We start from the raw sequence: 140,193 nt of genomic DNA, 5'->3' as shown, positions 1-140,193 counted from the left end.
AAAATAAAATTAATAAAAATATTAATTATACTAATAAAACTGCTACTAATACTACTACCAACAGTTAATGATAATAATTTTAGTTCTCTTTACAACTGATAAACCTCTTAATTTCTCCCGCATCTGATTTCTTTGTGCCTTCATTTCTACGCCTGCAGAACATGAATTTTTGCTGTGGTTTTTGCAGCATTTCCCGGCGGACACAGGGGTGACTTGGTGTGTCCCAAGATTTTGAAGATTTCCTGACATAAACGGGAGTTTAACTCGCGACTTTAAACCAAATTTGGAGGGCTCCAGTATGCAAACGAGCTGTTAGTTTTTCCCTTCGGCGCTATGAATAATCTGTTTTCAGATATTACTATCTGAAGCCGTTTTTCCGGGGAAGGGCTGTAAAGGACCGGTTGCTCTTGTCAGGATGAAGAAGAGCATTTTTCCCGAAAATTTTCCTCCTCTTTTCCATTTCTGTGCGACTGCAGCATCCTAAATACCAGATAATTTTATTTTCTGTTCCATAACGCATTTGTCGGCGCAGAAGCTGCCGCTGCAGAAAGCACGGGCGGTGACCACTACCACGTTTGTAGTTGGTATTCCCAAACCGGTTGGAAGCAATTAGTGTAACAGGATCAAAGCCGGGACAACCCGACTCCAAATTAGCCTCCTGCACACTCAGATACATTTTTTTTTTCTGCCCATCTAACTCTGGTTTCAGCAGGGGGTTGGAGCACCCGCGCCCTCATCCTGTTCTTTTCGGCTTCTCGCATCCATTTTCACAGGAGTTTTATCCAAACCAACGCGGAGTTAATTCCCCCCAAAAAACAGGGGTTCGTTTTCTGGGCGCATCTCGTTATCTTTGATGGTTTGAGCCCCCCGAGGAGCCCCGCAGGGAGCTCCGGGCGTGCGGCCGGGAGAGGCAGCGGGCGGGATTCACTTACCCTGGCTGTCTGCTCCGAAAGCCTTGAAATCCAGGGCGAGGGGGGGTCTCCACGGGTAGGTCTCCAGGAGCCCATCCAGCACCCCTCTGCGGGGCGAGAGCGCGTTGAACGCGGCCGCGGGGCCGGCGGGCGCGGGGGGCGGCGGCGGGGCAGCCCCGGCCCTTACCTGTTCCTGCCGGGGTCCCGAAAACCTTTGGCGAAGGGGTTCCTGTCGATCTTCAGCTTCGTGATCTGCAGGGTGAAAGGAGCGGGGCGGGCTGGGACCGGCGGCTGCGGCCATCGGGGCTCTTCATCCCCAGCAGCCCCGGTACCGCCGGGGCGCTCTCCATCCCCCCCCCCGGTACCGCCGGTACCTGCTGGTTCTGGTAGGCCGTGACCGTGGTGAACTCGGTCTCCTGGAAGGAGAAGGTCTGCACCCCCTCGGCCGGCAGCGACTGGATCTGCGCTAGATCGAAGCGAGAATCCTGGGCGATAACGTGGACGCGGGGCTTGTACTTGTGCATGGACTGCAGGATGATCTGTGCGGGGGGACAGGAGGCTGAGCCCCCCCCGGAGGGAGAAGGGCAGAAGAAAACCCGAGGCAAGGCTGAGGAAGGACCCAGCCCCGAGCCCCGGGGCAGGAGGGACCGGCCCCCGCCTTCCCGGCGCTGCCCCCCGGATGATGCTCCGCTCCCCGGGGCGATGCTCAGCCTCTCCCCGGTCCCCCCGGCGGGGCTGCCCCACACCTACGTGCCCCTTGTCGTCCATCTCGTTGTTGGTGAGCTTCACGCGGTCGAAGCTGATGATTTGCCTCATCCAGGTCTCCCCCGAGCAGGGGGAGTCGGGGTGGATGTAGAGGCGCGGGGTGATGCAGGAGTGGTCCGTGTTCCCCGCCACCATCCACTGCGAGCTGTGATAGACGTACCTGGCCCGGGCCGCGCCGAATCAGCCGGCGGGACCCGTCCCCACCTGCCCACACCCACGGACACCTATAGATGCTATAGGTGCGTGCGGGTCCCCCCAGCACCCCTGTGTGACCCCCGTGTCCCGCTCGGACCGGACGGGTCACAGTTCGCGGCCGTCAGCGCACGAACCCAGCGTGGGTGTGGGGGGTCCCGGCCGGTCTCCCCCATACCTGTATCTTTTGGAATCCACGGGCACGACGTCGATAGCGATGTAATATTGTTGCAGCGGCTCCAGACCCTTCACCTTCACCCGGACCGATGGGAACATCCTCCTGCGGGCACAGGGGCAGAGGCTGAGCGAGAACTGCCGCTCACGGGGCGAAAAGGAGCAGCGGAGTCGGGAACGGGCGTCGGGAGGAAGAAAAATCGAACTCAACGAAAAAGGGGCGAACTAAGTGAAATATCTCAGCAGAACAGAGAAAACCCACACAAGAAACAAAACAAACCCAAGAAACAACACCATCCCCCGACTAAAATAATAAAAAAATAAAATAATAAAAGAAACTAGAAAAAAAGAAAACCAAAACGGAAAAGCAAAGCCGAGCGGGGCAGCGGGGGCCGGCCGGTACCTGCCGGCCTTGGTGATGATCATCTCGGTGCCGATGTCGTGGAACCTCCTCCAGAGCTCGGAGCCCTGCAGCTCCACCTGCACCCCGCCCGGCCGGCTCTCGGCACCGGCCTTGGGCCGCTTCTCTGCGGGGAACACAAAGGGCGGGGGGCGGCTCGGGAGGCTGCCGGGGCAGGGGGCGGCCCTGGCTCCCCGCCGCTCCGGGCTCCCTCCGGTACCCACCCGCCTCGGGGACTCTGCGACCCGGCCGGCAGCCGGGCCCGGGCTCCTCATCGCGACCCTCCGGCACTTTCCTCTTGGCCGAGCGTCCCACCAGGGCTTCCACCGAGAAGGCGTGAGCCCGGGAGCTGAGCGCCATCCCCCCCGGGCTGCCGGGGGTCCCCCCGGGCTGCAGCGGGGCTCAGGCGGGCGGTGGCGGCTCCATCCCGGCCGGCACCCAGCGCTCCTCGCCCGGCCGCCGCACGGCTCCCGTCGGGGGGCAGCGGCCACGGCGAGATCCTCTTGCATCCAACTGAGTCAATAGACGGCTGCAGCCTCCTCTGTTTGTTTTGGAAACTGGTGGGAGCATAAGAAACATTGAGTGACATTTCACGGGAGTAAAAGGGGGGGGGGCTGGAGGGGGAGGGAGGGGAGAGCCACAGGGGTGGGGGGGAGAGGGGGAAGAGGAGCCGGCCCCGTCTAGGATCAATAAAAGAGTTACTGTTCTCCATTAAATTGTAAAACTCAAAGAAATTTGACATAATTGCACACTAGGGGCCACTTTTCCAACAAAAGTGCAAATAACGTTTAACCAGAACCAAAAGGGAAAAAGAAAAAAAAAATTAAAAAAGGAAAAGAAAGGGGGAAAGAGAGAGAAACTGAGAAATTAATAAAAAAGAAGGAGAAAAGGAGAGAAAATTGTAGAAAAGGAAAGAAAAAGGGTAGAAAAAGAGAAAGAAAAGGGGGGGGAAGGAGGATACAAGAGAAGGGAGCCGTGCCCCGCCGGGCTGCCCCCATGGGCCGGTCCCCTCCGGTGTCCCCGGCACGACAGACCCGGTGCCACCCCTGAGCTGTAACAGTGCCAGGCAGCAACTCCAGCTCTGCCTCACGTTTTTTCCTTTGCTTTTTGTTTGTTTGGTTGTTTATGGGGTGTCTTTAAGGCAGCCCCGCCCGCTCCACCACCCCCACGCCCCGGCTCCGCTTCAAAGCGCAGCCCCGCCGCCCGCAGCAGCTGCGCTGAATTAGGGGCAGAAATCCCCGTTTTCCACACGGAGAGTCCCGGGAAACTCCTGCACGGCCGGGCAGGGCAAGGTTGGGGCTGGGGGGCTGCGGCCGGGACTCTCAGGTGCGCAGGAAAGCGCTGCGCGGTGTTTCCAGCCCCGCTCCGGGACCTCCCCGCCTTGTCCAGGCTGGGACCCCCACGCTGATTTATTTTCCATCCGGGAGCCCTCCCCAGAGTCCGCAGTAAAGGGGGTTCATTCTGGGGCTCAGGTGGGTTTTGGGGTGGGGAAAGTGGTGTCCCCGCTGAGCAGGGGGATGTCCAACCCCCCCTCCATCCCCTGTGCAGCTCTGGCCCCGCAGCCTTTCCCTGCACCGGGGAGGTCAGCCGGGATAGATGAGCCTTAACGGGGAAAAAAAATGTGGAAAGGGATAAAATTCACAGGCCAGCTGAGAAAGCAGGTTGAGGAGGGTGGTCGGGGGGAGCTGCCACAGAGCCCTGTGGCTTTGGGACAGGCAGGGGATGGCGTGCAGCATTCCATGCTTCCAGGTGCTCCCGGAGTCAGAGGCCTGGTGCATCCAAATGTTTCACTTTTCAGGATTTCTTGCTCTGTTTGTTAGACTCGCTGTCCTGCTGCATGCATTCCCAAACTTTGGGCTGGCAACAAGTTGAATTTGTGAAGAACGTGGAATGGTTTGGGTGGGAAGGGACCTTGAATCTCATCTCATTCCACCTCCTGCCATGGGCAGGGACACCTTCCACTATCCCAGGCTGCTCCAAGCCCTGCCCATCCTGGCTTTGGACTCATCCAGGGGCAGCCACAACTTCTCTGTGCCAGTTCCTAAATGTGTGTTTTAATTGTCCCAGACTCACATTCTTGCTCTCAAATCTCCACCCCAAGGACATTTCTTCTTCAGCTCCTGGTGGGCATTGCCCATTGATGTTCATACACATTTATAACTATTTGTACCTTTTTTTAGCACACATTTACATACCAAATTCCTGGTGTATCCCACTGGGACAGGGATTTGACCAGGGCAAAGATCTCAGAGGAAGTGAAGGGTTGCAGATACCCAGATGCCCAAGCTCAACCTCCAGCCTGGACACCGGGTTGGAAGCCACCTCCTTCTGCTGCAGGCAATACCTGCAGCCTGACTGGGGAGTGGGAGGTTGGTATCCCAACTTCCCAGAGTCTCGTAGTTGTAATCTGAATTATAGGTGGATTTGACCTTGTGTAACTCCATCCTTCCATGGATCTCTGTTAGCAGTGGCCTCTGATGTGGTTTTATTTCCTGCAGGAGTGTCCAGGTGCTCCTTCCTGATGCCTCTGTGGGACAATGTCCAGCCTGCTGCTCATCCTCTGGAATGTTATTCCACAGGATAATGGTTCCCTGTCTGTGGCAAGAGGGTTGGAATTTGATGTTCTGTCGGGTGCCTTCAAACACAAAGCATTCTATGATCTCTTTTGGCAAGAAATAGATGGAGAACAGGGCAGGGGAAGGAAATTTGGGGTTACCTCTTGCTCCTAGGCAGGATCAGCCCCATCTATGCAGATTTAAGTCTTCCTACAAAGAGAAATTAATCCAATTCTATGAACATGTTCATAATTAGAAGAGCATAAGCTCATGATTTCAAGGTGACTGGCCAGCGCTGATGGAAGCCAGCTGAGGGCACAGAGTGTGAACCTTTATCTCTGCTGACATGACATATTATTAAAAAGTATTTCGAGTAATCTTTTATTTCCTCAGCATTGCAACACATTTCAAGAACTTGGCTGGGGATCAACCGAGCCTTTTTAATTTCCTACACTGAAAAATGAAACAAAAATCAAGCCCGATTGCGATGATATAATCAGGAACATTTTGAGGGTTTAGGTCAAATTAATGTGTCAGAGAAGAGTTTTTAGGGGACTTGGGGAGCTTTAATCTGTCAAAGGCTGACTCAGAGCCTGCTTGGTTTTTGTAATCTTATTGTCTTTATGGAATTATGGGATGGAATGTCCTGAATTACCGTCATCAGGGAGTCCAGCAAATAATCAGTTGGCATAAAGTTCAGAATAACTAAGTTAATTTTAAAGCAAGTGTTGCACAGTATGCCAGAAATGTTTGCTTAACTTGGAAATGATCTTTTAATACTGTCCCTTAAAGTGTGAAAGCACTCAGGTAGCCTCCAAACACAGCCTTGCCCGGCCACTTTTGGGGCAGATTTTAGGAGATTGAGTTCTTTTCAAGCTGTGCTCGATTTTGCCAAGATTTGCTTTGCATTTACCAAAACAAAAGAAAAAAAAACAATAAAGCAAACCAAACCTGCCTTTTGGCTTAGGGGTAATATTTTAATATCACCTGAACTCAATTATGCATCTAATACTTATCTCTTTTTTATCTCCACTCTGTCATAGATTTCCATGGAGCTGCAATAATAAATTTGGTACATGCATATTTTTGGTTCTAGCAGATAAATTCAAGGATTGTTCAGGATAAACTCAAGGGTTGTTCATTCTCTGCTCCACAAATCATTAGCAAGAGAATATTTATCCATTTAATATTTGAGGCAATCCTGGTTTCCAGCTCTCAGTCTCTGATCAGACAGATGCAGCTCTGTTACTCAAACCCTGGTTCCCAGAAGAGCCTCAACCATTGCTTCTCCAGTGTTTCATTAAAAGATGAGTAGTCAAGTTTACAACTGGGTGTGGGTGCATCTCTCTTCCTGCTGGGTGTATGTGAGGTGGGACACACTCTGAGCAATATTTTGGGTGGTGTAGCTCCTCTTCTCTCACAGGGAGCAAAGCAGAGAATCCTGGGCTGATCCACGTCCCTGAGTGCTCTTCCCACCCCAGCCTTGGTGGCACCAACTACATCCACCCTTTAAAATGCTTCCCTCTGCTGTAAAAAAGCATTTTGGGATTGATTTAACCCTTTTTGCACATGCTGCTAACTTGTTGCTCCTACTGGAAAGGCTCATCTTTCAGTTTCCTTTTATTCCCCTGGATTTCCAACCTTACTGCTACCAGTAAATAAAAATGGGATTTTTTTTTCTATCCAAATCTATTAGCTTGTAAACCAAATAATCCCAGCACAGTTTGGGTTGGAAGAGACCATCCAGTGCCCCCCCTGCCATGGGCAGGGACACCTTCCACTGTCCCAGGGTGCTCCAAGCCCCAATGTCCAACCTGGCCTTGGACACTCCCAGGGATCCAGGGGCAGCCACAGCTTCTCTGGGGAACCAAAACCTAACATATAAATATGCAATAAATATAATTGAACATGTTGCCTCACATCTGTCAGGGGGACACCTGCACTGAGAAATGCAAGCAAATATCCGGTATTCTATTGTGCAAATAATACCATTCCCTTGGAGGAAAAAAATTTACGGAACTATGAATGAGATTGTGCCACAAAAAGCTGCCATGACCCACCTGGGAAAGGGATAGGAGGTTTATTGTGGGAGGATATAAGAGCTGGAATTAAACAGTTTCTAAATGCCATGGAGAGACTGCAATGGAGGGGATGTGAGGCAGCTGAATAACCCTTCTGGGGGCTGGAATAACACCAGGTTGGGCTCTACAGGAGCTGTAAGTGCCAATATTCGACTTGAATTTTTGTAAACGTAACCACCGTTTCTCAGGAGTCATTAACTAATTAGTCATTAACAGTTTAACAAATATTTCTTTTTCCTAAAAGTCTTTCCAACAGAAACTGCTGAAGAGTGAGGAATTCTTGGCAGAAAACACCCATGGTAGTGTAAAACAGTGTTCAGGAGATTGTTTTCCCTGACATTCTCAAATATCCCATTCCCCAGCACAGCTTTAATTTCATTCCATGATTATTTTGCTCCCCATGAACTTTGAAGAACCTCTGCTCTTTTGTGACTGTGTCCTCTCTCCATTCCTGCTGGGCTGTGGCACCTCTGGGCTGACTCCATCCAAACCAGGAGGTGATGGCAAGATATCCTTGTCCACAGGACAGCCCTGAATTTATTCTATGGCAAAAATGACAGATTTGAGCAAGAAATGAGCAGTTTATGGTAGTGGCCGGCCAGTGCTGAAGTTTCTTGGTTGACCTCCTAAGGAGATCCTCCACCTCCACGTGCGCTGCATTAGTTAAAGATAAATGAAAATAAATCTCTGTTATGTTATTTTATACATACCACCCCCCCCCCCCCCCCCAGAGTGTGCACAGGGAATAGGATTAAACCTTAAGGAAATGATTCAGTGAAGTAAAAACAATACAGACAGCATTTGAGGAGAGTTAAATCAAATTAGGGTGCTTGGATCACTTCAGGATGAGAGAGGGGTGGGCAGTGTTCACCCCCACGTGCAGGGAAGTCAGGGAAGGGTCAATAATGCCCATGTGGGATGGGGTGGGGTAAGGATGAGACTTCAACAGGGCCTGTCTCCACAAGAACCTTCCTCCAGTATGGTTGGTGCCCTGTGTTTCTCCAAGACCTCCAGCGTGATATAACGGGACCTTCTGTGAGATGTCTCACTGTAACCTCCAATATTTTCTGCAAAAGCAGGACTTCTCATCTCTGCGCTGTGAGGAATATTTTCAATGTGGCTTTTCCCAGCCCAGCTCCTGGCTTTTGGCTCGCGGTTGTGTGGGAGAACAAGGAGAAGCTGCTCCATTCCCTCTCCAGCCACCAGCCTTCCATCCCTCCAAGCAGCTCTCCCAGCACTTTTCCTTCATCATGGCTTCTCCAGAGCTGAGAAATAAACCCAAGACCTGCCCCCTTCCCCCTCTAAGTAACAGGGAAAACTCCTGATGCATTGAACTTTTCTCATAATACTTAAGGAAAATACATAAAGAATGTGTAATAAGGGGGGATTTAGAGAGGTCAAAACTCAGTGCATGGATGAAGTAGAAAACCTTCAGAATTGCACCAAAATGATTCCTGCCTGCCTTTACCTCAGGGAAGGACTCCAGGGAGAGAGATGGGGCGACCCCAGATGAGCCTGAGGAGCCCCTGTCCCCAGGGCCACCCCTGGTCTCCTCACTGCTGGAATATTGGGAAGGCAAAGCTGGAGTTCTCAGTTTAGCTGCCAGGAAAAGCACATAGGAGAAGGGAAATTAAACTACATATGGAGAAGCTGATACTGAGTTATTCCATATTCCTGGACAGGAGCTGGGCGCAGCTGGGGCCACCTTCCCCTTCTCCCTGCTCAGCATCCCGAGGTCTGGGAATCCCAACTGGGACCTGAGCCCCAGGAGCCCTCTTGGAGGCAGAAATCTGAGGGGGAAAAAGCCTTTTTAGAGAGGATGGGTGCTATTTTTACCAAACAGAGCTTGGATCTTTAACAGTTACTGGCTAACTAGTGACACCCCGTCACTGATTCTATGGCCTTGTCACATCTTCTGCTCCAAGAGGAAAAAATGGGTCAATTCTCTCGTGATCACCAAGATTTGGGGTGAGGACAATGAGGATTCACAGCACCAACACACATCCCAAATGTCCCAAACAGAGCCCACCTGCACAAATTGTCACCAGCACTGGGGTCCATGCTGCAGGTCCTTCACCTGGGGTGTCTCCCTCACCAGCCCTGTGATGGCAACATTCCAGGCATTCCAGACCTGGTGCCCAGGTTCAGCTGCCAAACCCCCTGTGCAGCTGTGTCCTCACTCCAGCAGGAAGAGAAGACCCAGAGGTGGCAGGTGCATGGCCAGGACACGGGGCAGGACGGGCACCAGGGAGTCCTGTGGTCTTGGCTGGTGACTTCCGTGGTATAGACAAGAGCCTGTTTTGGACTTTGGCTTCAAAAATCACAGAATCATCGAGGCTGGATCAAGCCCAGCTTTTGACTGATCATTCCCACGCCCACTACACCACATCATGAAGTGACACGTTCCCGTGGGTTATTGACACCTCCTGGTTTTGTGACTCTACCACTTCCCTGGGGTGCCTCTTCCAAAGCTTAACCACTCTTTGAGTGAGGAAAAAGCCAGGGATGGGTAGGTTTATTCCTGCTAGAATTGCAGGTTTCTGAGGCTTGTTCTTCCACCACTCCAAATCCCCACGTCTGCACTAAGCTTTATTCCCCCCTCCCTAGGCTTAGGGCAGGTGATTCCAAACATGGTGTGGTGATTTATCCCAGTCCCACTAACTCTGGTGAAAAGTGCTTTTCCAAGGGTTTTGTTTTCCCTTATTTCTCACAATTGCTGCTGTCTCTGCCCCACCAGCTCTTTTCTGGCCCCAGGACATGCTGAAGGCTTTTCCATCCTTCCCTGTATGCAGAGTTAAACTCTGTCCTTAAACAAAGCCCGCACTTGGGTGAGTGAGACCAATAGAACACTCCTCCATTTTGCTACTCTATCCTCATTTAGTGCAGCTAATTATGGCCCTAAATGCAAATATAGAGGGATGGGAATGAAAGCTTGGAACAGCTGAGGCACTGGGGAGAAGGACAATAAATTAAGAGGTTTGCAAGGAAGCTTTCACTCATCTTCATGGTTTGGAGTTGTGAGCTTGCACAAGGGTTAGGAAGTGCCTTTTGAAATTAAGCAGAAAAGATACAATCTTAATATTCCATGAGATGTGCCAATACAAATATCTGTCGGCAGAGATGTAAAATAATAGCTTTAAAAGCAAGGAAAAGAACCACATGAAGTTTTGGGAGCAGGGTGATGTCACCCCCCCCCCCCCTCCCATCCCAGCGAGATATTCTTTGTGCTGGAAATTAAAGACGCATGAACTCCCCATGCAAAGCTGGGTGAGACTCTGCTTTTCAGCCACCCCGTTAGGGAGGATGGGTATTATTTTCTGGTTTTAATTTTAAATTCATAAATAAATGTGATTGACTTGCCACCCAATAGCACTGAGTTGTGCAAAATAAGGATAAAGTCTGTCAGTTAAGTCTGTCAGCGGCTGGTGTTGCTGGAGCAGAAGAAAATCAGAATTAGCTGAACTGGTCAACAAAATTCAGCTTCATGAGGAGTTTCAGCTCAGGGAAGAGGAAAATCTGTCTCCATGGTATTATCTCCCCTTCCAAACTTTCCTCCTGGCTGCACTGGGTCACAGGCTACGGACTGTAAATTATACAGCCCAAATCAAACCCTGTTCTGCAACAAGGGGAGAAGAAAACCATGCAGTGATTTAATGTAGGAAACAGCTCAAGCTACAGCTTTCTCTTGTCTGAGAATGTGGACAGTTGTGCTGAGATCCCCAAACCACTCCAACCCATGGAAATTAGCACATAACCATCTGGCCTGGTGGCTCAACACCTCCCGTGGCTGTAAATTCAAATCCCAGCAAATCTTAGCAGGGGATTTGCTCAGAGAAACAAGCTGAGTCCTCGAGTAATGGAAAAACAAGGTGAGCTGGGAAGGCCTTGGGACAGCTTTGGTTCCAGAAGGGAGCCAGCTCCAGTCAAGCATCCCTTGGCTTTCAGCAGGGCAAGGGGCTCTGCAGGAGCATCTCCTCTTTGACTCTTGGTGTCCATCCATGGCTGAGCTCCCCAGGCCCTTCCCTGGGACTCCCCTGCTCACCCAGCTCTGTTCCCTTGGCAGTTCTCCATCCAACAGGATGCTGTGTCCCAGATCCAGGACTCTGTGTGCAGTTTTGGGGGTCACAGAGCCACTGTGGACATTGAGCAGTGCTACCAGCTGTGGTTTCCCATCCAGGGTGTCCAGGACCAAAGTGTTGGGTGTTTGAAGAAAGATCCTCCTGTGTGAAATGTGAAATCCTCCACTGGGAACTGCAGGGTTTTCCCTCCCTTGGTTGGAGACCACACTGCAGAGTGGGAAGGTTCAGAGGGGGCAAAATCACTTTCCTTGCTGTGTGCAATACAATGATCTTAGTTCCCTGCCTTGTGTAGGTTTTTAGCTAAACTGCAATTAAAAATCAGGAACATGGTTTCGATATCTCCGGTCAGGAGCATCTGCCCTCGCCAATAAATACTCTGCCCTGCCAGCCATGGCTGGAAGGCTGAGCCATGGTTATGGCTCACCCACAAAAAAATTGCTTTTTCCTTACCCTCAAGACCTGGAAGTAGCAGCTGAGTCTAATTTGGGCTCTGCAGCAGGTTTTACTCGTGGAAAGTCATGTACTCCTTGCACATCTGGTTGTATTCAGGGGGATGTTGCCTTTCACTGCTGCTCAAGTCTGGCTGTGCCCCTTTAGTTCCTGGGTAAATTGTCCCTTTCCCTATGGGAAACCTGGTGGACATTGTTTGGAATAGAATTAGTGTTTCATTAGCATTTCCATGGGTGAAAATTTAGGATGAGCACGGCATTAAACCAAGCACCAGGGCAGGTTTGGCTTCTCCTCCAGCAGTGCCACCAAAGGCAGGAGGTTGGATGACTCCAATGCTGTCAGGAGAAGTTGTTTGGATTTTAAAAAATCCCACTTGGACTTCACTCTTTCCTCTCCTTCCCCTTTCTCCTGGACAGCAGAGCCCAGGTTTGGCAGGGAGAGTTTTCCATAAACTGTAGGGAGATGAACTCTACTTTTCCCTGGATTTCTGCCTACATTTGTGCATCTGCTCAGAGTTATTGTCCCAAGTTCCACAAACTTAAAGCACTTCCACACTGAACAGAATTCCTCCAGTTCACTGCAAAACACGACAAAACTCAGCCCCGAGGATGCCAAAGGCTCCTGCTCCTCACATCCTCCAATTCCCAATCCCAGCCACAGCAAACACGGGGAAGCACTGAGGAGTTGTGAAAACTCCAGCTGCAGCTCTGTTTTGCTGCTGGAGGGCAGGGAAGAACTCCAGGCTTTTCCTGGATGTGCTTTCCTGAGGGATTTTGTTGGCATGGCTCACAGCCCGTGCCGGGGCAGAGCGGAGCTGTGGGATGGGAGATGCTGGGAAGCAGCAGGACCAGGGATGTTCTCCCAGCATCTCAGAGATCAGCGCTGCTCAGAGCTGGAGATGGGGCAGGAGCTGCTGCCAGAGCTCTTCGCCTGCTGGAGAAACCCAACAAGGAGCAGCTCCCAGCAGGGTTCAGTGGGCAGTGGCTGATGGATCCCAGCTGGCTCGGGGCGATCCTTTCTCCGTCTGAAGGAGCATCCCTCCCTCCCTCCCTCTCTCCCACGGCATTCCCTGGCCCGAGGTGGTTTGTGCTCCCCTGCCTGGGCAGCTCAGAGTGGAGGTAAGAGCACTGAAAAACGCGTTTTCCTCAAATTGTTACAATTAAACTTAGAGCAGGGTGGTGGTGCTGGGTTGACAGCTGGACTTGATGATTTTAGAGCTCTTTTCCAACCTTAATGATCCCAGGATTCTGGGAGATAAGGAATGGATCTGCTCTCCTCTGAATCATAGAAAATTAATACACAAAACACAGCCCTGGACTTTTTTTTTCTTTCTCTGTAATATACAACAGGATTAAAACATAACCAAGAGAATTAGTAAAAAATGAATAAAAAAATAATAATTAAAAAACTCCTGTGTCCATGGCTGGCAAATAGAGTTGAGTGGCAGAAAAAGGGGTTCTCTGGATCCATGGGTTTTCTTCCTGAGCTCCCACAAACCCTCCTGCAGATCCCTGGAGTTGTTGTATGTGCGAACAACCCCCGAGTTTGAAAACTCTCTCAGTTTGTTTACCTTCCCCCAAATCAAGAACACATTGAGAATAATTTGCAAGACAAAAAAAAAAAAAAAAAAAAAAAAAAAGCTTTAATTTATCAAGGTTTCCACTCAACAAATAACATGAAATCCCTTCTCCTACTGGGACACCTGCAAAGCTCCTGCTGGGATCCCGCCTGTGCCGGAGCTGCTCCGGGAGCTCTCGGGCACTTTCTAAGTCATAAAGTTACATAAAATTTAAAGTTTAAAGCGAGAAAGTTAAATTCAAACCTGTTACACTTTACAGCTTGGGATCTGTGCCTCAGGTTTGAGCTCAGATCGCTGTAATGGAGTGGGGTTGAAGGAAAAATGATTTTTTTTCTTTTTTTTTAGTGTTTTCCTTCTCGTGTATGCCGGTTTTGCATCTGTCAGCTGGGTGCTCCTTCCCTGAAGGAGGGGGAAACAGGATGGTTGATTCTTATTAAAGGCAAAGGGAACTGGAGGAAAAAAATAAGGGGAAAGTGTAATGCGAAAGTGAAAAATAGTTTTTTAAATTTAGATTTCAATTTTCAAGAATTTCAGTTAAGGTTTTTCAATGAAGATTTTTACATGTATTAATTTGAAAGTTAAAACAAGTGGAATTAAGTCTGTCCATGAGTCCACTTCCTTACATCATCACAGCAGTTCTACACACAATTTAGAAACCAAACTACAAAATATAATTAATGAGGAGTTCATTGTTCATCATCTGTTCATTATTTATCATTTTTTTGGTTCAGTTCTGGCTTTGATTTGTGCCAAATTTGCACTGTCACAACCCTGGCACCTGGAGATTTGTTCAGCTCTGGCTGGCAAAACCCATCCCAGGGATTTTGCACCACTATGGGAGGGAATTCCCCGAGCTCAGAGTTGGAAATTCGGGGTTCTCCCCCTCCAGCCACCTCCTGGCCTGTCTGGGATATTCCCAAATATAATTCAGGGAAAACTTAAATCCAGCAGCTTCTACAAAATTATTTTGCTACTCGAAAAAGCCTTTTTATTCTGTGTTGTATTAGGAAATGGTTTTGCAGCACTGATGGGAAGGAGGTCAGGGCCATCCAGTCCCAGCCCCAATCCCAGTCCTAGCCCCAGTCCCAGTCCTAGTCCCAGTCCCAGCCCCAACCCCAACCCCAATCCCAACCCCAATCCTAACTCCAACCCCAATCCCAATCCCAGTCCCAGCCCCAACCCCAATCCCAGTTCCAGACCCAATCCCAGCGCCAATCCCAGTCCCAATCCCAGCCCCAACCCCAATTCCAGTTCTAGCCCCAACCCCTATCCCAGTTCCAGCCCCAGCCCCAACCCCAATCCCAGTTCCAGCCCCAATCCCAGTCCCAGCCCCAATCCCAGTCCTAGCCCCAGTCCTAGTCCCAGTCCCAGTCCCAGTCCCAGTCCCAGTCCCAGCCCCAACCCCAATCCCAACCCCAATCCTAACCCCAACCCCAATCCCAATCCCAGTCCCAGCCCCAACCCCAATCCCAGTTCCAGACCCAATCCCAGCCCCAATCCCAACCCAAATCCCAGCTCCATCCTCACAGCCAGCAGAGCATCCCGGCCCCGATCCCGCAGCGCTGCCGTGGAGCCGGGACATTTTCCAGCTTCTCTCAGGATTTTCTCTCTCTCCGGGTGTGAATCCCCGAGCTGAGCCCGGCTCGACCACAGCAGGGAGATTTGGGAAGGGTTTGGTAGGGACAGCACAGGACATCCCTGTGCTTTATGGAGCGGGATCCAGAGCGAGCCAGGCACCCCCGGATCCTGCACCGGGCCCTGCTCAACGGAGGAGATGGATTTGCTTGGATCCCAATCAGGAAAAGCATCAATCCTATGGAATATTGTGTTATATCCCCCTGGATCACACATAATGTGTAATAAACAGGTTCTGATGACAACTGCTACCCCTCTGATTCAGTTTCCCTGAAATCCAGGAAATTTTTCCAAGAACAAATCTAAATGATCCCTAATGTCCTGGTACCTTTGAAATCTGTGGGAGCTCTGGCACTGATTTCAGGGCATTTGGAATTTCGCATTCTATGAAAAAAAGGTACCGAAACCTGGCTTGCAGAGCACAAATGATCCTGCAGTCCTTTGTCTGAGGGGGGAATATTTCTTCCCCCACTTGGAAAAGCCCTACAGCCACAAAACAGGAGAAAGAAAGACTTCACAATTAACCCTGGCTCAAATGAAGAAGGGTTTTAAGTTCATTTAGGTCCTTTTTTTCCCCAAAAAAGCCATATCGCTTTACATTTATAATGTTGGTATCATCCAGTACTTTAAATCAAATTATGACTGTATCAGGCTGCTTAACAATGTTTCTTTTTAATTAAGTTTACCAGTCCCAGATGCATTTTTTTTCTAAAGAAAGAAATTAAACAAACGTAATTAAATTACATGACAGGGGTTAGGTAAGACAGCAAACAGCCCAGCAAAAGTACAAGAATTAATAAATCCTTTTGGATAGTCACATTTTGCACTTTCCCTACACCCTGTAGTATTCCAAGGGGCACCCTGGAATGTCCACAGCAGTGTCCAGAGCCCTCTCCCTTACCTAAGGAATTACCCTCAGGGATGTTTTAAAATCCTGCTGCCACACAGACTTGAAACAGCCCAAGAAGTTCCTCAGGAAGCTGAGTATCCATGAATTCCCACAAATTTCCCTGTGCTGCAGAGACTTGAGCAGAGCATCGGATCTGCCTGATCTGGGGACTCTCCTGCTGTGGGAATTGCTGGGGGACCCCAGAGCATCCTCCAGCCTCCAGGCACAGAGCAAGGGAGAGCTTGAACAGGCAGGATCCATCCCTATGGGATTTCAGCTTTATGGGATTGATGGAACAACACCAAACTCAAGGTTTGGAGTGGTGCTCACACTGCAGGAGCTCCTTATTCCTAGATAAGGGAGTGAGCGCTGCCCAGGAAAAATGCAGCTGCATTTGTACTGAGAAAATGGCAATAAAAAAATAGGGATGAAGGGAAAGGAAGGGGAACAGGGCTGGGCAGGGGATTGCATGTGCAGACCTGCAGGGATCTGTGTTTTCCTTAGGTCCTCCGAGCCCACACCCTGGAGCTGGGCTGGGCTCCCTGGAGGACACTGTCAGCAGGACACCCCATCACTCGAATTTCTGTGTGAAACAGCACAAAAATACCCAGAGTGTCCATCTTTAAAGGACACAAAGATTGCCAGGATGAGGGCAGTGGGTTTATGGCAGGGAGGAGAGCCCCGTGCTTGCACATCCCCTTCCCAAGGAAGCTCTGGGCATGGCCGACAGCATCTGCTGGAATTTGCACCCTGGACAAGTCCTGGTCATGGTGAGATTAGGGGGATTTTTATAGGGGTTAAGATGGAATAATCTTATGGAGGGAGCAGCAAATCCCTGTATCCAGCCCTGCAGGAGGCACAGCCACAGGAGCAGATGAGCAGAGCACCGAGAAGCCTCACGGAGCTGGGATCTCCGCACAGTCCCCAGGACAATTTGACATCTCCACAAAGCCGCTGTCGTGCACGGGGAGCAGCCTTTCCATCCTCTCCCTGATTTCCCCGACTCTGAGGATCTGCATCTGGGGCTGCAAGGATGAAGTCAGCCCCGGAGCTGCTACGGGCTGGAAGTGATTTCACCGAGCTGCAATGCACATGGATTAATTCCAGTACTGTAAAGTCAACATGGGTGAACACTGGCTACATCACAGCCTTCATTACTGGGGTCTGGAGAGCCTTTGGATGAAGTAATTTCCCTGGGGTTTAGCACTTCCAAAACATATAGGGCGTCCTTCTTGGATTGGCCTAGAGAGAGGTGCCCCCCCTCTCAGCCACCCCAAATTGGTCTTTATCAGTTGCACATGGACCCCTGCGACTGCGAGGGGCTTCAAACGAGGCCCAGATGGGCCGTGGCACACGATGCCCAAACACCGGACACATGGAATGAGGCTCAGCTCGAGTGCACACCGTGGATGTTATTAATAACAAATGAGACAACACTCCCAGACTGGGCCTTCCAATGGGAGAGGATGTGGGATGAGAAGGGATCAGCGATTCCTCCGTCCTTCGTGGTCAAATCCACTCCCGGAAAGTTCAGCGTTGGGGTTTTGGATACTTGGGAAACAAACACTCATCAAACTGCTCAGTTTGGAGCTTCCCAGATTTGAAGTGAGCCCTTCCCCTACAGGAGGTGTTTATTTTGTCTTTTTCCCCCTCAGTTATAAACTGGAACCGAATCCTTGTCATGTGCAATTTGCTTCCTTGGCAAACGGTTGTGCAAATGTGACTCAGTTTTGCCTGGGCACCAGGATCTGCTTCCAGACAGAATCCCAGGATGTTTTGGGTTGGGAATGACTGTAAATCCCATCCAGTTCCAAACCCTGGCACCTTCCACAATCCCAGGGCACTCCAAGCCCTGTCCAACTTGGCTTTTGACAATTCCAGGGATCCAGGGGCAGCCGCAGCTTCTCTGGGCAGCCTGTGCCAGGGTCTCCCCACCCGCAAAGGCAGGAATTCCTTCCTGATATCCCATCTAAACCCAACCTCTGCCAATTTAAGTTCAAGTTCAGCCTCCTGCATGAGCCACACCACAAAAAACAGCTTCACCTCATTCATTTGGCACCAGGGGCTGGATGAAAGAGGCTTTTAAGGGTTAATAATGGGGTTCCCCTCATCCCTTATTGATTCATTCACTTCCTAAAACCTCCTCCTTTCACAGCTTGGTATTCAACATCAGCATCTAGGTCCTGGTTCCCTGGAATAGAACAGAGCTTTAGAATGGATATTAAGAAAAATTTCTTCAGGAAAAGGGCTGTCCAGCCCTGGCAGTCCCCATCCCTGGAGGGATTCAGAATCCATGTGGATGTGGCACACGGGTCAGTGGTGGCCCTGGCAGGGCTGGGAGTGGTTGGACTCTGGGGATCTCAGGGAACTTTTCCAAACTCTGGCTGCTGGCACTGGGATTTGGGGTGCTAACACTGGGACTTTGGGGTGCTAACACTGGGACTTTGGGGTGCTAACACTGGGGGCTGGAGCAAGGTGGGTCAGGGGTTTGAGGGTGATTACACAGGGATTTGGGGATGCTGACACTGGGGTTTGGGGGATGTTAACACTGGAATTTGGAGATGCTGACACTGGGATTTGGGGGTGCTGACCCCAGGCTGTCAGGTGGTGCCAGCCCCGCTCACATCTTGGGAGCAAGGAGGTTTCTCCGCAGCTCGTAGCTGATCCAAGCCTCCCTCCTGCCATCTGGAGGCGAATCCCTGCTTTTCCTCAGCCTCCCGATCCTGCCAGAAGCCGATTTAATTCCCTGCAGCGTCCCACATATTTCCCTGCATCTGGCGCTCGGTCCATTCTCTGCTTCTTGGGATGCTCGATGGAAATATAAAATCCTCTGGTTTACTGTTTTCGAGTAAATGCAATTTTCCAATGAATCCCAAAGGCAGCATATGCAGCACATCCCATCCCATCCCATCCCATCCCATCCCATCCCATCCCATCCCATCCCATCCCATCCCATCCCATCCCATCCCATCCCATCCCATCCCATCCCATCCCATCCCGCTCAGCTGAGGGGAGGCAGCACCACTTTGGGATTTTTTTTTTTTTATGATAGGAAACAAGGATTTCTCCCTCCTTGTTTCCTCTTGTGGATGCTCAGAGTGGGAACATGGAATTTCCTCTGAAACTCCAGCAGGGAGAAGAGGATTGATTTGCTCTCCCTTTTCATATGAAGAAAATACTTTATACAAAATAGGTCTGTAAATTTTAATCTTAAACAAAATTATTCCCAGCAGTGCCAATGGCATTGATGGCACCGGGATTGGGATGGGACTGGAGCTGCTGACTTCTCTCACGGTGACAAAAAGCAGGGACCGACCTGGGGCTCCTTCCCAGTTTCTGTGCTGTGTTTTACTGGAAAATGCAGAAAATTAATTAATTTTCCTGGAGTATGAAGAAGAAGAGTTCACCTCGAAGAGCTGCTGAGTTGAAGGGTCAATTTAACTCTGGTTGTTATTTAATTCACATTTTAGAATATCATCAATAATATTATCCTTATTTTTAATTACATATTTGAAGCCATGAAATAGAAAATCAAAGGGAAAGGAAATATTCTGATTTAATTCCCAAGGGAGTGGTTTAGCAGGTTTGCAGTCACAGGGATGTGGCTGAATCCAGGGAATGATGATCCTGGGGGATGAGTGAAGCCACAGCAGCCAAGTGAGCTTGGATAGGGCTGGGACAGTTCAGTCCTTCCCTTCCCCCAGTCAAAATTTAATAAAATAATTATTTTTTAAATCACCTGGGTTTTTTTTAAATACTGTTTTTCATTGGTCTTATATTAAACCACAATGTTTGCATAAAATTACTTTTTCACCCAATTCCATTAGCAATAATTACCAGGAGTATACTGGGATAAAAATGGTCATTGTTACTTCCCAGATTTTTCCTAAAATGCATCCACACTGCAGAAGCTTTTTTTGATAATTCTTGTCTTTTTAATTAAAATTATTACAATTTTCTCCCTCTACCCATTCTTATTTTAATGTCTTTTTCTTCCTGACATTGGGCTTCCCAGTGTTAATCTGAATTAACTCCATTAAATTTAATAATTCAGACAAAAATTACCTTGGAAACACCCTGGGATCACCCTGGGCTTTCTCTGTCTTTTCCTCTAAATTTCCCCTAAATTATGATTATTATTTTTCTGATTATTTTATTGACTGTTTTCCTGACCATTTCATTGATTGTTTTGCTGATTGCAATTGAAGCTGATCATTGCAATAGGCTGGAGGAGGGGAAGGAGCATCAGTTTTGGCTTAGACCTGGCCCAAATCAGCCCTAAAACTTAATATTTCATTTTTAGGATCTGTCTAGCAAAACCCATCTCTTGCTCCTTGATTCAATAATTAATTACATTTATTTTAATTTATGTTACTTTAGTCTAGTCTAATCTACTTAATTTATTTTTATTTTGCTCTTTTATTTTGGTTCTTTTATATTCTTGCATTTTTCCTTCTATTTTCCATTGCATATTCATTTTATTTTGTTTTATTTTATGGTATTGAATTGTATTTTACTTTATTATTTATCAATTTCACTTTGTTACTTAATTTAATATTTAAATTTTATGTATTTTATTTTTTTCTCTAAATTTATTTCTCTTCCTCAGCAGCAGATCATCCCCCTGTCTTGCCAGGAATTGCTTCAATCACTGAAAAACAACTTCTCAGCCTCTTGGAGCTGCATGGAGCCAGGAGATCTGAGGGACAGGGCTTTGGAAATCTCTGATTTCCTCCTTTTTGTTTTGTTCATGGATCCAAATCCACAGCAGCCCCAAATAAAATATTCCTGTAAAATCCCCCTTTTCTCTTTCCCAGCTTTTCCTTCTAATGACACTTTGTGGCTGCTCCTGAGGAAATTGAAATAATTTCCCTTTTTCCCTATGTTTAAAAAAAATTAAACTAAACTAAAATTTTGGTTTTATGCAATGAGACCTGACTCAGTCTGACCTGGAGGAATTTGGAAGTATTTTAATATTATTATTATTACTAATATTATTATTATTACTTTTATTTTTAAATTTTATTTTCCAGGGATCTGACACCTATGAGTCACTGGCCAGGGATGTTCCACCAGCATCTCCCCAGGAAAATAATCCCATCATCCCAAAACTGAGCTATTCCAGCATCCCTCTGAGTCTGAAGCAGCAGCTTTTGGGAACTTTAAGCTCCTCATTCCCACATTTGCACCCCTGGGACTGTGAAGCAGGAATGGTCCAGGCATGGGCAGGAAAACGGCTCAAAACCATGGAAATGGTCAGGATGGGAGATGCAGAGCTGGAGAAGTTCCCTTGGCTTCCTGCCCCAGTAAAAAGGTTTTTCCTTTCATGGCCTTTCCCAACACCACAGATTTTTTTCTGAAGGAGCAACTCCAAAGTGAGATTTTCCAATCCCAGAGCCCTTTCGCTGCCTTTTTCCAGCTTCCCTGTTAGTTTTGCTTTATGAAAAAATATTTTGGAGCTGATAAGAATAGAAACTACTCTTTTGTGTGATCTAAAAAATATCAGATACTGGAGTTCTGGACCCAGAATTCAGGGAGTAACAAGAGCTTTGGGCTCCCTCCCTGTGCCAATAATTTGGGATAAAAATCCATCTTCTGGGAAAAAAAAAAAAGGATCACCACAGAGTCTGTCCCTATAAAGAAGTATCAGCTTTTCCCAAATTTCTGGGCTGAAACAATGGTTTCCAACACTTGGAAAGCGAAATAATTTTCCTCTTTGCCGAAATGTGTTTTTGGCAAATGGGAAAACAGGAAACCAACTTGGAAAATATTAACGAAATGGAAACCAAGATCGTAAAGAATTCCGGGCTGGAGCCTTTTGCAGCTTCCAAGATGTGACAGCGGCAGAAGCAGAACCCTAAACCAATTAAAGGCAATTAAATTTTGGAGGCTTCTCACGGAGGGAAGGGGTCTGGCGAGGATTTGGGATGCAGGGAGACATCCCAGCCCCAGCACCTGTGAGGTTATTGCTCCCAGAGCTGGAGGATTCAATGCAGATGTGCCCCGGAACCCACTCCCTGCTCCAGCTGCAGATCCTGAAGATGAGCTGCTCGTGTCGTGCTCTTCCTTAATTATTAGGGAATTTGAGGGTTTTAATTGTGCTGGCAGATATTTTGGAGAGGTTTGGGTTTAGGGCTGAGTCCTGCTGGGTCGAGCTGGGAGTTTGTGCCATGTGTGGTCCCTAGTAGGAAAGGGAATACACTCCAGTGGAAAATAATCCTATAGAAATCTTATAAAATGTTAATTTAAAGGACAGAACAGGGGAATAAAGTGAGTGCTTGGGTTAGCTCCTTCACAGATGCTGGGGAGTCTTCTCAGCATAATCCACAGTGCCAGACTTGTGCTCCCCAGGACCAGCAGCCTGGAAAATCATTCCTCCCTCATGTGTTTCCTCTCTTCCCTGATGTTCTGCTGGTTCAAACACACCCAAAGAAAAGAAACACCCGTTCCTGGCCTCTGCTGGGCATTTGCACCCTGGGCTTTGCCTCTCCCACACCCAGAGCTGCCCGAGGGATTTACTGCTCATCCCACACCTTCAGGAACATTCCCTGCACCCAAACACCCTTCAGCTGGGATATTGTCCTGTTCTCTTAGAATCCATCTGGTTGAACAACTCCCACAGGGACACATCTCTGTCCTAAGGCTTTTTGTCCTCCCTTGCAGGGACTCCTTTCCCTGGTGAGCACTTCCAGCCCACTCTGCATCCCGAGAATTCCCCAGCAAATTGCTTCCACACTCCAGCCCGACTCCAAGCCCGGTGCAATCCAAGGGTTAACCAAGTGAAACGTTTAAGGAGTCATGAAATGACTGTTTCCGCTTCCCATCTGGCTTTTATCAATTTTCAGTCGCTTTCCGAAGTGCAGCGACACAATCAAAACCCCCGATCTCCCGAGGCAGATAATTCAATTTGGGAAATGAATTTCTTATGTGCCCAGGAGTAAATACATTCCTGACCAGGGAGATATGGACTGCTGTCAATGGGATAATGAGGTCCAGGGGAGCGGCCGTGGCTCCCCCGGAGTCCTTTGGGTGGGTGGGAGCGGTGGGATGAGGATGGGAAGGTGCCACAGGGATGGGACAGCTCGAGGGCCAAGTGTGGAGCACCAGACACGTCATGGACGTGAAGAGGGGATGGATTTTGTTTTCTGGATGTGGCACTCAGGGCTCTGGGCTGGTTGGGGGCTGGACTCAGCCTTGGAGGTCATTTCCAGCTTCAGTGGTTCTGGGATTCTGGGATCTCCACAACCTCCAGCTGGGTGTTGGCCTCTTCTCCCAGGTAACATTAGAGACAGGAGGAAACAGCCTCAAGTTGTCCCAGGGGAGGTTTAGTTGGATATGAAGGCAAATTTCTCCACCCAAAGCATTGTTCTGCCCTGGCACAGGCTCCCAGGGCAGTGGTGGTGTCACCTGCTGTCCCCCAGCACTGCTGAGGCCACCAAGTCTCCAAGTGACACCTCTGCTCTGCCTTAAATCCCTCCTGGCTCTGCCACAAACTGGAAAATCCCGGGGGAAGCAGCCAGAGAGATCCAAATGGGAGGAGCTGGATAACAGGAACTGCCTTGCATAGGCAGCAGTTGGGCTTATCTGCTCTTTCAAACCTGTGCAGGTATGGTGTTGAGTAGCAAACTCCGCATGGAGGGGTTACTAAATAAATTAAAAATCAAGACTGATTGAATAAAAAAAAAATGAAATCAAAAGAAATTCAAAGAAAAAATAATTAGCCAACAAATGAAATAAATATTAAAATAAATAGAACTAAAATGAAAAAAAGAGATTGAAATAAGCTAAAATAAGAAGAAAATGAAAGAAAACAAACAGTTTGGTCTTCAATTCTAATTCCAGGTTTAGCCCTTCCTATCCCAGTCCTCTTCTCCCTCATCACAACCAACCTGCCAGAACACACCAAATCCACCCTATGCTGGGTTTGGAAAAGGATTTTTCCCTCCTCATCTCAGCAATGCCAAACAAACAGGGTCCATTTCCTCTTGTGCTCCTGCTGCTGGCACTGCCCCATCCCAACTTTCCCTCCTGGTAAGGCTTACGGGACCATCCCGTCACATTTTCAGAGGGAAATATCCCTCTTTTGGCACTTTCCGTGACTGAAATGAAGCAAACAGCCCACTAAATTCCATTTCTGGAAGGATTTTTCCTCCTTTTTCCAAGGTGTTTGGGACAAACTGGGCACATCCCAGCTTGGAGAGCAATCAGCCCTCGGCCGAGTTCAGGAGGTCCCGATTTTCCTGGGGGAAGTGCTTTAATCAAGATTAATTTTTTCCAGTTTTCAGTAATCCGAGCTCTTCCTGAGTTTTCCTCAACTCTGCTTTAGGATGAAATTATCGAATTTCCATGGCAATTAACGGAGGAATCTGAGCACAAGGATCGTTCTGTAGGATGGGTGGCAGGGAACAAGTGACACTGGGTTTGGTGAGCTGTAGGACTGGTCTCTCTGGGATGTTCTCCCAAGAAATCCATCCCTCTGGAACAGTTTTTACCTGAGGCATCGCTGACCTCCTGATGCTCACAAGCACCTGAATCCCGCTCTCTGGGCTAAGACTGAGAGGGATTAGCAGAAGAAGGAACTTTGACCTGGATTTAGGATTTAGCTGAATATTCCCCAAATCCCCTTTACCCTAAAGCCACCTCGTGGCAAAGCCCTGGCACAAGGGACCAGCACGGGGGGAGCTCCGAGGGGATGGGACAATCCTGGGGGCACATCCTGACCTCGGCCACGTGGAAGGGACCACCCTGGGATCAGCTGATCCAACCTCACTGCTCCCCCCTTGGAGAGGGAAGTGGGGAAAAATCAAGAGAAACGAGGGAAGGGAAACAGCAGAAGAAAGGGAATGGGTGGGGTGGGAAGGAAGTGGGCAGAGGAAAGTGGAGAAAAAGAAACTGGGGAAAGGGAAATGGGGAAAAGGAAGAAAACAGGGAAAGGGAAGCAACGGATAAAGAAGGGAAATGAGGAAAGGGAAGCAAGGGGAAAAGGAAGCAGGGAAAAAGGAAGCAGGGAGAAAAGAAAGGAAATGGAAAAAGGGAAATGGAAAAAGGAAGTAGGGAAAGGGAAGCAAGGGAAAAGAAAGGAAATGGGGAAAGGGAAAAGTGGGGAAAGAAAATAATTGAGATGGAAGTGAAGGAAAAAGAACGGAAGTGGGGAAAACGAAATGGGGAAAGGGAAATGAGGAAAAAGGAAAGGAAGAGGGGAAAGATGAAAGAAAATGGGGAAATGGGGACTGTCCCTGCCCCGAGCAGCCCTGTCCTCCGCGGCAGGTGGGATGGGATTTAAACGCACGGATGGACGCAGGGAAACCCGTCTGACTCGGCGCTGTGGCTCAGCTGAACCAAAATATTCCATGTTCGAGCAGAGGCAGCCGGGGGAGCCGGGCTTTCCAAAACACGCATTTTCGTGGGATTTGGATGGTGCTGTGTCCTCCGAGCCGTGTCAGAGCTGCCCCAGCCTCACATCCCCTGGCACGGGGAGCAGGAGGAACCGTGCGCTCCCGCTCCGGCCGGGATGCTGCAGCTGGAAAGGAGGGGAATTGATGTGAGGTGGCCACGGAGAGCGGCTTAGGAGCCAAGGGGGTGGGTAAAGAGCAGGAAAACGCAGATTCCAGGGACATTTATTTGAGGGAAAAGCTCTGCAGCATCTGCTTAGGACATTGGGCATTTCCCTCGGAAAGCCATTCCTAAATAACCGACCTCCTCTTTTAATTCAAGTTGCATTGTGCATGATTTAAAACTGCAGAAAAGGAAGGCACCTGTGGACACAGCCCCAGCCCCAGCCCTGGAAAAGCATCATTCCTGCCCGGCATCTCCCGGGATTGGATTACCCAGAGTAATTCACTTCCAGCTCACAAACGATAAATCCTCACGCAGTTGGTTGAGGAATCCGGGCTGAGGAGCGATGGAAGTGAGTGATTGAATCCAAATGGCTCCACAGCTCCCTGCTGGACTCACTAAACACCAAAATTAACAATATTTGGGGCATGATGAACTGCAGTCCTGGAAAACTGCTCCCCAAGTGCAGCTTAAACACAGCGAGAGCTTTTTCAGGGAGGTTTTTAGATAAATGTTAGAAGAAAAGAGAAGTTTTCATTATTTTTCTTGCATCTGGTGGAATTCCTGTAAGTCCTGTCCTTTTCTGCTGAGGTGGCTGGGGCAGGATGGTGGCACCAGGGCGAGCCTGGGGCTGCTCTGGGCACAAATCAGTTTGTCAGACAAACATAGATGGGAGGGTCTGCTGCAAAAAAATCCTCTAAAAAGTGAATTGAGACACAGCACTAACTCTGAGATACTCTCAGCAGGCATCAGGCAGGACCATGAGTCCTGACAATCCTTGGATGACCCAAAGTGTCACCTCCACATCTCCTGGCCAGCAGGAAAGGTGGGACCTGTCCTGTGGCTGGGCTCCCTCTCAGCCAGGGTCACTCCATGAGCTGCTGCTGTCAGGGATTTATGACAGAGCAGAAAAGAGCAGGGAGCCACTACAGGCTGCTATTTGCCCCTTATCATCAGACATTTGAGATGGGTTTGGAATTTCTGTTTCTGCACCAGCTGGGCCGTTGTTCAGGCACATCCCCAGTTCAGCCTTCCCAGAATTAATCCAGGTTCAGGTCAGCACCAAGACAAGGGGATTTGGGGCTTTGCTTCAGAGGGAGATGAAGATTCAAGGATGAAAACTCAGTGACTGTGTTGGCTCTGCATTGCAGGAAAATCCCTATTTGTCTGACTTGTTCATCCATGTCTATGCCCACACTTCAGTCATTCCAGGAGTATTTGTTCCCTCTGCCTGGATGATTTCTTTGGGGCATACCAGGAGCCCAGTGCAGCCCCTAGAACCATCAGAGGGACACCAGACCAGGGTGTTCCAAGCTCTCCAAGCTGGCCTGGGATACTTCCAGGGCTGGGGCAGCCACAGCTTCTCTGGGCAGCCTGTGCCAGGGTCTGCTCATCCTCCCAGGAGGGAAATCCTGCCCAGTATCCCATCTCCCCCTGCCCTCTGGAGTAGGAAGCCATTCTCTGTGTCCTTTCCCTATTTCTGGGTAGCAGGATCAATCCTGATGTTGTGACATTTGTACTGACAGAGCCACAGAATGGCTGATGCCACTCTGGGATATTTTCCCTACAAATATTCCACACTAGGAGTCCATGCCAACACAAGGGATTTTCTCCCTGTAAGTCTCTGCCTTGTTCAGCTCCATTCCATGAGCCCCTGGCCCACACCTGGCCAAGCCCCAGAGCACATGGGCTGCTTGAAACATCTGGGAAAACCCATCTACTGCAGCAAATTCATAATTTTTAGCTTAAATTCACAGGGCTGCATCCTAAATCAATGGGACAATCCATCAATGGGATTTTTTTTTCCCTTTGTAAAGACTCTGGGGCCAAAATTTAATACAGAAAGTCAAGGGGGTTTCTCCTGAAGATGAAGTTTCTAAAAATGAATATTACAGCATTGTTTTCACCCTTATTGACTGTGTCATACTGTTATTGCCTCCAGTCATCTTTTTAGGAAACAAATAAGCAGCTAGGATTTGTCAGTCTAAGCAATAAGCTATAGTGGCAGCAAACTTAATCTGGTGTTAATTAGGCTTGTGGAAAACTAAATCAAGCATCAGAAACCACAGATTATTTTAGGCTTCCTCTAGCATAAACACAAAGGCTTGAGGATCCATAACATATTATTTTTGTTGACAGTTTTCCACTTTTCCCCCAATTTATTTCATGGATCTGATAGGCTGCTCCTTGATTGCTTTTAGCTCTGTCTTCTTTTGGCCTCAGCGTGGCAGTTTGTTAATCCTTCCTATTTTTGTGTGTTTAAGCAGGATTACGAACTTCAAATGCATTGTAAAAGGAACCTGTATACAATCTTTCAAAACCACTTAAGTGGGCCAATGACAGAAGTCCCAGCCCTGCAAGCAAATACAGAACATTTCGGAAATCATCCCCGCTGTTTATTTAGAAGCCATTTTTAATTACTCAGCAGGAATGAATGAAAGAACTGGAAAATGGAGAGAGACAGAGGGGTTTGTATTGAGTTACAGCTCATGGAGAACAAGGGAGGGACGGTCAGGCTTTCAAATCTGGGCAATTTTGGGGTGTAATTATGTCCTGTGGGTTTATTGACAATCAGAGAAAATTAAACAGCAAATGTATTGCAGAGAGCAGAGGGATCTCTTGAAAGGCTCAAAGCAGCATCCTCTGGAACATCAGGAGGAATTTCTCCATGGAAAGGGTGGCCAGGCATTGCAAGGGGCTGCCCAGGGAGGTGGTGAAGGTGTCCAAGGAAGGACTGGACAGGGTGGTCTCCTGGTCAGCAGCCACTGGGCTGGGATTTCCCCAGACTGCTTCCCAAACTTCAGCTCCAGAGTGATCCTGGCACCCCTGGCTGGGATTTCTCACAGGGGTCACTCACAGAAGGCCCATCATGCCAAGTGCTCATTCTTCCCTTAAAGTTTCTCTTTTTTAAGGGAGTTTATCTTCTCTTTAAAGCCATTATTAGCCTGCCTGAGAAAGAATGGAGCATTCATTTATTGGGACAAGATGATTTTCAAGCTGATTTGCATTAATTTTGGAAGTAGGATTTTTATTTTTTTTTTAATCCCTGTTTCTTTCCAGGAAAAACTGAAGTCATGGGAGAGCAAGCCATGCCTTGCCTGGTTTTGATCACTTGGAGTACTTAGAAGCAAACTCCTCAAAGTAAATATTTCCTAGGAAGATCATTAAGGGTGCGACCAACATGTAGGGAACAGCAACAGGAAAATACTCCTTTAAACCTAATCCCAGCCCATGCTGCATTCATTAGTGAATGACATTGTAGCTGGAACAGGAAAAAATAAAAAGCCACGGAGCAGAATGATATTCCAATTGTTAAATGCTCCTGGATCACTCCAATTATCCTCCCTCAAATGGCAATTGTTCTCCATGTGTTTAGCAAATGCAAAAGTTCTCACAGACACCAGCTGAGGTGGGCACAGAATGCAGGAATGTTGGTGCTTTGCTGATAAGCAGCCTGGGAGCTGTTATCAGCGAGACATCCAACATGGGGACCTGGGAAATTACCTGGGAGATGTTGCCCTGCTCCCTGTGACACTAAGGAGAAAGAACCATATTCATAGAATCATGCAAGCATAGGAGGGTTTGTGTTGGAAGGGACCTCAAAGATCATCTCATTCCACACCTTCCACTGTCCCAGGCTGCTCCAAGCCCTGTCCAGCCTGGCCTTGGACACTTCCAGGAGCAGCCACAGCTTCTCTGGGCACCCTGTGCCAGGGCCTCCCTACCCTCCCAGGGAAGGGTTCCTTCAGAATATCTCATCTAACTCTGCCTTCTGGCAGTGGGAAGCCATTCCCCCATCCTGTCATTCCTTGTAAAAAAATGTACCAGGATAAAACTACCAGCTGGCTCCTGGAGATTCCTGGTTGGATGATGAAGCAGATGAGCAGGCAGGGAGCACCCATGGGTGCTGTCTCTCCTGCCCGGGACACCCTCCTGGAAGCTTGACAGCTCCTGCTTGCTAGAAACCAACTTTATTATTGGCAAAATTAAAAAAAAAAAATAAGCTGACGTGCTGGGGGAGCTGCAGGAAGGCAGATAAGGAGCAGCTGCTCCCCTTCCTGCCCGTCCCCCCCCCAAGACTGCTTTATCTGGCCAGGCCATGCTGCCTGTCCCCTCCAGGGCTTTGGGGACAGAGGTTTTCAGGGACTGGGGAGTGTTCAGAGAAGAGAACAGAGCTGGGAATGGGGCCGGAGCTCCAGGAGCAGCTGAGGGAGCTGAGGCTGTTCAGGCTGAAGAAAAGGAGACTCAGGGGTGACCTTATCAACTCTACAGCTCCCCAAAAGGTGGCTGTAGCCAGGTGGGGTTGGTCTCTTTCTCCAGGCAGCACTGACAGAACCAGAACAGTCTCAAGCTGCACCAAGGGAGATACAGGTTGGATATTAGGAAGAAGTTTTTCACAGAAATAACAATAAAGTATTGGAAAGCTCTGCCTGGGGCGGTGGTGGAGTCACCATCTCTGGATTTGTTTAAAAAAGGACTGGATGTGGCACTCGGTGCCATGGTCTAGTTGAGGTGTTAGGGCTTGGGTTGGACTCTATGATCTTGGAGGTCTCTTCTAACCTCATTATTCTGTGATTGTGTGAAAAGGCAGCTCCGGGGGGACCTTCTGGCTCTGCACAACTCCCTGACAGGAGAGTGCAGGTGTGGGTCAGGGACAGGAGAAGAGGGAATGGCCTCAAGTTGCACCAGAGGAGGTTCAAGTTGGACACCAGCAGGAATTTCTTCCCTGGAAGACTCTCACTGAAAGGGCTGCCCAGGGATGTGGTGGAGTCTCCACCCTGGAAGTGTTCAAAAATCAAGCAGATGTGACCCTTGGTGATGGGGTTTAGTGGTGGGATTTGATTGAAGGCTAGACTTGATGATCTTGGAGGTCTTTTCTGACCTCAAAGATTCTATGATTTTTTTAACGATCTGATCAAGCACCAAGTAGCCCCTTTCCCCTTTTAAACCATCTTTTAAATCAGAATTTCTAACTGATGAAAAATTGTTCTTGGTAATCATAAAACTTTTTCTCTGCTTTGCACCATTGTTACAATTCAAAATGAAGGAGTTAAAGAAGCTCCATGAGAGATTTCAGCCAAAAATTAATGTCAAATCCTACAGTTTTGCAAGAATTTTTTAATACAAACACACACAAGCATGATCACATTGGACATGGGCACTCAGAAATTTGGGAAACTCAGTATATTTCAGAATTACCACAGCTCTGAGTACTGCTCTACATTTTCAAAGGTATTAGATTAAACTCTCCCTGTACATGAGCAAACACATCCATGCGGTTATTAAAGATGAAGCAGGGAAAATTAAGGAAGAACAAATATTAAGGAAGAACAAATATTAATTTCTCAGTCAGTGGCTTTGCTTTACTTTGCCACAAGATGGAGCCTTGAGATTAAATCATTTGAAGTTTGATGGGTATTTAAGAAAATGCAGCCCCATTTGAAAATGGAGGTTGGATTTGCTCAGATGATTACCTGTGTTTTTTTAATGAATCATGGCTTTCATCATCTCTAATTAGTCAGATATGAGGAAATTATAAGGACTCTGTCAAAATAGGTGCCACTGGAGCAACTCAGAGGAGGAAGATATTGAACAATGCAGCTTTTCTTCTGTAATAAGAATTCATGCTCCTAACCAGGTGATATTACCTGGGAGGGAGGAGATGGAGAAGAAAGGACACTTTGTGGGGAAGCTGAGGCATGAATGGGGACAAAAGAAAGGTATTTGGGAAGCCATCACCTTTTCTTCTCTTTATTCAGCTCTTGGTTCATGTTTACTTCTGCAAAAATCCCCTAATTATGTATCCCATAGTTATTTCTGAAGTGCAGTGGATAATGATCCATGCAAATGTTGTGCTGAGTTCCAGGATTTGATATCAGCAGCTGAATTTGAGTCAGCCCTTTCAGCAAGATCCTTCTCCCTGCCCCTTTCCAACAAGCACTTCCCCAAAATATAAAGCCTGAGTGCACAGATTTTAACTCTCTTTTGATTTCACTTCCCTTTGGCCTTTGGGTTTCACACAGTGCTTTCCTGACAGGTTGTTTTCATTTTCTAGTTGAAATTATTCTGGAAAAACTGGGAGAAGAAGTGAGGTCTGGATTTTTTGATGAGGGTATTTGAGCTCTAGAGAATTGCCCTCTAGACAAATTTCAGAAAGGGGGTTTACAAAAAAAGAAGACACAAATATGTGTATTTAGGCATCATTCCTGAAAGAAGACTTCTTGGCATCCCCATCCCTCTGGCCTTCTGTCTCCTCTGGGTCATGGATCCCAAAGGAATTGTTCTTCTCATGGATCAAGAGCGTCCCTGCTGAATTTCACCCTTGGCATTGCATTACATTAAATATTAGGAGGAAATTGTTTCCCTGTGAGGGTGGTGAGACCCTGGCACAGGGTGTCCAGAGAAGCTGTGGCTGCCCCTGGATCCCTGGAAGTATCCAAGGCCAGGTTGGACATTGGGAAGTGGAGCAGCCTGGGACAGCGGAAGGTGGGGTGAGATGTTCTGTAAGGTCCCCTTTAATCCAAACCAGTTTGGGATTATTTTTAGCTCAGAGGGGAGCAGCAAAGGCTTGAAATCCAGTGTGAGCAGAGGGAGCGAGGGCTTGGATCAGCACATCCATTGCCAGGGTCAGCCTGACCCTCGATGTCAGCACTCCAATCTTCCAGCACTCTGGAGCTGCCCACATCCTTCCAGCAGCCAGACTGCTGCTGTCTTCCTGGCCAGGATTTTGTGTGGAATATTCCCCAGTCCCTGCCCACCCCTAGCCAAGAGCACAAGTCCAGGAGCCTGTGGAAGCCAGGAAGCACATGGACAGGCAGGATCAGGCAGGCTTCCTGCAGCCTCTCCAGCCCTCGGCTGCTCCAGGGCTGAGCAATCCCTCTCTTGGGAACCCCACCCTTGGAGAGGTCTTTGCCTTTTCCAGATAAAAGGCCAACACCCTTTCGTGTGCTTTCTTGTACAATCTTCTTTGAAAAAAAAAAAAAGTTGTAAATTGTGACTCTGCCTTGCCCAAGCCTTCACTTCCAGGCATGGCAAAGGATTTTGCTTCTTTTTTTGTTTTCTAACTGAAAATGGCGGTGTTCCTCGGAGAGACAGGAATGCAAGGAGACAGGGATGTGCTCAGCTTGAGGATACAATTCCTGAGAAAAAAGAGAGCTGTAGAATTGCCCTCAGACCAGGGCTCCCACATGGCTGCAGTGACTTGCCCAGAATGGATCTCTGAATCATGGAATCATGGTCAAAACCCCACCCAGCCTGGCCTTGGACATTTCCAGGGATGGGGCAGACAGAGCTTCTCTGGCACCACGACCTCACCACCCTCACAGGGAAGAATTCTTTCCCAATATCCTATCTAATGGAAGCCATTCCCTGTGTCCTCTCCCTCTATCCCTTGTCCCAAGTCCCTCTCCAGCTCTCCTGGAGCCCCTTTAGGCACTTGAAAGGGCTCTAAGCTCTCCACAGTACTCTGAAGAGTAGAATGCTTTTAAGGAATGCTGGATTTTAAATCATGGCAATACTTCTGTCTTTTCCCAGCTCTGCCTTGCACCACTTTCCCTCTAATGCCACTTGTTTTCCTTGTCTCCCCAGCTCCATCCCATGCCTTCCAACCCTTCCTGTCTCTCTGTCCAGACTAATTAAAACCCACGGAACCACTTCATTAGGAAAGAACATAGTGGAAAGACCAATTCCAATGTATCCATGATGGAAAACGGGACTAGGGCTGCACCTTGGCCTCTAATGCAGGAATTGAACAGTAACTGCCTCAGCTGAGATTAATTTTCAATAAGTCTTGAAAGGAACCAGATCCAGCTCTGCTAATTAAGGTGAAAAAGCAGCTCATCCAAGAAACTGAAGCAGACAATTCCAAGGATATCTTCTACACTGTGTATTTATTATTCCCTGCTGGAATACAGGATATGAGTGGAAGAATTTCTAATGCTGTATCAATTTCAGTGTCATCTTTTCCTATCAGAAATCACCATCCAACTCTGCTGAATGCAAGCAGGTGAATTTGAGGAGAACAGTTAAATTTGGATTGAAGGTGGCACCATCTCTAGGCCTCCAGTGTGACACTGAGTAAGGGGGACACAGGAGGGGAGGTCACATCCTTCACTAATGGGAATATCCACTTGGGAAGAAGGAGGAGAAAATAACCCAGAAATAAGGTCGTTGTTCCCTTGGCAGCCCCAGGGGACACTCAGGCAGTGCTGAAACTGAACTTGTTTTCCTGCTGAGTCTGACAAGTATGAGGATCCCACTTCACACAGCAGCAAAGGCAGCAGTGGAAGCAGCTCTGGTTTCTTTGGAAGTATCAGAAATCCCAACAGGAGAGTCTGTAAAGTGTCTATAGGGAAAATGATCCTGTGGGAATTCCCAACATGAGGATTCTGAAACTACTGTCACATGGGCCATTCAAAGTTACCAAAGCTGGGCCATAATTCAGTTTTGGTTTGTCCAAGCATTATGAGGATATGAAATATGGCAGCAGAACTGCCCAGGGCTGTATTTCTGAGGGATGCAATCCTTGGAGAAGTGGAAGTAATCATTCCTCCTGCCTCTTGGCAAGGTTCTTCCTTTGGGATGAACTGCACTGCCACCTCAAAGAAACAGCTCTGAGCATGGTCACTTAGAAAGAGATACTGAGTTTTATAGAAATTTCTAAATTGCAGAAAACAGGGATTTGTTTACTTGGCCAAAAGGTCACATTGCTGGGAACCAACCCTTCATCCTGTACCCTCAGTTGAGTGGTAGGGGAACAGCCAGGGGTTAGAAATGGGGCAGTGGGAACATGATTTCTTCCACTACGTTGGAGATTGGAAGGTTCTTATGGAAATAGTGTCAGAGAGCAGAGACCCCACTGCCCCACTTCGGGGCTGGCACTGGAGCAGCCATCCTGCCTCTGTGTCCCAAAGCTGTTCCCACTCATCCCTAGAGCTGTCCCCAAGAGCTGCATCCTCCCAGCATCCCAACACAGGGCTGTGGGTGTGAATATTCCCATCAGCCCATAGTACAATTGATTTGTAATTTTTAAATATTAATTATATGAACCAGAGACTCAGAACATTTTATTTAACCACTGCTCCCTGAAGAAGTGGAGGGCAAAGGGTGAATACTCAAACTGTGGCTTGGGAGACTCAGGGGGAAAAAATAAAGTAGGGAGTGGAGTGCTGGAGTAGGTTACTCAGGGAGATTGGGGACTATTCATCCTTGGTGTTTTCCAAAATTCAGGTGCACAAAACTAAATCTAATGCTGGTGATAGTTTGGCTTTGAGTGGGAGGTTGGGCTAAAAACCAAACAGATTCTCTTCCAACAAACATTCCCATGTTTCTGTGATCTTAAATTCAGGCCAATGCATGTCTTTAATGTTAACTTGGGGAAATTTCAATATGCCCTGAATTGCTTTCCTTAAACATTCTTTTGAACTGGGAGCTTTCATACTAAAATGCAATAACCACTGATTTTGGGGGGGATTTCTTAATTCCAATCCTTCAAAACACAAACATTGTTTGCTCTGCTGTCTGCTGGAGAGTCAACATGTTCAAATACAGCAGCACAGGTCCCATCAAAGCCTTGTAACATCACCAGGTGTCTCCTCACTATGAAGAGATTTTTTGGAACAGGAAAAGAAGGAACCACAAGTTGTTTCCCATATCATGCTGTGATATCTGTGCTACAAACACAAAACACCTCCTGCACTGAAACCTGTCCTCTGTAAAAATGGTGTGGGCAGTAGATTTGCTTTTCCTTCAAATCAAAAGGCATCTTCTCCAAAGTAGGACATAAAAATAAAAACTTAACGAGTTCCTTAAGGTCCGTTTCAACAGAATATTTCACACTCAGATTAAACGTGGTTTTTTTAAGGCTGTGCCTGTGCGCGCGTGTGACCATATTTGTTCCTGCCTGCACTGCACAGAGGAAACTCGTGGCTCAGTTCAGAGGCTTCCTGCTCTCTGTACAGAGAAGAGGAAGCACGGGCCAGGCTTGGCAGTGTCACCCCCCAGCTGGCACCGTCCCCAGCAGCAGACATCACACTCTGCTGAGGCTTTCCTTCTCGGAGCTGGCAGACCTTGGCTCACAGATAAACATCAGCACAGGAGACCACTGCCACCTCTGCTGCTCAACAGAAAAACCTGCACAACTTCACAAAAAGCCCTATAAATCTCTTTAACTGACAAGATTTGTACTCCAGCTCTGTTAGCACAGGTGCTCTGTGGGTTTGCTATTTTTGACAGGCTTTGCGCACATGAAAAGGGACACCTGTATTCTACAAAAAAAAAAAGCACCCATAGGAGTAGATGAGGGTGAAAGCAGGTTCGTTTTCTATCAGTAATTTTTATTTTTAAAGTCTGTATTATTTCTTCAGTTAAAAGCTGGCTACAGAAATTGGTAACACATTCTTACTCACAGTCCAGGGCTGATTTCTGTTAGTGTTAATGAAGTTTGTAGAAAAAGTATCTCTGTAATTGAGTTATGCCTTTTTTACTCACTGAATTCGGATATTCCCAGTTTCAGTTCGGATCCAGCTCTGGGTGATGCACAGAGCTCTGTTAAAGCCCTTGAATGACTCACCTGTGACTTTCCACCCTTGCTCCAAAACCTTCTACAATCTCTTAGTGGTGCCTAATTACAGCATCTCATACATAAGAAAATTCTGCAGCTGGAATGTGGTGTGGCCATAAATCCTTCATTAATGTCATGTGAACAGATGGAGCTGCTCCATATGCAGGTGGCATGCATGGAACACACACAGATGTAAACAGACTGAGGCAGGGCTCTCATTTCCTTGGTTGTTTCCAGAGCTGCATCTTTGGACGACAGAGATGGGGTAGGAGCTGGAATTCCAGGAGTGGCTGAGGGATCTGAGGGGGCTCAGCCTGGAGAAAAGGAGGCTCAGGGGTGCCCTTCTGCCTCTGCACAGCTCCCTGACAGGAGGGGGCAGCCAGATGAAAGCTGTGCTATTCTCCAAGGGCGCAAGGGACAGGACAAGAGGAAACAGCACCAAGCTGTGTCAGGTTGGACATCAGGAGGAATTTCATCATGGAAAGGGTGGTGAAGCATTGGAAGGGGCTGCCCAGGGGGGTGGTGGGGTCCTCATCCCTGGAGGTCCTCAAAGAAACTACTGCACGTGGCACTCAGTGCTATTGTTTATGTGACATGAGGTGTTTGGTCAAAGGTTGGACTTGATGATCTTGGAGGTTCTTCTAACCTTAATGATTCCACGACTCACTGGAAGACTTAATGGCTGTTAAACTGATGATGTGAGCTCCCAGAAATCCTTCCTGAGTCCAGGAGCACCAGCTCTATGGGTACTGCTTCCACTAAGGCAGGAAAGAGCTGTCCCTGTGTGCATGGCCTTATCGACAGGCACAGAGCAAACCCACAGGAACAAGTCAAACAAGCTTCACCACCCACTGCAGAGTTCTGCCAGGGCACTGGGGCCGCTGCCAGCACAGCCCTGTGTATCTGGGAATATCCTCATCCAGCCCAGGGCAGGGACAGCATCGAGTTTTGGACAGCACAGCCAAACTAGACATTCCCATGTCCACACTCATTACTAAAGTGAGCTCAAACATGACTTGGTCACAGCAGGATCAAGCCTGGGCTCTTTGAGAAGAAGATGCCCCTTGCAGCAACATCTGCATGTGTAGGTGTGGGCCCTCCTGATGTTCAGCATTCCAGCAGGACAGCAGAGCCACTAAAGTTCCTACTCAAGTAGGGATCAGCACACAGGGAGAATACTGAGGATGAAGGGGTGAGTTTTCTTCAGCATTTTCCCATTTAGGATGTCCAAAAACTAACAGCCCCCATTTAAATAAAAACAAACCCACTCTAGGGGTCCTCCCCTACAGCAGCCCCTGGAAGAGCTGAGCCTCTGCCAGCCCACCTGGCCAGAGGGAGAACTCCTGGAGTGGGTTTGAGGAAAAGCATGCCTGAAAGGAAAGAGGGGGAATCCCGGATGCCACCCCTCCGTGCCAAGGCAAACAAGAATCTCTGTCCAAAAATGTCTATTTGGCCGAATCAGTAGAAGCCACTCTGAGCTCGGAGCAATTGCTGGGTTTCCTCCAGCAGCAGAGTGTGGCAATTCTGTTACAGACCAGCCAGGACTCCGGGTTCCTGATGGATCTCTGCTTGCCTCACTGCACTTACACCACAGGCACATTTGGCCCTTCCATCCACCTGGGCTGCTGATCACCCTGGGTGTGCTCCTCACTTGGCAGATGTTCCAGAGGACTGGAATTTCTTGTGGAATTCTGCTCTGTGAGGCAATGGCTGTGTGGGCAGTGAGGTCTCTTCAACACTGACCTGATCAACAGGATCTCTGTGTCCTTCAGGCTCCCTGTTCTCATTCCTCCCACAGCTGGACACTGCAGAGAAAAGGGACTCCGGACTTCTCCCTGCATGGAAATAGGCGACTTTCCATGTAACCAAGATTCCTGTTGTAGTGTTTTGTAACAAGGCATCAGTAGAAGTGAGTAATGTGTGTTTTCCTTGCCACAGATCCTAATCTAACACTGCTGCAGTGGAGAGAAGCCTGCCAGGCAGTAGGGGAAGGCAGCGAAGCAAACAACATTTCCTCTCCAGACACACAGATCCTCACTCAAGGCCCCAAATTTAGTGGGAAAAACTTTCCTCCACAAAAGTTTAAACAGGCAGCTCTCAGATTTGCAATTTTGTGGTCTGAAATCTAGATGGATTCAGTATCAACAGCCTTAGGAACAGGTAGAAAGGTAAAAGAGGTCCCAGGTCACTTATTAGGGAAGGAATGAAGATGGAATACCAGAACTGGTGAGTGAGGAAAAACGGGAGGAGGTGGTGAGGGAGGAATGCTTTGCAAGAGAGTTGGGAAAGAACTGGAGGAAAAAGCAGAACTTCATACATCTGGATAAATACAAAATGTCAAACGGGGAGAAGGTCTTTTGAAAAGGAGAGGGTTTGTAGTTTCTCCTTAATTTTTAACAGCCCTGCATGATACGCTTGTTTACTTTAATGGCACTTCTGCCAGTAATTACACTGCTCATAAAAAAACCCAGCTGTTGGATATAATGTATATTTAAAACTGTTAATTATTACTTGTACTAATTACTGTTTCTTTACACCTTGAGTCCAGGCTGGGGCTCTGAGACTCGTTGTCCCTGTGAGCTCCGCAGTAGCAGTGAGGGTGTGAGGCTCAGCTGAGTGAATTTACACTTCAGTGCTGAACTCTGTGCATGGATTTAGGTCTAACAAAACATTACTCAGGTTTAAGGAGCTGTGAGTGACCACTGAAATGCAGAACATGTGCTCACATGTCTTGCCAGCCTGCAGCCTCCTCCTCCTCCCAGCTCTGTTTGAGCCAGGACAAGATACACGAGTCAGGTTTATGCACATACACAGCACCTTCTGCTTCAAAGTGTGAGAACACTTCAACGACTAGGATAAATAGAACATCCCATTGTTCCCAGAAAGTAAGGAAGGATTCTCTTGGCAAAAAAAAAAAAAAAAAAGGGACTGAGTAAATGTGAACACATCTTATGGCTGAAGTTTTTAAAAAGTGTATTAGAAGAGTTAAAAAACTCCTACACGTTAAAAATTAATTCAGGATTGCTCAAAAAGGAGCTTTCAGTGGGATTATCTGCTGACTCACTGCCTGGTGCAATACAAGGTACAAGCTCACCTTCCAAAGCCTGGTCTTTAATATTCTTAGGCTGTCTGGGCTCCTTATGTCATCACTGCTGCTAAAAGGGAGGTGTTGAGGTTTAGTGGAACTTCTAAGAAATACAGTTCTCTTCTCTGTGAGTAAAGGTAACTCACACACCACAGCATCCCAGTTCCCCCTTGCTTTGGCCAAATTTCTCCAGTCTCTAAAACAACTAGTATTTGTTATTTTTGTAAGGCAGTGCTGCTTTAACTTTACAGACACCAGAAGGATTGAAAAGATAATTAAGTATCAGGAGATAATCTCTTCCCTGCCAAGGTGATAAAGACAATCTCAGAATAAACACCAGGAAATTAACCCCAGGGTATTTTAATAGCAAAGGAAAGCAGAAATATTGCCGAGTTCAAAAGAAGAAGTGATATGACTTCTTTAGATAGCTTGGGATTTCCAGACCTAACTGCAATCAATATGGCAAAAGTCTGAAAGAAAACTGGGCCAGGACTAAGGTGAAAAAGCATTTTAGGGGTGAAGTGGGGGAGTCACCCACGGGGTTCTCTAATATTTATTCAGTCAAACAGACTGATGATTTCTAGAAGAGGGAAAAAATTAAAATGTCTTCCCAACCTGGTACTCTACAAAACACACTCAAGTTTTTACGAGGAGATGTGTTTGGAAGGAGTTGGTGCTGACTGAACTGAGAATATCAGCTGTCTAAAACTGTTTGATGATGCTAGAATTACTTTTTCCCCAGACACTGCACATTTTAAATAAGTTTTGAACATGTTAAGATAAATTATTGTCATATACACTACAGAAAGACACATTTTAGAAAAATCTACAACAAATCTTATGAAAGTTCCGTTTTGTAAATTTGACTGCAGACAAATGTAAAGAAACCCCTTCTATTCTTTAACTTTTTTTTCTCTCTGAGCACAATATTTCCAGGTGTGTCCACCCCTTGCAACAGAACATGGACAGTGAGGTAGCTGGGATGTACAGACACTGGCTTTGAGAAAAAGCTGGGGTCTGTTTCTGTTGTATTCTAGTTTTATTTCTGTCTTCTTTTTCAAATAAAGGTATTGGGTAATTGAATGACAAAGTCAGTTTGTTTAAGCATGAAGTAATTACATTAGGTTAAGATACTAAAATTATTCATAGCATTTATCAACCACCATTTTGGAGAGTACAAATATTGCACTGGACATACAGGAAACTTCTTAATCTGTCCTAAATCTGTGTCCCAGGTACCTTGAGAATAGAGTTTGACTTATTCCCAACATGCTAAAGCTAGGAAATACGAAAAATTGATTTTTCGCTCGTTTCTTGGTAAAATGAGGTTAAAGTGTTTTGTGTTACATTTAGCCAAGTCAGGCTAAATAGACATAAAACAGTTTGTTCTTTTCTGACTGAAGTCAAAGTGAAAATTCTTACAGACATGAAAGACAGCAATATCAAACCTATGATCTTAAAAGGAAACACAGTGTATTCCATCTGTGGAATAACAGGAACATGCTTTGAATGCTGGAATACACACTGCATGTTGTTTACACTTAGAAGAATTAGTTATTGCAATATTTGCATAAGTGTTCAGCTCTGTTTAATTACAGCTGTCTGTGAGGGAGGGTTCCACGGTGTGGGCACCAGATTCAAACCAGATTTCTTTGTAGAGCTGTAAAGTCAAATTCTAGAGAGACGGACACAGATTTCCATCCATATGAAGGAGCAGATTATTTCAGACAGCCTAATGCATGAAGTGTTTCATTCTCCCTTCTGAGGCACATCTGGAGGGCTGTGCCCAGGTCTGGGTTTCTTAAGGACAAAAAAGCCAAGGAGCTGCTGGAGAGGGCCCAGCAGAGGCCACGATGATGATGAAGGGTCTGGAGCATCTCTGAAGAGGAGAGACTATGGGAGCTGGGCTTGGTTAGCCTGGAGACGGGAAAACTGCAAGGGGATCCCCTCAGTCCATAGCAATATTTCCAATGGGTGCCAGAGGATGGTGCCAGGCTCTGTTCAGTGGTGACAGTGACAGGACAAGGAGCAGTGGCCATTAACTAAACCACAAGAAGTTCCACCTCACCATGAGGAAAGAACTTCCCATGGCGGGAGCAGAGCACTGGGACAGGTACCCAGGGAGCACCAGGAGGGGCTGAGGGAGCTGGGAAAGGGGATCAGCCTGGAGAAAAGGGGGATCAGGGACAGGAGGAGGTGAAACGGCCTCAGGCTGGGACAAGATGGGCTCAGGTTGGACAGCAGCAGGAATTTCTCCATGAAAAGGGTGCTCAGGGATCGGCAGGGGCTGCCCAGGGAGGTTTGGAGTCCCCCCCCCTAGGGGTGTCCAAGGGAGGACTGGAGGTGGCACTCAGTGCTCTGGGCTGGGGACAAGGTAGGGGTCGGTCCCAGGCTGGACTCGATGGTCCCTGAGACCTTTTGCAGCCTCTCTCATCCCGTCTCTCCACGGCGGGACGCGCTCCCGGCTCCTGAGGGCAGCTGAGGGGGAACGACCGGCAGGGGGCGCTCCCTCCGTGCCGCGGGCGGGGCTGGGGGCGTGGTCACCGCAGACCCCGCCCCTCCCTCCGCGCTGTCCCCGCTGCCGCTCCGGGACGCGGCAGCAGAGCTGGCGCCATGGTGAAGATCGCCTTCAACTCGCCCTTCGCCCTCAAGGATGAGCCCAAAAAGGAGGCGGCCGAGGCGTTGGTGGCCGACAAGGTGCGGGCACAGGGGTGTCCCAGCCGGCAGCGGCGGCGGGAGGAGCGGGGCGGTGTGAGGGGGGGAGGGGGGCCCGAGGAGACGGAGCCGCCGCCATTTTCTCGCGGCCGGGGGAGGCGGCGGCGGCCGCGGGGCTCTCGCTCGTTCGGCGGCCGCTCCGCCGCGCCCTGCCCGGGGCTGAGAGACCGGCTCCCCTCCGCCGTGAGGGGCCGCGAGGCCCTGGTGCCGCGGTGCCGTCCCTCTCCGCAGCCCTGTCGCGCTGCGATGTCCCGTGACACCCCCGGGCCAGCGCCGGCACCGGCTGTTTATATCGAGCTGGGCCCGTGCCAGCGCCGCGTTTCCTGACGGCGCTTTAAAGCTCCCAGCTCTGCCTTGGGAAGAGCAGGGAGAGCCTCCCCCGGCGCGGGCAGCGCTCGGCCGGCGCCTCCCGGGCAAACAAAGCGGGCTCAGGCTCGTCCTCCGCTCCCGGCGGCGCTCGGAGCGTCCCGGCCGCTGCGGCGAGGCGTCGGTGTCGCGCTTAAATTAAGAAACCTGCCATAAAGGGTTTTAAATAGAAACCCTGGCGAGCACCCTTGTGGTTGGCTTTTCCTTCCCAGCGAGCTGCGCGTCGCTGGTTGGAGTGGAACTTTCCCAGTTTGTGGGAAATTTGTTTTGAAGGTGTCTTGCGTTTTAGGCAGATGGGGGAGAAGCTCAGCCTGTAGGTAAATACATCAGTGGCTCTAGGTGGGCAAGATGGCACGGGCTGAGTTCGTTTGCAGTCGGAGAGTAAGAAAATTTAAAAAACAGCAGAACTTGTGGAGTTGGATCTAGTTCTATTTTTTTCTTTTCTTCCCCCTTCTAAGCTGTAATCAGGAAAGCAGCTTCCCTACCAGCCTACACAGCCTCACCTAAAATAGCCTTCCTTTGGAAGGAGAAGGGATGCAGAGTGATTTTCCTGTTCAGTGCACTCTTCTGAGCTGTCAGTTTGATGTGTGCGCATTTAATACAGTAGCACTCAATTGTCGGAAAAAGGAGAGAAAGTAGGAAAACAAGGTAGATAAAAGATTTAAAATTTCAAGATGCCATTAGCCTGGCCAGTTTCTTGTAGGACAAACTCCTCAGCTACTCCTGAGGCGAATGTTTATTCATATATTTGCCAGCCCTGTACTGTGAGAGCTCTGACTGGAATAGTTCTAAGAAACACACCCCTTTTTCTGTTCTCATGAGAGCTGCTCCTCTCAATCTGGAATATTCTGTGTGTTTGCACACACATATGTGGGATTTTAACAACTCTTCACTCTGACTTCAGGGCTTGGAGTTGCATGTAAACATCAAGTTCATAATTTTACTCCAAGACAAACTTGTTGGAGTGGTTGTTAATATCTTTTTTAGCTGGAATATTTGTGCAGAGCAAACAAGCTTAAAGGTTAATGTTGGCTGAAACAGCACAATAAAAGTCCCCTGGAGTATCTGTACAAAACCCTTGAGCTTGCAGAATATTCTCCCTGCAGGATCTTTGGGGCTGTCAGCAGTGTTAAAACACGAGATTTTTCTTTTTGTCTCTTCTTCCTCGTTTGCTTTGCTTGTTAAAAGCTTAGAACTGCATGTCCTTTGTAGGTTTTTGATGACTTTTGCCTGTTACTTTTGTGCAGAGGTTTTGTAACCTGCTCAAAATCTTGCTATTGTGTTCTCTTAGCAGCTCTGTCAACTCTTCCCTCTCAGGTTCAGCTGCCCACATTGCTGCTTAATATGCTCAAGTACCTCTGCTTTGTTTGAAATAGGTGTAGTGCAAGTATGGCTAATTAGATGTCGACATCACCCCTGCACTGGGATGGCTGCAGTGCCAAAACTGGTGCAGACTGGTGTGTTCAAGTAGGGACAGGCTGGATGAGTAAGGTGCTCCGAGGTGGAGGTGAAGGTGGGAGAATGTGGAGAGAACAGAATTAATCTCCATCTTACAGCCGCTTAACCCTGAAAGGTGATTGTCACAGTGCCATAGAAATGTGGCATCATTCTGACTTGAAACCAGGCTTTGGCTTTGTTTTTGTAGTTTGTTTCTTTTTTAACAAATGCTTCACATGCCAATTGTAGCAGCTTGTGTCCTGCTGAACCAACATTTTTGTGTTTGGAGGATGCGCAAGTGGAATGTAGGAGTATTGACTTTCACAAAACAGCTTGGGGTTTGTTTCAGCACTTGCATAACTGATGGCTTTGACTTTTATGCTGCTGCATCTTGCTGAGCATGGAAATACTGCAGCCCTGGTGACAATGCTGGTGCTTGTTGGGAGCACAGGTCACTAAGTGTGTTGTGTTCTGCAGGACCCAGAGAAAGAAAGGCCATGGAAGCTGCTGTGCCCAGCCCAGCCACTGATTCTGGGAACACCTCAAAGGAAAAGATCTTTTACTGTGAAATCCAATTTTCTTCCTTCCTGACTGGGACAAAGAGCAGATCTTGAAAGCAAGCTATTAAATCCTGGAGTCAGGAATCATTAAAGGGACATTCTTGACCAAATATAGGGGTTATCTAAACATTTTGGGTTTGGTGGTTGTTTTTTGTGTTCTGTTTTTTCCTTTTAAAGACTCAGGCCCGGTGTGTGATTCCAGGAGGGAATGTCTCTTCTGATTGATTGGTATTTGATAGCACTTTTTTGCTGTTCTCTTCACTTGGCTTGCAGCTGGAAGGCTGGGAAGGTGCTGCAGGAACTCTGGGAGGTTAAACTTTCCTTTCAGACACCACCTCTGCCTTTGCAGTGAGGATTGCACAACTCGTCACCACCTGAGAGTACTTTCCTTTGGGTGCAGTCATCTTTGAGAGAGCATAGGGTGGAGGAAAACAAGCTGCTCAGCTAAAGAGAGACGTTTCAGTCTGTTAGAAACAAAACTCCCTGGGATTTGGGTAGCAGAAAGGTTATTTTGAGGCTGCAGGGTAGGATGTGCCACAGGGACTTGGTTTTATTTGGCATAATTGGAAGCTGTGTTTAAGCTGACGAGTCATTTTCTTTCATAATGGACTTTGCTTGTGCATATTAAAAGTTCCAAAACCTGGTGACTCGTGTCAGTTGTCTGTTCCCCAGCCAAAGTTGCATCTTGGCTTCTTCTGTTAATCCAGCTTTGGGAGGAAAAGTGATGTTAGTGCACGTGATAGCAAGAGGAGGAGGGGAAGAGGCCTGAAGACACTGTGTGCCTTTAAGGACCTTCATCTACAAATCCTGCTTTTTGTACTACAGCGTGGCTGTGGCACAGGGTCTTTTGTTACAGTTATTTAAGTTTCCTACGTCTCAAATAGTTTCTGGACAAGGGTTTGTGTAGAAAACATCCTCTGACTCCGAAAGTACTCTTGGTGCTGTTTGAAAACTGATCTTAATCTGATGCAGTAGCCTTGCATGTGTTTTATTTTATGATGCTGACTTGTAATTCCCACACCTAGAAGCAGGAGATGGCGTATCAAAGTGAAACAGTTGATAACAGCTCACTTTAAATTCAGAGCAGCTGCCTAAGCTCAGTTCTCCCCTTCTTTCTTTAAAGGACCCAGAAGTTGCCACACACAGGGGTGAAAACTCATCTGGAAGATGTCTCTTGACTCTGCTGGGCCTGGCGTTCATCTTGGCAGGGGTTGTTGTAGGTGGAGCCTGCATCTACAAGTACTTCATGCCAAAGGTAATCTTAGAGTTTTTATATTTAAACAGCATTGGTTAAAAAATGGATTATCACTAGACTGGAAAGATGACGAGGGCGTGACGACTGCGTGTCCTGCGGGTGTGAGAGACCTGTGCTCAGTCCCGGCAGACAGAAGCGCAGTGTTAAAGCTGATGTGTGCGTTACCTGCCCTTGCTCCCGTCCAGCACAAGGTGTACCGTGGGGAGATGTGCTACTTCGAGAACGAGGGCCGGGAGCGCGCGGTGGAGCCGTACTTCCTGCCCATCGCCGAGGAGGCCGACATCCGCGAGGACGACAACATCGCCATCATCGACGTGCCCGTGCCCAAGTTCTCCGACAGCGACCCCGCCGCCATCGTGCACGACTTCGACAGGGTCAGTGGCGCTGTCGGCGCTGGGGGCGCTGCGCCGCTCTGGGATCGCCTCCGGGGCTTTAATCTCGCCCCGGCGCTGGCTGCTCCTTGGGTTTAAGCGTGGCAGAGCTGACCCTGTGAGCTCTGCAGCAGTGGGATTAACTCTGCGCTCGTGCAGTCGCGGTGGGCAGGAGCTCCGAGTTGTTTCCCAGAAAAGCGCGTGTCAGTGCGATGCGGCTTTATTGGTGCCCGTGGGATGTCTGCAAGTGCCACTTGCTGTTGGATCGAGAATCCCATGCAAATAGAGAACATCATAAACGCGAGTTAAGGGACTGAGGACTCAGAGCCATGTCACAGCAAAATGTAGAGTTGCAAACAGGTGTGGGCCTTGGAGAAGGACGTGGAAAAATCACTTCAGGCAGCTGAAACCTAGAACCTGACAGTGCTGTGGTTGTTGCATGGACTTTGCGTGAGGCAGAGAGGAGAGGGTGGCTTTAATTTGACTTTTTTAATCAAGGTTGTGTTGATAGTGTTAACATTTATCCTCAGTCAGCTGTGAAAGCTCTTGGAGGTTGGTTGTGAATCCAGCCTTGGCAATGCAGATAGAATAAATAGATAATTTGAGTTGCTACAGTTCTTGCACTCAGTGGCAATGCTGATGAGATTTTTGTAGGGACTAACACTTTTCCTGAGGAACTATTTAAAGGGAATCATTGTTTGTCAGCAGCTGGATACCTTTTGTTTGCACTTAATTAGACCTTTTCAGTTATGAGATCATACTCCCAAATACTTCCTCTGTGTTAGTACAAACTGTACTCCTTTACAATTATGGCAGAAGCTGCTTTTATATTCAGCTTTCTGTTATCTAAAAGAAAGTTTTTTAAACTATTGCTGTAACTACTTAGTTTGCCAGAGTGCTAACAGTTCAGATCTTACAGTGGGCAGTGCCTGAATGCATCACTTTCATGGTAGCTGTGAGTGATCTCCAGCTTTTTTAGCTTGCCTTGTTCCTGGTGGAATTGTGTTCTCCTAATCAAAGGCCCCCTGACTAATTGAGAACTTGTTTTTAAAACAGCTTTTGACGGCGTATCTCGACCTGCAGCTGGGGAACTGCTACGTGATCCCGCTGAACACTTCCATAGTCATGCCTCCAAGGAATCTGATGGATCTCTTTGCCAAGCTGGCGGTAGGTGGGAGCTCTGCTGCTGGGTTCTGCTGACAGCCTGCCTTTTGCTAAGAGTGCTGGGTGCTGCTCCTGAACTCCAGGCCCTTGCTAGAACAGTCCTCCCTGCATCAAAGTCCATAATCCCCTGGCTCAGTCACTGCACTGAAGTTAAGGCCAGCTGTCAGTGTATATTATGTTGAGTAGATTCATGCCTAATGCTCTTATTAATACCTGGCTTTATGAGAGCTGAAAGCAACCAGCAGATAAGGTTAAATTTAGCTGTTAGAAAGGAATTTGATAAAGCTCCAAATATCATTGAAAGCCTAAACCTGAGAGTTACTCCCAGCAAGCTCACTCGCCCCGTGAGGGTTTTGCTGAAAAGAACAATGTGAACTTGTTCCCCAGTTATTGGCACTGCAGTTATGAGATCACCACAGGCATTTGACTCTTCAGTGACTAAAACTGGTGTTTTTCCAAGATGATTTATGGGTCAAGTTGATAGACCTTGCTGCTGCTTCCCAGTTAAATGCAATACTTGGCTATCATGTGTCAAATGGATTTTTTTAAAAAAATAATTGGCTGTCTTATACCTGGTTCTAGAGACCACTGGTCTAGTTTAGCTTGTTTCATTGTTTTCTAGCTCCATGAAGACAAGCTCTTAAGTGTATGACTCTGCCCCTGTTTTTAGGAGTTGGAGGGTAGGAAGCTGTTTCAGTAGTGCTGGGAGAATCTGGTGAAGCCTTTTCTAGGTTGCCTTGCCTTTTTTTTTTTTTTTTATTAGAAATATACTGCCTCAAACCTGGAGTCGTTCACAATATTTTATTTCTCTTTTAGCTGCAGATTTTGTGTACAGATAAACGTGACTTACATTTGCTTCACCGAAGCTTGCCGAGTTGAGGTTAATTGTGCTTTGTTTGGATGTAACTGCAGCTGTTGGAAATGGCCTCTGTCAGTTTTGAACTATCCTGGTATGAGACTGGTTGAGCTCAGTGTATCTTGCTACTAAAAATCAGGAAAGCTGAACTCTGCTGCTTGAATCCCTTCCAAAGCTAAGAGTGAAATGTAGTGTTTTGTCCCTTGTTAGCAGCAGTCTGTAGCTTCAGGCTTTGTGTCTTCCAGACTGGCTCTTACCTGCCCCAGACGTACCTGGTGCGTGAGGAGATGGTGGTTACGGAGGAAATCGATAATGTGTCTGATCTGGGCATCTTCATCTACCAGCTCTGTGTGGGAAAAGAGACCTTCAGGCTTCAGCGCAGAGACCAAATCATGGGTAAGGTCCCCTCAGGAAAAAGCAGATGTATTGTTGAACTAGGGAAGGGGTAAATACTTAAACCTGGGGAGTTTTTAATCTGGGGAATCTTGAGCGTTCAGCAGAAATTGAGGCTGCTCCTGGACCCTCTGGGTATTTCCCTTCCCTTCCTGTCTGAGTGTGAAGTGTCATTTGAACATGCTGAGAAAGTTTCAGTTGCACAATTGTAGGTTACATGCCCAAACCACACTTAAGTCTCTTTCTGTTCCAATTTTTTGGTTGAAGTTGTAAGTTAGTTTGACCCCAAAATTCATATAATGCATCAGATAATGTGAGTCTCTGTAGGCACAGCTTATTCTGTCCTTGTCCTATCTAAACCTGGGTTATAGGAGCACCAATTAAAAACATTTTCTTCTGCTTTACTTGCTCTGAAAAAAAGTAATTGAACAGTAAGCTCCCAGGACATCCCAGACTTCCTCTCTGAAAGAGGAAGAACACTTCAGAGGAGCTGCTGAACTCTGGTTCTTTATTGCCTGTGTGCTCCTGCCACCCCCTGACAGGGTTTAAGCTGACGTGTTTGTGCTCTGACCTACTGGGATGAGGCATGGGGGGCAGAAATCTGATGCTGTTAATTTTGTTTCACTGTAGCTTGAAGCATTTCACATTTGCTGCTCCCACCAAACACAGTGAGCTGACCCTTTGTCATTTAGTGCCTTTCAGAATGCAAATGTTTGGTTTGTCAGGACTCTGTGCTCTGGTTTGGCTGCCAAGCTCTTAGGCAAGAGTTTCCTCAGCCCACTTGCAGCATCAGGAGCCACATCTGCTGCTTGCTGCACACAACATCCTGTTGTGGATGGAAGCAAGGCTCCCTCTGGGGGAGCAGCAGAGGGGTTCTGTGTGGGACACATGAAGGAACACTAAATGCTGCCCTCATGGGAGGCAGAGGCGTGTGCCTGAGCTGTTGTGAGAATGGTTTTGGGAACAAGGCTAAATTGACAGCTGCTGTGTCTATAGACAGCCCCGTGAAGAGTGTTTATGATGTTCCCTGAAATCATCGTGCCCTAACATGCTGTTGACATCTTTGCTGCAGAGTTAAAGATTCCTGCAGAGAACTTACACAAAAGGATTCTGCTAAATGGAAAATGTTTTCCTGGTACAGCTGCTGTGCTGTAACTCTACTTGTTTGCCTGTGGAGAGGAGAGGGTGGGAAATCTGATAGAACTGAGGAGAAAATTGTTCAAGGGCAAGTCTTGCCTTGCCTTCCTCATCTCTTTTCCAGCACACAGTGTACAAACCATGTCACAGAAAAGAAACTGCAATGGATAAACTCCTGGAACTTCTCTGGAAGAGTCTTTTCATTTATTCTCATTGAACTAGTGCTGCCCTGGCTCTCAGCTTTTGTTGAGTTTGTGTGTTCATCTGTTAGATCAAACTGACCTCAGGTGCTTTGTCAATTCCCTGGAGTTGTAACTTGGGGGTGTGGGAGAAACCCAGGTCATGCTGTTAGGTGAGCTCTGGAAACTTCACCTCCATCCTGATTCCTTGGAACTGAAGGACAGCCTGGATTTCAGGTGTTCATAAACTAAAGCAGTGCACCACTGGGGTTGGGTCAAGAGCTGGTGCTTCTCTTGGTTGTTTTGAACAATTCCCTGCTTATTAAACAAACTAAATCTTTCTGGATTATTGCAAATGGAAGTGATTGAGGAGAGCAGCTCTTTGATGGTAGGACTGCTGTGTTCCTGTCTCTTACTGAGCCACAGCTGATACAGGCAAACTGCCTTGGTCAGCCCCAGTGCTGGCATGTCCCAGAATAGAGAAAATCACTTGAATAGTGTTAGGAAGAACTAGAGTGAGGTAAATCCTCCCAAGTGCTCTGCAGATGCACACTGGATGAGGGATTTGGTATGGAAAACAACCCCAGAGCAGCCTCTGGTGGCAATTCCTGGCTGGGGAATCACAGGGCACTGAATGATTGTGTGTTGCAGTGGTGGGAGGCTGGCAGTGCTTGCTCTGGGCTGTGGGTCCCTTCACTCAGCCTCTTGTCCTCTGTCATCCCCAGGTGTGCAGAAACGGGCAGCAGAGAACTGTCACTCCATCAGACACTTTGAAAACTCCTTCGTGGTTGAGACAAGGATCTGTCAGCAGTGAAAGGTGACAGATGGGAGGTGACCAGGTCACACCTTCTTGGAGAAGTCAGCATTAGACATCGACTTCTGCAATTAAACCGTGCAGTGATAATCAAAAGCCTTATGCATTTTCTGTGTATTGCTTGTATTTCAGAAGATAAAGTCACCATTTCAGCTTTTGTTGATCCTTGGTATAACTTTTTAGTTGTCTCATGTAAAACTTAAATTTGAGTAAGGTTTTTTTTGTTTTAGAAGGCTAATATCAGTTTATCTGTTGAATGTGTTTGATTTAGTGTAATCTGGGAATGGCAGAAAAATATATATGTAAAAATGTTAACCAGTTCCTTGGCTGGAACCAGTTACGTTCACCTTAACTTTCACAGGATGATTAATATTAATAATCTGTGGTTTGCACATCTTGTGTAGTTCTGTAGAATAGCTCTGCACTCCGTATCCTGGCTCAAAAACCTTCCTGGTCTGGTTCATTAAAGGTTTATTTTAACGACCATGTGTGCAGCATGTAAAATCCAAGCTCCGTGATCAGAAACCTTTAACACTACCCTGTTTCTTTTTGTGCAATTACTGTATTGAATTCGTATGTATATTTGGAACCTTCCCTGAGCTTATGTTGAATTCTTCTCCCTTAGTTTGGTTTTGTGGCATTTAGTTGTTAGATTCTGATGGAGTTGCTCTTAAAGCTTGTCAGTATTTTTGGTTATGACTTGGTTTATCCTGTAACTTCCTATTTCCAGGGTCTGTTCTGGTATAGCTCACTTGTGAACGTGACTGTAGTTGTAAACTTAAACTACTTGGGCTTATATAAAACTTTTTAGATCAACTTTTTATGAGCAAGTAGCATTACTGCTGCAGTCAGAGCATTGTTCCCTTTTTTTTTGGAAGGCTGCAGCCTAAAGAGAATGAAGAGTAGTGTCCTGCAGTTGATAAACTCAAGAGTTTTATTAAGGGACTTTATATTGGCATAAATTCTGCAACCCTATAATAAATGTTTCTCTAAAACTTCGGTGTTTGTGTTTTGTTTGGTGCTCAGAAGTGAGGGGGCTGATGCTGTGGGCCTGGGGCATCGTGCATTGCTCTTCTCTTACCCCTCTTACTTCTTTTTGAGCTTGTGAAGCTGAATTTCCTCTTCCTGCTGCTGTGGAAATGCTTTGTGGTGCTAGACAAGCTCGAGGAACAGAGGGAAGAACAGACAGCTCTCTCCAAACAGGATCCCCCAGGGACAGCTCTAGGGGTGCTCACTGCAAGGGCAGGGTCTATTTACAATTCATTTGACTATTGCTGGTGATGAGGCTGTGATTGAAGGTTTGCCTTTCCCTGGGTGTTAATGAGGAGCTGTACAGAGGTTATTGAACCCTCAGCTCTGACCCTGAGCTTTGCTGGAAGCTCAGACAGGAGAGTCCTGCCCTGAAAGTGCTGGGGCTCAGAGCTGAAGTGTTGCTGAGCCCTTGTGGCTTTCCAGGAAAGTGCCTGGCGTTGTGCAGCTGAAAGGAAAACAGGATTTCTGCACGGAGAATGGTGGGGAGGCAGAGGTGCCTGTAGGAGTTGCTGCTCTGGCATTGCTCAGGAAACTGCAGGTGAAAGGAGAACACAGGAATTCTAGCACAGAAACTAACACAGCTCCCCCAAGGATGTGTCCCAAAACCAGAGCTTTGGCTCTAAAACAGGGTGTGTAGGAGAGTATTTCAGTAAATTGAAGTATATAGTGAAATAAAAGGCTGCAGAAAGCTCCAATTCCTGTCACTCACGTGTGTTACTGGGAGAAGCAGCTGTGCTGGGAAGGTTTTTCTTCAGTCTTTGTGTCCTTGGACAAGGGCTGATGTCCTGCTCCTGTGGACTGCCTGGGGGGATAACCAGGATGGGTTCTTTTTGGAAGCTTTGAGTGGAAGGACTTGGAGGTGTGTTGGTTGTGGAGACCAAGAAGCACCTGCCTGTAGTGCTGAGGTTTGATTTTATAGAAAATAAAACCCAGGAATTGTTCTTTTCCAGCTCAGAGTGTCCATGCAGTGAATGCACCTCCAGCCAGGAATGCTGGATTTGTTTCCACACGGGCTGGAACACTTTCTGTACCTTTGGAACCAGGTGAAGTCAGTTCTTGACAATGTTACTGGATATTCCAGGCAGGGAGCCAGGGCCAGGGGGGACAGATTGTTCTCACCTGCTCTGAGGTGAGCAGGGAGCTGGGTTTGGTCCCACGTGTGCCCTGCTTGCCTTGCATCTATCCCTAAGTGTTTTAGGCTGGGGCTGGGTGTCCAAGACAAAATACTGGAATTTTAAGGTGTTCCTGGGATCTTGTAATGCTGTGTTTGGCTTTGAGCAGCTCCCGTGTTCAGCTGGGCTATAGAAGCAGGAAGGAGCACGAGTTGGAGGAGTCCTTTGCACCAGTAGATGGCACAGGCAGCAAACACTTGGGTGTAAAGGGTGTGAAATTGGTAAAAACTTGGTGTATTCACCCTACAGACAGCTTTTCATCTCTTTTACCAAAATGAATCCTAAAAAATGCTTTGATCAAAGCTTCATCCAACTGGTGTTCAGTGTCTCTGCTTAGTTTTTATCTACAGTAAGGAACGTTTTTATAATAGAACTAACTTTGTAAAACCCTGTTAATGTCTGAGTAGAACAGTACTACAGCTGTGGGTGTGGTGACTGAAGGGGTGACACTGCCGGGATGAATGCAAACTCAATTACAGTAAGAGCTTCATTTACATCTGTGTTTACTGCAAAAACGTCCTGTGGGCACGGGACAATCAGCAAGATCTCTGCAGGGACTTTGAGCAGCTTCCTTGGGGGGGCTGGCAGGTTCATTTTCTGACCCTGTAAATTCAAAATTAGATGTGAATTTTAAATGCCTTTATTAATGTGAAGCTGGCATGTTTGGATATTTCCTCTTCCAGCATTACATGTGAGTTCATTTGGGAATTTTTTAATCAGAAAAATGTGAGAAATAGTTATTGAGAACACAGTTGATTTTAGTTCTCAGAGGAGATGCTGTTGCCCTCTGCAGAGCCTGCTGCTCTGTGTGACTGCTGAGGTGTGGGTGGCTGTGGTGACAGACTCTTCCATTAGAGTATGCAATGGTCTAAATTAAAACTTGAGTCTCCTCCAGCGTTGCCGTTCATAAAAACCTATAAAAAATTAACTTCTTTGCATATATAAATATCTTGAGATGAAGATCTGGAGAAGAAAAAAAAGAAGGGATAGTGTGGAGACCTTTGAAAGACACCCCGAGGCCTCAGGCTGGTATGAGAAGGAGCTTTAGCACCTTAGACTTGACAAACTGCTTGTCTAAACCAGGCTTTTCTGGCAGTAAGATCAGCTCTGTGCAGGGCCTGTTGCAGAACAGCTGTGCTCGATGTAGCAGTGAGAAATTGTCACCTCCCGCCCCCAGCAGCACTCCCAGGCTCTGTGCATGGGGACAAAGAACCTGCTGGGACTGGACTTTGTTAGTTCTTGGAAAACTCCCCAAAATCCAGCTGTGCTCAGCAGAGTCTGGGGTGAGTGATGGCTGAAAGCTCAGCACTGAGCACCCTGGACCTAAAGAGAACACCTGTCCCAGAATCCCAGGATGCTTGGGTTGGAAGGGACCTTATAACTCATCCCATTCCATCCCCTCCTATGGGCAGGGACACCTTCCACTACCCCAGGTCCCAGTGTCCAACCTGGCCTTGGACACTTCCAGGGATCCAGGGGCAGCCACAGCTTCTCTGGGCACCCTGTGAATTTCTTCTGTGTATCCAAATTTCCCATCTTTCAGTGTGAACCCAATCCCCCTTGTCCTGTCAGTACTTACTGATGGACATTCCCTCTACAGCTTCCTTGTAGCCCCTTCAGACGCTGGAGGGTCTCACCTTCCAAAACCTTCTCCAGGCAGAACTGTCCCAGCCTGTCTCCACAGGGGAGGTGCTGCAGCCCCTTAACAACTTGGCCTCCTCTGGATTCATTCCAACAGCTCCACACACTTCTGATGTTGGGGACTGCAGATGGGGTCACAGCAGAGCTGTGTAGGACCAGAGAAAGGCAGTGCAGCCCCCAAAACCTCCACTTTGTGGCTGAATTACCCCAGCTCGAGGGTCAGGCTTGGAAGGATTAAAGCTGCTTTGCTTGTCCTAATTCCAGGCCGGGTGGGGGATGGCTGTGCTGCCAGCTGTGGCACAGAGCCCAAATACCAGCACTGATTGAAGCTTCCAGGCTGACACCAAAATAATTACAATATGGATAATTACAGTAACATTATTGCATTAACATTATTTCTTCATTATGAGTATATATTTGTGATATTACCTAGGCAATAGGATGGGTGTATTTCCTGCCTTGAGAGTAATTAGAGGCTCTCCATCTGCCACTCCACCTCCCAAGGTAATGATTTCTTACAGTTCAACTATTCTGTTTACTTGAATGTATTTTCTCTCTTTGTGTGCTGTGACTATCATGAATTCCACCTTAAGAGATGTGAGAGTGAATTTCCTGTCTGCAGACTCATTCTCACTGTGGATGATAGTTTGTGTCTTGCAATTTTTTTTTTTTCCTGAGCTGTTCCTTTTTAGGGCTTGTTGATGTTTGGAGCTGTTGTGGGTTAAATCCATGGGTGGACACCTGATTCTGGAACAAGGAACTTCCTTCCCACAGACCTAATCCCTTGTTGGTGTGGAATGCAGTGCTTTTATCCTGGAATGAGAGTGTCAGCATGTGGGATTCATCAGGAATGGACCCACGGATGGAGGAGATATAGATGGGATACTGGGAAGAAATCCTTCCCTGTGAGGGTGGGGAGGCCCTGGCACAGGTTGCCCAGAGAAGCTGTGGCTGCCCCTGGATCCCTGGAAGTGTCCAAGGCCAGGCTGGACAGGGCTTGGAGCACCCTGGGCTAGTGGAAGGTGTCCCTGCCCATGGCAGGGGTGGAATGAGATCACCTTAAATATCCCTTCCCACCCAAGCCATTCCATGGTTCTATGGATAATCCTACATCTTCCACCCAATACCCCAAATTCCCTTGGGAGGGAAGGGCTGTGAAGGGTGTTTCATCCTGTGGGGTGATGATCTCAGTGGTCACTTGGTGATAAGTAATTCAATCCTTTGGATTCTCTGCCCTTAGTGGTCGTAGCTTTTGTCATCTCATGTTCTCAGCCCTTTGCATTAATTAATCCTTATTTTTTTTAAAAATAAGAGTGATGTAGAAGCCCCACTTCAGACTTCCCTTCCCTTCCCTTCCCTTCCCTTCGTGCATTTTCACCCCCCCTGAAGCTGGAAGCAATTACAGCTTTGGCTCCTCATCTCATGACCAAAAAAGCCCCAAACAGGCGGGAGGATCAGACTTTCACACACCCCAAGGCAGACACTTCCGTGGTGAGCGGGGCTGCTGCTGCTCCCTGCCTGCGAGCAGCCCGGGGGAGGCACAGGAGCAGCTCTGAGCTTATCACATCCAGCTGTGCCTCACCGTGAGCTGCATTCCGTGGGGAGGAGCCCTCCTGCTCCCCTCACCTCTCCAAGGGCACTGCTGGATCCCTGGAGGATGCTCCAAAGCCCTCCTCTTCCTCTTCCCACCTGTCTCCAAGGGTTTGCCATGGTGAGGCTGCTCTGGTGGAGGTGCTAAGCACAGCTTGTCCAGGACTGCTGCCTGCTGGGGTATTCCTCTGGCCCTGTTTTCCCCCTGGATCAAGGGCCTTGATTAAGGAAAAACCAAATTTGTGGCTGGCTGAGGAAGAAGTGTGCTCCAGGTTGTCACAGCCTCTAGAATCCCAGAATGATTTGGGTTGGAAGGAACCCCATTGAGTTCCAGCTCCCTGGCAGTTCATCTCCCACTAGACCATGTCCCTAGACCAGAAACACTTTGTGTTTCTCCAATAAATATCATATTTGCAGATATATTGGATATCATGTGCATTTATCCTTTTGCAGACTCATCCATTCCAGTATTTGTTGTTTCTCAGTGGAGCTGATGCTTTCCTTCCACAAAACCCTTCATTATGCTTTCTCCATACAATTTGATTTTCTTGTTTTTCCTGTTTTAATTTATATTTTCTTTGAAAAAAACAACCAAAACCCTCTAGTGCTTGAAGTCAAGATGTGTCCTCTCTGCAGAGCTGGGATCTACAGCAGAGCTTGGTGGTGGTTTGAACCAGATCTCACCAGGAGGTTGAAGTTCCATTTGAGACTCTTGGGCTGGAGCAGGTGAGCCCAGAGGGAGGAATTTTGGGTGAAGGAACTCAAGGAGCAGCATGACACCAATGTGGGAAGTGTTGCTTTTCTTTTTGGGTTTGGGATTATGCTGCTTTAGGAGTTTTAGGCTGTTAAGCAGCAGGAACAGGCTGAGCTGTGCGCTTTGAAGGTTTGTGTTGATTCACTTAAATAAGAAACTTCTCATTCAAACAGAATCTCACAACTCTCTTAGTTTCAGCTTCTGTTTACTCAGGTCTCCTGGGAACTTTCTCTACAGCTGTGCAGACGTTTGTGTGACCACAGGGAGTTATCCTGCCCTTAAATATCTAGTGTCCTGTGACTGTGGATTTGTCCCAGATAATGGCACTGGTCACAGGACTGGTGATATGACAGCACACGAGGGAAACAAGTCAGCCAAAACAAGAGCTTGGGTTGGTTAAATCCTTTAAAATAAGTTTTTTCCCTTGGGACTTGTGGGAGTATAAGTGAGGAGGCAAAGCTGGATGTTGTGGGTGGTAAAAGCCATGACCTTCCATGAGCTGGAGCCTCATCAAGATATTCCCTTTTCACAGCTCTGTTGGGCCCCTGGGAAACTGGGAGATGAGTTAAGAGAGTGGTTCATTCTCACAATTCCTTATGGCACTAAGTCACATCACTGTGTTCATCCTGCCTTTGCTGCTTGCTTGGACTTTTCATTTTCTTCCCTGAATTCAGGGGGGGAAAGAGTAAGGCAGAAGGAAACTTGAGCAAGATGGTGTCGAAAATGATGATCTTGATAATTGGAGCTCAACCTCGTGGTGACCATGGAGGTACCTGACCTCCAAGGAGCTTCATTCTCCCCCTGCCTTTAACCTCTGGGCAGCCCAGAAAAAACACTGGCCCTGACAGGGTTGGTGTGACCTCAGAGACAGGAACAGAGCTGGAAGCAGGAACCAGAACCAGGTCTTCCCCTCTGAGGCAATGACTTCACTTCATTTTATCTCAGTTTTTTTGTTCTCATGGCTTTACATAAACAAATATTTTTTCTAAATCAGATTTTTTTTGGCCACAGCTGTAGGTCACGTAGATCAAATTCTCAGAGTTTATCACCCCACACCTGTAGCTCCTCTGCCCTGACTTAACGGGCAGTACGAACCAGGCACTGCCCTGAAGGATCCGTCTTATTTTTGGTCATGATGTTCATCAAAACATCTCTGACAAGATTTTAGCTTTTTATTTTTGTGTTAGATGTGGTGGGCTCATATTTGGGTCACTCTCTGGAGGTTGTTTTTACTTATTGAGTTCTGAGAAACAGAGTCCAGCAGGGCCAGGGGTGCTCTGTGTGTACATTCACACCCCACTAGCTGGGGCTGAGGCTCCTTTTTAACAGCAAAGTGAAAAAGGAAGTAAAAAGTGCAGTAAAATGTGTCAAAGCTGCCTTAACCCCAGCAAGAAAATCTAACAAGTTACAAAGAAATGGGGACTCTGCTCAGGATGTTGAGCAAGCATGTGACAAAACAGCAAATAAAACAGTGCTGGTAATAGAAAAGATGTGTGAGAGGACAAAAATTCTGCTTTGGTAAGAGAAGCTGTAAATCAGCCCTTTTCATGGCAAAAAGAAATCTTTGGGATTCCATGGGGGGCTCATGGTGAGGGCAGAGGATGGAGAAGGCACTGGAAATGTTGGAAGACACGTGGCCCAGCCTGGGGACAGGAGGTGCCTGGGGGTTCTGGGCACTGTGAGATGTCACCTGCCCCGAGGCTGGGGCACAAATCCTGCAGCAGAGGAGGAGGAGGAGGAGAGGGCAGGAGGGAGGGACACCCAAAGGTGCCCTCATGGGATGGCTCAAAGCAGCAACGACATGGAGCTAAAACTGGGAATTCATCAGCACCAGAGCTCAGGGGTCCCTGTGGACAGGGTGGTGGCCAAGCAGGGGGGTGGGCTCTGATCCCACCTTGCCAAGGGGGGGGGGGGAGGGAAGGGAAGGGAAGGGAAGGGAAGGGAAGGGAAGGGAAGGGAAGGGAAGGGAAGGGAAGGGAAGGGAAGGGAAGGGAAGGGAAGGGAAGGGAAGGGAAGGGAAGGGGAAGGGAAGGGGAAGGGAAGGGGAAGGGAAGGGGAAGGGAAGGGGAAGGGAAGGGGAAGGGAAGGGGAAGGGAAGGGGAAGGGGAAGGGAAGGGGAAGGGAAGGGAAGGGAAGGGGAAGGGGAGGGGAAAGGGAAGGGGAGGGGAAGGGGAAGGGAAGGGAAGGCTGTGCTCCTGCTGCTGTGCCAGCTGACATGTGCGAGGGAAGCTCTGAGTCTCAACATGCACAGAAAAAGCCCCAAGGAAGCTGCTGTGTCTCTTCTGACAGTGCCAGTGGCAGGGAAGAGGCAGTGCCGAGGGGGTTGAGAGGTTGTGCAGCTGCTGCTGGGCTGGGAGCACTGGGGAGGAGATGGAAGTGGGGCAGAGTTGGAGCAGACCCAGAACTTTCCTTCCCCCTGTGCCTGCCACCCTCACCCACCTTGTGCCCTGTGTGAGCAAGGCTCCCAAAACTCACTGCTCATTCTGAGCAGCTCAAGCTCCACAAGCATCCATCAAACCACCCCTGAGGCTGCGCTCTTGCCACAAGGGCTCTCCTTTGGCCCAGCAGGAATTAAACCTGATTATGTGCCCAAAAGTCACCTGTCACCTCAGCACAGAGCCAGCCTGGTGAGGGCATTGGCAGAGACCTCAGTGCTTTGCTGCTCAGTGATAACAATGCACTGGGGAGGGCTGCAACCAGAGGAAACCCTTCCTGCAGATTATTTTGGGCTTTGGGGGCTTTTGTTCTCAGTTACATTCTCATTCAGATTCCCATTCCAGCGCTGCAGAACAGATTATTCAGATTATTTTGGAGATTCACAGAATATTCTGAGTTGGAAAGGACCCCTAAGGATCATTGAGTCCTGCTCGTGGATCCTGAGACACTAAAAATACAGGAGCATGGCAAAAATACCCGTGGCATGAAAATCCACCTCCTGGTAATCTAAGGAACATCTTGGTTCTGAAGCTGTTGGTGGTGATGCCTGGTGTTCCTCCAGTCCAGGGGTCTTCCAGATGCTTTGATGTCCATCTGGGGTGCCAGAACTGATGCCTGGAAAGGCTGACCTGGAACAGAGACCAGGCAGAGCTAAAGGGATAAAATAGGAATTTATTGAGAGGATGCACCTTGGGCAGTGCAAGAGCCTGGTCAGGGTTACACCCAAATCAAATCCAAGATGAGTCCTGGTCAGGAGCTTTTACACTTTTATAAGTTTTGTTTATATATAGTTTTTATATATAAGTTTTTATAATTGACATTGGGGTCAGCTATCCAAGCACAGCCCCAGGCTATGAAGTCTCAGCCCCCTGGCTTTTCCCTTTCCCTCGCTGTTGTTTCTGATTTTTGGGTACAGGTTGTCCTCGTTTCTCCAGGTGGGAAGAAATTGTTTTGTCTCTCCCCTGTGAAGAGAACTTACTAACACATAATATGAAGTTTCAGAGCTACACACTAAACAGCAGAGATTCTGAAAAATAGGAAAGCTAAAACCCAAGGCATCATTTGCAGCATCCCCAGAGGCTTGTGAGACCTCAGTTTGGCCCCAGCAGATGGCACCTGGAGCAGATGTGCCCTGAGGGAGGGCAGGGAGGTGTCCCCTGAATTCATCTCTTGTCACCAGCCCCCAGCGTTGCAGCAACTTCCTGCAAAAAGAGAAAATTAACACTCATTTGATTAAGACCTTGCTGCACCCACGGAGTTTTCTGGGCGGAAAACTTCAGCTGCTTGAGGTTTCTGTGACAGAACAATTTCTGAACTTCTGACACCACTTTATACAACTCTTCTCCTCGGGAGCTGAAAATGATTCAGAGGGGGTGGGGGGACAGGGCCAGCCTGGTCCCCTCTCACAGTGGCCAAAAAGGACAGGGATGGGCTGGATTCCTGCAGCTGGAGCAATTCCTGCTATCCTGGGAAACCTGCCCCTCGATTCTTCTCCCCAGTGCAAGAAGAAGAGTAAAATAATTTCAGAGAAGCATCTAAAATAATCTGCAGGTGCTAAAGAGGCATCAAATCCAGGTGCTGCCACATCTTCATTTGTATTGGTGATGCAGGGGGGAGAAGGAGCCAAGAATTACATTGAGAGAAATGTTTTTAGAAATTATTATTTTATTATATACAATAGGAAATATAAAAATAAATATTTTTTTTTTTGTCACTGTGAATTGTGCTTTGTGGTTTCCATGAATTATCAGTGCTTGCTCAGCCATCAGGCACTGGCTGAGATTCCTGTAGGGAAGAGGTGGTGGTTTTCTTTTATTATATGAAAAAGCTTTTGAAAAGTAAAACTTCTTGTGTTCTGACACTCTCTGGGCTTCACATCATTTTCCTACAATATGTATGTCCCTTATATAAATTATAAAACAACATTTGCATAAATTAAAAATGATGCTGTCACAATATTTTACATTTCCAAATGTAACATTTCCAATGTTCATAGAAAAATAACGTTTTACAAGAAGGTGCAAATGAAATACCAAAGTCTCTGTGGTTTGAATTTAAGGCAAATATTATTTTTTAAAAATCCACCTTTGAGCCTTTCTTAAAATCTCTCGTGGCACACTTTGCTTCCAGGGAGTTCCCATTACAGTAAACTTTGGAAAGGTTTGGATCCTCTCTTTCAATCCTGTTGCTGTTAATGGATAGTGGATGTGATGGCTGTGGGTCAGTTATCAGTGAAAGGGAAATAATTTGCCCCATTTTTGGTGAAAAGAGGATCTGGAAGGCTTGGTGGACACCTGGTTTTAATAAACACCCTCCAAGCAGAGCCCCATGCTTCAAAACCCGAGGCACGGCTCTAACCCTTGGCTTTGATCTAGAAGTGGGAACTGATGGCAGGAAAATATTGTGTGGAAGCTTCACTGAGTGTGTGACTGGGGGTGATGGCATTTGCTACGCCCCCAAACGAGGCTTCATTAATTATTTAAATGGGAATTCCTTTGGAGCCACCTTCTGCTCCTCACTCCATGCTCAGCGTGGCTGGAGCAGGCTCTGGGCACCCTCTGGAGAATTGTCTTGTGCTTCAGAAACAGAGAATACTGTGGCATCCAGTACTTTTTAGGATCCAATTCTTTCAGCACAGCAATCTTTGCTGTTTCTCACTGACCAGGACATGGCTGGGTGATGCCATGGGTGACAGTGGGGCACGGTGTCACCTCTCCCATGGGTCCGTGACCTCCTGCTGCCCAGCTGAGGAATGGAAATGCTCCTATTTATATTCAGTGAAAATTTGCTCCTGAAGTATTAAACCAACACATTTTTGGTCAGGTTTAGGGATTTCTTTTTTTTTTTTTTTTTTTTGCGGGGGGGGGGGGGGGGGGGGTGTTTATTCCAACCGTCACCGAAAGCAGAAGTTTGAGTCTTTGTTCTCAGTGTCCTGAGGGAAAAAACTGTGGCAAAGGCCAAAATGGAATGAATACTTGAAGTGCTGGCAGCTGTTTGGGAAGGGCAGCTCTAGTATTCCGTGGTGTCGTCCCCAAGCACATCCCTGGAGTTCTTCCTGCTGTAGCCGAGGTGCTGCAGCTGGATGCTGTCCTGCAGATCCTGCCTGGAGAGGCGTCTCCTGAACTCATCCGTGGTGAAGTAGTAGATGATGGGATCCACGCAGGAGTTGAGGCTGGCGAGGCACAAAGCCACGGCGTGGAACACCGAGATCTGCACGCAGCCCTCCTGGATGTGCCTGGTTTTCACAAAGAAATCCAGCGGGAAGCTGATGTGATAAGGTGCAAAGCAGATCAGGAACACCAGGGCGCAGGTGAGGATCATCTTTAAAGCCTTTTTCTTCTCGCCCAGGTCCCGGGAAGCAGAGTGCCTCTCTTTTAGTGATAAGATTGTCTTCCAGGAGCAGTACAGGATGATGAGCAGGGGGGTCACGAACCCCACCAACTCCCCTATGGTCATCAGCGTGATGGAGGTGGGGAGGTCGAGTTTCTTGATGGGAAGATCCACAAAACAGGTGTTTTTATCCTGCTGGTGCTGCATCCTGAGGAGTGGGAAAGGCAGACAGCCCACACAGACCACGACCCAGCCCACGATGCTGATGTAGACATCACAGACACGGCTGCAGTCACTGAATTTGAAGGGGTGCATGAGGAACAGGTACCTCCTCACGCTGATGCACACCAAGAAGTAGATGCTGGCGTACATATTGACGTACTTCAGGTAGAAGCAGAGCATGCAGAGACCTCCTCCAAACTCCCACGTGCCTGTCAGGTAGTAAAAAATCCTCAGGGGCAAGGACAGCACCTGTGACAAGTCAGCAATGGCTAAGTTGATCATAAATATCACGGCCCTTTTGGTCTCTCTCATGTAGCCATAGAAGACCCACAAGGCCAGGGTGTTCCCGATGAGCCCAGGGATCAGGATCACCGTGTAGGTGACGGCGTAGTAGACCTTGAGGTTTGTGTCACTGCAGTTGGAGCTGTTGGTCATGGTTGTGCTCCAGTTCTGTGCTCATCATAACACATCCATCCCTCCTGTCCTGCAGCTGGGGTGGCCTCAGCATCCAAAGGGAACAGTCCAGCCCTGGAATCCGTGTGGGAGGCTCTGGTCACCGGCTCATTGTGGGGGGTTTTGGCATGGAAGGAGTTAATTCCAGTCCTGCCCTCGTGCCCTGTTCATGCTCTTGGTCAGAGCTCACTGGGGTCACCTGCAGGATGGGCAGGAGGGATCCACACCAGGAAAATCATCGCTGTGTTCCCGAGGGGACAATTCCTCACCAGAGCTGTGCCTCTGTCACCTTTTTGGTGGCATTTCAGCCTTTTCTCTCAACACAGGAGTTCAACAACTGATGTGGCCCCGCAGCTGGAAGACAGAAAGGCACAGTTGGAGCATTGTTGGGAGACAGGGCAGGAACAGAGCAAGAGTTACAGGAGAGCTGGAAAGAGCTGGAGCATCTCTCCAGCAGAAACCTGTGTGGCTTTGGTGGTGATCAGCTCTTCTGCTGCCCAGCAAGCACCATGTCCTGTACAGTGGAGGTGCAGAACCACCAAGGAATAAATAGAAATCAAGTTCATTTTTTGCTGCAAACCTAGGGATGTTGCTCTTCCTGTGCCCCAGTACGTGGTCAGCGCTGAGATGCTCTGGACCTGCCCCCTCCCTGGGGATACTCTCACCTCCCAAAAACTCCTGAGATCACCACCCTGGCTTCCCAGGAGAGCCCTCAGAACATTCCCACCCTCCCCAGCTGCAGGTGACAGAAGGAAATCAGCTCCTCCTGTAACCCATGTGCACACAAACCTTTCCGCTCGTGCAGCCACTGCTGCTGTGTCATGGGGTGGAAGTCCCAGGTCAGTGGCTTTCACCAAACCAGGGTCAACTTTGTAATTTCACTTTTAAAAACAGGACATAAACCATCCTTTGCAGAACTACCTGCATTTGGTCCAACTTGACTTTCTCACAGCTGCCTTTTCTAAGCCTGTCCTTACCCACTGTGCACATCTGGGGCTGTTGGTAATACCAGAACTGGTACTAAGAAGGCTGGAGGTGGAATTTATTTAAAATTTCAGGGGAAACAGGTGATGTTATCTGAATGTGTCAGACACATAAACCTCATCCAGATCTGATAAATCTAGAGGAAATTCAGGTCTCTGCCCAAACCCTCGCAGGTTTGCCTTTGGCTTCCACATGGAGAATTTTCCAGCAGGTCTAAGTGGGAAAAGTTTGTAGGTGCCAACCCAGAGGCCAAAGGCATATTTACTTAATTTAAAATGTTTTAATTTTTAAATTTTTGAAGAATTAAATTTTAAAGGTAAAATGACATCTGCTGCAGTCCATGCTGGCTTTTTTCCCAGTGCTTAAGTACAAAATGTGGACACTTATTAATGATGTTCAACACTTGTTGGTGTGACGGAACCAAAACTTTGAAGTACTTTTGGGTGGAAACAGAAAATCTGCCACAAAAGGAAACATGTTTATTTTAGTATTTTCTCTCACTAAGGAGACTGAGATGTCTTCCTTCTAAAGAGAGAGCATCTAACTCCAGCAGTGGAGTGAAATGGCTTGTGAAATGATCCTGTTATGCTTCAGAAGTGATGATTAAGAACATTTTTATTCTAACAATTTTTCTTATCAATTTAAACTCGTTTCTGTCTCCTCTCCTGTTGGCAGAGGCTCCCATCACTCACTCAGGAGGACTCAGTCATGCTCCTTTTCCTCTGGCTGCATTCCCAGGTAGGAAAACCCACCCTAACTCCATCTCTGGGCCACACGGGGGGAAGGACAAAGCGCACCCCCAGCCTTTCCACATGTGCACATCTTGTTTTTCCTGCTGCCCTCCAGCTCCTGCCCTTCCCCATCCCCATCACACAGCAACTTTCCTGCAACTCCGTTCTCTGCTCCCTCCAGCCTGGCCCTGGGGCAGGGAAGCACTTGCAGCACTTTATGCCTCTCCCTGTGACACAAGGAGAAGGTGAAGCTGAAGGTGGGGAGCAGAGAGGGGGCTCAGCCAGGGCACCCAGGGGCACCCTCGGAGCTGGGGAGGGGCCGTCAAAACTCAGCAATGTGAGAAACGGCGCTTTGGAAATCCCGAGCAGCAACATCACAGAGTTCAGCCCCTTGTGCTGTGTAAAAAAACCAGCAGGATGCTAAAAAAACCTCCGGAAAGAGGAAATTTGGGTTTGCATGCTCTATGCTTGCTTCCCCCTCACTGCAAGGGGGTGGGTGAGAGACTGGCCACAGACACAGCCTCCCTCTCCCCCTGAACAGCTTTTCCCCCTGATTTTTCCATGGGTACCCCCCAGTCAGCCACGTTGGGGCAGTGGATGAAGATTTGTGCCTAATGAGTCAAAGCAGCAGGTAAGAGATGCAGCCAGCCTAAAACCAGCTTGTTAGAGCTGGGTACATCCTGGATAAAGCATTTTCCGTGTGCTGGAGTACAGCAGGGTATCCACCTGCTCCATGAGAACAGAGTGCAGGGGCTGGGGGGCAGAGCCCACCTGTAGGGTGGACAGGAGAACACCTGCAGGGTAAGGGGCTGCTCCCCCAGCCTCAGCAGAGCTCACCACCCTCAGCAGTGCTCAGGCTCCTCACCTGAGGCTGATTAGAGGTGTCCAAATCCTGCGGGTTTAACCCACAGCAGGTCCTAAACCCAGCTGGGTGGGGGAGAGGCTCTGAGAGCAGCTCCTGGCTGAGCTCTCATGTGTTTGGGTGCTGTCCCTGCTGCTGCTGCCTCGTGCTGGAACACTCCCAGAGCTGGGATCTGCCAATGCCTCCTGCTCCTCCCTGGAGCCAGGTGATGGATCAGCCTGGATGGATCCTCCACAGCTCTTGCTGCTGGCCCAGGTGACTGAGCTGGGGGTGTTCAGTCCCCTCGTGTTCAGTGTGGGGATGTGTTTTAAGAACAATAAAACCTGTTTTAGGGGTCACAGGGGTACAGAAGCAACACCCTGGTGTCCCCTGCTCACTTACCCTCCTGGGGGAGCTGGGCTGGGCTGTGCCTGGCACCTCTCTTGTGCTTTTCCTTCTTCTCCTCCACAACCTAAAATAAAAGCCGAACAAGCACAGGGGAAACATCAAATGGAAATTCAGCTTCCTGTGTGAGTGAAGGTGGGGTAAAGGTGGCTCTGTCCCTCCAAAGGGGCTCTGTGGGGAGGGGAGAGCTGGCTCAGGGGTGGCCTGGGCTTCTCCCAGTGCCCATTTTGTTCTCTGGCTCACCTGAAATTCTGCTGTCCTGCTTTGGCTGGAAGTAGAATTTACGAAATATTAACTGAGAATAGAAATGCTAAAACCAGAAACTGAACGTTGTATGGTTTTTTGTTCTTTTAACAAATGACAGAAGAAATGGCTTCTCTGCCTTGAAGTAGTTTCCTGGTAGATATTTGGGATTTATCTCTTTCTCCATGGGAGCAATGTTGCCCCTTGCTGTGCTAACTAAATTCTAAGAATATGAAGGGGTAAAAAAAAATAAATGCTCTGGTTTAATGCAATGTGAAATACTCTGATTTTGCTTTTTAATCCTTTGCAAAAGCTCTTGTCCTCCTTTGTTAATATTTATCCTGGTTAAGAAGGGAAAATAACCCGGAGCAGCAGTGCTGTGTGTCATCCTAATCCCCCCACCCTTCTTCTCCCTTCCTGGCACACCCTGATGTCCCTGGGAGGTGTTTCTGGCACCCGAGTTGTGAGTTGTCCCCCCAGACCATCAGCCCATGGCCCCCAGGGGTGCACAGCCATGTCCCTGTGCTGTGATAACCCTGTCCTCTTCCTCCCTGGTTCTTGCAGTCAAATGGAAATTGGCCCATGGAAAATCGGTGTGGTGCCACTTGTGAGGAACACTTGGGAAAATTCATGAGACGAATAGAGGGAGACAAACCCAAGGAAAACGTGGAGTGGGAATTGGGTCAGTGTGTGTGAGGGGTGAGGCTGTGTGGCCTCAAAGGCCCCTTACAGACGAGTCCCATCCCAGGTAGGGCTGGGCTTGCAGAGGCTGAGAATCCCTGGAGTTGAGGTTAATCCTTAAATTCAGCTGCTCACTCAATGAGAACAGAAAACATGACTTGAAACTTCAAGGCTGGGTGTTTTAGCTTCAGCCATCCCCCTCCTCTCACTCGGAAGCTCAGAGCATCCCATGGGCACACGCAGGAGCTCTTCAATAAATGAATTATTATCTCCTTACCTACAGCTGGGTTTACTCTGCATCTCCTCCCTTCCACCTATTTCCCTTGGGAGTTTCCAGGTCCGTGGTGAAGGCAGGACCCCCCTGGGCTGTCCCATCCCCTCCCAGCACTCCCGGCTGAGCCGCACCAAATCTACAGCACAAAAACCCAAAAGAACCCGGTCGAACCCGCCCAGCCCGACCCGAAGGTAACCGGGACGGAGGAATTCCAGCCCTACCTTGGCTGGCCCGGAGGCTGTCCCAGTGTGTCTGCAGAGTTCCCCACGGTCCCTCCCTCGCTGAGCAAAGCAAAAGCGCAAGTGGCGGGGAGCGGCTGCGCCCTGGGGAGCGGGACTGGGGTGTCCCTGCCCTGCCCCCCGCCCGCTTTCCTTCTCTTGCAGCTCTTTCACTGGTGTTTGTGAGGCTGCTGCTGCTCTCGGGCTGCTCTGGGTTGGTGTCACCCCAGCAGCTGCTCCTGCTGCCGGGGTGGGGCTGGGACCCCGCAGCTCCTGGGGACAGGGACCCGCTGGCAGAGCCCCTCTGTGACAGGTGAGGAGCTGAGGCTGGCGGAGTGAGAGGATTCATCAATCCTTTTCCTTCCCAGGCTGACGGGAAAGGCTCCTTCCCTCTCACCTGGATGTTTGCACCCCGGTGCTGCAGCCCCTTCTCCCGGTGATCTGGGGGCTTTAGGATCCCCCCCCCCCGAAGCCGATCGTGGGCAGATTTGGGCTCCCCCAAAAGCAGCGACTCCTCCGCGGTCATTATTATCCCGTTCAGGGGATTCCCGCAGCTCCCGTGGAGCGAACCAGGGTGAGAGCCAAGAGCTCTTCTTTTCCAGACGTGCCATGAAGTGGTGTCACCTACGGCCACACTCCTGGGCCACCGTGGTCCCCGGCCATCGGCAGAGGGCAGAGCCGGCTGCGCTCTGAGTTCGAAAAGCAGAACTTCCCTGCTTATCCTGCGGAGGACTCCAGCTCAAGGAGCATCAACAAGAATTCTTGTTAAGAGAGCAATGATTCAGTTGGTTAATTTGAAGAAAAGTGGCTTTGCAAACAATTTCCAGAGAAGTTCTGCAGAGATTTTGTAACTTGTATTTATTCATTTTTCTTACACATCGTCCCAGGAGAACAACATGCATACATTTATATATATATATATATTATGTATATTACACCTGCTCCTTTAAAGCACCGATTTACTCACCTCACAATTCCAGCTTAGGGTTTGTAGCTCTCCCCACTCCTTTTTATGGTGATTTACAAGAGATTAATAGCTCTTTCAGCCTTGCAGGGCACAGGATTTGTCACTCTGTGGTGGCCCAGCCCCTCTCTAAGGCTCTGTGGACCACATCTCCCAAAAAATGCAGCTGTGTGCCTGTTTCAGCAACTGATGCTCCTGCAGGTTAACGCTTCCAGATTTATTCTGAGCTGCTGATAAATTGATGGGCTTTAACTGATGTGGGAGCCAGAGCTTTCAGCACTGTGGGATCTTCTCTGCAGAGTTGTCCCTGCGGTGCAGGGCTGGGTTTTGGACTGATGGTTTTGGGCTGGCAGTAGTGGGGGTTGAGGTTTGGTGCTGACCCTTGCTCCTTGGTGCTGTGATCTCACTGAGCCCTCAGCAGAGGATGCTGCCTCTGCTCACCTCGGTCTTGGGGTGTTTCCCTAATTTCAGCAGGATCTTGGATGTGAAACTTTCCCAGCACCTCCCGCCAGCTACCTCTGCCATGCTTTCATTTATTTCCTCTCCCCAAAATCGTGTGATGTGACACCCAGAGGTGCCCAGGCTCTGCCCCTGCTCCACCAGCATTTCCCTGTGTGGCCCTGGCACCTCCCTGCCTCCCACAAGGATTGAGGGGGATGGTTTAGAGGTGACTTTAACAGACAATAAAATTGAAGCCAGTCCCAGGAATCACCAATCCCTTGTGGCTGAGCAGCACCTGGGCTTGGGGATGGGCTCCTTTGCTTTTTCCACTGCAGCACATGATGGATTCTCTGTTTTGCTGCCATTTCCAAGCAGTCAGCCTGGTTATGGGAAGGCAGAGCCTGGGCTTGGGGCAGGGAGTGGGTGTAGGGTACTGAGGGAGGTTTTGTTTCAAAACCACCTTGCAGAGCAACCCCCAAATCCTGTTTTGTTGGCGCCATGCTCTGTGTGCATTGCCACCAGCATCCATCCCATTTCCCATCACCCCAGGAGCATTCCTGGGGTGTGGAATGGGAATTGAGGGTGCCTTTACCAGCAGACAAGCGCCAGCCTCTGAGTTCTGCTGTCCCTGGCTGGACCTTCCAATCCTGTTGTAGTTGAGGCCACCAAAAATCAGGAGGTCTTGGAGCTGGACATCAAATCACAAAGCAATTATTTTACAGCTTAAAGTAAAATTTAAAAATTGTATTTTTCTCTTGTACTAATTATATTTTTTTCTTTACTTACATTTGTATCTTATTAGAACTGGAAGTTCTTAGTTTATCTAAGCTTGTGCCTCATGACCTCGTAGGATCTCCTCAGAGAGAACCAGATGAGGCCTTTCTGATGTGCACTGCCTGCAGTAAATAGAAATAATTCCTGGGAAGAGGTTGTCTGCCTGCTCTCCACACGGCTGGGGCTGTCCCAGGGGAAAGGAGCGTGTCTGGAAAGGGGGAGCAGGCACAGGTCCATGGATGCAGCTCCTGGCAACAGCAGGGTTCACGTGGAACGAGGGGTGCAGCCGTGCTGCTGACACCAGACTGAGGGCTAAAAGCTGCTGGATTTCCTTGCCCTGGGTGCCCGCAGCAGGGAATTCTCTTTAAAAACCAAAAAATCCCTGCAAAAGGAGCAGAGCTGGGGTGATGCCGTGGAAGCGTCTGCTGGGAGGGATGTGCTGGCTCTGCAGGGATGAGGCTTTGGCTGATCCTTGGAATGCTGAGCACCCTCCCAGTGCTGAGTGCCCCCATGGCATCAGAATTCCCAAATCTTCTCCCCTGTGCCCTGAACAGGACCCTGGAGCGTGGGAGGGGTGATGGGCACTCCTGGGGCTGTCACACAGTGCTGTCTTACCACACCCCAAACTTGGGCTTTGCAGGGTGTTGCTGGCTGAGCACATGAATCAAAAAAACTGGATTGAGGTCTGATGAAATCATGGCTGTCTGGAAAACAGCTCCCTGGCTTGGAAAAATGCTCCCTGGCTTGGAGAACCACTCCCTGGCTCTGCTGGGTTTGAAGCAGCAAAATTCGCTTCCAGTTTGTTGGAGTTGTGCTCAGGATTGGAGTTGTTGGGGTTTGTTCCTTTGCCAGGGACAGCACTTCCCCTCTCCAGCACGAGGTGGGTGGGTGGAGAAGCTGCCCCTTGCCAGCACTGGTGCCAAAAATCAGGAGAGGTTCAACTGTGAGGGCTCCACAAAGGCTGAGTGGTTTTCCAGAGGCAAAGTCATTTTGGGGCTGGACTGGGAGCATGTGGTCATGGAGGAAGGATAAAGGTATTTTTAGCAAAGAGAAAAGCAGCTCCCCTCCCTCCCTGTGGGGCCCTAAAAAGTGTCATGCAAGGGACAGCTTGGATACTCCCAAGTACGGCATAATTTTAGGGATGTATAAGTGTAGGTTTAGATGGGATCTTGGGAAAAAATTGTTCCCTGTGAGGGTGGGGAGACCCTGGTACAGGTTGTCCAGAGAAGCTGTGGCTGCCCCTGGGTCCCTGGAAGTGTCCAAGGTCAGGCTGGATGGGGCTTGGAACAGTCTGGGTTAGTGGAAGGTGTCCCTGCCATGGCAGGGGGTGGGAGGAGCTTTAAGGTCCCTCCCAACCCAAACCATCCCATGATGATCCTATGACTGATAAAACAGGAGGCTGGCAGGCATTGGAAGAGCAGGGAGCACCAGTTTGTACTGGCAAAGGATGTTTCTTCAGGGATTGATTTACAGAAAACTCAGCAAAATCCTTTCCATCCAGGGTGTCCAACCCAGCAAGGGATTTTTCTGCTGTAGGGAGGGTTTGCTGTTGAGTCTCCACGTGACATCAGTGAGAGTTTTAGGTTTGCTCTTTCCTGTTCTCTGTTTGGAAGGGGCAAGCTGTGTTGCAGAAATGTCAGAAAAGCAATCTGAAAACAAACTGGCAGAGTCCCAGTGGAAGCTGGAGCTCCTGGGAAACCTGGAGCTGGTGCTGCCTGTAAAGTTGGAGCCACAATCCAGGATTTGCTATTGCTCAGGGGGGCTTATGAATGACCTGTCTGTGGTCATTTAGGACCACCTGGATGTCCAGCCCAGCCCCTCGGGGTTGTGCCACTCCCAAAACACCCGGGAAAAGCCACAGTCTTGGTGAAGATCCTGCTGGTGTGGCTTGTCCTGTCTGAGGGAACTGCCCAGAGCCAGTCCTGGCATTGGTGAGGTTTTCTTGGGTTTCCTGTTCTGCCTCCACACTCTGCTGGGTTTGGACCATCTGAAACAGCACTTTTTCAGCCCTGAAAGCTCTTTCCCCCTCTCCCCTCCCCCCTCCCCCCCCACACCCACCCTAAGCAAACAAGGAAAACATGGCCTTTTGTTATTTATATTTTTTTGTGAGAGGAGGAGGAGATTTGGGACAGAATGAGCCCCAGGGCACAGCGGCTTTTCTGCCTGCTCCCCGGGTTTTCTGCCTGTCTCTGGCACACTTTAAGTACCAAAGCAAATTCCTCCAGTTTGTCTGGATCTCCATTCTGGTTTCCCCCACCCAGCCTCAGCACCCATTCCATGCTTCCCAGAAACGCTGCACAGAGTGGAAATGTGCATCTAATCATGGGAAAAGCTGTTTTCTATCAATCCCTCTCTGCCTACGTTTACTTAAAAAAATTCCCTGAAGGTTTTTGGGAAGGAGGAGACCTCAGAACCCCTGCACTGGCCACTCCTTGAGGCTTCTCTGATCTCCAGACAGGGGTGTCCCTCCCAAATTGTGTCACTGCTCTGAGAGCAGATGTGGGGCATAATGCAAATATTTCCAAGCACCTAAAATAATACTCCTGAAGCTCAAATACACATCGGGATCATTTTATTTCCTCAGAGTTTGAAGCTTTCACGGTGTACTGGAGTCAGTTTTGTGAGTTTTCTCAGTACCCAATGGGGGTTGGGATGGTTTTTGATGTTCAAAGCAAAACTGAAGGTTTGGATAACATCTTCATGTACAACCACACGCATCAGCAACACGACAACACAAGACTCCCAGTAACAACACAAGAAACACCAACGACAAGTCCCTGTTTTTGCAGCTCAGACTGGAGCTGTGAGTTAATGTGCCCTGGGAGGTGACACATCTCCCTCTTTGTTTGTGGCATAGCTATCATAATTTGTCATCCAAATATTGATCTCCCATAATCAGCCGATCAGCTGCAGTTCCCAGGAGCCAGGTGGACCCTTTGGGTCAGCTCTGGGTGCCTTTTCCAGCAGTGTGAGCTGAGCCCAGGTTGTTTGAGCCCTCCCTTATAACACTGATGTGATACAGGTTAATACTTTTGGTTAGTCTTGCAGTCCAGATTAGGCTGGATTGGATGCACGTGATGGATTTTTGTAGTGGAAAAGGGTTCAGTTTATGTGGAGATAATGAACTGTCCTGATGCAGAACCCCATGTGAGTATCAGGGCTCAAATTCCCCGGAGTTGTGCCAAGGCTGAGCCGCTCACTCACAGCTCAGGGCTCAGAAGGATTTCCCAAAAATGGCAAATACGCAGAAGCACTGAAACACCTGAAATGAGGCACCTGAACCCACTGCAGTTCAGCACAGGGGAAACTTTGGTATCAACAATGACTTTTGAGGGGATGGAAGGCAACAGTCCCCAGCAGCAACAACACAACCAGCAAATATTTTGGCATCACAAGGTCCTTATGGATCAGGTCCTGGCATCTACAACACACAAAGACAATTCCAGAGGGATTTGGAGAGCAGAGCAGTCCTCACTGCAGCTCTGAGAAGCCCCTGCATGGACAGGTCTGGCTGACACTCACGAGATGGACTCCAGCAGCAGCTCATCGGGCGGCACGGCGGGGATGTCCATGCTGTTTATTTGGCCGAAGAACTTGGGAAGAGACCAGAACTTGAGGCGAGGGAGATTCCTCTTCCTGACGCGGATGTCATGGGCCGTGTCGGTGCCCGGGGCGCTGCTCCGGCGGGGCGGGAGCCGCGCTCTCAGGGCCACGCAGCCGTGGCGCAGCAGCTGCGCCTGGAACTCGGAGGTCATGAAGTAGTAGAGGACGGGGTCCAGGCAGCAGTTGAGGCTGGCCAGGCACAGGGAGATGGGGTGGAAGCGCAGCGTGCTCCGGTGCACGGCACAGTCCCGGATGATGTTCTCGATCACCATCATGAAGAAGGGGAAGTTGATGTGGTAAGGGGTGAAGCAGATGAAGAAGACGGCGGCGCACATGAGGACCATCCTCAGGGCCTTCCGCTTCTCGCCAGCGTCCTGCAGCGCCGTGGGGCCCTCCCGCAGGGAATGCCACATCCTCCACGTGCACCAGGCGATGGTGCCGAAGGGGATGACAAAGCCGAACAGCTCGGCCACCGTCACCAGCGCGATGGCGGCCCCCGGGCTGAGCTGCTTCACGCCCAGGTCCGAGAAGCAGCTGTTGATGGAGTTGGACAGGGCTGGGCTCCTGAGGATGATGAGGGGCAGGCAGGCGGCCCCCACCAAGAGCCAGACCAGGGCGCTGATGGCCACGTCGTAGCGGCGCTTCCAGCCCTTGGCTCGGAAGGGGTGCAGCAGGAACAGGTACCGCTGGATGCTGATGCAGCTGAGGAAGCAGATGCTGGCGTACATGTTGAGGTACTTCAGGTAGAAGCATACCTGGCACAGGAAGCTCCCAAAGGGCCAGGTGTGGTTGATGTAGTAGTAGGTCCTCAGGGGCAGTGAGAGGACGTGGGCCAGGTCGGCCACGGCCAGGTTGATCATGAAGATGACGGCTTTGCTCTTCCTGCTGAGGAACCGGCACAGGACCCACAGGGCAGCGCTGTTGGCCAGGAGCCCTGGGATGAAGATGAGGGTGTAGGTGGTGGCGTAGAGGGTGGACTGGAAGGACATCTGGGGGTCGGAACAGTTCCCGGAGGACGCGTTGCTCTCCATCTCAGCCGGGTCTCTTCACTCATGGGGCGGTCACGGTAGGGGGAGGGGTTCTGGAGTGGGTAAAAAGATGCTGTAAAGCCAAAATCTCTCCATGGAGTAAGTGTGCTTTAAGGCAGAACAGTCAGTTGTGTGTAGGTGTGTGTGCAAGTCAATGTGTGTGGTGGGAAAGGTGACCCCACTCCCAGGGAGCGATTTCAGGCATCCTCCACCCTCTCCTTGCAGAGGTGCTCTGCGGGATCTCGTGAGATGCCCCAGTTACAGTGAATACCCTGAGCTCTGTAACATCCATCTCTTGATTGCCAGAGAGCTTCTGCAGCTCCCTGGGTTTTCCAGGACCACTTTTATTTCATCAAGTTTTCCATCACACTCTGTCAAATTGGTGCTCTACATCTACAAGCAATTTCAGCTGGACTGTAAATAAATAGGGATTTGAAATGGATTTAGGCACTGTCTTTGCAGATCCACGCAGGGATCTGCTGTGAATCGGCAGCAAAGGCAATAATTGACATCCCCAGGCAGCGGAGGCCAGAGGAGAGCTGCAGACAGATCCATCAGCTCTGGCTCCAGAGTTAAGGCTGGATTTATAAGTTAATAACTGGCCAAACACACGCCAGTTGCTCTGCTGGTCCTGCTAACTCAATTCCGGCACTCCCGGCACATTGTGCAGGCATCGTGCTTCAGCAGCAGGAATTATCCCTCAGCAGCAGAAATTATCCTTCAACAACTGCTCAGGACATGGAGGGAGATAAATGCAACTCCCTTCTAGTTAGAGTAGAAATTCTTCTCCTCCATTTACCCCTCCATTCACCCAGTGCTAGGGGATTTATGAGGGGGTCATGGGGAGTTCAGGTGTTCCTGCTGCTCTCTGGAGAGGTGATGGATTTTGCCATTCATGAGCAGATCCCATGGGAAAGAATCTGTTCTTTTGGGAAGGGGGGATTTGGCAGCAGCAGGATACAAACCCGCGGGCTGCAGCATCATCTGTAACAAACAATGGGATTTTCCCCTTGGAAATGGAGCCTGTGAGACGGGGGCAGCCTGCCCTGCCCTTCCCTGCCTGGAGCTGGGGCTGGCAGCACCCTCAGCACCTCCTGTCACTGTCCCCCATCCCCTCATCAGCAGTCATTAATTAAGAAGCAGCCACAGTGCTGTTTCCCAGAGCCTGGTGTTTGTCACAGGGATGGATTTCCAGGAGTGAATCCATCCCAGTGCTTCAAGGTACAGGATGAAGTCTCCTCTATCCTTCTCCTCCTCACCTGGGCAGCTCTTCGGTGGCATTACCACGTTTTCAGGTTCAGGAGGAAATAACCATTTAACATATTTTATATTTTTACATGCAGATAAATATCTAAAATACAGGCCTGGCCTCTCAGCTGGCTGCCCCCCACCCTCACCTCTGATGTGAGCAGGGTCCATGCTCACACCCTGCTTTCCAAGCTGAGCCTTTCCCAATCTGCTTTCTTGCTTTTCCTTGTTTTTCCAGTGGAACTGGGGCTGCTGAGTGGGGGCACCTCTCAGTTGCCGACTGTGCCAGAGGTTTGGGATTGCTCCACTGAGTTGGGAAAGGCAGGGGAGAGGGAACATCTGTGCTGAGGGAATACTGTGAAACAGCTCCTTGGTCCCTGCGGGATCCCCGTGCTCCTCACCTGCCCAAAAATCCATGAGGGACTTGTGCCCTTTGCACTCAGTCTGTTTAACCCAGGGAAAGGGGTGGCAGGGCTTGTCCTCACATCCCTGCAGAAAATAGAGAGGGAAAACTGCCAGGGAGTGTGGGGAATGCAGCTGTCACAGTGTCACAGCTGTCCAGTGACAGAACTGGCACTTGGTGAGGGCTCACGGAAAGGGTCACACAGCCCCTGGTGTCCCACGCAGCTCAGCCCAAACCCAACACCTCTTCCACGGGGAGCCTCCCTGCTGGTTTTTTTCCCTGTTTTTGACTTTCCCTGGGAGCACAGCACTGCCTGTTCCTGGCAGGATGGCTGGGTGACACTCCTGGTCCTGGCACAGCTTTGGGTGGCAGAGCTGTGGAGGGCACTGGCAGGAAAGCAGCAGGGATCCCCACCCTGGACTGGGGTCAGGCCAGCCTTGTTCACTACAATTCCTGGGAAGTCGTGAATTTTTAATTGTTTTCCAGTTTTGCCTTTGCCCCATGTCCCTCCAGTTTCCCCTGTTTTTTGTGTGTCAGAACGGAGGTGCTCCTGTGCGCTCTGTCTGGAGTTTATAAGTCTGTAAAATATTCCTGCAATTCTTTGATTATTTTCTCATTTCATCCACTCGTGGATTTAAACACAGGCAGGAGTAGGGAGTGATTTTTTTTTTTTTTTGCAAAGTTGAGTTTTAATCAGTTGTAATTCCAGAAGGGAGCCCAATATCAGTGCCCGAGGAGTCAGAGCACCGACTGTGGATGCAGCCCCGCCATTCATTAAACGTCAAATAACTCTGCAATTAATTAGGAGGCCAAGGCAGCTCTTGGAGTTGATTTTTGGAGTGTTCCTGGAGGCGAATGTGGCTGTCAGTGCTGGAAACCGCCCGGCTCCTGTGAATCAGCCCGTGCCCCACCCAGCCCCACACCACCGGGATGTTCCTGCTTTTACTGCTCCCGATCCATTGGCAAACTCGCCTTCATCTTTTCCATGGGCTGCTTGGGCAACCCAGGCTAAAGCTGAATTCCAGGCATGGTTGGGGAGAGCCCTCCGAGCCGAGGGATGGGGCAGAGCTGCCTCCCTTCAGCGCAGGGATGCTGGAGGAAGAGCAGGCTTGGGGGAAAGAAAATAATACAAAAATAATAAATCCACTTGTGGCTTGAAATAAGATCCTGGTTTAAGTAGTGGAGTTTTCAGGCACTGGGGTCGTAAGCAATAATTTTGTTTGTTTAATCTAGGCACTAATAGGAAATGCGTAAATAAAGCTGGTCGCTTATGGCAGCCTCTGTCAGCAAGGACAGAATTGAGGTTTTTTGGCTAAAACCTCTCCCCTCGTCCTCCCCCACACCACTGGGGGTGCTGCCCCAGGCACCGACTCCCCTCACCCACCCTCGGAGACAGATTTGTGGCCACAGCAGAAGCGGCTGAGGATGTTGCACCAGCTCCTGCCCGATACCATCTCTTGAAGAGCCACAAAGAAGCGATAAAGTTGCTAAAACTGCGCCGGATTCGGTCTCCTGAAGAAAAAGAGCAGAAATGCCACTCACCTTCCTGTGCTTCCCATGCTCCGGGGGGGTCATAGCCGTGCTAGGGAGCAGGAGCAGCCAGCGTCCTGCTTTTATTTCCCACTGATTTTCTCAGCGATCCCAGCGCCTCCTCGTTTAACTTCCACATGTTTTCGGAGCGCTGGAATCCTGCCGGCATCTGCAGCCCGGTCCGGTGGCTGCAGAACAGGAAATCCTGTATTTTGTTTCTCTTCTCCACACCAAATGTGTGCAGTTAATGACGTTTGAAGCCGCTGGGAAGGCGATGACGTGGTTTGGTGCCAGTGCCCTGGGATGGAGACCATGGATCTCCGTCCCCCCTGGGCACAGGGGCTGTGGGAGGGGATGGTGCCCTTCCCTCCGGCTGCTCCTGCTCCTCTCCACGGTCACTTTGCCTGGGAAGAGCTGTAAAATGCAGAAGAAACCTCCCAATAAGTGCTCGCTGAAGGAAAACCGAGCGCTCTGCCAGTGTAAGTTACTGGAAGGGAGCAATTTTCCCTCATTTTCTTGGAAGCTTGGTTAGCCTCAAACTATCAAGGCTAAAGCTGGAGGGTTTGGACTTTATTTCTGAAATGACGTGATGGAGATTTAAGGTGGAGATTTTCCCAAAATTCTGTTGTTTGAAATACCCGTAATGTGCATAATTCCCAATCTTCTTCTTTAATTCCTTTAATTCCCTTCCTCCTTTAGTTCCCTTCCTACATATATGCACATATAGAGAGTTTTAGCTGTTTTTCTGCCTGCTGAGCATGACCTCCTTTCTGCATGGCTGAAGAAGTGGTGGAACTTCACAGTGTGACTTCTGAGCTGCCTCTTTTCCAGTTGAGCAGTTTTACCTGATATCCAGGGTCACAGCTCACAGCCCAGGGCTTGTACAGATAATTTGGCTGTTGACAACTTTCCCTTCCTGGAGGTAACAAAAAAATACAAATATTCTTACACATTTTTTTCTTTTGTAAATGGTTCTGTGACCTCACAAAATTAGTGGGAACAGAACTGTGGAAGATAAATGAAAGGAGGAAAATCTTACAAACTTTAGTTACCAGCTCAGGGAGTGGAATTAGGAGTGCACCAGAGCTCTGCCACCCACTCAGCTGCCAGAAATCAGGGAATTTAAGAGTGATTTGGACCTTAAAGACCCTCTGATTCCAACGCTCCTGCCATGGGCAGGGATGCTTCCCACTATCCCCGGTTGTTCCAAGCCCTGTCCAGCCTTGGAAATTTCCAGGGGTGGAGCAGTCCCAGCTTCTCTGAGCACCCTAAATCCCCATGGTTTTCATCTCAAAGGATTTGGGAGATGCAAGAGCTGCTTGTCACTCCTGGTTTTTCTCCCGTGCATCTCTTCCAGCAGCTGGTGCTGATCCTGGGAAGAAGGAGCAGCACTAGTGTTTGTGGAGCATTCAGGGACCACAGGAGAGAGGCTGGCACTGTGCCCTGTCCCTCTCCAGAGGGCAGAGGTTAATCCCAGAGTGAAGGGGCTGTTTTATCAGCACATCCTGCCTGGGACATCCTATTTCTGCATCTGCAGCAGCATATCCAGCCGCCCTGAGCCCTATTTTTAGTGGTTTGTTTCCAGCTGTGCTGCTGGGGAAGGAGAGATCAGTGGATTTGTAACCAAGCTGAGCCCTTCCTCTGCTCATTGGCTTTTTGGAGAACTTTTGCAGAAAATCACAACATTCCTGGCCATGAAAGGCTGAGGGATTGATGAACCTCAGGCCTCATCCTTCAACAAACAAGGATCAACCTCTCCATTCTTCTTTCAACTTGAGCATGTTTTTGTTTAGCATTTCTGTTTCTCTGGCTCATCCCCAATGCTAACGTGCCTTTCACACTTGGCAACGTTCTGCTTTCAAAGGCAGAAGACACAAAGGAACTTTTTCAATAACATTTTTTAATAACTGTGAGACTTTATCTAAGGACTCCAGATAAAGGTCTCTTCTCCTGCAGCCTGGTATCCTGTGGGCAGGGGGCCAAATGCAGATGATCAGCATATCTCAAGCGCTCAGCATTGAGAATATCTGACAGGATGCACCTGAAGGATGTATGAAAAGCAGGGGAAGGAGGAGGTTTGTTCACACAAAGCAGCTTCACCCTTGTGCAGAGAGCTGAGTGGGGCAGGGTGAGCCCCCAGCTCATTGTCCCTCTCGCTGTGACACCGAGCTCTCTGCAGGGTCAGCATTTTGGGAAGCTCTGTCTTATTTTACAGCAAATAATTTTCAATGCCTCCCTTTCTTTTTGGGCTAAGACTTTGTCTAATCCACAAACCCAGCATTTTTGGTTAAATCACACCAGTCATGCCCAAAATCTTTTAAGTGTGATGAAGTGGTTTCATGTTTCTGCACTGTGGAGTTGTTATCCTGCATTTCCAGCATATTTTGTTCTTTCTCTGGGCAGAGAGCTGGTAATTTCATTTAAGGGAAGCAAGAGGTACTGCAAGATTCTGCAGCTCAGAACCTGAAGCTGCAGAAAGGCTTTAAATCCCACAGGATTTTTTTCCAAATATGTATGTTCTCATGCATGGGGGGGGCCTTACAAGCAGGAGAGGAGGTACCAGACATCTGCTTCTGGTTAGGATGGGGTAGCACTGCACAGAAACACATTTGCTTCTGCTAAAAGGTGAATGGCTCATGTTCTAAAGGAAAAGAAATGTGTTTGCCCAAGGTTGTGCCTTGGGGCTGGGCACTGTGCCAGTGCAGGTGACTTGGAGACCTCACCACATCTCCATCCTGAGCAGCTCCCTTCACGGTGAGATGCTCCAGCCCCAGGAGCCCTTCAGATCCATCTTTCACACCTTTTGGAGCTGTACCAAACCTCTTGATTTGGTTCAATTCTGCCTTTCTGCGGCCTGTCTGTTAAAACAGCTTTTTTTGTGTCTGCCCAAGAAGGAGGAAAAGTCTTTTTCTACTCGTGAGTCTGAGCAGCAGGACCAGCACAAGAGATAATCCAGGAGCAACATCACGAAATTATATTTCCTCTTGTCAAAATAATAAACATGTGTTTTGGTCACAGGAAATGGGGTGAATTACAGGAACCTGAGCCAGGCTTGTTGTGCCTCTGACCGTGTGAGGCAAAGCAGCCCCTGCAGCCCAGGTCCTGGGTCAGATCCAGCACCAGCCAGCTGGGAAGGCAGCTGGAATACTCTCCTCCTCCCTGCAATGCCTGTTTTCTCCTCTTGAGATGCACACTGAGGTTTTGGAAGCCCTGAAGTAAAAGGTTTGGATTTTGTGTGTAGGTTTGTGGAGGCCAAATGGATCCTCTTGGACTTTGAGAAAATTCCAAGTTTTCCCTGATCTCTCTCTGCTCTGAGCTGTTGCTCTCTGGTCTGGCCCATCCTGACTGACTTTCCCTGGTGGTTTGATCCCATATGGCAGCTGAATTCCACAGGGGTGGTTTAGTTCTACCCCAACCAAAACCAGGGCACCTTCCCCCACACCAGAGGAGATTTTCAGACAGAGTTATCTGATCCCCTGGATCCACCACAGAATTGAAAGTCTTGAGTGTGGGACCCTTCCTCACAGGCTGGGGCTGCAGTATGGAAGAGGAGCATTTTGGGGAACCTATGGGAGTTCAGAGGGTAAGTGAGGCAGGAAAATGTGGAGAGCTGAGGTTCTTGGGGGTGCCATGATGGAGATGGAGAATGTTTTTCCTTACTGAGACACCAAATCCAAGGTAAGGTTATGGGCAGGAGAGCTGCTGTCACTCCTGGCACTCAGCAGCTGGGGCAGGTATTCCCATGCCTTGTCCATCTTCCACTACCTAGGACACTTTCCCATCCTCAAAATATTACTAAATCTAATAGAAGCATGGTAGATTAAAAAAATTAAATAAAGAATAACTATTCAGAGTGAAAACAAGAAACAAATCTGTTCAAGAATAATAAAAGTTGTGCTCCTTTGCTTGAACCCTGACCCCAGAAGGAGCTGATCCCACACAGTTTTTCCAGGTACCAGTGATAACTACAAAACTCAGCTGATGTTTGCAAAACAACCTTTATTTTTTTTTTTTTTTATTAAGCATCAGTTCTTGGGAAGTAAAACCCACAGAATGAGCTACAGAGTTCCCGTAAGCTTGTTTTCACCTGGTCAAGAGAGTAGGGTGAGAAAGTGAAGGGAGAGGAAACAGCTCACATGGAGGCTGAGCAAGGTCTATAAAAATCCTCAAAGCAAGCACTGAAACTGAAGTCTCCTTCCCTGACTACTTTGTACAGGGTGTAGCTTATGAGAGACTGTTGAACTGATAAAAATTGAGTTGTGTGAAATCAACTCAGTCCATGAGCATCCACGCTTTTGGAAGGGGACTCCTTGCAGTGTGTAAACATTTCTTGTGTCAGTGACATCAGAGAGAACATTTCCATCGACTCCAGTGCATCCTACTCAGCCCAAAATGATCTTCTCACACCTGGGAGAACTGTGAGAGCTTATTGTGTTTAATCAGTGTGGTTGCCTTTTAGAGGGAAATTGTTGCTTAAACTCTGATTCCCCTCCCCCCCCCCTTTTTTTTTTTCCCCTTGGTAAAACAGAGAAGTGGGAAAACACAATATACAGGAAATATTTGGCTGAGTTGTATTTTAACTCAGTGGAATTGAGTGGATGGAGTTAAAATACACATGGCAAGTGCTTCTGGTATTCCTTTTGGTTTTGTAGCAACTGTTGCAAGACTGTACAGATCGTTGCCATTCTTTTGAAAATACACTGATTTCCAAAGGCACTAAATTGGTGACTGTTCAGCCAAATCCATCCCCAGGTATCATGAAATATCCTTGAAGTTACTGAGTGGATGGACTCAGCTGAAGAGCTGTAACTAATTAAAAACAAGGGCTAAATTAATTCTTGTCATTGCTTTGCATAGCTACCTAAAAATGTAAACATTAGGATTGTGACGGGACCTGGTGGAAAAAAAAAATCACAGTAATTTACGAACTTAATTTCTGGTCTATCAGTGAAATCACCTTGGCAAGGACTCCTGTCTTTTTTAAAAGATGCGTCAACTGAACAGGTCAAGCTGAGTTTTTTGGGGCAGATTTATCTCAGGCACCTCTGGACCACACACAGAAGGGAGTGAGAACCTGAGTGGTGCCACCAGCACCACCAAACCCACCTGCACTGACCCCAGGATCACCATGGGCTGCCCCAAGGGGTCCAAAGGCAAAAGCCACTTGCCCAAGTCCCCCTTGCCAGCTTGGAGGGGAAGAAAGTCACCTGGAGGGAGGGAAGGTGCAAAGTGCCACTCTCTGGATGTTTGGAAAGAATTTGTCTTGCAGAGGGTCTTGCACCAGCTGCAGGTGCAAGTTCTGGGATGTGTCAGCAATTAGGGAGCCAACAGAGCTGGGTGAGGAGGGAAAGGAGGAGCAGAGCAGGAGGGTGAGTGCCGAAAGGGGGAGCAGAGGTCACCGGTGACCAGCGGGGTGCACCAAACCCAGGAGCACATGGAAACCACCTGCACACCTTCACCTGTCCACAGCCCACACTGCACAAACCACCATGCCCTTTGGTTGCTACTGGCCAGTTTCAGGTTCTTGTGTAGTTTTCCCAGAGAAGATCCTTCAGCAGATATCAGTGTGTGAATGTGGGCTTGTCTCTGGCTTGATCATAGAGTCTCCAACTAGGAAAGTAGAAGAAAAACCTGGGACTTTTCCACTATTTCCAAGTAAAAGTTTTTTCACTCCCTCCTGTGTATTTTGTAGTCCAGTGAGGTCAGGTGGGGATGGCACAGGGCGGGGACAGTCACACCAGTTGGGTCACTCACCAGATTCCAACACACCAGTCTTAGACAGGCTTTTATCTTCTATATACTGAAAAAATTCCACTGCCCCAAAACTCCCCTGGATAAACCTGCAGGATCTTCCACAACAGAGTTGATAATGGAGTATCTCAGACCAGTTTCAGATTTAATATGAAATATCTTGTTTTTTTTCCAAGTGGCTTTCTTGTCATTCCTTCATCGACGAGGCGCTCTCTTTGCTCATGAGCCGGCTCCGGATGGCCATGCTGCTGTGCCTGGAAATCTCTTCCTGGAACTCAGAAGTCATGAAGAAATAGATGATGGGATCCAAGCAGCAGTCGAAGCTGGCGAGGCTCAGGCAGAAGGGCTGGGTGTAGAGCGTGATGGTGCTCAGGAAGCAGTTGGTGATGACATTCTCCTTCACCAACATGTAGAAGAAGAAGTTGATGTGGTAGGGAGCAAAACACACACAGAACACAATGGCACACATGGAAACCATCCTGAGGGCCTTCCTCCTCTCCCCGCTGTTCTCCTGTGGGATATGGAAGCCGCGGATGGAGTCTCTTGTTTTCCACGTGCAGAATAAGATGATGACGAGCGGACCCACGAAGCCCAGGAGCTCGGCGGTGCCGGTCATCAGCACCGTGCCCACCTTGCTGTCGATCGGCTTCACCTGCAGGTCGGCAAAGCAGCTGGTGGTGTTGGCACCCAGCCCGTGGCTCCTCATGATGGGGAAGGGCACGCAGGCAGCCCCCACCAAGAGCCAGACCAGGGCGCTGATGGCCACGTCGTAGCGGCGCTTCCAGCCCTTGGCTCGGAAGGGGTGGTAGAGGAAGAAGTAGCGCTGGATGCTGATGCAGGTGAGGAAGCAGATGCTGGCGTACATGTTGAGGTACTTCAGGTAGAAGCACAGCAAGCACAGGAAGCTCCCAAAGGGCCAGGTGTGGTTGATGTAGTAGTAGATGCGCAGGGGCAGTGAGAGGACGTGGGCCAGGTCAGCCACGGCCAGGTTGATCATGAAGATGACGGCTTTGCTCTTCCTGCTGAGGAACCGGCACAGGACCCACAGGGCAGCGCCGTTGGCCAGGAGCCCCGGGATGAAGATGAGGGTGTAGGTGGTGGCGTAGAGGCTGCTCTTGAAGGTGATGTCCTGACGGGAGCAGCTCTGGTTGCTCTGGGTCATGACTGGGTTGCTGGATGAGGCTGTGATGGTGTAGGGTAGGTGGGTCATTCCTGCAAAGAGAAAAACTGGATGTGAAGGCAAAGGCACTGTAAGAGTTGTCAATGTTCTCATCTGCATTTCCCATCTGGCTGTTCTGCACAAGGCAGAGGTTTGGGAATGTAGTCTGCCTGAAACATCCTGGAATCCTGTTCAGAGCTGCCCTGTCAGAGATCCTGCTGTTCTCACAGGTGTGGGAGGCCATTCCTGGTGTGTCGGTCCCAGGAGCACAAGTGAAGCTGTGCCACACTGATCAGCACCAGGAGAGGCTGCCCATCCTTTGGCCATCTCCTCAAAGTCTCCTGTGGTTTGGTCTTGGGGAGCAAGGCAGGAATACATGGATGAGAGGTGGGCATATCCCTGCCTCCATCCTGTCATGGCCCAGCACTCAGAGTGTGCGTGCCAAGCACTGAATCGTGGAATGATTTGGGTTCAAAGGGACCTTAAAGCCCATCTGGTGACACTCCCTGCCATGTGCAGGGACACATTCCACTGCCCCAGGCTGCTCCAAGCCCTGTCTAACCTGGCCTTGAGCACTTCCAGGGATATATTGGGCTGTACTGGGCATTATGTGGGTGACAGGCCTCCTGAGCCTCTCAGAAGACCTCATGGACCCACTTTCTCTGGCATTATGGATGCAAAAGGTAGCAGAGAGTGGGCTTGGAAAATGTGACTGCTGTGAACACAGCCAGTCCTCCTGAAGAGATCTGTTAATGTATTTAAGCTGATGGAACACACAGAGACCTGGTCACACCACCAACTTCTATTTCTCATCACCATGGCAGCCTCAGTCTGACTCTTTTTTCTGTCAGCTAATTTTACTGTTTAGGTACTGCCAATTTCTGCCTCTTGGCCATCAGCAAAGTGCCACGTGTTGAACTGTTGGGCTGCCTTTCTTTTGCCAGATTTTGTAAGTGGGACCAGTAAGTTTGGTAACTCGTCCTCAGCGAGGCAACACAGGCAGGAGGAGTTGGGGTTTATTGAGGGTTCACTCCCAGAGTTATAATTCTCATTACAGTGATTCCCTCCCATGTTGAATATAACAGTTAAAGCTGAAAGTCAGCTTCATGTGGCACTGCAGACACTGATTCACTCCTCTGACTCATTTCCTGCAAGGAGCATTCACCAGAAAAATTGTCTCTGTAGGTAGAAATTAGTAACTCCTACTCTGTTACTAAAGCTTTTTCCTTGGCAATACCAAAAGAGTTGAGTTTAGAGCTCTCAGTGACACAGAGCATAAATAGCTGGGTTTTCAGCCTCTTGATCCTTGTGGTGCTTACATTTGGCAGCTCATCCAGATGCTGCTCCAGGCTGCCATGGAAGGGTTGGGATTCAGCCCCCAAAAACACCCAGACGTGGCAAAGTCCCACATGGGGCACAGGCAGAGAGCAGGGTAACTCTGCTTCTGCAGTCTCCCCCGAACAGGTTCTTCCTTTTCTTTCTCAGCTTGTCTTTCACTATCCCACAGCCTTCAAAAAGCAAGATCTGCCTGTTTATCTCCTGCAGCATCCTCAGCTTTAGCAGCTGCTGCTGCTCCGAGCATCGGGGAGGTTCTGCCTTTGGGAAGCTCTCTGCCTCATCCCCTTCCTTCACCAAGATGCTGGATCCCAGACCCTCAGAGCTGCTTTTGTCCCTCCAGCTCCTTCCCAATCCCCCTCAGCTCTGGGACAGGATGCTCTGCTCCGTGTTCCCCAGCAGCCCCATCCCAGGACACCACAGCCTTGCTCCTGCCACGAGGCCACAACAGCCCCGTGAGGAGGAGGAGGCTGGAACTGTGACAGAAACAAAGATTCATCTGGCTCATGTATGTATCTCCCCTGAGAAGCAGCAATGGAGGACCCCTGCTCTCCACCCTGGAACTGCCAGGACGGGCAGTGAACAGGGACTGGAGCTGAGCATGGGGATGTTCCTCCCCTCACAGTGGTGGATGTGGTTACATCCCATTTCCTGGGGGAGCTGTGATTTTCTCCTGCTCAGGAGGTTTCCTCCTTTTCCAACTGTGGTCCAGCTGGCCATGGTCTTGTCTCTGGTAAAAGCACTGCCCACTGCACATTCTGTCCCTTCAGGTCACCTCTCCCTTTGCCAAAAAAACATTTTCCAAGTCCTCATGTGCCTGGTTTTCCTCGGGTATCGAAGCTGGAAGATCTGCCTGCTGCTCCTCCAGACGCAGCTGGTGGATGGCCATTAAAACCACACAGGATTAGATACAACTGCAAAATGTTATATTTTAAAGACACTTTTATAATTAATTATCTAATTAAATGCTGGCCAGTGTGTGCTTTCAGTCCAATGGGTGACAGCAGCCAATTTGCTTATCAAGGTCCCTAAATACAGCTAGGTCTTATTTAGTCCCTACCAACCCAGAATATTCTGTGACTTAGGTCTCATGTGACACTAAGGACAATTGGGGTGATGGGGTAACTGGGCTCTGATCAGGGGTTTTAGGGCAAACTTCTGTGTCCAGGATGTGTCCCTGGAACACGAGGGTGATGCTGAGGGCACACTCTCCATCCCAGAGCTCAGCTTGGCTTTCTGGTGGGACAAACCCTGCCCAGGCAGGAGCCCGAGCCCCTGGGGGAGCCCAGAGCATGGAGAGCTTCCCCCTCATCCACCACCTTCATCTGCTAATTGTCCACAAGGTGTCAGAGTTCATCCAAGTTTCATTTCTTGGCTCCCTTTAAGCTATTTTTCTCACCCCTGGGCGTTGTCTGAGCATCAGCAGTGGGAGCTCTCATGAGTCCACCTTGTCATCATTTAGGAAGATCCCAAAATGAAAACATCCAGTGTTGCTGAATAATTGATATTAGGGGGAAAATTGCTCCCAGGAGTGGGCCTGATTGCTGGTATATTTTCTAATTATGATCTTCAAAGGTCTTTTCCTTTAAATTATTCTATTATTCAATTTGCAAGTGGAAGAATCCTGAAAAGCTGCGCTTTGGAAGTGATGATGGAGCTGTGGTGAAGCTTGGAGCCAGGAGGTTATAAAACCCATCCTGTAGGTGATAACAGCTCCACCAGCCCAGCAGATCTAAACTCAGAGACTGGGAACAGGACTGGATGCCCTGGAGTCAGAAAATTCCTCTGCATTCAGGAAACTCAGGGTCTGAGCAGGGTGACCTGGCTGGCAGTGCACACAATTAATGCATTACTACAATTAATATGGACTGGATGGTGTCTGCTGGCTCATCAGCAGGGCCCTTTCTGAGGATGAAGGATTTCATTACAAAACCATAAAAACATAATGAGGTTAAACCATCTCTTTAATCAAAATGCACCCAGGCACAAGGCACTACAAAATTATTGCATTTCTGCCTTTCCTCTCACTCTTTCTCAGACTCAGGCTTAATCCCACACCAGCCCCTTCTCTTCCCACTTGTGCACAAAAGCAGACACTCGAGATACCACTGAGGGTCCTAAAATTACATTTCCTAATCCTTCACTGCATGGTGGGTGTGCAGCAGAGGCTGCAGAAGACTGAAATTCCAGTAGATTTTATCCAGCAGATTTTATCTCTCATGTACATCCTGCAGAGAGGTGGTTCCCACTGCAACATTGCTTTCAGAATATGATTTAAAAAAAAAAGGTATCAAATAAACACACTGAGATCCAACCACTATTTTTTATATTTTTGTGAGACTCTGTATCCCTGATGCTATTGCAATAAGGATATAAGAAGTGAGCATGTTATTACTGGAGCTTTGGAAACTAAGCCCAGTGTTCCTAGGCAAAGGATGTTCATCTGGATAGGCTGGGAAGCACAGGGATGTCATTCCAGAGTTCTGGATCTGTCTGAGGTACCCATCAGAGCCAGGTTAATTGATTTGATTGGGGCACAAACATCTCCACGCTCTGCCCTCAGTGCATGGCCATGACACCAGAGTGAAACCTCTGCACTCAGAGTGGAACATTCTACAGTTAAAGGTGCTTTTTTTTTTTTTGGTTCCCTTTCCCAGAAAAAGAGCAGCTCTGGGCTGTCTGCTGTGTTTTCGTTTTGCAGCACTGGTTGAACTCCTTCCTGCAGCTCCAGCAGAGACACCAACAGCCCCCTCAGGGTGCTGGCTCCAGGCTGGGCAAGGGCTGTCCCACAAATGCACTTCCCTCACGGGTGGAATTCCCATGGCTGATGTTGTTGGCGCCTGGGCCAGTCCCAGCACTTTTACTTGACACCAAAAATATGCCCTTGAAAAGAACCACACTGTCCCTGCACAGCTCCTGCTCCAGCCTGCTGAGGAATCCCCTCCTGCAGATCCTGACATCCTGACCCACCTTCTGTGAGATTCCCTCTCGATCCACCTGCAGAAATTCCAGATTCAGGGGCCACCCACTCTAAAGCCTGCCTGTGACCACCTCAGGGGCTGTTTGCTGTGCTCCCAGCTGGGCTGAGCTGCTGGTGCAAGTGGAAGCAAATTCAGCAGAAAGCACCTTCTACAAAAGATACAGGCTGGAAACCTGCAGCCCATGAAGTCGAGTTTTAAACCTTCAGCCCGTTAGGCTTAAAAGCTTCAGCCCCGTGAAGTCAAGTTTTAATCCAGAGCAGTCTAAATTTAGAACTGAAACAATTTCAGGACTCTCATTAGCAAAAGCAAGCAATTCCGTTATTTTTTGTCCTCTTGTATCCCCTCACTATCATCAATTTCCTCCTGTTGCTGCTCACTCACAGAGCCTTAGACGGCGCAAAGATGGGCAGCGCACGGATTTTATTTTATGGCAATATAAATCTCCGTTGGAAAAAAACGGATTGGCACGTTACCCTTACCATCAAGCATGAATTTAAAATAAAATATATTCCCGGAGGAATCAAGCAAGAGGCAGAAATGATCCCTATTAGAGCACCGCGGTTTGCCCACGCCTGACTTTTGTTCCTGCAGGCGCAGCAGCCGCTGCCTGAACTCCTCCGTGTGTTCACCCAGAGCATTGGCACAAGGCGAGAGCTGCTGCTGCTGCAGGGCTCCAAGTGCCACAGATCTCACCCTGGCGAGAGCCACCCGCTAAGGAAAAGCCCGAGGAAAGGGATGTTTCTGCAGGAAGCAGCACGGGCGCGGTCCTGGATCCCAAGGAGGGGATGGAAGCAGCCTTACCTTGGCAGGCAGAGCCGTGCTCAGCGCAGCCGAGCGCTCAGGAGGAAGTGCGATGTCCCCTGCACCACTGTTTACACTAGCGAGGGGACCTGGGTGACATCACGACGTGCCACAAAAGGTGATGCTTTTTCCGTGGTTCCGGCCCTGTTCCCAGCCCTGCCGGCTCTGTGCCGGCCAGGTGTCCTCACAGTGGCCTCAAAATGGGGTTATGTGCCTTTGTCCCAGGTGTTTTCTGTCCTGTGGCTCTGCCGGGTTGGCTCGGCACCCACTGGGAAAATTCCAAGTGGAGTTGGATGCAGGGCACCCCTCCCTCCTCTCCAATTTTTCCTTCTCTCCAATTTGTCCTCCTCTCCAACTCTTCCTCCTCTCCAACTCTTCCTCCTCTCCAACCCTTCCTCCTCTCCAAACTTTCCTCCTCTCCAACTCTTCCTCCTCTCCAACTCTTCTTCCTCTCCAACCCTTCCTCCTCTCCAAACTTTCCTCTTCTCCAACTCTTCCTCCTCTCCAACTCTTCTTCCTCTCCAATCTTTCCTCCTCTCCAACCTTTCCTCCTCTCCGACTCTTCCTCCTCTCCAAGCACAGCTCTGAGCAGACCATGGAAAAGCCCCCAAGCTTTCTGCCCACTCCTGCCTGGCAGCTCAGCCCTGCTGTCCCCCCCTGCCCTGAGGACCTGCTGCTCTGCTCCAGCTCAGTCCTCCTGCAGATGAGGTCTGACTTCCCAAAGGCTTTTTTTAGCACAGTGTGAGCCTCGCCTGACATTTGTGCTGAACTAAATAAGTCCCCAACTCGGTTTACACTCACTGGATCTCTGTGCCAGCAGTGCCCAAGGGTGGCACTTCTGACATTGCTTCAAGGAACGGGCACAGATCCAACCTCACCTTATCCCAGGGGATAAATACACAGCTGGGGCTACAGCGTTTACTTCCTTGGAGGATCTCACTGTTTGGATTTTCAGAAAGCCACCAGGAATCTGTGTCCTGCTTTGCCTCTCTGGAAAGTAGCTGTCAGCACTCAATGGCCCCCATCCTCAGCAGTGACTCTGCTGTTGTGGTTTGAAAATACGAAATCAAACCTCACAGCAGCTGCTACCTGACGTGGGGACAATGTAAGTGTTGATGTCTCACAACTCAGAAACCTCAGAAACCCAAAACTAATAGCTCTCATTCACATGAGCACCCCTACAATGCAGTGCTGTTCTTCCCACATGGTCTCATTTCCAACAGTTATCAAAGGAGGTTGGTAGAAGTTGGGAGCTTGCCAGGTTTATTTTAAAATTATTTATATGGACCTTGTGAAAAGCAATAGTGAGGTTTTGGCTGGTGCTGCAGTGTTTATCAGCACATCCTGTTTAGCTGATTTTTTTTCCCCCCCTCAGCAATGGAAACATATTTGCTGGAATTTCTCCAATCACAAAATTGTCTTTCACATAAAATCACTGCACTCTGCAGCCTGGCAAGCTGAGAATTTGGGAACAGCAGTTCCCTGACTGACCCCTCCAGCATCTGTGGAAAACAAACATTCACAGAATCACAGAATCACACTATGGTTTGGAATGGGAAGAAGTTTAAAGCTTATCTTGTTCCAGCCCCTTCTATGGACAGGGACCCCTTCCACTAGCCCAGGGTGCTCCAAACCCTGCCCAACCTGGCCTTGGGATCCAGGGACAGCCAAAACTTCTTTGGGTACCTGTGCCAGGGCATCGCCACCCTCATTATCAGCTCTTGTGCAGATGCTTTTCTCTGCATGAACCTCCATCTAGGGCAGGTTTGACTGATCTCAACAAAAGCCACAATCCTTGTAAGAAAAAAAGGAGAAGGAAAAGATGCAGCTGCTGTTCCTGCCTTTGCCCATGGCCATAAATTGCTCTGGTTTGGGGCAGATTGTTACATGAGAGTTTTAGGACCAGGCAGGAAATTTAAAAGCACAACTCATTGCACCTGCAGAATACCCTGCAGAATTTCTTCTTCCCTAAATAAGTGCAGTTTGCAGAGGATCTGAGCCCTGTTTACTGGGGTGGTTTATCAGTTATCCTACAGACAAAGTCTCAGGAAGTGGCTTTTTCTGCTGATAAACCAGAACTGCCCAGAGATTTTGCACACAGTTATGCTGGGTCTGATGGAGTTTCCCAACAGAGTCCTTTGGCTTCGTTATGGGCGTAAAACTTCAGTTTGTGCAGCATAAAGCTCTTCTTCCTCCTGGTTATGGCTTCCAGAAATATTCATTACCATAATTACCTGAATTAAAGGAGAGCTTGGATACTGCAAGGCCACCTGGACTTCAGTGCCATCATCATGTGACAGATAATTAAGAAATATCATGGTTTTAACTAAAACAAACAAAAAAAACCCCCAAAAACAACAACAAAAAACCTCCAGCTTTGCCTGTTTGCTGTTAAGGAGCTGGGTTTGATGTGCAATGATCCCAAATATAAAGAAGTTGCCAATGCTTTTCCATGCTTCTGTTTCCCTTCCAAGTTCTTTCCTCAAATCCAAAATAAAGTGGCCATTCTGTGCCTTTTTTTGTGGTTAAGTCCAAAGAACTGTAACTGTTTTTTTAGAGATTTTCCACATCTACAAGGGGAGAAATCAAATAAAGAAAAATACCTCCCATAAAACAAATTACAGCCCTTCAGTGGAATTAGAGAAAAAGCAGCTGCATTTCTAAATTATTATTCAGGTAGGTATGTAATTTATAAAAATGTATTATTTAGTATATAGGAGACATTAATGTAGTAGACTGTGTAGCATTATTAATATACCAATATTCATAATAGTGCATAAGTATTAATTTTTTTCTAAAATCACAGAACCCCAGGATGTTTGGACGGGAAGTGACCTCAAAGTCCATTCAGCTCCACCCCCTTCAATGGGCAGGGACACCTTCCACTATTCCAGGTTGCTCCAAGCCCCATCCAACCTGACCTTGGACACTTCCAAGGATGGGGCATCTGATAAATAATGATTATGTTGGGTGGAGCAGTCAATAAATAACATAAAGATTTAGATTTCATGTCAGTTGTTTGGGGTTTTTTTTGTTGGTTTTTTTTTTGGTTTTTTTTGCTGTCAAATCTTTGGAGTGTGGAAAAGCAGACATTCAACGAAAGATCACGCCAAGAAATTTATCTAAGTTTGGTCAAAAGTTGTATTCTGACAAGGAGAAAATAAATAATTGAATCCTGATTCAGTGATTCTTCCTATGGAGAATTGAAAGGACTATTTAAAGGAGAGTGAAATGTATATATGAAGGTTAAATTACATAACAGTGATGTTTACTCTAATATATCAGATAACAGAAAGAGGAACAGAGAATGACAAACATTTCCAAATTCTTTCTTTTTATTTCTGGTCTTGGGGCCCTCAAGTTGATCATAATTTTTTCTCTTGCTACAAAAAGGAGCAGGAGGCACATGGAAAAGTCAGAACGGAGTGTTCTGTGAGAAATAACTTCTAATTACCTGCATTTTCTGAAATATCATTGCTCATTAGTGCCTCTCTCTCTGCTTTTACAGAGTTACAATTGCCCCACGTCGTTAATGATTTCCTCTGCCCCCAGTATAGACACACACACGTTCCTCCTGTCCAAAAGAGAGGCTGATTCTGTTCCAAAGAAATCGATTTTTAATTCAAACCAGCCACTTCTCCTAGCAGAGCTGCCCAGTAGCTCTGTCTCAGCCCATCCCTGTGTCCCAGGGCAGCCGTTCCCTTCCGTGGGCGCTTGGAATTACGGATAAATAATGAGCTGAAAACGTTCACACCAAGGGTTTCTACCTTGGGAATAAAAATATTCCTCCCTGACAGCAGAAAGAGAAAGGAAATCTTGGAATGCTGCTGCCCAAACCCTTCAGAGCAGCTGAGCACCTTGAATCCCTGGAGCTGGAGGAGAAAAAGCTCTGGGGACCTTTTCCGATGGGAGATCCAGGGTTTGCCAACGCCAGCCACAAGGATTTGCCTGTCAGAACCATTGCTCTTTGTCAGAGTAATTTACTTCCTAAATTCTTGTTTTTTAACAGGAACTAAAAAAGAAGAAAATGTGTCCTCCCCTCTAACCAACCAGAGCCTCTGAGAAGTATTTTCCATGCAGCTGATGCTAAAAATAATCATTGGTTTTCTTCGCTGAAACTTCTCCTAAATCCCTTGCAGCTCAGAATCCCTTGACAGACAGATTCCAGCAATTTTTTTTGGAGGGGACAAATGAAAATTTTGAGTGAGAGGGACCTGGGGAGGAAAATGAACTTTTAGTTTTGCCTGTGGTTGTTTTAATTTGTTTGCCCAATTTAATTTCTTTGCAAAAGTTCTGTTCCTAAGGAGGTCTTTGTAGTGGTGAGTTACCCTGGAGCAGCTGCCACAAGCTGGCACATGAAATTCCTTTTCCTTACGTGCTCAGGGAATTGAGTGCATTGTTTTTGTTCCTTCTGGAGCTTTATGCTAATGCCATTGCTCTAGTTTTCCCCAGGGGAGAATCACTAGCACGATCTGGTAAGACCCAGCTAAATGTAAAGGTTACAATATTTGGAGCATCCAGCAAAAAGAGCTACTGGTGTTGGAACATCAGCCTCAGGGAACCAACTCAGCCTGGAACTGTCTCCTGGAATTCTGTCACCTCTCACCCACAGGTGACTCACCTCTCAGTAGAGGCAGGACAAGGCTGAGAGTCGTGGTGTGAACTTGGACACATTTCATACCATCCTGGGATTCCACAATCCAAAAGCCAACATCCCAAATATCGTCTGTGACACTGGTGCAGCCTCCCCATGAAAGCTGCAGAGAGAAGGGTGAGAATTTCCATGAGAACTGGAAGACCAACCCAATGATTTCCATGGGGAATTCCTGAGACCGGAAAACCTCCCCCCAGTGAATATGATCAACCCCAGTCATGTTCTTCATCACATTTTCTTCATGATGCTCTGCTTCCCCTTTCACTTCATCTGGGAACAGCACTAAAGACTCCAGCAGAGACAGAACTTGTTTGCATTTAAAAAATTAGGAGACTTTTAGGTGAGATATTGGGAAGAAATCCTTCCCTGTGAGAGTGAGAGGCCCAGAGAAGCTGTGGCTGCCCCTGGGTCCCTGGAGGGGTCCAAGGCCAGGTTGGACTCATTCTTGTCAGGTTATCCATGGAATCACAGGACTGTTTGGGCTGGAGCAGACCTTAAATCTCATCTCATTCCAACTCCCTGCCAAAGGCAGGAATGCCTTCCAGGTGCCCACGTAGACCAGTTTGCTCAAATCCCTGTCCAGCCTGGATTTGATAGCAGTCAGGTCCCACGTAGGACACGTGTGGGGTGTGTTACAAACATGAACACAGGCTGAGGCCTGGGCCTAAGATATAAATCTGGTCAGAGAAAAACATTAATTCTACACCACCAACAACTGACAGCAAGAAATCAACAGCAGCAGCTGTGTCTCAGGTCTGCCCTGGGTACTCCTGGCTGGGGAGGGATTCCAAGGAAAATGATTCCTGGGAGAAAACAGCCTCACGAGGCATTTTATCATTTCAATAAGATTAGAAACACTGGCAGCACATACAAATCACAGCAGCTACAGTCCAGATTTCACTGGCTGATTGGAATAATGAAAAGCCAGGAGATGGTTTTGCTCTATCACTGCTTCTCAGGATTCTAAATGAGCAGGACAAAATCCTGGGAGCTGGTTTGATTTCCCTGCCCATCAGCAGAGGTGCAGTGATGTGTGCAGATGTTGATGGAACAGCTTGATTTTCGCTCTTCCTGAGAAACATTAGCTCAGCATCATCTGTTTGAGGCTTTTTGGCTTATAAAGATCTTTTGTCAGCTCTTAGTCCTGCTCCAAGTGCCTGGGTGTGTCTGGATTCTGCTGAAGATGAGCCCCACCAGTCACAAACTCCAACTTTTTGCCCTCCAGAGCTACAGCTGAAGACCTTCACATTCTCAGCAGCAGCATTGAGAGCTGGGAAGGAGCTGTGCCATCCCACAAGGTGGATTTGTCTCCTGGAGCTGGTAGGAGGAGCAGAGCAGGAGCCAGAAGCTCCTGGAGCCTTCTTCCCATCTTGGAGAGTTCACATCCCACAGGGTTGTAAATCCAGCTGAGTGTTGGAAAGGATGAGTAAGTCTTTACTCTTACAAGAGTTCCTTTGGATAAAGGAGTCAAGATTTCCTTGGCAGCCAAAATCCATTGGCCCTGTTGGATTTTGCTTCTTGTTTTGATGGTTTCTCCAGTAGCTCTGTCCTTAGGTTCACTACTTATTTCTATTTTCTCTTTCAAATTCGTGTTTCACTCCTCAGTTTTGTCTGACACCTGGGGAGGAAATGCAGCACAATCACATCTAAGTTGTGTTTGCAGCATCCCGGTCTTGCAGAAAGAATCCTTCAGATTCTGGGACCAAACAACAGTTAAGCTCCACCCTATTTCTCCAGCGTTTTTCCTTTTTAATTTCATTTTCTATCCATAATGTGGATTGCATCAAACTACCAATTCCTTGGATAGTATTTCTGAACAGTTGCTGTGAGGGATTGACTTTAAATGGATGTTTCTAACCATGTGTTCCCAGATTCAGAAGTTGGGAGAAGGAATATTTGCTGCATTTGAGCCAGTCTAAATTGATTTCCCCCCATATTCCAGATGCACTCAGAAAGAGAAAGCACAACTTCCAGTTCCGCTCCCCTTGAACCAGCACCACAGCTTTACTGGGGTGAAATCCAAACCTTAACTGGCAAAATCTCATTTTTTAGGGACATTTCCTGCAGATACATCCCACAAACAATTTGCAGTTTAGCTGAGATTCCTCCTCAAGGCACCAGATCCCAGGAGTCCTCTCTCCCTGGAAAAAGCAAAATATCCCACCGACTTCCAATGGGTTTTCATTGGATTGGAACTTTCAAATTTTGCTGCTTTTAAATGGGAACCTTTGAGAATCCATTTGGGAGATTGAGAAGAGGCTTTTGGGATTGGGATTACTCCTCTACCTTTAAGATCTGTTGAGAAAATGGAGCACAGGGGAGGCTGCACATGTAGAACATCCCAGTGAGAAGTGAGAGAGAAAAAACATTCAGAATTGGCTTCTTAAATTGTCTAATTTTAGACTAAAAGCAAAGTTCCTTCTTTCCCTTCCTCCCTGAAATCAGTGGAAGAATCCACAACAGTCCTATGATTCCCTCATAAATCAGGCTATAGATAATCCCAGTTAGCACTGGGCTCTGACTGGGAAATTAAAATCATCTGTGAATTAGAATGGGACTTTTCACTTTCTCATTTCAGGCTGAGTTGTTGGGGTTTGGGGTTTTTTTTCTTGCTGAGTTTACATAAAACTTTGGGGTTGGGTTTTTTTTCTGTCTTCTCTTCATAAGCAGAACCCAGGTGTTTCCCAGATTTGTCAGTAACTCTTAGGTTCCTCTTCCACCTTGATATCAGCCCCATCTTTGCTTTTCATAGGATGTCTCATCAATTTTTTGTCTGGATAACAAAACCTGTGTAGCCACCACATAACTGAACACCTCGTCTGGAGGAGCTGCAGTTCATAAATTTGCAGAACAATATTTTTTTTCTGAGAATTCTTGTACAGGTGGAGTGGAAAAAATAAAGGAAACTGATGGTTTGTGGTTGAGATATCAGTGAAATTTTGTAACAGTGTCAAGATGCAAAGATCAGCTCTGCTTATTCGTTTCTCTTCCTTTCTTTCTAGCTGGAAGGAGAACTGAAGTCTGGAAGAAGCACTGAGCAGTCGCTGGATCAGGGATTTTGAATTAGCCTCATTAACATGCATTAATTAGATTTCTGCACAGCCAGAGACATCAGGCTTCAGGAAAACAATATCCTGCCTTTTGTCAGCAGCCTCACAGATGCTCCGGAGGAAGGGGAGCTGTGCCTTCCCCAGGGAGAGCAGGAGGGACATTCCAGAGGGAGCAGAGGAGGCTGAGCAGCTGCACCAGCTGGGGATGCTCGCACAGCACAGAAAGAGAACAGCGCTGGAAGATGCTGCGGTGGGAGAGGTGTAGGAAAGGGATAATGGTGTGCTGAGCTGGCAGGTGGCAGCAGGGGCACGGTGTCACCACAGCCCCTGAGCAGTGACAGACACAGGTGAAGTCAGGTGGAACCTGCAGGCAGGAAATGCCCACTGTTTGCTGGGTTGGTTTTTCTCTTACCAAAACCAGTCCTAAGAATCCCAGGTCTTTTGTCCAGCTTCAGCCTGAGTGTCTGGGAGTGTCCTTGCTGAGGGAAAGGTCACCAGGGGACACAGCAAAGGATTTCCCCACAGAGCTCACCAAAGACAGCTTGGAGGGGTAAATGCTTTTTTCTTAACAAAAACAGTAAACTTGGGCAAAAGGCTGCTGAGACTGGCACAGGGGCCTGCCTGAATTCTCTGGGGATTCCCATTCCTTCAGGAAATACTCACGTTGGAGTGGCAAGCTGGGGATTCTGTCCCTTTATAGAAATGTGACTGTTCCTCCCCTTTGCTCACGCTGATGTGTTTGACTGGAGCACGGCTGCCCTGACCAGAACCCAAACCAACCCTGGTGTGCTGGATAATCCCATGGGATCCAAATCCCACGTGTCCCTGTGCTGCAGCTCTGCAGAACCTTCTCCGCCAGGCTGTTCAGCAGCAAGCAGGGGCTGCAAGAGGTGTGGGGATATTTCTGCAGCTTTGTGGGCATTTCTGCAGCTCAGAGCCTCTTCTGGTTTCGTGCAGCTGTGGCTAAACTGTCATTAGCTCCCCATGTCTGCAGGCCACTGAGCTGTGACAGAAGCACTTGGGTATTAGATAACAATTCTGGTTAATTATTTGAGCAGCTCATGACCTTTCATGAGCTCAGCTGCCCAGAGAACAGAGATTTCTGCGCTTCCAAGCTCAAACTTCAGTCCCTGGGTTTGGAGGAGCCCAGCTGGGATCTGCTGGAGGGAAAGGACAAGTTCTGGATCCGCAGGGACATATTCCCAGCCTGGAATCAGCAGTCAGGGTGGTGGTGAGGAGAGGAAGGAGGCCTCGACTGTGCAGACAGGACATTGGTTTGCTGGCAAAGGAAGGAGAACTTTTTGGGGGCTGCTGGAGGGAAAGAAGTTTGTGTGGGAGCGACTCAGTGTCTTCTTGTGGAAAAGCCTGGAAGATGCAGAGCTCCCCAATCTCCCAGCAGGAATGTTCAGCTGCTCTTCCACCTAAATATTTGCCATCTCGATACCCCTTAATGGCCCTGAGCAGCCTGGCCTGGGGCTCCCCACGCCTGCTCAGGGTTCCATTTAAGCTCAGCCTGGAGCCCTGTTCCCCATCCTTGCCCTGGGCAGGCTCAGCTCTGAGCCTGCCTCCAGCACAGACCTTCCCCATGCAGTAATTTTCCTCTGGGCTGAGCCCTTGCATGCACATTTTAATTTGCTTCCAGGTTTTGACCCTGGCTCTTGGGGCAAGTTTTGGGGTCTTGTTGTTGGCTTGTCTCCAATCCTGGCTCTGTTTCTTTCTCTTCTGGAATTCCTGGCTGGGATTGTTGAGGGGATGAGCTGCCACTCCAGGAGGGTTTTGAGGAGGGGTGAGGGAATTCCCTGTGCTGGGGTTATCCTTGGCTCCCAGATTTCTGGTCTTTAGGGATCAGCCACCCTCGTGCTCCCTGGCAGCCTCCTGCTCTACCCAAATTCCTGAGAGAATTGAGAGCTGCCTCCTCCCTAAGAAAGTTGTTGGAGCAAATAATGGATTTGTAGGCTCCAAGGCTGGGGTTAGAGGGGGAAATTTTAGGATTTGGAGTGGATGCAGGGCTTGACAAGGTGTTGGTTCTTCCCACCTATTCCCAGGGAAAAGGACGATATCTTAAGATTTCAGCTTCTCAATTTCCCTTTCCATGAGCTGCCAAAATCCTTTTGGGGTCTGACCTGGCACATTTGGCATGAAAGTCAAAGAAGGGCCCCTTCTCCTTCAATCCAGGGGCTATCCTGTTGTGATTTTTTTGTTTTGTTTGTTTGGTGGGGGTTTTGTTTGTGTTTTTTTTCCCCTTTCAAGCATAAATCCCCCAATAATGGGGTGATTTGGCTCTCCCTTCTTCCCTGCCATCCATTTGTTGCTTCCCTGGAGTTCATCCCAAATTCAGGCAATTGTATTTCCAGGGTAAATAATTTCTCTAACAATGATTTTGGTTTTTTTAGCTTCTTGGACTGACTTGCTGCTTTATTTTTCAGCTCCAAGTTCTGCCTGTCCAAGTCAGCTCCTCTGACTTTCCCTTGCTGAAAATGTGCCTTCAGAGCAGGAAGGAACTTGACTTTGTGAAGATTTATGGCCCTTTTAACCTCATTATGGGACTATTTGTAACAATCAGCTTCAGTTCCACTTGAGATAGTAAAATTTCTGTAAGCCCTTATTTGCCCCAGGCTGGAAGGTATCAGCTACTGAAAAGCAATGAAATGAAGGAATTTATCCACATAAAACATTGCAAATGTGCTGTTAAAAGCTAGATCCTGTCTTGTGTTTTTAATGCAGGAGCCTAAGGATATGGAATTGGGAATAAAATGGTGGTGGAGAAGAAGAAGAAAAAAAATGTTAATTGTTAAAAATACCAAAACCAACAAAATAATCACCAAAAAAACCCCCCTACTTGAAGTAGTTTTAAATGAGCTTTTAACGTTTTCCAGCTGAAATGTAAACAAGATGAAAAGGTGTAGGGAAAGAAAAGTTGTTGAGAAGATCTGAGAGGAGGAAGAGATATTTTATTGAAACAAAGAACCTGATGAAATGTTGATACAAAACGCTTTCACCACTTTTGGTCTGACACTTTTCCATCCAACCTGAATTTATTTTAGCAGCAAATACAAACCTGGGGGGGTTAAGGAAAGATTTCCCTGAGCAAGTGCTTCATTTCCCCCTTTCTTCTCCTTCTGTGCAGCTGCTGGTTTATCTTTAATTAAAAATAAATTTAGAGGGATGCTGATAATGAGATCCTTTCCAGCCCAGGAGAGTCCATGACACAATTCATCTCTCAGAATTTATCTGGGACATCCAATGTCATTATCAATGCTTTCAATTTGGAATTAAATAACTTTCCATGATGTGCAAGGGGTGAGGAGACAGTTTTGTTCTGTAAACCTCAAGGGAGAAATAACTTTGCTTAGGCTGACACTTTAACAGGTGTTTTTAGTGTGTTGGTTTGGGGATTTCTTTTTTTTTTTTTTTTTTTTGTTTTCTGCTTTTAACCATTTCAGCTGTGTCTGCTGTGAAGGTCAGAGTTTCCATGGGAAATGAGATGATTTTCAGGCTGTGTCTGCCAGGGATGCTCCTGATTTACTGTGGAATTATGAAGATAGCAAAAATTCAGCCTTTTCATGTCCACTAACTGTTTATAATTGTTTAGAAAAAATCTGTTATAAAGACCAAGGAAACTTGGGCTCCCTTTGAGGACAAGGACAGTCAGGCTAAAGGGATTAATGAGGAGAATCACTAAAAACAGCACCAGTATTTTTAGGGTCTCACACTAATTCCCAGAATTTCTACCTCTGGGATTGTGGCTCTGGGGTCTCAGAGAGGTGACTCTGAATTGCAGTTTTGAAGCAATTTGATATCCCTGAGCAATTTCTCCTGGCAAGGAGGGAAGATGGAAAGTGGGCCCAGCTGGGGTTTGTTCCACACCTGAACCTCGTCCTCAGGTCAGAACCAGGACGGGGACAGCAGGAGAAGCGGAGTTTGTGTGATGAGTGGTTTAATAATTGGATTTAGGGTAGCTCTGGGTGGTTTTTCATCCTCTGACCATCTTCCTGTGTTTTCTCTGGGTGCCATTTGAGGGGAGGTTTTGCTCCACACCCTGAGGAAATACAGCAGTGTTGTTGGAAGGGAAATTTTCTTTCTGGAGGGATATTTTAGAGCTCATTTGGCTGAACAGTCTGAGCTGCTTGGAACGATAAATCCACCCCAAATACTGGTGCCAGGGGATGGCTGCTGTTCCAGGATGAGCTGAAGGGGTTGCACAGCAGAGCTGTTCTCACCCCCACTTTGAGCTGCTCAAAAGTTCCTTTTCTTGCCTGGAGTGTTTTCCTCTGGATGTGGGATGGCAGCAGGTACCTCAGCACTGCTTGCACCAGGGAATAATGGAAAACAAATCCCTGAAAATAAACTTCAGCAAGCTGAAAGTTTTGGGTGTGTCCAGCCTGGAAAAGAGAAGCTCCAGGGAGAGCTCAGAGCCCTTTCCAGTACCTAAAAGAGCTCCAGGAGAGCTGGGGAAGGGACAGAGGATGGAGGGACAGGACACAGGGAATGGCTCTAAGCTGAAGAGAGGAAGGCTCAGATGGGATACTGGGAAGGAATTCCTGCCTGTGAGTGGGACAAGGTCCTGGCACTGGGTGCCCAGAGAAGCTGTGGCTGCCTCTGGATCCCTGGAAGTGTCCATGACCAAGGCTGGGAGCAAGCTGGGAGAGTGGAAGGTGTCCCTGCCCATGGCAGGGGTGGCACTGGAGGAGTTTTGAGGTCCCTTTAACCCAAACCATTCCAGGATTCTCCAATTCTAATCCTTTCCTTTGCAGCAGCTTGGAAGAGATAAAGGAAGGATTTATTCCCCTGTGCCTAAATCTCTCCCTTTCCCTTAGAAAAATGCAATCCATCCCTTATTTTCCCCCTTTAATTAATTTCTGCCCTTATCCTTGACGCTGCTGAATTTCCTCCTGGGGCTGTGCCTGTTTGAATCCCAGTGGGGTTTGTGCAGGATGGGGCTTTCTCTGAGCAGCTAACACAGATCTGGGCTCTGACTGACAGCTCAGGGCACTGCAGTGGCAAAAGCCATTCCTGGAACGGGAATAACAAACCTTTCATCAAAGGAATCTGGCAGTGCTGGAATAAAGAAATATCCCAGGGGGACAGGACCCTCAAAGCAGCTGGAGGGAGAGAAATGTGAATAAATGGCTGAGGATTTGCAGCATCTCAGGCTGCCTTGGATAAGCAGCTTTTGGATGAGCTGATTTTGAAGAGCTCTCATGAATTTTATTCCTTATCTTCCCTCTACTTACAGGGCTCATGTGGATGATTTTCCTGTAAAATACCCTCAGGTTTTTTTTTGGTTTTTTTTTTTTTTGTTGTTGTTGTTGTTGTTGTTGTTGTTGTTGTTGTTTTTCCTGTCAGGGGACGTATTTATGGAAGGCAGCTCTTTCTGCTGTGTTTTCCTGGTTCCTGTGAGCTCCAAGGAGGATTTTTTTGTGCTCCACGGCTGCCCTCTGGTGCTCTCTAAACTCTGAGCAGGTCTCTGGGTGTCACTCAGCAGATTTTCATAGAGATTTCATAGCCTGCAGCGACCAAAGGCTTGTTTCATATTGCTTTCTCTTGTGCCATTTCTGCATTTGAAAGTATAATTTAGGACTTTAATGAACATCCCCTAATAAAGACACCATTTTGATATAACAGATCCTTTCCCCCCCTCAAATGTGGTTTCTTACAACTACATTTGTGCTTTTCATTAAATGCTTCACAGTTTCTGCACCCCTTTCCTTCTGATTTAACATTTCTTGTTATATTTGTGTATATATATATATACATAATAATAATTTATATTATTCTTATTTAAATTTTGTATTTTTATCTATAAATTAGTTCTATACATTATTATTTAAATAATTTATATTTTCTATATTATGTAATATATTATTATATAATTTTTAATATATTTCATATATTTTAAATCACTTTTGTGAGGAAAAAACCCCACGAGATGTGGCCCTTTTCTTTAATTGGGCAGCAATTAAAACTCTGCTCCCTTGAGTGGGATGATGTTTTTGGTCCAGAAAGCCAAGTGATCAAATTAAGGAATTTAGGAGGACCTTGGATTTGCCCTTTCAAGGTGACTGAAATGAGAGGCAAAAAGCCAGTGAAATTCAAGGCTTAAAAATGAGATTTTTGTCCCTGAGTGCACATATTTACCTAACTGTGGATAAATAACATTTGTTAGGAGAAGAGTGGGAAAAGAAACTCTGTAAGGAGCATATTCCTGCTTTTCTAAGCCCAGAGAAGAAGTGATGGTGTGGATGGAATTTTTTATCACTGGAGAAATCTCTCCTTGTGCTCAGAAGCCAAATCATGACATGGGTAAAATTGAGAAGCATCCTTTGGCACCTTCAGGGGTCAGACTTCTACAAAAAATGCCTTAAAAAAGGAAAGGTCAGCGGGGTTTTGAGAGCTGTGCTTTGGGAAAGGGAGCAGAGATTTGTGCTTGAAAACCCCAGGATGTTGGAATCCAGGTCTCAGCACCCTGAAAAGGTTAATTAATGAGGGCCAAGTCCTAATGACACTGAGGGCAGAGCTACCAGTCCCTCCCAGCCTGTGGAGTTTATTGACACAGAATTCCTGCAGCAGGAGGAGCAGGACAGGGGACAAGGCACTTGTGCCTGCTGGGAATTGAGGCAAACAAAGCCCCACTGCTCCCACAGAGCCCTGGCCACCTTCCAGGCCCCTGGGTGGGAAAAAAATATCAATTGAAACTCGCCAAAAACCTCCTTTCTGGCATTGCTAAAAGGGATCTCAAAGAGTCCTGGTTTCTAAGGTTTAATGCTAATTTCTAGTTTCACTCTATAATCTGTGAATTAAATATGCTGCACTTTAGAGAAGAAGAGTTTGATTTACAGCAAAGCACAGGACATATCACTGAACAATCCCTATTTTTCCAAGTCCAGGATTGGTGCACCTCTCGCCTGCAGACTGCAGCACACACAGGAGTGAATCTTTAAATAGGGGAATTATGATTTGTCACCTCCTGAAGCTTTGGTGAGCAGAAAGCAGGAGAAAATCCTTGGAGAGGGGGACTGGCAGGGGCTGGGGTGAGGGAGCAGCCCCTTCTCCCTGGAAACACCTCCCTGGATGCTGCTGAGTCTCTGAGAGCTGCAGGGAATGAGGTTGGGGTGGGAGTGGGGTGTCACTTACTCACTCACACACCCACCCATCCTTCCTTGGTGTCAGAGCTCTCCTGATGGATCCAGGAGTTCTGGATGCTGGTGGATCCTGAGGAGTTTGGAGCTGGGACAGGGACTGTGGGGCTGCACAGCACAAAGTCTCCAGGAAAAGGATTCTGCAGAAAATGGAACCTGGAGATGCTGCTGAGCCAAGGAGCTGCCTGGGCCTTGAGAGATTTCAGAGCAGCTCAGAGCAAATCAGCAGCTGCCTTCCCCAGCAATCTGCTCAGTGGAGCCTGGGGTCTCAGTCAGTCTGGTGAGGAGGGCTGTTGTAAACTTGTAGTAGCAGCAGCAGCTCAGCAGCATTCTGCTCAGCAGTGCTGTGCCAGGCTCTCACTGCCCTGTGCCTGGTATTATTTAGGAACTGTGGCTGTGCCAAGCACCGGGGGGAGGTTTTTGCTGGTCCCCTTAACCCACTATGGCCCCAAAGGCAGCCGCACTTTGTTGAGTTTTTGGCACGGGCACTGCTGTGTTTTTAATGCCTGCCTCGTCACCCCAGCACAGTCATTTCTGCAGCGGGGAACAGGATGGGCTGCTGGGGTGTGGGTGCTTTTTGGGCTGAGAAACATCTGTGTAGGAGGTGATAGCATCAGTGATTCTGGACCTCAGAGCCTCTGCCCTTTGCTTGGTGCCTGGGAGAGGCCGTTTCAGCCCCTGGTAGAAGGGCTGACTATGGCAAAGTGACTCATGCTGGTTTAACTTACTTTGCATTTTATGCTTTGTTTAGGGTTTTTCTTCCCTATCTGTCCTACATCACCTTCCTCTTCTGCCGTGTTATATTTGCTCTCTAGCCAGCTCTGTCCTTCCCTCTAGTTCTTAGAGGCTTCCTTTTGTCTTATTTCTTTATTTTTACCCCTTCATGTCTTCCCCCACAGCTGTCTCCACATCCTCTTTTCATCTCTATCCTTTATTCCTTGCACACTGCATTCCCTTGGGAAGGGAAGAAGGGCTTTGAACTGTCTGCTCAATTTTTTAATTAGGTAAAGCCTTCAGCCCATCTTAGCTGATCCCACCCTCTGATTTTCCCACAGAGTATCACATTTAACTGTAAAACCATGCTCAGGGTAGATTGAGGAGGTATTTGGAGAGCAGAAGGTGCCAGGCAATACCCAGGTGGATTTCCAGGGCAGGTGGATGCTGTAAAGGCAGAACCAGAGCTGCTCATACCTTTAAAAGTGCCCCAAGGCTCTGTGAGCAGGAGCCCCCTGGAGTGGGTGACATCCCTGTGCCTCCAGGGCATAAAGAGGTTCCTGATGGAACCTGTTCCTTCCCAGGGTCCCAGGAAGTGTTGGAATGACCCTCCAGCCTGATCCTGGCTGAGCAGCCCTGCAGTGTCCAAGGAGCATCATCTGCCCAAAGATTCCTGATCACATCCCAGTCCCTGTGAGCCTCGTGCCCTTGGATCCCAGGCAAGGAGCCAGAGCCCCTTGCTGAGCATGCAAAGCCCCTTTTGGGTGTGCCATGTTTGAGCTGCTCATGGAAGCCGGAAGAAAAGATGGTTCCAATTCCAGAGCCTTATCTGAGATGGGATAAGTTGCATTTCTGTTTGTGGTGGTGTCTCCTGAGCCATCCCAGTGACATCAGAGAACTGGTGGAGGGGCATGGGAGTGTGTTGAGTTGTCCCTGAACCCCTGTACCAGGTATTTTAACCTCAGTTCTCACTGGAAATGTGCACCAGAGCATCAAAGCCCAAAGAGGAGCACTGAGAGTGCCTAGAAATCAAATTTTTGCTAATTTGAAATAATTTCAGAGCACTTGTCTTGAGCTCCATCACCAAATACAATGTGGCAGTGCTGGTTTGGCATCTCGAGGCCAGGCAAGCTGAAGGTTGTGGTTGGATCAGTGGCCACCCAAAGTGACCCAGAGCACAGCTGGAGGTTCACAGCTTCCCTCCCACTGCTGGATTTGACTTGAGCTGGGTTTTTGGAGGGGAAGAACAACATTGTCACCACAGTGTCCATGAAAACCCCTGTGCAGGTACAGGGGTGCTTTGGTGCTCCAGTTGTCCAACATGCAGGATTCTGCAGACTCTGGATCTCTGGTTTGATTGTACAGCTCCATGTCTGGGGGGTTGTTGTCGTTTTAAGGAAAGGTTGTCTGTGTCATTTCCATGGCTTGGGAGAAACCTGGAATGTGGGGAAGGGCTGGGGGTGAGCCCTGAGCCTGTGACAGCTCAGGGTCACTCAGCAGAGCTCCCCAAGGCTGTTCCATCCCTCTGGATTTGGGGATGGCTTCAGGAGGGCGTGCACAGCCTCTGAAGGCTGTCCTGGGGGTCACATCCATCCTGTGGCACAGCTCTGAGCTGAGGCACTGCTGGGCTGTGCTCGAAACCAAATTAATTTGGGCAGCCCTGTGGGTTGGTTTTCTTCTTTTCTGTGAGTTTCTAAACAATCAGTACAAATTCCAGTCCTCTAATTAACAGAGAAAAACTAGGTTATTTAAAGGGAAATCAGGTTTTTGTCAGCCATCTGCCCTGGCCTTTCCTCTGTCCATCAGTGTGACTACAAAAATAAGTTTTAACATCAGGGACTACAGCAGCGAAGATTAATTAAATGTATTTCTGCAAGATTCCCTTGAAAATAAATCCTCATTTGCTCTCTTGCCCTGCATCTTTACCAGAAGGATTTCCATTTCTCCTCCTGCATTAGGAAGCACAAGTGTTAAGAGATGTGTGGATATACAGGCAGTGGGAGCAGACCAAGTATTTGCAGCCCCTAAAAAGAAGGATTTTCACATTGGATTTTCACCTTAGAAGGGTTTTTACTTTTAGCCCGAGCTTAAAAAGAAGTTGTTCTTGGGTGTTTGGCAGCAGCTATGCTGCAGAAGTCAGTAATCAGGTATTTAAATAATGCCCTTTCCCCTTTGCCAGCTTTTCCTGCTTAAAAAGAGTTGCTATGGGAATTCCAACTTGCCATAGGATTAGAGTTTGACTATGAATCAAGGAACAAAGGGAACTGGATGAAAAGTCCTTTTTATCTGAATACACATCTTCAGCAGTGATCACTTGTAATCAAAATTCCTCCCCTGATTTCCTACTGGAGACACCAGGCTGGCTGCAGGACAAGCAGAGCTCACATAAGTGATTTTTGGTCGCTATGGAGCTGGGAATAAACAACCTTTTTCTTAGGATGGTCTCCAAAACACCACTGGCCTTGCTGGCTAACACACACTTCAACCCCTGAATTATTTGCATCCCTTTGTGTTTCAATTCATCCTGGGTTTCCTTAGTAAAAATGTTGATTTCCACATGGGGATGGAGCTTCCTTCCTTTTTCGGGATCAGAAATTTGCGCTTGCCACCAGCTTTTATTTTTCTGAGGAATTAAGTGGCAGCCTCTGAGCCCAGTTGATTTTAGCCAGTGTGGAATGTTGGGATGCTGAGCTCCAGTGTAACAAAAATACCTGGGCATGTGGAGGTTTGGGAATAACAAAATTATGGAAAAAAGAGTGAAATAAATGAGGTGGGAGGATTTTTTTTTTTCCTGGTGTGAATCTGCAATTGGTCTCTGCTGTTCTGCGCAGAGCAAGATGTGACCTTGAGCTGCCCAATCTGCCTGGATGTGATAAACCCTCCTTAGGTCTGGGTTAGAGGGTGTTACAAAGCTGAGCCACAGCTTTCACCAGCTCCAGGAGATGCCTGCAGGCTTCTCCCAGAGCCTAAAAATGAGCTGAATTCTTCCTGGGAATGCATCCTTCAAACTGGGACAGGCTCAGCTTATCCAGTGTGTGTCGCTGATCCAGACAGACACCAGGCTCTGGGCTTTATCCAGAGCTTATTGCAAAAAGGAAAAAAGAGAAGGGGGGGGAAAAGGAGTAAAAATATGCTTGATATGTTTTCCTAAGAGAGTGCTGTGGAATAGGATCTTTCACTTCAAACCCTGCAAGGAAAGGAAGTAAATTTGATCTCTGCTCATTGCCTAAACCCCTTAGGTTGCTTTTTGGAGCAGTCAAGTGAGACAAAGCCAGGAAAAATAGATCCTGTTGAAGCCATTGGGTCTCCCTCTGTTCCAGCTGCAAGTGCCTGCTCAGCCTCAGCAGAGATTTTCCTGTTGGAGCTGTGAAACTGAGCTGGTTTTATGGGGAAGTGCTTTATATCTCCCATGTTCTCCATTCCCCCCCCTGAAATACTGAGCAGAAGAGCAAAGGGAAAGAGCAGCCCAGGAGAGGTGTGAAAATCCTGCTGCTGCAAAAATCCCTGCTTGCTCTGAGGCTGCATGGTGCTGGCTGGGATTTCCTGTTTGGAGCAGGGAGAGAGCTCTGGGGGTGATTTCTGTGACCAGATAAAGGTCATCTGTAAGGATGAGACAGCACTCAAGGAGCTCTGCAGGAATCGGGGACAGTGCTCAGGCTGCTGCTTCCATGGTGGGAAGTATTAAGCAGATCCACGTGGAGCAGAGGATGTGCTCCCCTTAAAGGATCCCAGGATGGCTGGGGATTAATGGGGCCTTAAAACCCACCCCATTCCTTGGGCAGGGACACCTCCACAGCCCAGGCTGCTCCAAACCCTGTCCAGCCTGGCTCCTTCTGTAAGGCATCCAGGGAGCACCTATGGCTGGGATTTTAGCAGTTCTTAGCTCCCAAAGAGCTCCTGTCAGTGGAAGCTCTTGGATTCTCCCTAAATACACACAGAGATGTAAAGAATGCACAGAGTTTCTTCTGAAAGCTCCCACATGTGAGATGAGATCCTGAACTCAAGGGTAATTCCAGCTCTTGTCCACTCCACACAGCACAGGTTTCTCTGCCTAATCAGGATTTTTTCCATCTCTCTGTAGTTTCGATCCACTAGTATCATTCCCCTTGTACCAAGATGTCCTTTTTGAGCTGTGGTACTTCAGTGTGTCCTTTCCTGGGAGTACTTCCATGGCTGTCTGTCCTGCAGCACATTTTTCCGGGACCAGGCTCCATGGAATCTCTGCCAACTCTAATCTGCAGCTCAAGTGATTTGGCACCCATTTCCCACAAAGCCCCTTGGCATCCTACACCTCCATACACATCCCAGATACCCATATTTATCTTTCCCTGATTAGGGCTCATCTGCTGGGGAGTTTCTGCAGATGTTTCTTTATTTAAACCATGCTGGGTGAAGGGAAGGAAGGAGAGAGAAACCCCTGAGGAGGAAGGAGATGTTTCACAGCATCCTTTACTCTGCAGCAACTCCAATGCCAGGAAAACGTGTCCATTGCTCGTAATTCTTTCTGTCTCATTTGTTCTACCCTCCTACTCCCCACTCAAAAAAAAAAAATCCCAAACAGGAATTCCCTGCTTATTTCCTTCCTAATTAAATCTCTCTCCCTATAACCAAGGAGGTCTATCCATGTGGTCAAATGATGGTTGGAACGGCTCAGCAGGAAATTTGGTAGGAAAATACAGCTTCAGCAGCTTAGCAGGGTTTATTTTTAGGGCCCGTGCGCTCGTTGAACTCCAGGATTGTGCCAGACTTCCATTGTTGTCAGATGGCTCCTGTCCCACCAGGCTGGGTCAAACCTGTGACTCAAAGGACAGGGGGAATGGCTTTGGCAAAGGGCTGGGATTTTTTTTTTTTCCCTCCTCCAGTCTCAGATGTTGACAATAAAACCTCCTGTTTAAGACAATAAAGCTTGTTTGCAGAATAAGTTCCCAGCTTTTTCTGATTTAAAAAAGTCATGTTTGTAATCAAAACCCCTGTTGCAGTGTTTGAAAAGCACCTGAGGTTTTGGGGCAAGGGGCTCCTACAGATGTTGGGGCTGCTCTGCTTGAGGCTGGCCAGGTGTGAGCCAAGCCTTGAATGGAAACAACAGGGCTGTGTGAGCTCAGCCCTGTTCCCTGGCCAGAAATCCCTGGATTTATTAAATCTGGAGCTGTGCTGAGGCAGGATCAAGTTCAGGTGTGAGCTGCTGGGCACCCTGCCACCTTGGCAAGGGGAGGTGACCCCTGTGAAAGATTCAGGTCCATGAGTTATTTGGGGAAATTGATGATCTAATTCTGACACACAGCCTCCCTCCTCTCCCTCAGCCTTCCTCCTTCCGAATTAGGGAATTGTTTCAGTTGGAAAAGACATCTGAGATCGAGTCCAACCATTAGCCCAGCACTGCCAAGAGCACGACCATAAACCACGGCCCCAAATCCTCACCCTCCTTTGCAGGACAAGCTACTCTTTCTAGAATTCCATGAACTAGTTCCTGGAGATGCACATGGAGTTGTCTTGGACTCCTTTCTGCCCTTTTGGCTCTTCCAGCACTGCGTGCAACTGGAGACAGGCTGGGATACAGCAAGGACGTGCTTCCAGGCCATCACCCATAGGGATGGGAAAACCATACAGCATTTCTGGTCACCTTTTGGTTACAGACAAATGCATGTGTGGTTTAAAATCCCCAGACACCCAAAATGCTCTGCAGTTTTAGCATCAGTCCCAGACTGGCTCAAGGCTGTGGCAAGTCAAGTACTTCTCAGGAATTCAGGCACTTATTCTCACTGATGGACAGGGGTTATCCTGATTTTTTTTTTTCCCCTCTTTGCCTTGTGACTGATCCCCACAATCTGTCCTGCTTTGTCCAAGAGCATTCCAGAGATAACTGGATTGTCCCTCCTCAGTTCCCTCCCAAAAACAAAAGGATGTTTTTAGAAGTATTTTTCATTTCTTTCCCAAGGGCAGTGTGCTCTGTTAGCAGAAAGAACTCTGCTGTTGTGAGAGCTGGAGTGCAAACCCAAACAGGTCCCGCTAATGAAATAAAAATGGGAGCAAGAGGTGAAATCACATGGGAATCACCCTTTAATTCTGATTTAAACCACAGGTCTCCAAGGATGAGATGGCTCTGAAGGACTGGTGGTGTCAGCCAGGGAGTTTCGATGTTCAGTTGTATTTAAGGTTTCATGTGGAAATAAAAGCCCACCTTCACCACTTCCCTGCTGTTTGTTCTGGAGAGGGGCTCTGTGAGGCTGCAAAGTTGGTTTAGAAATTCCCCTTGTCCTCCCTCCATGGACACCTCTGTGCCAGCACAGGGATGGATGGGATAGGGCTGTTCCCAGGAGCCTGGTTAAAAGATCCAGGATAAAAACAAACCTCATTTTGGGGGAGGCGGTGTAAATTACAGTTCTAGTTCTTCTTAATTTATTTTGCAGAAGTCTAGGGGGCAATGTGCCTTCCCAAGCTCAAGGCAATGGGGGAGCCACAGGGGGATGTGGAGAGGAGAAAAGGAGGCAACGTCCCAAAGCAATGTCATTGTCCTCCCCCCATCAAAAAAGAGAGGGACAAATGTCCTGTGAGCCCTGGATTTAGAAAGTATCAATAGAGGAGTTGTGCTTAAAGGGGGAATTGCAGGATAAATATTTGGGAAGGAGTGGCTGTGGCAGGACAGTGTTTTACAGGTATCTCCCTATCCTCAGTCCTACCTGTAATCCCTCACAGCTCTGCCAGTTTGGAATGATGAGGTAATAGATGGGAAAAGACAGGAATCTAAACTGCCAAAACAGTCACTTTTATGCCTAAACTTTGACAAATTTCCCCAGTGTTCTCCTTTCCCTTGGATCAGGATGGTTCCATCATCCATGTCATCTCTCACAAGAGGGAGTGGGGCTGGAAAATGCCCAATTATTCTCCTGAGCAGCCCTGAGGGAAGAAGTTTTCAAATTAAATCATTTGCAATGCAAAACCTGGAGGTGAGTACAGGAATTTCAGTGGGATCCTTTGGGTCCCTGTCTGTGGCCTCCAGCTGTCCCTGTGCCAGAGAGAAAATTCCTCCTCCAGGTATTCTAGGATGTGATTGTTGGACTTAGGACTGAAATTTGTCTTTTAATAAATCGGAACCTTTTTCCTGCCCAAACCTGAAAATGAAGCAAAGTCTCAAATCCCTTCCTGGGCCTGTCAGGTAGTTCCAGGCCTGGCTTAATACTGGTTTTAAGAAGAGTTTTTGCCCTTGTGCTGGAAATTTGGGTTCTGACGGCTCTGTGGTTGTGTGAGCAAATCTCAGCTCCACTGTGACCTCGAGCTCTGAGTGGTGCTGATCATGTTATAAATAACAAAATATTCCCTGGAACTGCAAAATCAACACCTGAGCTTATACCAAGCCTTATTTGTTTTGTTTTGTTTTGTTTTGTTTTGTTTTGTTTTGTTTTGTTTTGTTTTTTTAGCCCAGGCTTTCAGTGTGTAATGAGCAGTTACAGAGCAGACAGAACTTACAATGTTAATAATGCCACAGGGACACTATTCAAACAGGTTAATTTTTTTTTCTTTGTGTGACCTATGCAAAATTTGTAAATTATTTCCCAAGACTCTTTACCTGTGCAGCAGGATTTTTCACAGCACTTTCCTCAGCTCCCTAATGCAGCTAATATTGATTTAGGGCATAAAATAGCACCTCTCCTGGGGATCAGCTGCTAATTCAGTGTCATCCATGAGGTTCTCAGACTCCCTGAATAAGATTTCAACCCTCCTTGGTGCTGAGAGGGCTTTTATTCCATGGTACTTCCAGGGATAACACATGAGGCCAGCTTTGGAAGCAGCACAGCCCTTCCAGTGGTGAAAAGATATTATTAAGGTTAATTTAATTCCACTAGAAATGGTTAATTTAATTCCACTAGCAATGTGTCATCCTGTGCAGGAAAGATGGGAACTTGGGGAAATAGAAATTAAAATAGTTTCAGTGCAACTGCTTTGGTTATTACTGTGTGCTGTGGGCTTAGAAGTGATCTAGGGAATGAGTTCCAAGAATGCATTCCGTGACTGCAGAGGTGATTTGGGTAAATGATGGGAGAAATGGGGGGGATTTGTACAAACCAAGAACAAGGAATGACCAGTTTCCATGCTGAGGGTTTCCAGGAAAATCTCCATGTGTGCTGGATGTACTCAGCATTTGAGAGGGCTACAGAGAAATTGAAATTTAAATATTATTCCAGCTAACATTGTGTATTTATGCAAGTCAGAGTAAATGAGCACACTCACACGTTCTGTTTTCCCAGAAAAAACTTTCCTTTTTCATTATCCTCACACATCCACAGAGATACAGAAAAGAGCAAACAGTGCAAAACATGGGCGTTGGTCTCTTCTATACAATATTTACATTGCTCAAATCCCTCAGGCAGGGAACAGCCATCCCAGGGTTTTCTTAGGAACTGGACAGTTTTCTTGGAAAACATATGCCAAGTCATCCCAAAAAGAAACCACCCCACTTCTTGCTTGTCCCAGTGGTTTGGGGGGTGTGAATGACCTGGTGTTTTGCATGGAAATTAAATTCAAGAATTAAAATCAAGAACAGCCAGCAGTGTTAAATGTTAGTTTTAAGCAAAGTGATGTTTTCCAGAGGAAAAAAAACCAGGAACATCTCCATGTTTTGCTGTGAAATGTGCACATTTTACAAGGCTAAAAATCACTGTTTCAAATCATGGAATGGTGTGGGCTGGAATTGGCCTTAAAGACCATGGGCAGGGACACCTCCCACTATCCCAGTTGCTCCAAGCCCTCTCCAGCCTGGCCTTGGACACTTCCAGGGATTTCACGTCGGGCAGAACGACCCTTTAAATCTACCCAGATCCTGACAGAGCAAACAGGGAAGGGACAATGTTCCCATGGTTGGAATCTGTACCCAGAGAAAAGGAGTTTTGACCACACTTGTGGGAAGCCAAGATGTTTTGAGTAGATCTTCCTCGCCTGCTTGAACATTCCACAAACCTAATTTCCTCCAAGTGGCATCTCCATGGCACAGGATTTTGGGGAGATGCAGGAGATACGTACAAATATCCCAATGGATGGGAGGGAATGGCCCCAAGGGGAGGTTTAGATGGGATATCAGGAAACATTCTTTCGCAGAAAGGGTTGTCAAGCAGTGAAACAGCAAAGTGGTGGAGTGCCCATCCCTGGAAGTGTTCAGAAAATGTGTGGATGTGGCACCTGGGGACATGGATTGGTGGTCAGTGTGGTGGGGCTGGGTTGATGGCTGGACTTGATGGTCTTGGACAGGTCTAGCCAACCTTAATTCCATGATTCTAGGGGTGATTTATGGTCCTTGGAGTCTCAGAGGGTGCACACAGCTCAGACCCAGCCTGGGCTCTGGGGTCATCTTGGGGTCAGCATTCAGAAATAAAAATTACAGCTTTCCTGGAATTACAGGGGGAAACAAGGCTTGGGCTGCTAATCCACAGAGAACAACTCTGCCTCTTTCTTCAATTAATGCTGAGCACCAAAACCTGCTTAGTGAAGTGAGGCTGCTTTGTTCCTGTCCCCAGATCCTGCCCCGAGAGCTCTTTGGACACAGCAAAGCTTTGGGGTTGGCCCGTGCTGAGGGCCCCCTGTGGCCAGCAGGTCACACCAAAGGACACCTCCACAGGACAATCTCCTGCCTGTGGACAGCAAACCTTCCCACTGGGAATGCCGTGGAACGCCATGGGAGAGCTCTGCAGCTTTTGACAATGTTATAGAGGTGCTGTTTCTCTTTGGCACAAGGAAATTCCTGCTGGGTCATCCACATGTTTTTGCGGGGTCAGGAGCAGAGCCTCCCTCCTCATCCATGCAGAGCTTCAAGGAGATCCTCCAAAAAAACTTCCCAGGGTTTGTTTTAGAGGAATTTCAAGGCTGGATCCATGCAGGGAGCAGGGATAGGAGGAGCAGAGCCTGGCTGGCTGATGTGTATGTGCAGCACAGGAACTTTCCATCCCTGAACTTTCCATCCCCCTGGCTCATCCAAGAGCTAACCCATGACTTTTCTTTTACACGACTTGTGCTGCCTCTTTGTCCTTGTGGTTTTATAGATGTGACTCCAGGTAGTTTGCACTGATTGTGCAAAGCTGGTGGAGATTTTCACAAGATTTACCCAAGATTTACACGATGCTTGGCACCTTTCACCCATCATAGGGCCCGTGTTGGCACCAAGAGGAGCTTCCCTGTGGCTGTAGAACAAAGCCCTGCTTCCCCCTGTTGTGACAGCTTCAATTGGCACAGAATTTCACCAGGTCTGGGCACCCCAGAGTGGGTTTGGGCACCCCAGGTTGGGTTTGGGCACCCCAGGATGGGTTTGGGCTGGGCAGAGGGCTCAGGAGCATTTTTGGAACTGCAGCTTTTCCAGCTGGGCAATGGGTTGTAAAGCTGGTGAATGAATGTTGTGGGAGGATTGGGGAATGGGAGCAGGGAGCTGGCTGGGATCAGGGAAATCCATGATTAATGTTTGTTTAGGATCTCTGGGTCCTGTGTCAGGCTCAGCTAAAGGCAGTGACTTTTAATTAAACTGATTTTGTTTTTAAACTTGAAGCTGTCTTTGCTGACAGCAGCCCTTTGTCAGGGGGAGGAACACTCAGCTGCCCCTCAGCCAGAAAAACTGGGAATCCAATTTTCTGCCACCCTCTCCTCCCAGCTTGGCTTTTCTGACATCTGAAAAATGACTTTTCCACTCTCTGAATGCATAATTGGTTATTTATCCACAAACCATGGAGTGTGTACTCAGTGTACCTGACCTAGAAAAAAACCAGATTAGTCAAGACTTGTCCCAGCAGACGTGAGTGTCAGTCATCATGTGATCTCCATATAATTTATGAGGTCTTAAATTACAAAATAATGGATCTTTTCACTTGGCATTTTGGCACAGGATGATAGGATTACATTTTATGTGAGAATATCCACCACAGCTCTTGCCCCATAAAACTGCAAACAGAAATTTGTAAGCATTGGCACTGGTTTGGCTCCCAAAAAGACACCCATTATGCTGGGATTACAGGCAGGCCATGGATGTGGAGCCTGGAGCTTGTCCAGTCTCAGGCAGTTCTTTCCCTCCTCTCTGTTACCATTTCCCTCAGAAGCCCAGACAGTGGTTTCTAGCCTGGGTTCTTCTTTTTTCCCTTGGATTTTACCAGAAGAAGGTCTGTGGAACACATCCAGAGCAGGAGATATCTCAGGACTCTGGAAATTAGAGGTTCTGCAGCCACCAGACATGAGAACAGCCCTGTCCCACAAAGCTCCCAAACCCCACAAAATCTGGGATCTCATCTTGCTTTGCAAGTGGTAAAGCAGCAGCTTTAAAATAGTTTTTGCAAGCTGGCAGTTGGATGTTGCCTGCTGAGAACAAGCTGAGTGTAAACAAGATTCTCATCTCTGTAAATCTGAATTAATCAAGGGTTTGCCTCAGAGAAGAGCATTTTCTTATGTTCCAAGTATTTTTCTTGCAAATAGGAAGATGTGTTTTTAGACACAGAGTGGGACTGTTGGGGCTGTCCTGTGCAGGGCCAGGAGCTGGACTTCCATAATCCTTGTGGGTCACTTCCAGCTCGGGTTATTCTGTGGTTCTAAATGTACCCTCAGTTTTTTAGTGACTCCTTCTCATTCTGGTTCTTTCTCTCTCCCACCCCTAGAAATGCAGCTTGTTAGTGAATTCTTCCTGCTCTTTTTCCTTCCCTCTCTCATCCCTAAAAAATGCAGCTTGTGCCACATTAAGTCCAGTTCCTGGCAGGGTTTTAGGATGGGGTCCCCCATTTCTCACAGAGTTTGGGGTGTGTCAGAGCTGTCGATGGTTCCCCAACCCTCCTCTCTGCCGTGGGGTGAAGGATTTGCTCCACAGGGAGAACTCTGCCTGTGGGGAAGCCTGGCAAATCCCTCACTTTCCCTTTTGCTCTGAAGTTACAGGAACAACTTCTCTGAAATCCACTCATTTCATGGTGAGGGTTGAGATGGGCTCATCAGCCAAAGGAAATGTGGATTTGAAAATTCCCTCTGAAGAGTTTGGTTCCATCAGAGAAGGGACACAGGCAGGAAAAGGGACAAAGCACTGTTTAGATGGCAAATATTGCTCCTTCCCAAAGCCCAGCTCATCCCTTGGGCTGGAATTAAACCTTTCCCAGCTGCTGACGAATTCCCTGCCATTGCCTATCCCTCGTCCTGCCACTCTGACTTCATTCCACCAGTTTTTTCAATGATCTCTCCCTGTTTTCTCATTTTTCTGCTCCAAAGTGCAGTTGTCTGGGGGTTTAATCTCCAGAAAATCTTCCCAGGCCAGTCCTGTGTGCAAGTTTCCAGTAAATATTGCTGTACCTCAGAGCTGAAATAGAATATTTTGGCTGCTCTCATGCTCTCTGTGTATAATGAGTTGATCATAAGCTTTTCTCCAGTAAGTGACATTTTAGTGCTGAAATAGAATCATTTTTGGGGTCTCTCAACCTTGGTTAGCCACTGACTTCTTTATTCAAAGTGAATGCAGTGCTAAATAAATAATCCCTTGGAAACATTAACATTTTACAGCTGAATTCTTCTCACATTTAAACCTCTGTTGCTTTAAATGATCACCTTTGAGGTGTTGCTCTTGTATCTCATGAGGCTTCATCAGAGAGACTTAAAATAGAGTTGAGTGGAAAACCTCTATTCAATCAATAATTTGTCTCTTTTTTTGGCAATATAGCCTTAGGAGTAGCTTTAGCATGGTAATGTAAATACCTGAGCTAACAGCTTTATTTTTTTATTACCTTTATTTTTATTTTTTTTTCAAATTAAATTGCTCTCCTCATTTCTGTGTCTTACACTTCAGAATGAGCCAGCCTGGGAAGGGCTGTAGAGCTTCAAACATGAGCCAAGAGCTGGAGAAAGGAACCAGGTGGTAAAATGCAACACACACAAACAATTCATTTTCCATATATTTCTGTAATCTATAAAAGGAAAGGTAATAAATTAATTGGAAGACAATATTGCTGTAACCAGCTAAGAGAAGAGTGCAGCAAACTGATTTTTGAGTTACTTTGAGGCCCTAAAAACCCATTAATCACAGATCATCCCTTAATTGGGTGCTCTGACACCACTTGTCCATTTTTTCAGTGGGATCAGCACTCCTGGGCCTTCAGCTACCTCAGCTTCCATATGGGAGCATTGCCCTTGGAAGAACTCTGGGGTTTCAGGCCCTTCTCCAGCTGACTTTACAGTCCAGCCCTTCCCAGAAATAGTCATATAATCCCCTGGGATAGAAAAGCCCAGGTGCAACAGAACATTAATAAGCTCTTGAGTCCTCCCCAGATGTGGAATTAAAAATAATCAAATAAATTAAATGACAGCTTAAAATCTGATATAAATGAAACTTCATGTTTCAAAACTGTAGTAATAATTGTCTTTTTCTCTTATTATCTTTTCTGTCACCAAGCAACCCTTTTCCTAATTGCTAAACAATTATTTACACTTCAAACCTCTCCCTAAATTCCAGTCTCTAGGAAAACCAGGCTCTACACTCTGGCAGTGGAGTAAGGAAAAGCCACAAGCTTTTATTATGCCTTTGTAAGCAAACATACATATTGTGGGAAGTTACTGTGTTAACATATGAGGATGAGGATGCACCTCCAGAAGGCAGAAATATTGGCAGGATTCTCTAAGAAAATGAAACTTTCTATTTCCCAACTAGTCCCATGTCAACTGCTGAGGGGGAAGAATGCCAAATGTTGGCATCTTCTGGTTAAAGAAGCTGTTCTGTTCCCTCCGGAGTTGATGCACGTGTTGTAGCCTATCCATAATCCCCAAAGGAAGAGCCATTGGGATTTTCATACTTTGTATTCACCTGTGGAATGTGATGGGACCATCCCATTGCGAGGATCTGTCGTCCCCCAGCAGCTTTTCTTCCATAACCCCACGTGTGAACCTCCATTTTCTGGAGTTGCTCTTTGCCACGTGGTGTTAATCAGGAGTTAATGGGGGACAACTCCCTGTGTAAACACCTCCCTAGAAATGGGATTCAGACGTGGGATCTCCTCCGTTGGTGATGGCCTGGTCGCTGATCTCATCCTGCGGCGCCGGCAGTGCCGTCTTTGTGAGTGGCATCTCTGTCTTGAAAAGAGAATCCATTTTGATCTGGGTTTTGATGTTGAAGGACTTCTGGAAGGACTCAGAGGTGAAGTAGTAGATGAAGGGGTCAAAGCAGCAGTTGAGGGTGGCTATGCACAACGTGATGGGATACATGGTCCTGGCAAACCTCTCCAGGGAGCAGTTGGCGATGGCCTGGGAGCGCACGAGTGCATACAGGAACAGGATGGAGTTGTAGGGGACAAAGCACACGACGAAAATGGCCACGTGCACGATGATCATCTTCAGCACTTTCTCCTTGTTCGTCCCAATCTGGGACAGGGTGGCTGGCTTCCGTAAAGTCCGGAGAACCAGCGAGGAGCACGTGAGGTTGAGCAGCAGAGGGATGATGAATCCCACCACCTCAATAAATATGGTGATCTTGGACAGGTAGGTTTTCCAGATCCTTTTGGAGAACCCTTCGAAACAGGTTGTGCTGCTGTTGGACACGTTGGTGGTAGAGAACAGCGAGGCTGAAATTCCGCCGCTGAGGACCAGGATCCAAACGCCGGCGCAGACGATGGCGGAATTCCTCCTGGTGCGGATGGTGCGGGAGCGGAAGGGATACACGATGGCCAGGAAGCGATCCACGCTGATGCAGGTGAGGAACAACATGCTCCCGTAGATGTTGGTGAGGAACGCCGTGCCTGAGATCTTGCACAGGGTGTCCCCGAAGGGCCAGTGCCTGTTGAAGTTGTAAAAAATCTTAAAGGGCAAAGTGAACACGAAAAGCAAGTCTGAAACCGCCAGGTTGGTCATGAAAATGGCCGTCTCGCTCCGCATCTTCATCCGGAAGAGGAAAACAAAGAGGGAGGCGCAGTTTGTGATCAAGCCAAGGATGAAGACCACACTGTACACGGCTCCGTACAGGTTGTACTTGAAGGAATCATCTGTCAGGCAGGTATGGTTGTTGCTGTGGTTTCCCATGCCAAGTCTGGGATGGGCTTCCAAAGACCTTCAAAGTCTACTTCAGTGACATCCATAAAATAAGGCAGGGAGCTCGTCCCTTCCCGAAGGAGCACATTCCAGGGAGGTGGCTGGACTCCTTCCTACCGCATCTCCCTCATGGATCCTTTCATCCTAAAGCAGAGAGAGAGAGACCTGCCATCAGTCTTGAACCAGACCCCCAAAGCAGCTGTGCAAGAGAAATTCCCAAATCAACGGATGTGCAAACAAGAGCAGGAATTAGTTTTCAAGTGAGTCTTTACAAATTCCACTCTCACTGGGGCTTCTCAAAGTTGAAGACAGAATTTACTGGATTTGGCCTTTCCTTTCCTTCAATCACTCCCTCATCTTCCTGTTAGAAGGAGAGTGATTGGTCTGAGCAACCTTGTCTATGGAAGGTGTCCCTGTCTGTGGCAGGGGTTGGAACAAGAAGGGCTTTAAGATCCCTTCCAACCCAAAACCATTCTATGATAATTCCAACTTTCCCCTTGGAAAGTTTTTTCTTTAAAATCTGAGATGGAATTGGCCCAGTATGTTTGGAAACAAATTTAACAGAATGAAACCTTTGAAATTTCCCCCTAAACCTGTAGCAGGAGGAGAAAAGATGAAAGTTGTAGTGTTTGCTTTAAACTGTGCACAAAGGCAAGTTCTATGGATTTGCAACCTTTTTTGATGCAAAGTATTTTTAAAAACCCAAGATCTATTATCGTGAAGAGCTGCTTTGCTTTCTTTTCTAATTGAAAATAGGAGCATCTTTACGCATGTTTTCCAAAGTGGAAAACTGTTGTGCCTCAGAAATGTTTATCAAAAACACTTCCCAAAGCCATATTAGCTTTTTTTCTCCCCTGATTAAAAATGTCTGCAAATACGGTATTACTTCCAAAAGGAATTGTTTTTTGCAAGTGTAAAACTTTCCCAAGAAAGATTCCTCTAAGCTGTACCAACAGCTGCTTTTCATTCCTACTCTTTGTTGAGGTTTGGAATGTGAAATTTGGGAAATCTCATGGACTACACTCTTGTAAGACTTTGTCCCAACTCAACAAGCTTTGGAGACATGTGCAGTTGAAGTGAGCATGTTTTTACTTGGACAGAGGTGCTTCCTGAACTCCCTGGGTCATCTCTCCTGGCTGTTTTAAGTATTTTTAATGCCTGTGAGGATAATCCCTTGGAAAGGCTCCTCACTGGAGCAAGGAAGGTTTGGGAGTTGGATCATGAGCTCAGCACTTCTTGGAAAGGTGGAGCAAAGTTGGGTCATGAAGGGAAAGACCTTTTCCTTTACAAACTCCAGCCAGACAAATATGAACTTGTTTGGAATCTCCTTGTAATCTAAGAAATTTAGGAGCTACAACCGGGAGTAATTTGGAGGCGAAACCCTTGTGAAGAGCGGGATCCTTTCCAGAGTGATCCCCTGACAGAGAAGTTTCAGCTCCAAACCTGTCACTGAGTTGTGTTAAAGGTTGCAATGGCAACATATCAACAAATGAAATGGAAAACAAAGCATGGATTCAAGACAATTTGGGATGCAAACTATCAAAATCAGATGTTTCCCATATGTTTTCCTCCTGGGAGTTCCCGCATGCAAGCTGTCAGCCTTGATGGTAAAATGGCAAGTGTTGGGAAAGCTGGGATAACCACGGCTTTGCCAGGTGGAAGGGGCAAGTTCCTCACATGGGAATCCCTGGAGAACCACAGGCTTCCCAAAAACTGGTGCTGTGACCCTGGGAGCAGGAAGCACCTCACCTTTGCACCTGGCAAAGTAGCAAGAAAGGAAAATGCCCAGATCTCCCTTCCCAGATGACTTCATCCTTTGGACATCCAAAAAGATGAACTGGAACTTGGAGATGTCTCCTGTGGAGGTGTTTTTTCCTGCTAAATTCAGGGTTAAACAAGCTTTTTTGGGAAACAAGCTAAAAAGATAATATCAAATATTTAAATTTATGAGAAGCTAGAAGTAAAATCTCAAATGTGGGATTGAACTCATTTTCTTTAAGTCTGTAGCAGAAGAGAAAAAAAAAAAGGAAAGGTCTTGTCTGAAAGTTCAGATGCCTTTAAACAAGGGCTATGTTGGATTGAAAAGCTCTCATGAGCTCCAACAGGAATAGTTGAGCCTTGGCTTAACCCTCAGCATAAAGCATTAAATCCTTGGCTTGGAGCTCCCTCCCAGTGCAGACACTCCCTGATATCTCCACCAGGAGTTTGTGTCTGTGCTGGAATGTCATTCCCTAAGTATGTGAAGCCCAAGTGTGCCTCATTCTCCTGGTCCAGGCTTCCCCCTGGGTCCTGCTGGGGAGATCTCAGAGGGACTGGATGTCCTTTGAAACCTCACACAACCTGGGAGCCTGATGGAGACCCCACTTTCCAACCTGGCCTGGACTTTGGCAATTCCTCAAGACCCAGGTTTGAAAGGTGCCTTTGGAACTCCCACCTTTGCTCCTGACCAAGTGCTCGTTGGCAGCAGCCTGACCCAGACACTCCTCACGCAAGAAAAAAGATGTTCCATCACCTGACTCTTTTCTCCCTGCTCTGCTCCAGACAGCCCCAAGGTCAAATCCCGTTTTTTTCCAGTGTCTAATCTCTGGGAATTGCCTGCCAGCAATTGTCTACTTAACTTATGGGCTTTAAAATACAGCCTGGCTTGTTTACCTATGGAACCCTGAGGTGTTTAAACAAGCTGACAAGTGGCTTTGAAACCCAGCCATGTGCTTTAAATTCTGTAGGATGAGTCCACAGATTGAGTTTTCCAAGTGTAAAATTCTCTTTCCTTCCTTTCCACTATGGATTAAAGCAGTGGGATGCTCTTCATGGACACCACAGTCACCACTGCTGTTGCCTTGTTGGGAAAAGGTAAAGCAATATATTTTAAAAAACTAAGTAAATACAGGATTAAAAAGCAGGGGTTTTTTTAACATTTCAGGCAGGGCAAAGCTTTAAACCCCATATTTAAGCTGTCCAATAGGGGAGGAGAGTAATGGAATAAACCCCTTGTTAATGTGTTAAAATTCAGAATATTCTCTCTCCTAGCAGGGATGGTACCAGCAAACCTCCAGCAGCCATCCCTCACAAAACCCTGGAATTCAGAGTGAGGTTCAGCAGAGTAGCTCCAGACTTTGCTCTTTTATAGTAGAAATATCCTATTCTCCGTGGACTGAAAAGAGAGGAAAACTTGGTGTTAATTCCTATGGTGCCTGAGTATCCTGTTTACAATTCCTGTATTTCCTCCTCCCCGCACCCCAAGATAGCTCCAAACTGCCAGACCGCAGCTCCATCCAGAGCTGCTTGTTAGAACAGGAATTACTGCAGGGAAAAACACAAATTTAAAACCAGCCCCTGCCATTCCATAATCCCATTTTTCCAGCTCCACACCAATCCCGTTCTCCACATGTGCAGCCAAGTGACGTCAGAAAGACGAGCATGAAGTTTGGGGCTGGCATTTTTGGCATCATCACATTTTCCTTCAGTCATGTGAGATGTCAGATGAGTGGAACTTTATCAGTCTGGACCTGAAGGACACCCTGTGTGTTCATTGAAAAGACTGAACTCTGAGTTTGGGAGGTCTGGCACAGCCCAGATGGGAAAACCTCCCAAAGCTGAAGGATCTTTGCTGGATTATCATGGTGTGTACTCAGGTTATCTCTTCAATCTTGAGAAACAAATGTTTCTAGGTAAGGAAGCCCAAACCTTCAGGACAGTGGGGTTGGGGAGGTTTCTTTGGGTTTTGTCCTAGGTTATGGCACCACTTCCTTGTGTTTTGACAAGGTCTCAGCCCCTGGCCTTGGAAATAAATAGAGATTTTCCTGGGGCACAGCAAGAGCTTTATTTCTGCCTTCTCCTGACAAGAATTCCATTCAGTCCATGGTTTGCAGCTCCCTGCTCCTCACCCCATTGCTACAACCAACACCTGTGGGATGTGTAACTTACTCCCACTACAGAGCCCAGGGTTACAGCTTTACAACAAACTCAGCTCTGCAACTTCTTGGGGTTTATTTCCTTCCTTTGTTCCACTTTAACTAGTCAAAAGGCTCGAATAAGGGGTCTGTTATCTTATCTCAAGTAAGGAGATGTTTGGGGTTTTGGTAGATTTTTGCAGAGAAGATAATTCTGCGTAAGTCTGTAGGACTTGGGGTCTTCCATACTGATGACTATAGATAAAATAAGATTAGATTGCAAATGTTTGAATAGATAAAATCAAAACTATTATATATTTTAAAACCCCCCAACTTTTTCTATCTGAAAAACTAAACATCTCAGTTCCTGCAATGGAATTTCCACTTACTTCTACTTCCTTTTTTTCAATAAAAGTTGGTTTTGGTCATGGAGAACTCTGAGAGTGTGAACTGGCAGCAGCTTTAAGGACAAACCTCCAGTTTGGCGCAATCTGGTGGCTGATTTTTCCCTGTTGGAGGCTGCCAGGGCAGGAGCTGGTGCTGCACAGTGATGTTTACCCAGAGCCAGCAGTGTGGGTTTATGGAAAGCTGGACCAGCTGGAGTAGGTGATGCTGGCATCTGGTTTCTCTGTAGGGATGGGAAATACCTTGGGACACCAAATTTAGGGTTGGCTCAGCTCGCTGAGTGTCTGGGAGTGCTCCATCCTCCCCGGAGCTCCTCGCAGATTCCCAGTCAGCTTCCCCTGCTCTCTCCCCTGGTGCGGTAGGAGCAAGGAAAGGCTGGGATTAGAGGGTGGGAAGCGGAGCAGCTGCCTGTAAACAAAGCTCCATTGAGGATCCCAAGCGCTGGGAAGGAGAAACGCTTTAATCTCTTTCATTTCCTAATCCTAAGTGATGTATTGGAGAACAGTAGGAAAGGAGCAGACAGAAGTGGGACTTTGAAGTCCACGGAGGTTTGGGGAGCTTCAAAGGGCCATTCTTGCCCGGTTTATCGGAGTGAATGCCCGGCCGGTATGCCGGGGAATGGGGACGTTTGCGGGTGATTAGCCTAAAAATCAGGGCAGGAAGGCTCTTATTCATGGCTTTGACACTTATTGTGCTCAGTGCCACCGGGACCTGAAGTTCCCCAGTCCTTGCTGCGGGTGCGACATCGCCTCTCCCGTACCTGTGGGAAGATGGGGTTGGTTCAGTCAGGTTTCAGCAGCTGCTTTCCAAACCTCTGTGAGAGAAAAATCCAAAACATGGGGCGGCTGGAGGAGGCATCGCGCCTCGCTCAGCCAGGAGTGAGCGCAGGGATGCTCAGGGATGCGCCGGGAGCCACCGGGAGCTCCTGTCCCCTGGTCTGAACTGCTTTTGGCTCTTGGGGACCTCACACCCCCTCCAAGTTACTCCTTTCTGTTGTGCACCAGCTGCAGCAGGACCCCAATTTAATTCTTCTCCAGGATGGAGCAGGAAAGGAAATCTGAGCCTCTCAGCCCTAACCCTAAAGGCGCTCTACTTTTTAATTTCCCCTCACCTTTTTGTGTGTGTGTTTTTTGGGGTTTTTGTTTTGTTTTTTAATTGCTCAGCACCGCCGTTGTCTCCTCACTGTCCTCTGAGATTTACAAAGCATTTCCTGCCCGTCGTGCCTTCTCTGGGCTGTATCTGTTTTGGATTGAGCTAATTAAAATGTTTCCTTCAGAAGAGAATCGCGAACTGCCTTACCCCATATTCAGCCACTGATCCTCAGGGCATGACTCTCCTTTTGTTTGCACTGAGAATGTCTCTCTCCATTTACATCACCCTTTAACCCTTGGCGTGCTCTGCCTTTCCCCATCCCCAGCAGCCTCCACAAGGGCTGGGCCGCAGCCAGGAAACGATGGGATTCACCCCAAACTTCTCGGCGAACTCTGCATTATTTAAGACTTGTAAGAGCGGCTTTTTGCTCGGCCTTTGGTACTGGAGGAGTGCGGGAATGCTCCTTGTTTGGAGCAATAGGTCCGGCACTGAGAGGGGACTGCTGGATAATGGCAGTGCTGGATTCAATAGAGATTTAGATGCAAAGAAAAGCTGATGAAGTGCTGAAAAGCAAAGTTACCCTGTCTGGCCAGGTTGTTTTCACCCAGGAGTAATGTTTGTGGCAGAGGTTGCTACGTCCTTGATGTAGCCCTGATTCATTACAAAGTGTGGCTTAAAAAAAAAAAAAAAAAAAGAAAAAAAGACAACAACATAAAAAATAAGAGACTCCTGTTTCCCCGAGCCACTGGGGACTCCAACAACAGGCCGGGGTTTATTTGCTCACAGTTCCAAAAGGTTCCCAGTCAGCAGCCTGCCCAACAAGCTGCCTTTCTTTGCTTTCCCTGACACAATTTCCAGTGGTTCCTTGGCCATTCCTTGGCTTTTTGGCTCCTTGTCGCCTTTCCCTCAGCTCCTCCGAGCCACACTGAGCCCTGCTGCCACCCCATCCTCATCCCGCTGGGCTGGATCCTCTGCACTCCCTTGGCTGAAATGGGAGAGCTGGACTTTCTCCTCTGATTATCCAAAAATTATGGACTTTTTTTCCCCTTGCCTTGCACCAAGAAGGTGCCAGCACAGCAACACAAACACCAGTTTCACCTTGGCAAGGTGGCCTGGCTGGAAGGGCTGCCTGGATTCCTTTGGGTGCTGGGCCAGTCCTTCCATGGGGCTGGGCAAAATCTGTGTTTGGGACCTTGAGGGATCTCTGCCCTGCATTTATTTATTGTGGGGGGTTGGTCTAATAGGCCTTTATTGTCTTAGATGGCTATATCCTGAGGGGAAAAGAGGAAATTTTGAGGGTTGCAGAATCCCAGGATGGTGTGGGTTGGAAAGGAGCTCATCCTGATCAATGCTTGCCATGGGCAGAGACACCTTCCACCCCCAAACCTTGTCCAACCTGGTTTTTTTTTCTGTAAAGTGTTAAAATAACTAAAAAATTACTCCACAATGCAGAAATATTGAATCTCAGCTAGCCAACAATGCTTCTGCAGTGAACCTTCTTAGAAATCAGATTTATAATGATGAGATGAGGGCAAGGCAATGACATTTTGGCATCGCGCAAGGGCTGGATGCTGCTTTTCCTGCTAAATATGGCTTTATCCCTCTGTAAAACACACAGTGGGGAGAAAGAGGGCGATCTGTCTGCAGGTTCAAGAAATGAAAATGGGAATATTTTTAGAGGAAAAGAAGAGGTCTGTTGTGGCTCTGTATTTCAGCATCACAGGGTCTCACAGCCTGATGAGCTCTTGTTTTGACCAGAGAAAAGAATTTGCTCTGCTGCCAGAACACACCTTTGTCTCAGGCCTCAGGGACTGATGAATGTCCCTTAATTTCACTTGCCAAGATAAAGAGATCTTCCTTTTCCTACCAACCAAAACCACGGCAAATAATCCAGCAAATTTTCCTGCAGCCAGGGTCAGCTCAGGCAGGTCTGGCTCCAGAGCAGGGTGGATCTTTACCCTTTTCATGGGGCTGAACTGGGAGCTGGTGCAGGAGGAAGCCTTGCAGAGCCACTGTCTGCTCTGGGAATAAAGAGCTCCTCTTTTCAGGGAGAGAATTTCCCTTCTGTGGAAAGTGGTGGCTCCCCTTCCCGGGGACTAAATCGGATCCTTATTTAGGGAGGAGGAGCAAAGTGTGGAGGAGCAGAGTGAGGCTCTGCACGCACGCTTGACCTGGAAAGACCTGCTGAGGGTGACTGAGTGCTCCAGGAGCCATCCCCACCCAGCCCAGCCCGCGGGGACTGCTCCCTGCCGGCTCTTTTGGGGTCCTGGAGCACCAGCAGGCTGGGAATGCCACTCCAGCCACACAGCCCTTGACGAGTGACGCTCAGACATCGGCAAATAGAGCCCCAAACCCCAAATACAAGCAAGGTGAGGGGCAGCTGGTACGGATGGATCGTGGACAAGTCATCCACCCAGACGGCTCCAAGTGCCACAATGACAGAATCCCAAATTGCTTTGCCACGTCCCCTCCAACAGTGCACCCTGTCCCAAACTCTGGATAAAACTGCTTTAATTCCTGCTCTTGTGCTCCAGCCATGAGGTCACTGCTGGAGAACTGATCCGTCCTCCAGCTGGGAGAGCATCCTCTCCCTGCCCAGGGAATGTTTCCATCCCTGCTCCTCAGCAACCCCAGGTGCAGCTTTGCAATTTTGTGCCTCATTGCAATGCCTTAAATGAAGGTGAGTGGGGAATTGGGGCTTTTGTTGTGTTTGTCTGTGTAGAGATGAGCTCCTGACCCCTGGAATTTGGCAGACATCGATTTTTATCAGTTGAGGATTCTCATTTTTAACCTCAAAGGATTCCAGTGAAATGTTTGTTCAGCCTCTTCTCCCACCGCCTTCATCCCTCCTACGTGTTTCAGGACTTTCTTTTAAAATGCAGAGGCTTTGAACCCCCCAAAGTACCAGGGTTTCCTGCCTGTTTTGTTTTTAGAGAATGCTCCTAAGAGCAAGAAGATGGAAAAGTACTACAAGGGGGGAATGTCCTTATCACCGAGCTGTGAACTTTGCACTTCCCATCCTCTGGATTTGACTGTGCTGCTCCTATAGGGCAGCAACACAAAAACCACTCACAATTGTCTCCTCTCAAACAATGATTTGGGAATGTCATTAAAACCTCCAAACTTTTCCTGCAAGTTTTTCTGCCATGTGCTTATACTGGGTTAAATCCTCTCTCTTCCAAGCAGCCAAATCTTCAAATTATGTTGTTCATCGCTCATTTTACTTCAGACACCCAGTTTTTTAGAGCTGTCTTTGAATTTTTCACATTGAATTTTGCAGTTTAAAAGGAGTAGGTTTTAGCCATGAATAGAAGCCAAAGTGAGAAATCAAAAATTTAAGGTTTTCAGTATAACATTTATAACTTAATTCCTAATTTTTGTATAGTTTGTGGGAACCAGCCCTCCATTAAACGAAAGTGATTGCCACATTTATATCCAACCCATTTTTAGCCTAAAGTGTCTTTATGACACTGACTTCAAGTACAAAAGAAGGCTGTTCCACAAACACACGAAAAACAACAGGATAGAAAAGTCCTGAGCTTGTCACCTGCAGTGCCACAACGAGAATCTCGATGGAAATGGAGAATTACGGTGGGAGCCAGAACCATTTCCATGCAATCTGGAGGAATAGCTCACACAGGAATTACTTTCCCCAAACTTGGAGCTCATCTTTCTCCCTTGAAGCAGCCCCAGCCACGGCAGGGCTGGAGCAGGAGGGAGGGAAGTTGCCAGCGTAGGGAAAACACCGCCGATCCCCAATGAAACCCGGCTGGATTCATCCCCCACATCCATCCGAGCTTTCATCTTCCAGAACCCCCACCCGGAGCTGCCATGAAATCCGGGCGGCTTTTCCTGCCTCGGGAATGGGGTGGACTTACCGGGACCGCCACCATTCCCACGGCTCGGCGCTTCCCCGGGATCGCTCCCTGACAGCCCGCAGCGATCCTTTGTGTCCCTGGGACACGAGCCTCGCTATTCCCACGCGGAAAATCCCACTTCGTCCAAGTTCAGCCGCTCATCCTCAAACTCCGCGCTGGGTGGCAGCTGCCCGGCCTTTGTTCCGAGCGGGATCGGAGCTGCCGAGCGCTGCTGCCATCGTGTCTTGGGAAAACGGGACGCAAGAATGGGCCCAATGTCTGGGTAGGGGCTGTGGGCAGGGGGAACTCCTGGGGGTCTCCATAGGAAACGCTTTCCATTGGGCAGGGATGTGTTATTAGCGCCGGAGCCCGCCCCGCCCCGGGTCTCTGCTGGGTCCCTCTCGCGGGGCTCTATCCATGGATTCCCTTCCAGAGCCTCTCCCAGTTCGGAATTAGCAGCTTAAGGACAGCCCGACAATGAGCAGCGCGGATTTCCTGAGCAATTAGCCGGGGGACCCAGCCTGGGAGAGAGAACCCGATGGGAACGAGCAGGGAAAAGCTCCTCAAAAGCTCGGATTTTCCTTCCCGCCGCCGTAATTGTTTTGCCTTCCAATTAAAAAAAAAAAAAAAAAAAAAAAAAGTGAGGAGCAGAGGGGGGAGCTGAGAATCGGGAAAGCATTGGGTAAGATTAGGAAGCTGCAGAGCAAAGTTGGCCGTGAAAATAAAATATCAAGTATCTCCCAATGCAGATTTAGAAAGGCGCTGTTTGTTAGGCTGGGGGTTGTTGTTTTGTTTTAAATCCTCTCAGAGGAGCTGACTGGAACAGTCCAAGCTCTTGCCCTGGAAAAAAGCGCTGGGTTCCTGCTGGAAAACCGCTCAGCTTTGCTTTTCCAGGGCCGCAATTACAAATACTCGGAGGAGCGTGGCTGAGTCCGCCCGGGAGCTGCCCCCGAGAGCCGCGCGGTGAATCCGCCCTCTGCTTAAAAACTGCTTATTTTCCTCTCTTACCTTCGGTATCAGCCCTTCAGGTAGGGACGAGGCTCTTCCGGCAGCAGCAGCAAGGCGGCGGATGGTTCATTTTATTCCCTTTTCAGCCCTCTCTGCTTCCACAGGGCTGAAATGCCGGGGCTGCTGCTCAAGCCCAGCCTCCCCCCTAACGCGTCTCGCTCGCATTGTGTTTGTCTCTCCTCTTCCTCCGCTCTCCTTGGCTCTTCCCACAGGCAGCCAAGGCCAGTAAACAACTCATTGTGAAGCTGGGATGGATGTAATTCCTTGGGCTGGTGGCCACCGTGGCTGAGTCGCCTCTGCAGCGCGCCCGGCTGCTGCCACAGGCTTTTATCCCCTCCATGCAAATAACTTCCTGAATATCTCATGTAACAGTCCGGCAGCTCCAGGCGGCTCAACCTGAGCCTCTGCGAGCTCTCGGTTTAACGAAACACAAAAACAGCAGCGTGGATTCGGAGTGAGAACGCCGGCGGTGCAGATGTTTCCTGCCCCCGATGGGCAAAAGTCCATTTTATTTGTTCAGTAAAAGCAGAGGCAGAAAACGTGGGGGAATGGTGGCGGAGTGGCCGAAGGCATCCCTGTCGCTGAGTGTGGGACTGGCAGAAGGCTCGGGATGGAAAGCCCGCCAGTATCACCAGTAAAGTTATGCAGAAACCCGGTTTCGTGGCTTGTGGGCATTTTCAGGCGGCTGCATGGAAATGCTGATCCCTGGGGAGATGCGGCTGCTTTTCACACCCATTCTCATGCGAGGGTGAGAGCTCTCAGTGGGAACCCATTGACCAACACCAAAGCATATGAAAGCTTTTTTTAGGGAAACGAGGATGTCGGGATCTGGGTGTTCTGACACGGATTAGGATGAGCTCACTTAAACCTTTTCCCAGATTAACATCTTGAGTCTGAGCATCAAAACTGCCTGGGCTGGGCAAATCCATTAGAGAGGAGGCTGATGGCCCCTTAAAGATTAAACACGGCATAAATCTTAACCCAAAACTTCTGGGCCTCTTAAAGAATTTAGGCAGAATGTGGTGATTGTGCCAACTTTGCTGCTGCTGGAACGGACCCAGGCAGCTGTGCCTGGCTAGGATGTTTGCTTTCTCTCCGGAGTTATTGGTTTAATTAAAATCTCTTGACAAAAGCCTTCAGCTGTTGGGAACTTCAAGGGCTGGGAGAACAACTTAAAATGTTACAGGGGATTGGGAATGGGATTTATGCCCTTTGTGGAGTTCATCCTTCTAAACCACCGTAATGATCCCAGCTTTGTATCCATCCCTGGTTGCCATTAAATCCAGAAGTTGTAGTGAGCAGGTTGTTCAGTCACCACTTGGTTTAGGGTTTTTTTTTTTTTTGTTTTGTTTTGTTTTTTTTTTTTTTCTATTATAAGGAGCATTTCTTTTTCTGCTACAGCCAAAACTAGAAGCTGGAACAGAGCAATCTGTAGGTTTAGTCATAATGCTGTTCTCTAACCCATAGAGATCGCACAAAAAAAACCCTAAAATTCCTACTTTCTCCCTATGGAACACAAAATTTTTGGTATTGATGAGAAAGAAAACATCCCCAGAGCAATATATTCCTGCTGCCCTCCAAGGCACTCAAAGGAATATGTGGATGCCTTTATCCTTCTCCTCCTAAATAGGCCAAATGTTGTGCTATCAACCCACTCTGTGTATTTTTTTTTAAATAAATAAAGTACAAACATTTCCAACACAGTGCCCTTAAGAGAGGTTTATTTGCCAAACATGAAGAAAGGAGGAGGCAGCCTCTCTTCTTGGTTCCAGTTACAGAAACGTGTTTGCTTTAAAATGGAAAAACAAGGAACAGACTCCTGGGCTCTTCATCTCTGCACAACCCATTTGGTGTCCCCACCCTGATCCCATGGTGTTCGTCCTAGACTTGGGACAGGGTGGGATTTAGTGAACTCTCCTTGTTAAAACATTGGCAGGAAATCAATAATCTGGAGTTATTTTGGAAAACAAGAGAAACTGGGCTGTTATCTTATTGGAAAGCTGAGGAGGCACAGTGTCTCACAGCTGAAATTTTCCCCCCTCTTTGCAGAATTTGCTGCCCATGCAGAGAAACCCCATGGAAATGACACTTTTGGGCTGTCTCTGGTCGGGTCTGTGCTGGAGTGGCTTTGGGACTGGGATGTGCAATTCCCATTGATTTCAGCCAGGCAGGAAGACCTGAATTTATGGGATAATTTTGCCCGGAAAATGAACATATTGCATTTCCCGAAGATTAACACTTAATTCTTCTGCTGTCAAACCTGCTGAGTATTTTTAGTCAATTGAGGCTTTCTTGTGCCAATTTTCCTACCTCAGGGCACTTAGGAGCCCTCCAAGGAGCCAAAGAGCAGAACCCAAACCCAGCTGGCATTTGAAGACCACTGGAATATACATGATCAAGAATTAACTCTGTTCTTTTATTGCTCCTTTCTTTTCCCTTTTTTCCTGCACCAGCAGAACTCATTTGTCATCTGGCCCTTAGATATTGCATGGTTTTGCTTCATCCTGAGGCTTCCATGGAGCTTCCCATCCACAGAGTCCATGAACAGGGTGCTGTGGCACAAATGGAGCATTCAGGTGTGGCTTGGTGGTATCTGAGTGGTTTAGGAAACCTGCCTGGGGAGGAGGGTACACCCCCCCGAGCCCAAAACATCAACTCTGATCCTCAAATTGTTGTATTTGGAATTTTTTTGCCTGTCTGCAATGCGTTCATGATATCCTGTCTCGTTCTCTCATCCTGTGGCACAGCTTCTGAAGGTCTCACACTTTTAAAGCATCAGCTTTAGGATCACAACTCCTGTGGAATAATGTTTAGTGTCTGGGTGACCCCAAAGGATCACTATTGGGGTGATTAAATCAACAGGTTTAAGTGTGTTTGAACGGGGTGTTCCTCTGAGGGCTTTTCCAAGAAAACGAAAGGAAAAGATCGGTAATAGTGGCATTTTCCTGAGTGAAAAGAGAAAAAAAACACCACTTTACACAAACCATAGTTGGTTCTAGAAAATATTTTAAAAGAAAATTCCTGAGCAGAACCAGGTTGGACAGGGCTTGGAGCAACCTGGGATGGTGGAAGGTGTCCCTGCCCATGGCAAGGGGTGGAACTGTGTGAGCTTCAAGCTCCCTTCAGCCCAAACCACTCCACTACTCCACGATTCTCTAACCCTCCAAGAGCTCATTAATGCTGCAGAATTCCTAATGTTCCATGGTCTTTCAGGGCTTCCATTTGAAACCTTTTTTGAAAAGTTTTAGAACACAGCAACCAAAAATCCCTTTGGAATCGAACTGAAGTGCAAAGCATAATCTTTCCAGTTTTGGGGGTTTTTTAATAGGCATTAGAAGAATTTTTAAATAATTTTAAGTGCTGTAGAGAGATGGCAAAGAAGAAAAACAAAAGGCAAGTGCTCATTTGAAGCCGTCCCCTTGCCATTTTAAAAAGGCCTCATTTAAAAATCTCAGTTTGTTTATTTATCAGCACTTAACGTTCCATTACTTTCCTATCCAGGAGGACTTTTTGCCAATAGATGCCAAGATATTTCTTCTCCAAATGTTTAGGCCTTTATGTATTTAATGCACTTAAGCAAAGGCAGGATGACAAGCTGCTGAAATTGGGGAAAAGGTAAAATAAAAATCTGTGCTTCTTGCTGGGTCAGGCAAATCTAAACTTCTGGTGGCACCAGGGCCTGGACTTGCAACCAAAACCCTTAAAACCTCACATTTTGTCCTCAACCTTTGTTTTTATTTTATCCCAGATAAGCCAGGAGAGTCATCTCTCCCGACAGAGTCCCCTCCCTGTCCCCAGCACTCCTTGCTCCTTTGCTTTCCATGTCCTAGAGGAATTTAATCTGGTTCTTCCAAGGTTGTCTGAGTCATTTCAGAGCCTTTAATTTCTCTTGTTGATGGAGAAGGGGTTCATTTTGCAGACTTCCCACTCACTCCTCATCTTTCCCTTACCATGGAGCGATTTCCAAGCATGATCACATCAAGCCCATAGTGTCTCCCTGCAGAAATCACATCCAGGAAAGAAATTCCTGGTTATTTTCTTTTCCAGAACGAGTTCAGAAAGTCACCATGTCTGTGTTTTCTGTGGGATCTGGCTCTGTTGGCTCCTTTTCCCCAGTTCTGCTGGGACAGATCCCGGTGGGAATGGACACTGTTGTTTTGACAGAGGGATCCAGCTACTCTGAAATCTTATCCCTGGAAAAGGGAGCAGGTGTTTTCCAGCAGAGCCCGCCCGCTCCAGCTGGGCAGAGCCTGGTTCCCAAGCTGTGACATCGCTGCTGCCCGACTGTGCCCAAAGGGACACCAAAACACTTCCCTTTTTCTTCCCATCCTGCAGAGCAGCGTTTTAATGAAAACTGGGAGAAGTTAAGCTGGGCTATTGGGTTTTTTTTCTGAATCTTGGTGGCTGCTTTTATTCCAGACATGGTGGAGCCTGGTTTTTAGGGATACTGGATTGGAAGGTGATGCTGCCTGTGGCAGAGAGGTTGGAACTGGATGATCCTTAGGGTTCCTCCCAACCCAAGCTGTCAGTGCCAGCAGGAGGTCCCATATCCACATTTAATCCCTCACATCTTCCCTGGGCTGTACCTGGAACGTGACATCAGCAAGTGCTAGTGTTTTCCTGGAGGAAAATGAATTTCACCAAAAAAAATAGGAAGGGTGGAGAGCCAGACTGGTGGAAAGAGCCACCAGAGAGCAGAATGAAGGGAGAAGACATTAAAGAGGACATGCCCAGGGTTGGCTGCTGTTCCTAGGCAGGAGCACAGAGGGAGGTTAAATTTCAGCAAATCCCAAGGACATGAGAAACCAGGGAATTTATTCTGTGTTTTGAGAGCAAAAAACTCCCCATTTAAAAGGGTTGGGAGCACCCCAAACAATCGAGGGTGCAGCCAGGCAGGAGCACAATTCTGCTGGGCATGAATAGAAGGAAGAAGCAGCTGAATATCAGGAAATGTTTGGAACAATGCAGAGATTGGGCTTCGCTGGAGGCTCCCGAGGGAAGTGGTAAAAGCCACATGGGCTGAATAATGGAAAACCAGACAAAACCATGGTGTGCATGTCATGGAGAGAAATCAGCACAGAGAATTCAGCACAGGCCTGGAGAATGCTCAGTCCTTAGGGAGCACAGCATTGCTGTTGTGTTAATAATGTCTTCATGAGCCCAGGTTTGAGTCAGAGGTTGAAGATTCCTTGCAAAGGAGGGAGGTGGGCAGGCCCTGGCACAGGGTGCCCAGAGAAGCTGTGACTGCCCCTGGATCCCTGGAGGTGTCCAAGGCCAGGTTGGAGCAACCTGGGACAGTGGAAGGTATCCCTGCTGATGGCAAGGAGTGGGACTGGATGGGCTTTAAGGTCCTTCTCACCCAAACCAGTCTGGGATTCTGCCTCTTAACCCTAAAATGAGGCAGTTTGGAGCCCAGGGCTCACAGGGAGCTCTGTGATTGTGCCCAGCCAGGGTCAAAGACCCAAATTGTGCCTCGCTTGTAGGACTTGAATTACCAAAGCTCATTAGCAGAGCTAATCTTGCCCAGCCTGAGCTTTGCTGGTGTACAAACTCCCCGTGTCATGCAAACCCAACAGGTTTATTTGTGTTATGCCACCAGTGTTTCACTCCTGCTCTCCAGTTGTTGCTGGGACTTTGGCCTCCCCTCAGCCTCAACTAATTGTAATTAAGCTTTTGGCAAAGCAGCCAAGGCTGTCTGCTCTGGGTTTGTTCCATATCCCTGGATGATGCAGATAAGTATTTCCTTGGGAATGGCCCCAAATGCCTCCAAAATGCCCATCAGGGAGCCCTCACACCCCCCAACCCTGGTACACCAGGACCTGACCTTCTTCCTCCTCACCCTCTCCTCTCCAGACCATAACAAACACTCAGCATCCACTGGAAATCCAGCCTGAAGTTCAGATTCAGCCCAAAGCTTGTAGTTCATGACCCAAAATTCCTGCCCAGGCTGACTGGCATCCCACATGATCTCCTGACTGAAGATGGGCATTTCTTCAGGACCACCAGGTTGGAAATAGAGCAGAAAGCAAAGAAATCCAGGAGATAAACCAAATAAAAGGAGCTTTGCTAAAAGCATTTTGACTCCTGAGGGAAGAAGAGCTTCACCATGCCAGGGCAAGGCCTCCCTGTCCAGCAGCTCCCTAGATAAGGATGGAATTCCTTGTATAACCTTTCCCTTTGTTAATAGAGCTTTGTTTTAAAGAGGAAAGCAACCCCAACAGGGCAATGGCTCTATTTTTTCCTTTTACCTTTCCTCTGTTGACTCCTGATGTCCTTCCAAGCCTAGGGAGGGCATGGCTGCCCTGTCACATCCCTGTAGCAGTGGGGAACAAAGACACACAAACCTTCTTGGTGCTCAGAACATCATTTATTGTAACAAACCATGTATTTTTATACTCTAAAATTAACCAAACTTAACTAAAATTAACCAAAACTTGACCAAAATGAGCATTGCGTGTCCCTTTATCCAGACAGCTCTCTGTTCTTGTGGTGTCCAAATATCTCCCATGATACTTTAGGATTTTAGCTTTTATATTTTTCATCTATTTGTAATCCTGCAGTTCTTTGGTGTATAACTCTAAACTCCATATTAACTGTTAGCTGCTGCTTTCCCATTTTGGTCAGACATAACAATTCCTCTCCAGGCTGGGAATCAAGGACGACTCACTGCCTCAGGCCCTGAGAAATGTGACAAAAGTAAGTTTTGGGAAGCAAACTTGAGGTAAATGACTTCATTACATGAAGCTGTAGTTGGAAAATTGACCCCCAATATGCAAATGGACCAAACATATAAAAGTGTGAATACCCATGACCCACTGTCCATTTTTTGGGTGCAGTCCCTGGCGGAGTTTTGTCTGCCCTAAATGTAGCTGAAGCCCCTGCAATAAATATAACCACTTTTTATTCCCTTAATTTTGTCTGGCCTCTGCTTTTAGGTAGCCCCAAAGAAGCATCACCCCAACCAATCACTGCCTTATGCACAAGGCCACCATCAACCACCTCTCTGGCCCATAGCTGAATCCTTCCAAGAGTGTTTTCTGGTGAACAAAAGTGAAAAAAAAATCCCTATTCTCATTTCCCATACATCCCCACTCTGGGGAACAGCTCTCCATGAAACGTGAGACCCTCACTCATAATTCATGGGCTTCCCATTTTATCACCACTGAGTGACCAGGGAAGGACAACTGCACCTCCTGTGACTTGGAGCCAATACAGGATTTTCTCCTGGGTTCCTGTCTTCCCTTCTTTGCTTTATTGCTTTTCCTCTGGGAAAGGATTTACATAAAACAAGCATTTTACTCAACATTTAATAGTGGTCATATCAACTGGAGTGAATAGATTGAAACAAATCAACCCCTCTAGTTTTACAGAGTCTGATTGAAGTCTCTCCTGCTGGTTTCTTGTTTCTGGCAACGCAATTTCACGAATTATTAATCATGCTGGACTCCCCCAAGTTAGATGGGGAATGGGAAATAATATGATGCTTTCTGGATTTATAACAGCACCTGCAGCCCAACTTCCAAGGGACCTGCTGCCCTGGAGTGTGTCCTCTGGGCTTAAGGATCCTTTCACCCTTCCCTTTCCCATTTCTGCCCTGTCACAGCCACAGATCTGCTCAGCAAGAAGAAATCTGTGAGGTTTGTCCCCGTTTTCAGCTGGACAGAGACACAGCCATGGCCAAGGGTTTGCTGGGGCTTTGATGGAGCTATTGTGGATCTGTTGGGAAGGGCTTGGATTAACCTCATACAGCCAAAAAGCCAAATGGCCCAATTCCAGACTTCTCCACCCTGGGGAGGGTTGGGAAGGTCAGGGAAGTGCCTGGCAGGCTCTAAGAGGCTGTGGTTGGTCCCCAGTTGGACTCAAGATGGGTTTGGAGCAGGATGGGATAGATGAGGAGGCTGCTAGGATGTGCTGACCCCTGTCAGTGCTGAGGGCAGAGCTGAAGGCAGATCCCAGCCCAGGAGCTCCCAGGTGCTGCAGATGGAGTTTCCTCACAGGGCTGGAATACAGTGAATTCCCAATCAAGGCAGCACCTCCCAGCAGCTCTCACTCCCTGCCTGGGGGGATCCAGCTCTGGCTGCACTGAGATCCAGGAGAGGAAGCAGAAACCAGCACACCCAAAGGGAAGCACCAGAGGAATTCAGGGAGAGAGAAAAAACAGCCTGGAATTCATTCAAGTCCTTGGGGTTGTCACCCCATCTCCTGCAAAAGGACCATGAGTGGCCTTTTTGCCAACTCTGTGTCCCCTGGGAAAGGTGCAGGGAAGTGGGACGAGTGCTTGAAGTGTTCGTGGCTGCTGGGCCAGCCCCAGCCCCAGCCCCAGCCCCAGTTCCAGTTCCAGCCCCAGTTCCAGCCCCAGTTCCAGTTCCAGCCCCAGTTCCAGCCCCAGTTCCAGCCCCAGCCCTAGTTCCAGTTCCAGCCCCAGCCCCAGTTCCAGTTCCAGCCCCAGTTCCAGCCCCAGCCCCAGCCCCAGTTCCAGTTCCAGCCCCAGTTCCAGCCCCAGTTCCAGTTCCAGCCCCAGTTCCAGCCCCAGCCCCAGCCCCAGTTCCAGCCCCAGCCCCAGCTCCAGCCTCTGCAGGGCAGATTTCCACAGTGGCACAGAGAGGTTTTCCCTTGGGAGCTCTGGCTGTGGCTGCATTCAGCTGAAGCTCACCATCAATATTCCCATGAGAACTCAAGGTGACTTTTCGGACCATTCTGAGCAGGTCCTATATTTATCCTAACCCTGACACATCTTTAAATAGCACAGATACATGGCAGGTCCCTCCCTGGTCAGAGAGTTCACCACTATCAGTTTCCCTGAGTGTGGTTCATTGGAGCACTTTGTAAAGGAGCACATCCTCCCTAAACACTGCTTTAATCCCACATTTTTCTGACCCGCAGGAGTTGCCAGAGCCTCTCCCTTCTCTGTCAAGTCATTGTTACACCTCTTCTGAAAAAATTATTTCCTCTCTTTCTGTTCTCTCTAGCTTTCTCCTACGATTTTCCAAAATCCTACTGAACCTCTCAGAAATTCCCAGAATCACTGAGGTTGGAGAAGATCTCCAAGGCCATCAAGTCCAGCCTGTGCCTGATCCCCACCTTGTCCCCAGCCCAGAGCACTGAGTGCCACCTCCAGGTGTTCCTTGGACACCTCCAGGGATGGGGACTCCAGAACTTCCCTGGGCAGCCCCTTCCAACGCTTCACAACCCTTTCCATGAAGAAATTCCTTCTGATGTGCCATCCTGGCCCAGCCTGAGGCCGTTCCCTCTTCCCCTGTCCCTGTTCCCTGGAGCAAAGCCCGACCCCCCTGGCTGTCCCCTCCTGTCAGGGAGCTGTGCAGAGCCACGAGGTCCCCCCTGATCCCCCTTTTCTCCAGCCCTGGAGTTAAACTTTCCCCTGGTTCCAGGGGAACACATGGTTTTGCTTAGATCTGCCGAAGGAATTCCGAGCTGAAAGTCGTGGATGTGGCTCTGCCAAGGTAAAGTAACCTCTGCTGTGAACTTGGACAATCAAAGCTCGGCCTTGTTTGTTTTCCTACGTATGGATTTACCAGCTGCTGCTCTCTGACATTTCCTGATGTTTTCTTTTTCCCAATCCAGACGTCATTGCCGTGTTTGTCATCCCATGTACAGGGGGTAGCCAGGTATCCCACGAGGTCTTTCCTCCATCCAGGGCAGGATCCAGCAGGGAATCCCAATTTACTGTTTGGACAAAATTTACTGTGGGAGGAGCAGGTACAAGCAGCGTTTTACACACTCAGCCCCCAGAAAAAGACTTGCAGGAATCTTAATAAAAGCTGTAGAAAATGCCAGGGGATCCTGGAAGAACTGCTGGATATTTTATATTAACTTTGCTCTGAGAAATTTATTTCCTTGGAGATTTCTGTGTCAGATTAGAGAAAACAAGGGGAAACCTGACTGTAAAAGTGTATATTTTCTCTTGTGAGACACCTGAACATTCCTTGGGATTCACTTTTGTTCTATTGTGAGGGAAAACTTTGCACAAGGAGCACATCCTGGAGCTGTCATAACCAGAGCTTGAACCTTGTCATTGGCAGGTGTGTGTTTGTGTTCCTGAAGTTTGGGATAACTCCCAAAGGCTCCCTGGCTTGCTGTGTGCCCCTTGTCCCTGCCAGGGGATGGTGTCACTTTATCCACACCCACATCCATGCATTAGCCACGCTGGATAAAGACAACTGGCAAC

General features: G+C 48.0%; 6 protein-coding genes across 8 annotated transcripts in view; 1 reads left to right on the top strand and 5 right to left on the bottom strand.

Moving 5' to 3' along the window:
• TBX22 (T-box transcription factor 22) overlaps positions 1–2,952 on the bottom strand; it is a 5,698-nt gene extending 2,746 nt beyond the window's left edge. Inside the window, exons 1-7 of one of the 2 annotated variants that reach the window (XM_062502967.1) lie at positions 2,667–2,952; positions 2,446–2,569; positions 2,047–2,148; positions 1,662–1,836; positions 1,286–1,450; positions 1,099–1,163; positions 933–1,018 (exon numbers count right to left, since the gene is read on the bottom strand). In XM_062502967.1, the coding sequence (XP_062358951.1) occupies positions 933–1,018; positions 1,099–1,163; positions 1,286–1,450; positions 1,662–1,836; positions 2,047–2,148; positions 2,446–2,569; positions 2,667–2,802 (853 nt within the window). In that variant the 5' untranslated portion in view covers positions 2,803–2,952. Of the gene's footprint in view, positions 1–932; positions 1,019–1,098; positions 1,164–1,285; positions 1,451–1,661; positions 1,837–2,046; positions 2,149–2,445 lie in introns of both variants that reach the window. The other variant, XM_062502966.1, reaches the window with a different exon arrangement.
• A 38,517-nt stretch (positions 2,953–41,469) lies between these two features.
• ITM2A (integral membrane protein 2A) lies at positions 41,470–51,157 on the top strand. Of its 2 annotated transcripts, none has more exons than XM_062502717.1 (6): positions 41,470–41,608; positions 45,113–45,244; positions 45,430–45,618; positions 46,672–46,782; positions 47,881–48,031; positions 50,070–51,157. In XM_062502717.1, exons 1-6 carry the CDS (start codon positions 41,525–41,527, stop codon positions 50,156–50,158), a joined length of 756 nt encoding a protein of 251 aa, XP_062358701.1. In that variant the 5' UTR covers positions 41,470–41,524; the 3' UTR covers positions 50,159–51,157. The 2 variants fall into 2 exon arrangements, with proteins under 2 accessions (XP_062358701.1, XP_062358699.1); XM_062502715.1 differs by having other exon boundaries at positions 41,476–41,622; positions 45,091–45,244.
• A 10,517-nt stretch (positions 51,158–61,674) lies between these two features.
• GPR174 (G protein-coupled receptor 174) lies at positions 61,675–62,770 on the bottom strand. The gene has a single exon (XM_062502820.1). It carries the CDS (start codon positions 62,768–62,770, stop codon positions 61,793–61,795), a length of 978 nt encoding a protein of 325 aa, XP_062358804.1. The 3' UTR covers positions 61,675–61,792.
• A 10,092-nt stretch (positions 62,771–72,862) lies between these two features.
• On the bottom strand, positions 72,863–73,978 carry LOC134050017 (putative P2Y purinoceptor 10). The gene has a single exon (XM_062502818.1). It carries the CDS (start codon positions 73,976–73,978, stop codon positions 72,863–72,865), a length of 1,116 nt encoding a protein of 371 aa, XP_062358802.1.
• Positions 73,979–83,094: 9,116 nt separating this feature from the next.
• On the bottom strand, positions 83,095–89,212 carry LOC134050018 (putative P2Y purinoceptor 10). Its single transcript, XM_062502819.1, has 2 exons — positions 89,184–89,212; positions 83,095–84,119 (listed from the first exon to the last, which is right to left on the bottom strand). Exon 2 carries the CDS (start codon positions 84,115–84,117, stop codon positions 83,095–83,097), a length of 1,023 nt encoding a protein of 340 aa, XP_062358803.1. The 5' UTR covers positions 84,118–84,119; positions 89,184–89,212.
• Positions 89,213–118,696: 29,484 nt separating this feature from the next.
• On the bottom strand, positions 118,697–119,749 carry LPAR4 (lysophosphatidic acid receptor 4). The gene has a single exon (XM_062502821.1). The coding sequence runs from the start codon at positions 119,741–119,743 to the stop codon at positions 118,697–118,699; it is 1,047 nt and encodes a 348-aa protein (XP_062358805.1). The 5' UTR covers positions 119,744–119,749.
• Between the last annotated feature and the right edge of the window lie 20,444 nt (positions 119,750–140,193).

This window comes from Cinclus cinclus, chromosome 15, assembly GCF_963662255.1.
Source record: "Cinclus cinclus chromosome 15, bCinCin1.1, whole genome shotgun sequence".
In the NCBI taxonomy this organism is placed as follows: Eukaryota; Metazoa; Chordata; class Aves; order Passeriformes; family Cinclidae; genus Cinclus; species Cinclus cinclus.
Note: the sequence above shows the minus strand (reverse complement) of the source record. Positions and strands in the feature narration are given on the sequence as shown.

What these genes read in the sequence shown, in the direction of transcription:
- GPR174 (XM_062502820.1), bottom strand. Translation starts at nt 62,770, where the DNA reads ATGACCAACAGCTCCAACTGCAGTGACACAAACCTCAAGGTCTACTAC.
- ITM2A (XM_062502715.1), top strand. Translation starts at nt 41,525, where the DNA reads ATGGTGAAGATCGCCTTCAACTCGCCCTTCGCCCTCAAGGATGAGCCC. An exon ending in ACAAGTACTTCATGCCAAAG is followed by an intron (nt 45,245 to 45,429) that starts GTAATCTTAGAG and finishes GCTCCCGTCCAG; the next exon opens with CACAAGGTGTACCGTGGGGA. An exon ending in ATCTCTTTGCCAAGCTGGCG is followed by an intron (nt 46,783 to 47,880) that starts GTAGGTGGGAGC and finishes TGTGTCTTCCAG; the next exon opens with ACTGGCTCTTACCTGCCCCA.
- LOC134050018 (XM_062502819.1), bottom strand. Translation starts at nt 84,117, where the DNA reads ATGACCCACCTACCCTACACCATCACAGCCTCATCCAGCAACCCAGTC.
- LOC134050017 (XM_062502818.1), bottom strand. Translation starts at nt 73,978, where the DNA reads ATGGAGAGCAACGCGTCCTCCGGGAACTGTTCCGACCCCCAGATGTCC.
- LPAR4 (XM_062502821.1), bottom strand. Translation starts at nt 119,743, where the DNA reads ATGGGAAACCACAGCAACAACCATACCTGCCTGACAGATGATTCCTTC.